Here is a 144,179-nt window from a genome sequence, read left to right as displayed (position 1 = left end):
AAACACTTAAACAAGGTGTGCTGTCGTCCTGGTTATACCAGAGAGGGACAAATCATGGCAACGTGCTGGGGCTTGGCCTACGCCTACAGAGCCCTGCTCAACACTATCCAGCACCTTCAAAGGGAAAAAAATGTCTCTGGATCTGATGGCAAAGCAACAGACAATGCAGCTATGCCAACTACAAGCACAGCAGCTACTCAGACCCTGACCACAACAGACAACACAGCTACTCCAAGTACAGCAGCTACATCAACCCCAGTGACAAGCACAACAGCTACTCAAACCCCGACAGCAACAGACAATGCGGCTACTTCAAGCACCGCAGCTACACCAACCCCAGTGACAAGCACAGTAGCTACTCAAACCCCGACAGCAACAGACAATGCAGCTGTTGGTGTTACTCAACTCCCAAGCACAACAGCTGCACCAACCCCAGCAATAGACATTGCAACCACTCCAATCCTAGTGGCAGACACTGCAGCCACTCCAACCACAGTGACAAACACTGCAGCTAAACCAAATGGCCAGTTTGTGACAATGTCTGTTGCCCCTGTAAGCAAAAGCAGAAGAGAGGCAGAAAGAACAACCCGCGAAGCGAAGAAAGATGAAGACCCAATGCCATTACTACATGCAACAGCATCTGAACAAGAGTTACTACTACGTGGGTCAGAGGAAGAGGAAGAAGAAGAAGAGGTCACTTCTCGACCCCGGACCTCAACCGAGCTGCAGAATATGCGAAAAGATTTCACCCGTCTTCCAGGGGAGCACATTGTCACCTGGTTGCTCCGATGCTGGGACAATGGGGCCGACGGTCACGAACTAGAAGGTAGGGAAGCCAAGCAGCTGGGATCACTTTCTAAGGAAGGAGGAATTGACAAAGCGATTGCAAGAGAGAAGCTAGCCATCAGTCTTTGGAGGCGGCTCCTGGCAGCTGTGAAGGAAAGGTTTCCCTACAAAGACGATATTACGAGTCGCTCAGCCAACTGGACCATGATAGAGAAAGGCATCCAGTCCCTGAGGGAATCAGCCATTCTAGAGATGATCTATCCTTGGCCGGATGCCAGGAACACATCCGTAGATCCAGATGAAGTCGAATGTACATGACCCATGTGGCAGAAACTTACACGGAGTACGCCATCATCATATGCCCACACATTGGCATCAATGACCTGGAATGACGGAATATCACCAACAGTGGATTGCCTGATTCGTCAACTCCGAGAGTTCGAAGACAATCTCACCCCTTCCATCATTTCAGCTGTGGAAAAACTGTCCCAGGAGTTCAAACAATTGAGAGACGCTTTATCCGATCTATCCAGCTCCCCACGCGTACCAACCCATGTCTCGGCTATTAACAGAAGGCGCCCTACTGCTCGAGAAAGAAAATATAGGATGTACACGCCACGGGCCGCCCTATGGTTTTACCTGCGGGATCACGGAGAAGACATGAGAAAGTGGGATGGAAAACCTACCTCAGTTCTGGAGCAAAGGGTGCGTGAACTGAAGAGGAGAACAATGGTCAAGGATGATCCTCCCAGGAAAGCTGCTGCTCCAGTCTCTGGTGAGCAGTTTCCCAGATGGAGTGAAAGAGCTGATTTTACTCCAGCTCCTGTGATAAGGAATACTAATCCCTTTCTACAAGACAGAAGTGGAGAATTTTATGATCACTATTAGAGGGGCCCTGCCTCCAGCCGGGTGGAGGAGAGGGATAATCGGGTTTACTGGACTGTGTGGATCAGATGGCCTGGCCCATCAGTCCCACAGAAGTATAAGGCTCTAGTAGATACCGGTGCACAGTGTACTCGGATGCCATCAAGGTATCAAGGGGTGAAACCCATTTATATTTCTGGAGTGACAGGAGGATCCCAAGCGTTAACTATGCTGGAAGCTGAAATCAGCCTGACTGGGAGGAAGTGGCAAAAGCACCCCATTGTGACTGGTCCAGGGGCTCCATGCATCCTTGGCATAGACTATCTCAGGAGAGGGTACTTCAAAGACCCAAAAGGGTATAGATGGGCTTTTGGTATCGCTGCCTTGGAGACAGAGGAAATTAAGCAGCTGTCCACCTTACCCGGTCTCTCAGAGGATCCTTCTGTTGTGGGGTTGCTGAAGGTCGAAGAACAACAAGTGCCAACTGTGACCACAACAGTGCACTGGCGGCAATATCGCACCAACCGAGACTCCTTGATTCCCATCCATAAGCTGATCCGCAGACTGGAGAGCCAAGGAGTGATCAGCAGGACCCGCTCACCCTTTAATAGCCCCATATGGCCAGTGCAAAAGTCTAATGGAGAGTGGAGATTAACAGTAGACTATCGTGGCCTGAACGAAGTCACACCACCATTGAGTGCTGCCGTACCGGACATGTCAGAACTTCAATATGAACTGGAGTCAAAGGCAGCCAAGTGGTATGCCACAAATGACATTGCCAATGCATGTTTCTCAATCCCTTTGGCAGCGGAATGCAGGCCACAGTTTGCTTTCACTTGGAGGGGCGTCCAGTACACTTGGAACCGACTGCCCCAGGGGTGGAAACACAGCCCTACCATCTGCCATGGATTGATCCACACTGCACTGGAACAGGGGCAAGCTCCAGAACACCTGCAATACATTGATGACATCATCGTGTGGGGTGATACAGCGGAAGAAGTTTTTGAGAAAGGGAGGAAGATAATCCAAATCCTGCTGAAGGCTGGTTTTGCCATAAAATGGAATAAGGTCAAGGGACCTGCACAGGAGATTCAATTTTTGGGAATAAAATGGCAAGATGGACGTCACCAGATCCCCACAGACGTGATTAACAAGATAACAGCAATGTCTCCACCAACTAACAAGAAAGAAACATAAGCTTTCTAAGGTGTTGTGGGGTTCTGGAGAATGCACATCCCAAATTACAGTTAGATTGTATGCTCTATCTATCACGTGACCCGGAAGAAGAATGATTTCAAATGGGGCCCTGAGCGACAACAAGCCTTTGAACAAATTAAATGAGAAATAGTTCATGCAGTAGCCCTTGGACCAGTCCGGGCCGGGCCAGATGTGAAAAATGTGCTCTATACCGCAGCTGGGGAGAATGGTCCTACCTGGAGCCTCTGGCAGAAAGCTCCAGGGGAGACTCGAGGTCGACCCCTTGGCTTTTGGAGTCGGGGATATAAAGGATCCGAGGCCAGCTATACTCCCACAGAAAAAGAGATACTGGCAGCCTATGAAGGGGTTCGAGCTGCCTCAGAAGTGATCGGAACTGAAGCGCAGCTCCTCCTGGCACCCCGGTTGCCTGTGCTGGGCTGGATGTTCAAAGGCAGGGTCTCCTCTACACATCATGCAACAGATGCAACATGGACTAAGTGGGCCGCACTAATTACACAACGAGCTCGAATAGGAAATCCCAGTTGTCCAGGAAGTCTAGAAGTCATCATGGACTGGCCAGAGGGCAAAGATTTTGGGATGTCACCAGAAGAGGAGGTGATGCGTGCTGAAGAGGCCCCACCATATAATGAACTGTCAGAGAGTGAAAAGAAATATGCCTTGTTTACTGATGGGTCCTGATGTATTGTGGGAAAGCATCAGAGATGGAAGGCAGCTGTGTGGAGTCCCCTGGGACAAGTTGCAGAAACTGCTGAAGGAGAGGGTGAATGGAGTCAGTTTGCAGAGGTGAAAGCCATACAGCTGGCCTTGGACATTGCTGAACGAGAAAAATGGCCAGTACTTTATCTCTATACGGACTCATGGATGGTGGCAAATGCCCTGTGGGGGTGGTTGCAGCAATGGAAGCAGAGCAACTGGCAACGCAGAAGTAAACCCATCTGGGCTGCTGCATTGTGGCAGAGACAATCCAGGTGGTTCCTCGATTGTGTGGAAGACAACTTCCTCTTGCAAGCAATAGAGGAGCCGACGAGGAGAGGTGCCATGCTGGACCTTGTGCTCACCAACAGGGAGGGACTGGTTGGGAATGCGATGCTCCAGGGCAGCCTTGGCTGTAGCGATCACGAGATGGTTGAGTTTGAGATCCTCAGGATAGTGAAAAGAGCATGCAGCAAGCTCCCTGCCCTGGACTTCAAGAGAGCAGACTTTGGCCTCTTCAGGAACCTGCTTAGTAAGGTTCCATGGGATACAGTCCTAGAGGGCAGGTTGGCCCAAGATTTTTCCTTCATATTTAAGGATCACCTGCTATGTTCTCAGGAGAGTTGTGTCCCAACTAGAAGGAAGTGCAGCAGGAGGGCCAGGAGACCTCCATGGATGGACAAGGAGCTGCTGAGGAAACTTAGAGGGAAAAAAGAAGCTTATTGAAGGCGGAAGGAAGGACAGGTGGCCTGGGAAGAATATAGGAATATTGCCCGGGAAGCTAGGGACCAGGTTAGGAAAGCCAAGGCCCAGTTAGAATTAAATCCGGCAAGGGATGTGAAAGATAACAGGAAAGGATTCTACAGGTACACAGCAAATAAAAGAAAGACTAGGGACAATGTGGGCCCTCTCCAGAAGCTATCAGGAGAACTGGCTACCATGGATTTGGAGAAGGCTGAGGTTCTTAATGACTTCTTTGCCTCAGTCTTCACCAGCAAATGCTCTGACCACACAACCCAAGTCTTGGAAAGCAAATGCAGGGACTGTGAGAACGAAGACCTTAGGCCCACTGTAGGAGAGGATCAGGTTCGAGACCATCTTAAGAACCTGAACGTGCACAAGTCCATGGGACCTGATGAAATCCATCCACGGGTCCTGAAGGAGCTGGCGAATGAAGTTGCTAAGCCACCGTCCATCATATTTGAAAAATCATTGCAGTCAGGTGAAGTTCCCCATGACTGGAAGAAGAGTAATATAACCCCCATTTTCAAGAAGGGGAAGGTGGAAGACCCGGGGAACTACAGACCAGTCAGTCTCACCTCTGTGCCTGGCAAAATCTTGGAGCAGATTCTCCTGGAAAACATGCTAAGGCACATGAAAAACAACGAGGTGGTTGGTGACAGCCAACATGGCTTCACTAAGGGGAAATCCTGCCTGACCAATTTGGTGGCCTTCTATGATGGGGCCGCAGAACTGATGGACAGTGGCAGAGCAGCTGACGTCACCTACCTGGACTTGTCCAAAGCATTCGACACTGTCCCGCATGACATCCTTGTCTCTAAATTGGAGAGACATCAATTTGATGGATGGACCACTCGGTGGATAAAGAACTGGCTCGATGGCCGCACGCAAATAGTTGTGGTAAATGGCCCGATGTCCTACTGGAAAACAGTAACGAGTGGTGTCCCTCAGGGATCGGTGTTGGGACCGGTCCTGTTCAACATCTTTGTCGGCAACATGGACAGTGGGATTGAATGTGCCCTCAGCAAGTTTGCTGATGACACCAAGCTGTGTGGTTCGGTTGATATGCTGGAGGGAAGGGACGCCGTCCAGAGGGACCTTGACACACTTGTGAGGTGGGCTGATGCCAACCTTATGAAGTTTAACCAAGCCAAGTGTAAGGTCCTACACCTGGGTGGGGGCAATCCCAGACACAGCTAAAGGTTTGGTGGAGAAGAGATTCAGAGCAGCCCTGCAGAGAAGGACTTGGGGGTGTTGGTTGATGAGAAGCTTAACATGAGCCGGCAGTGTGTGCTCGCAGCCCAGAAAGCCAACCATATCCTGGGCTGCATCAAAAGAATTGTGACCAGCAGGTCGAAGGAGGTGATCCTGCCCCTCTACTCTGCTCTCATGAGACCTCACTTGGAGTATTGTGGACAGTTCTGGTGTCCTCAACATAAAAAGGACATGGAGCTGTTGGATCAAGTCCAGAGGAGGGCCACAAGGATGATAAGGGGGCTGCAACACCTCCTGTATGAAGACAGGCTGAGAGAGTTGGGGCTGTTCAGCCTGGAGAAGAGAAGGCTGCATGGAGACCTCATAGCAGCCTTCTACTATCTGAAGGGGGCCTACAAGGATGCTGGGGAGGGACTCTTCCTTAGGGACTGTAGTGATAGGACAAGGGGTAATGGCTTCAAACTTAAACAGGGGAAGTGTAGATTAGATATAAGGAAGAAGTTCTTTACAGTGAGGGTGGTGAGGCACTGGAATGGGTTGCCCAGGGAAGTTGTGAATGTTCCATCCCTGGCAGTGTTCAAGACCAGGTTAGACAGAGCCTTGGGCAACATGGTTTAGTGTGAGGTGTCCCTGCCCATGGCAGGGGGGTTGGAACTAGATGACCTTAAGGTCCTTTCCAACCCTAACTATTGTATGATTCTATGATTCTATGTCATCCAAAATTGTACAACTCTTCCAAACTCTTTCCCACACAAGTTTTGCCAAAGTGAGTTTTTTCCACGTGATTTATTTTTAGTTCGCATGAGTATTTCCAATGAAAGCTTTTAACCCACATGACTTTTTACCCACGTGAGAACTGTAGACTTCAACGCAGACACTAACATGACTGGATAGGCAGGAGTATTATAGATATATGCAACCTGAATGAATATCATGATAGAAATTCTGTGCAGAGCTAGAATAGTGGGACGTAGATGCCCCAGTTTTTTGTCCTGTCCTTGTCACCTGATGGTATGTGATCTTATGCACATCTCTCTGGACCTCAGTATTCCTAAGCCTGTCAAAGTCCTGCATTCTGTCTTGTCTTCATTTTACGCTGGTCTTACTAGTTCTAAAAATCACTTCCTTTGTCAGTCCCTCAACCAGACACAAAGAGGGTTGTCCGGCTCCTGGAGTTTTGTTTCCAGAGGGATGGTGGCTTGGTGATCTCTAGTCACCCAAGATCCAGTCCCATAAAACAGTTGGATGTGATGCTTATTCAAAATCCAGTTTTAAACGCTTTGCTGAAAGACCATATGGAACCTAACTATGTTCACATGAAGATAAAACCGGGCCTGCTCTCCTTGTTATAACATTGTTAAGTTTATCATGCTCTCTATCTGTCTATATTAAAAACAGACTTCCCTGGCGGAATGTTGAAGTTAAAAAATGAGCTCACTAAAGTCAAGAAAAGCACAGATAATGCTCTGCTTGTCACAGTCTAAGCTGATCCTACTATTAGCCATTCCTTAAAAGATATGTATCTCAAAACAAGTTGTTGTTGATGCCAGATGGGCAGATCTTTCTCTGCAGATAAGTGGGTGCTGGAAGCCTTCTGCCAAAATAACCTCTGGAATGCTGGAAAAGAAGAACTCCACATTGACTGGGAATCAGACTCAGCAGGTGCTGCAGGGCCATTGGAGCTGGAGAACTCATTAAGAACTATAAAATTATTTCTTGGTTATGCAGAAAGTCTGTTCAAATATCTTTTATAAGATCAAATGTTGTGGAGGGAAATGCAATTTGAAACAAAATAGAAGGGAGTGTGTTGTGTTCAAAGCACTGATGCTCTCAGCTGAGGGTGCCTTAGTTTATGGCTTGGTTATACATTTCTTTCATATTCAGAGATCCCAGAAAGATGTGGGATGTTGTCAGATCTCAGTTCAGACTCTGGTGTTTTGTTTCCTGCATTCTCTTTTTGAAGTTTAACGACAGATCAAGAAAGGGGTGGGCAAGCAAATTAAGTGTACCTATGGAAGCAATTAATTCATACATTTCATATTTCATATCTAAATTCATAATTCGAGGTGAAATCAGCCTTTCTGATCAGCTGCCCAGAACATTTATGTAGGACATAGACTTTATGCTGGCCTGCACAGAAGAAAATTCTTATATTTGCTAATGTTTTTTTGCTTGGTTTATGTAGATCATGTAGCCAAATACTTTGTATTTTAGCTGACACGAAAAGACTTTCTTAGTACAGTGTGGTTTAGAAAAATCCATTCAGTTGGGAATAAAGGTTGTGATAACCCATTAAGGAAACATTCCTTAAAACACAGCAGCTTAATTTAAAAAAGTCTTGTTCGGTCTTAAACCTAAACAAACCCTGGACATTTTTGAACTATGCAACTGATCCTGAGAATGCTCACTCGTGCAAATTCTTGCTTAGAATGGGAATAAAAGATTATGCTGTCACATTTTAGACTGTAGAAATGTCACTATTCTTCTGAGGTAATGAAACATACTTCAACCTTTCACAGGCACTGCTTTGCTATCATTAAAGTAAATAGAATGAATAATAGTAGTAGTATTTGGCCTGTATAGGATGGAAGAGAGTATTAGATGATCTTAAGGTCCTTTCCAACCCTAACTATTCTATGATCTGTACCAAAACGGAGTTCGTAAACCAGAAATTTGCCTACCTGGTTAAAAATCCTTCAAGCATATTAGAATCCCAAATGCTATGATAAGCTCATGTGATTTTTTAAAAATGTATAAGGCTAAAGCCATATATCAGTTGCCCTTATGAGCAAAGGGAAAAGCAAATGAGACCCATGAAGAGCAACTTGTGTAGTGAAGGAAGATGAAGACCCAAAGCACTTACTAGAGGGGGTGACATCTGAACAAGAGGAATTAGTACAAGAAACAGAGGGAGAACAAGATGTAACTTCTCGATCACTGGCCTTGACTGAACTGTGGAATATGCGTCTTCCAAATGAGCACATCATCACCTGGTTGCTCTGATGCTGGGACAATGGGGCTGATGGTCACGAACTAGAAGGTAGGAAAGCCAAGCAGCTGGGATCACTTGCTAGGGAAGGAGGAACTGACAAAGAAACAAGACCTCAGCCTCTGGAGGTGGCTCTTGGCAGCTGTGAAGGAAAGGTATCCCTACAAAGATGATGTTATGTGTCGCTCAGGCAAGTGGACCACGACAGAGAGAGGCATACAGTACCTGAGGGAAGTAGCATTTCTAGAGAGGATGTATCATAAGTTGGATGCCAGGGATACACCTGTACATCAAGATGAAGTTGAATGTACACGACCCATGTGGCGGGAACTTACATGGAGAGCGCCATCATCATATGCCAACTCATTGGCACTGATGAGCTGGAGGGATGCAGCACCACCACTAGTGAATGAAATGAGTCACCAACTTCAGGAGTTTGAAGACAAACTCACCCCTTCCATCATTTCAGCTGTGGAAAAACTGTCCCAGGAGGTCAAATAATTGAGACACGATCTATTCAGCTCCCCGTGGGTACAGATCTACATCTCAGCTATTAACAGAAGGCGCCCTATTGCCCGAGAGAGAAGGCATAGGAGGTACACGCCATGGGCCACCCTATGGTTTTACCTGCGGGATCGCGGACAAGACATTTCCAACACTAACTATTCTATGATTTTATGAGAAAGTGGGATGGAAAACCTGCCTCAGTCCAAGAGGAACGGGTGTGTGAATTAAAAAGGAAAGCAACGGTCAACGATGATCCTCCCATGAAAGTGGCTGCTCTAGTTTTCGGTCAGCAATTTCCCAGATGGAGTGGAAGAGCTGATTTTACTCCAGCTCCTGTGATAAGGAATTGTAATCCCTTTATACAAGAAGCAAATGGAGAATCTTATCATCACTATTAGAGGGGCCCTGCCTCCAGCCAGGTGGAGGAGAGGGACAATCGGGTTTACTGGACTGTGTGGATCAGATGGCCTGACACATCAGTTCCAAAGGAGTATAAGGCTCTAGTAGACACCGGTGCACAGTGTAACCTGATGCCATCAAGGTATCAAGGGGTGGAACCCATTTATATTTCTGGAGTGACAGGAGGATCCCAAGAGTTGACTGTGCTGGAGGCTGAAATCAGCCTGACTGGGAGGAAGTGGCAAAAGCTCCCCATTGTGACTGGTCCAGGGGCTCCATGCATCCTTGGCATAGACTATCTCAGGAGAGGGTACTTCAAAGACCCAAAAGGGTATAGATGGGCTTTTGGTATCGCTGCCTTGGAGACAGAGGAAATTAAGCAGCTGTCCACCTTACCCGGTCTCTCAGAGGATCCTTCTGCTGTGGGGTTGCTGAAGGTCGAAGAACAATAAGTGCCAATTGCGACCACAACAGTGCACCGGCGGCAATATCACACCAACCGAGACTCCTTGATTCCCATCCATAAGCTGCTCCATAGATTGGAGAGCCAAGGAGTGATTAGCAGGACCCGCTCACCCTTTAATAGCCCCATATGGCCAGTGCAAAAGTCAAATGGAGAATGGAGACAAACACTAGACTATCATGGCCTGAATGAAGTCACACCACCATTGAGTGCTGCCGTACCGGACATGCTAGAACTTCAGTATGAACTGGAGTCAAAGGCAGCCAAGTGGTATGCCACAAGTGATATTGCCAATGCATGTTTCTCAATCCCTTTGGCAGCAGAATGCAGGCCACAGTACGCTTTTCCTTGGAGGGGCGTCCAGTACACTTGGAACTGACTGCCCCAGGGGTGGAAACACAGCCCTACCATCTGCCATGGATTGATCCACACTGCACTGGAACAGGGGCAAGCTCCAGAACACCTGCAATACATTGATGACATTATCATGTGGGGAGATAGAGTGGAAGAAGTTTTTGAGAAAGGTAGGAAAATAATCCAAATCCTGCTGAAGGCGGGTTTTCCCATAAAACGGAGTAAGGTCAAGGGACCTGCACAGGAGATTCAATTTTTGGGAATAAAATGGCAAGATGGACGCCGCCAGATCCCCACAGACGTGATCAACAAGATAACAGCAATGTCTCCACCAACTAACAAGAAAGAAACACAAGCTTTCTTAGGTGTTGTGGGGTTCTGGAGAAAGCACATCCCAAATTACAGTCTGATTGTAAGCCCTCTCTACCACGTGACCCGGAAGAAGAATGATTTCAAATGGGGCCCTGAGCAACAACAAGCCTTTGAACAAATTAAATGAGAAATAGTTCATGCAGTAGCCCTTGGAACAGTCTGGGCTGGGACAGATGTGAAAAATCTGCTTTACGCTGCAGCCGGGGAGAATGGTCCTACCTGGAGCCTCTGGCAGAAAGCTCCAGGGGAGACTCGAGGTCGACCCCTTGGCTTTTGGAGTCGGGGATATAAAGGATCCGAGGCCAGCTATACTCCCACTGAAAAAGAGATACTGGCAGCCTATGAAGGGGTTCGAGCTGCCTCAGAAGTGATAGGAACTGAAGCGCAGCTCCTCCTGGCACCCCGGTTGCCTGTGCTGGGCTGGATGTTGAAAGGCAAGGTCTCCTCTACCCATCATGCAACCGATGCTACATGGACTAAGTGGGCCGCACTAATTACACAACGAGCTCGAATAGGAAATCCCAGTCATCCAGGAATTCTAGAAGTCATCATGGACTGGCCAGAGGGCAAAGATTTTGGAATGTCACACCAGAGGAGCATGTGATGCATGCTCAAGAGCCCCTACCATATAATGAACTGTCAGAGAGGGAAAAGCAATATGCCTTGTTTACTGATGGGTCCTGCCATATTGTGGGAAAGCATTGGAGATGGAAGGCAGCTGTGTGGAGTCCCCTGGGACAAGTTGCAGAAACTGCTGAAGGAGAGGGTGAATCGAGTCAGTTTGCAGAGGTGAAAGCCATCCAGATGGCCTTGGACATTGCTGAATGACAAAAATGGCCAGTACTTTATACTGACTCATGGATGGTGGCAAATGCCCTGTGGGGGTGGTTGCAGCAATGGAAGCAGAGCAACTGGCAACGCAGAAGTAAACCCATCTGGGCTGCTGCATTGTGGCAAGATATCACTGCTCGGGTGCAGAACCTCTTGCTGAAGGTATGCCATGTAGATGCTCACGTACCCAAGAGTCAGGCCACTGAGGATCTCCAGAACAACCAGCAAGTGGATAAAGCTGCTAAGATTGAAGTGGCTCAGATGGACTTAGATTGGCAACATAAGGGTGAATTATTTTTAGCCCAGTGGGCCCATGACACCTCAGGCCATCAACGCAGAGACGTAACATATAGATGGGCTTGTGATCGAGGGGTGGACTTAACGATGGACACTATTGCCCAGGTTTTTCATTACTGTGAAACGTGCTGCAATTGAGCAAGCCAAAAGGTTAAAGCCTCTCTGGTATGGAGGACGATGGCTGAAGTACAAATATGGGGAGGCCTGGCTGATTGACTACATCACACTCCCGCCAACTCTCCAAGGCAATCACCATGTGCTTTCCATGGTGGAAGCAACCACCGGATGGCTGGAAACATATGCTGTGCTCCACTCCACTGCCCAGAACACTATCCTGGGCCTTGAGAAACAAGTCTTGTGGTGACACGGCACCCCAGAGAGAATTGCGTCAGACAATGGGACTCTTTTCCGGAACGACCTTATAGACACTTGGGCCAAAGAGCATGGCATTGAGTGGGTATATCACATCCCCTACCATGCACCAGCCTCTGGGAAAATGGAATGGTACAATGGGCTGTTAAAAACTCCACTGAGAGCTATGGGTGGTGGGACTTTCAAACACTGGGATACACATTTACCAAAAGCCACCTGGTTGGTCAACAATAGGGGATCTGCCAACAGGGCTGGCCCAGCCCAATCAGAACTTTTACTTGCTGTGGAGGGGGATAAAGTTTCTGTGGTGCACATAAAGAATTTGTTGGGGAAGACAGTCTGGGTTATTCCTGCTTCAGGTAAAGGCAAACCCACTCGTGGGGTTGCTTTTGCTCAGGGACCTGGATAGACTTGGTGGGTAATGCGGGAAGATGGGGAAGTCCGATGTTGTCCTGGTTTAAGCCCATGCAGTAACTCGGATCCACGCAGCCGCTCACTCACTCCCCCCCTTCTTCCTCCCCCCTCTCCCGGAGGGATGGGGAGGAGAATCAAAAGATTGTAACTTCCAAGGGTTGATATAAGAACAGTCCAGTAACTAAGGTATAATACAAAACCACTACAAAACCACTTCTACTACCACTAATAATAATAATGATAACGGAAATAACAAGGAGAGAGAATACAGTTGCTCACCACCCACCGACCAATACCCGGCATGACCGAAGCAGTGATCTTTGCCTTCCGGGCAACTCCCTCCTGTTTATATACTGGGCATGATGTGACGTGGTGTGGAATACCCCTTTGGCCAGTTTGGGTCAGGTGTCCTGTCTCTGCTTCCTCCTGGCTTCCCCTTCTCCCTGACAGGCCATGAGACTGAGAAAGTCCTTGGTCGGAGTAAACATTACTTAGCAACAACTAAAAACATCGGTGTGTTATCCATCAGCGTTGTTCCCAGGCTGAAAGTCAAAACCTCAGCACTGCACCAGCTACTAAGAAGAAGGAGAAAAATGACTGCTGTAGCTGAACCCAGGACAGTATGTGACTCTTGTAGTTGTTGTCTGTAAGGTAGCATTAGAATAATCTTGGAGGAATGGTAGTTTTGTGTTGTCAGCACAGCCTGCACAGCTAGAGCATAAAGGAGTAGCAAGGAAATTTTCATGAGGGTATTTACTAATAAGGACTGCCTTCAAAATTGCCTTTTATCTACAGCTTCTCAAAGCGTTTTCCATTCATTAAGCATTATAAAACCTTTGTAAAATTGGTAGAATATGTAGTAATGCAGATATCTTTGTGCCAAAACATCCGGTAATGCTTTGACAGAAAAGGGCATCAGTATGAACTAAGCATTTAAAATAGGAATTGCACAATTTTGCAGTGATGCTATTGCTATGTTAATTAAAGTTTGACCAGAACAGAGGAACAGTCCTTAAGAAAAATGCATGTAATAAATAGTGCTCAGGGTTTCTCTTTAGTGTTGTAGCAGTAAGACAGATGTATGTCATGCAGTGATTTAAAAAAAAAAAAAAGTTAAGAATATGAATGACACCTGTTCTTTTATTGTAATGAAATCTGCTTCCCAAACTGCCAACTCCAAGAGATCAAAAGCAGTGAGTCAGGCCTACTTAAAACCCTGAGATTTAAAAAGTAATAAATGTAAGGTCTTTTTTTTTTTCCCTGAAGTCTTTTGAGCCTTTAGAGTCAGATTTCCATTCCTCTGCAGTCTCAAGAAACATAAAAAACATAAAGCAGGGCGGGGGGGGGGGGGGGGCAACGACAACACACTGAAGAATATATATCCACAGAGAAAATATAGATATATAGAAATATAATTATATAGAAATAATAAAAATATACAGAAATATCCATAGACATGTTCAGTCTAGTGGTGTACCAGAGATGTCAAGAGCCAGAAGTCATGCAGCTGCTTCCAAGTGTGAGAGCCAGGTAGACCAGGGTTAGGCTGGTAGTGCTATTACTGGGTTGCAGTGGGTGAAGATATGAGCTCAGCCTGGCTGTATTAGCAGTACTCTAGTGTGCAGACAGCCCCATTTCTTAAGAGAAATTAGTAAAGAGCAACACATGGACCAGAAGTGAAGCCAGCAGCTACACAGTGTGCTGCCCAGTAATGCAGGAGCCAGCTCTGATTGCATCAGTACAGAAGCTTGTGTCTTCAACCCCCTACATGGCTTTTAATTTGGGCAGCTCTAGTGTGGTGTCCTGGGTTCAGCTGTAAGTTATTCTTCTCCTCCTTAGTAGTTGGTCTTCATTAATGATCTGGGTGATGAGTATAGCCTCAGCAAGTTAGCAGATGATATAAAACTGGGAGGAGCAGCTGATACACTAGATGGGTGTGCTGCTCATTTGGGCTGGAGAAACTGTGATTTGAAGACTTATGGCAGAGTCATGATAAGCAAAGCTTTAGGTGTGAAGTTTTCTGGTAAGCTTTCCCTTCCCTTCCCTCCCTCCCGCCTCAAAATTCAGTAGTTGCTATAGGAGCACTGTTTAAGGGCTGTCAATACAATTAGTCAGTCCTATGAAAACACAAGTAATTTAATAGCATATAGCTGAAGGCTGACAAAATATACAGTACTGTTGGAAGTTACACGCACCTGTGTTAGTGTGACTCAATGAATGATTTGTGCATTAAAAAACAAAAAAGTAGAAACACATTTTTACTTGGAAATGACTTGTGGAACAAGCTTCACAGTATCTGATTATTCTTAAAAGGAAAGATGTAAAAGGTAACACACAGTATGACTTGCAGGATCAGCCATGCACTATTCAAAGGGCTACAGGATTTTTTTTGTGTCAGTAAGCGATAACACCTCCCTGCAGTGATCAGAAGACTTGGTAAGAATGAAGGGTCATCGTCAGAGCGAGTAAAACATTGCATCTGATTTGGGTGACTTCCAGGAAATTTTGTTATTTAGCCAGTTTTATTATTGCTTTATCATTTCAGCTCATTAAACCAGCCAGAATTTAACTCCATTTAAATATATATATATTTCTGCCAGTTAAATGGTGCAGAAGAAGGTTGGATGAGCACCAAAGCTGGTACACTGAGAATGTGTGGGAGGCAGCAGGAGGGTGCAAGAAGACTCTTTGTAGCTTCCCCCATAACTTTCCTAATAGTTTGTAGAGGAAACCTATGGAAATTTGCTCTTTAATTTTTGGTGGGTATGAAAATCCCTACTAACCTAGTGTAAAGGCCTAACTATGTCAATAATGGTTATAATAAGGGTATTATAAAAAATCAATTAAGTCTTTTCTAGGTAACTTGGCTTGTAAGTGCTTATGAAGTAGTCATGTTTTTGTTTCTTAGGGCTGTAAAGCTGTGAAATTGTTGATTAAGGAATCACTTGTTGGGTGAGAATAAGCACTCTTGTTCCTGGGTAGAGTGCAGCAAGCTACATTTCAGTTTGCAGTGGTCATGCTGGTTAAAATATTCCAATTCTGCAGTGTTAATCTATTTTGTAATAGCCTGGCTTTGGCCATTGAAATTCACTGTAGGATTTTTTCCCACCCAGTTTGATTCACAGCATTTTCTATTCTTTAGATAGAAAACAAACAAGCAAGCAAACAAAAAATTGCTTAGTTCCACAAGAAGATGGAAACTTTCAAATAGGTTTATAGAGTACAGATCCTTTTACAAGAAGGATCTCAGGAAATGCTTTGAAAAAAAGGACACTTGAGATTTAGGGTTCTTTTGAAGCCCACACTAGGCAGCAACAGAGCTTTGAAGTCTTTTAAATGCTTCTTTTATATTCAATTGGCACACAGCTCAGTTTAAACACAGCTAATTTTTAATCAGATATATGAAAAAGCACAGAATAAGCATGTGGATTTCTTCTATAAGGCTTGTTGGCTATCAGAGTACCACTGAAAAAAGGCAGTTACATTTCAGTACTTGATGTGACTGTAATAACTGCATGGCCACAAACCATTAGGTTCTTCATCTGATAGGTGATTAGTTTCCAGAGAACATATGTTAAGAGAATAACATATTTCCCTAGACCTCCTGCCCAAAAGGTTCTCACAAAGCAATGTCAATGCTTTGTATTTACTGACAGAAAAATGAAAAAAAGATATGAAAAAATAAAAGAATAAGGTTTAAAAAATTATTCCAGCAAAACTAGTCCTGGTGATTTGGTCACTAGAGGGAAAACAAATATTCCCACAATTTCTGGAAAGTTCCATAAAGTAATACAGTAGTCATGAGGAAAAAATGATTGCAACTAACTTACTATGAGCATGAAATGTATTGCTACTGTTCCCTGACTTCTGAAACCGAGTAACGCAGGTTCATAAAATGACCATAACTTCTTAAGAAAAGAAAACTTCTTTAAACTCCTTTAAAATAAACAGAAATGTCGTTATGGTGACCCCTCCCACATCCTGCTTTAACTGTCCTTATTGGCAGTTCAATGCTCAAGCTTGTCCATGGGGGCTGAGCCTGGGGAGGGCAAGGAGAGGACTGGAAAATCTTCTGCCTTGACTTGTTAAAGAATTTTGCTGCCAAGTACTAACAGGTCTTCACTGACCATCTGCAAACTGAGATTTATTCCCCTTCCCCAAGAAGTTCATATGTTTTCTACATTTGGATGGGGTTTCTTAGGGAGAGCTAAGTGTAAATCATTGATGACATGGTTATTCTCCTGCCAATTTCCACATCCCAGCTCCAAATCTTGGCAGTGCTGAAATTTCATAACAAAACCAGTTGTCAGGATCCTTTTAATCTTAGCTCTAACATTTTCACTGAAACTTTTCACCTACTCTGTTCATCAAAAAACCTTAACTTTAAAAAAACCCAAAAACCAAACAAACAAAAAAACTAATTCAGGAAAAAAGAAATTAGTCTAAATATGAATCTCTGTGTGTGTGTGCATGTCAGTCCAGGGTAGATTGCATTAATGTGAAGTTACAATGCTGTCTATGGTGTTGTTGTCTAAGGACACTTCAATGAAGTTTTCAAGGGTGTCTTATGCCAGTGCTAATGGCATTTGAAAAATAGTGAACCACTAAATCTGCCTTTAAAATTCCCTATTTATTGTGTAAGCTTTCAACATATGGACTTAAATATCAGTATCAAAGTCATCTATTTCACCTGTCATTACAGAAGGATATGTGACAGCTATACATATATATATGCATTTATATAAGGGTTATATAAAATTGTATCCACTATTTATGTATTGTTGTATCCAATACATGTCCTTTCCATATGGGATGTTCTCACTGTACAGAACATGGTTGGTTCCAAGTATAACTCAAAAAAAGCATTCAACCTTTGATTTTAAAACTGTTATCATCTCCACTTAAACAACCCATGTTGAAAGGAAATTCCAGATTGTGGAATTTGCCAATCTGAATCCTTATTAGGAACATCATCAGATGGCAGGGAAGTATTTGTACTAGTTGTATTAACAGAAGCAATGACATTTACATGCTCCAAAACAAGCCAGATGGGCCTTGGATCACAGCAACCATTTGTCAAGCAAAACTCCTGAATCATTTCAAGGAGTGTTCAAACACAGTCGTAAGAAGCCTGAACACAAAACACTCTTCTAGAATGCATCTCCGAAAGACGGGAGATGCACCAGATTTTGAGATAACTGCTATTTAAACCTTCAAATCCTAGAGCAAAATTTACTTTTTTTTTGCATGCGTTTTGGCCTACCATTGTTGGGGATGGAAAACAGATGGGCTGCAGTTTAGCACTTGTCGTGGTTTAAGCCCAGTAACTCAGAACCACACAGCCACTCACTCACTCCCCCGCTTCTTCCTCCCCCTGCTCTTGGAGGGATGGGGAGGAGAATCAAAAGAATGTAACTCCCACGGGTTGAGATAAGAACAGACCAGTATTTTAGGTACCATACAAAACTACTACTACCACCACCAATAATAATAATGATAAGGGAAATAACAAGGGGAGAGAATACAATTGCTCACCACCTGCTGACTGATGCCCAGCCTGACCTGAGCAGTGATCTGGGCCTTCCGGGTAACTCCCCCCGGTTTATATACTGGGCATGACGTGCCATGGTATGGAATACCCCTTTGGCCAGTTTGGGTCAGGTGTCCTGTCTCTGTTTCCTCCCGGCTTCCCCTCCTCCCTGGCAGAGCATGAGACTGAGAAAGTCCTTGGTCAGAGTAAACATTACTTAGCAAAAACTAAAAACATCAGTGTTATCAGCACTGTTCCCAGACTAAAGTCGAAAACACAGCACTGCACCAGCTACTAAGAAGGAGAAAAATGACTGCTACTGCTGAACCCAGGACAGCACTGCAGCAAGAATCCAAATTCAATTCTCTGGCTTGTTCTTAGGAGAGTTAATGAAAGTTGAATAACATGCACTGGCAGCGCCTAAAACCCTCTGTGTTTTTTTCTTTTCTTTGCCAGGGTGAGACTATTCTGCATTAAATTTGCATATGGCCACCTTTCTCCCTAGCATAACTCTAGTGATTTCTCTGACTTTATTTCTAATTAATATGGGGCCTAAACTTTACAGACTTTGCCCTCATAGACAATATCTATTCTTCTTATAGCTTCTCGAGTGAACCACATGGACCTGCAGAAGTGAACAACAATTTAGTTTTTATTCTATTTATTCATTAAACTGGTGAGAGTGATATTATGCTCTTCCATGACAACACTGATCTTTAACTAAAAAAAATTAAACGCTTGCCGTAAATTTTCTTAGCAAAGAGCAATACACTGAGTTCTGGATGCTTGTGGCAAGGATATTAATGGAGTACTCAGGTGGCAAGCAGAACACATTTTAACTGTAATCTAAAATAGATCAAGAAAGAAAATACCATCTTTCAGGGAAAACAACAACAAAAAAAAGAGACCAAATTGAGCATGCAACCTTTCCTGTGAGTAGCATATAGAGTAAAAAACCATGCTGAACTCTGCTTGGAGAACCTCAAAGAGAGGTTGTGTCAGAAATCAGGTCTAATAAAACAATGCAAAAATAAAGTCTTCTGAATTTAAATGATGATGGGATTCAAAATGACAGACAATGACCAATTCTGAAGTTTCTGAGAGAGATGGAAACTCTTCACAAATAAATAACTTTTAATTATGCCCATTAAGCGCAATAGTCTTTTACCTGCTGGACACCCCAGTTTACCACCATTCAGCTGTGAACAAGGAAGCCTTTATGAGCAAAGCACTTAAAGGATATTTCATATTTTATAGCAATGGTCTGACCTGACTCCCTCACTGCTATGACAGCAGAGATGTACTAAACCAACAGGGGACTCCTGGAGCACAACATGATTGGAAAGGAATCCAGCGGAGAATGGATAAAAGTTTTCTAGGGGTCTGTCATTATTCTTGAAGATCAATGGGGTTATGAGAGAAAGGGATTTTTAAGAGCTGCAAGGTTACATTTCAAGTCATTGTTGGTCTAGATTCTTTAAGATATAGCACCCTCAACAGATCTGCAGGGCATCTATCTGCCATGGCCTCAGAACAGCCCTCTTCTAGCAGAGGAGCAAACCTTTTTCCCCACATTAATTTGTCTCCCCTGTCTGTGCTTTGGTGTCAGGTCTCCATAATGCCAAATAAATAGAACAGCTGACTCACCTCTTGCAGATGTGATAGGAAGGGGCCATTTCTGCAATGAATCGCTGGCATGTGGCTTCATGCACTGCACTGGAAGGGTTAGTTTAGGTTCTGAATTTTATAGGCGCAGTGGGAGTCTAATGCTCTTTTATTAGCACAACTCCATACTGACCTCCATGCTGAAAAAAGCAGGGACTTTCATATTATCTCATAATCCACCAAGGGCAAATAAACATTCAGAAATTCTAGTCTTTCTTTTTTCCCAGCTCTCATTAAAACTGTAGTCTTTGTTGTTATCATGCAGACATTTTGCACTATTTTTTTATTAGTCAAGTACAGATGCCCTTTTTATTTTGAAGCAGAGTTAATAGCATAGCTTTTTTTGCTAAAGTTTCTGATTATCCGCTATGGCTGAGAGCAGTTTATCAGCAATAGTCTCCTTGGAATATTCAGGGTTATGCACAGCTTTTAATTCTTTAAAGAGTTTGGTGATAAATAGCTTGTTTACACTGTGATCTCATTTGAAAAGCAGACAGCAGATTTCTGCGTGTGCTTGTCCACTTCTTCCACCACCAAGCCACTGGTGCAGCATCAGAAATGTGAAGCTGGTAATGCAAAAGCCATGTCATGTATTTACAGATCTATCCAGTTAGTATTAGGTGGTTTCACAATGCACCTTTGGGCACATACAAAAATGCCTCGTATCTATGTTCTAGGTGCTGGTGTGGTTGTGTGTTCAGTATGATGACTTCTGGCCTTGCATCTCTGCACTTGGAGAAGTTTAGTTTTGCAATTGTGATGGGAAAGAGGAGGAGGGGGAAGCAACAAAGAAAGATTTCTTCTGTTTTGGTCTACATGTTATAGTGGGTTTATAGCAGGTGCTGACCTGTTGATTTACAGTATTGCTCAATACAAAGAATACATGCGGTTTTCTTCTTGCTTTTTCAAAACATTTTAAAGCAAGTCCTGTGGCTTCATTTATTTTCCTCTTCTATTTTTTTTCCCCATTACTACAGCTGCATATTGTTACTTACATGAATGAAATATGCAATCAGTTCTCTTTGGGTGGCCATGACAAAAAAATATTCCATTTTAGCAGTTCTTGGTGAGATGTTTAGGTGTTATTGGAGGAATTTTTCTCCATGAAAGGAATTTTTACATGACACTGGACACTCCAGAGTAGTCTGCAGTGCAGCAGCAGTATGTGTAGGCACATAGTGTTCATATTCTTTCATTTAACGATGTTTCAACACAGTATGAGATACCAGCTTCCAGTAGTGTCAGAGCACTTATCTAAGTGTGTTACCTCATTATACTTACTGAGTGCTACCATTTATTTGCAGTAGTAAACATTGTTCTAAATAGCAAGTGTATACAGGATCTGGGCTTTAGAAAATGATACAATTATGAGTATTGAACCATCTTAAGAGATTGTGTTTGGTGGAAAGCATTTGCTGGAGCATTGTGTAAAGCCACAGAAATAGGCAGTGCTCAGTGGTCAGAAACCTTTCCCTCTGAATTTATTTTTTCCCCCAGATAAAATTCTGAAAGAAATTAAATGTCTGAGATTAAATATGATTCATTAGCAACCAAAACTGTAGAACCTAGGGTAGTCAGTCATTCTGTCTTTGACCTCTTCTGAGACCATTAACTAGAGTGATAGATAGTTGGATGCTGATGGGTTTTGAAGTGTATATTTCTGCTAAATCAATGGACAAGACATCAAATTTCTAGTAATTTCCAAGAGCTTCTGCCAGCCCCCCTCAAATAGGTACTCTTTCATTCACTATTGCACTATACTAGAGCCACATAAATTAACACATATTATAGAGAGAAGCATGTTCTGTGAGGTTTTATAGTTTAATGCATCCAACTTTTCATTTTAGAAAGCAAAGAACGTAAACAATTTTTGCTTATATGTCCAGGTAATGTACAACAGCTTCATAATCAATAATAGAAAATGTTACTGAAAGGCCCAGTAGACCTCAAAGAGATAATATGAATTGGCCATTAACAGTAAGTCATTATAGAACTTAAGTGAAGCCTTGGGGCTGTCATAGAGCCTAAAGGTTGACATAAATTTTTCATACACATTGAACTTTTTGCTAAATGTGCTTGCATTTGATTAATGATGACTTTCTTCAGTGTGCTAATAAGAAGCAAAATATGAGCTGCAGCAGGGAGAATCATCTCCTGGAAGGAAGGCCATGTTTGGAAGCAGGGGAACAATGGGGCTTTCTAAAGACACCCTGCCAAGTATGAGGGAGTTTATTACTCCCTGAAAAATTGCTCCTTACCACTCAGAGATACGGCACTGTCCTCGGTTCAGCTATAGCAGTCATTTTTCTCCTTCTATAGCAGCTGGTGCAGTGCTGTGGTTTTTAACTTTCAGCCTGGGAACGACACTGATAACACTGATGTTTTTAGTTGTTGCTAAGTAATGTTTATTCCAACCAAGGACTTTCTCAGTCTCATGCTTTGCCAGGGAGGAGGGGAAGCCGGGAGGAAGCAGAGACAGGACACCTGACCCAAACTAGCCAAAGGGGTATTCCATACCACAGCACGTCATGCCCAGTATATAAACCGGGGGGAGTTACCCGGAAGGCCCAGATCACTGCTCGGGTCGGGCTGGGTATCGGTCGGCGGGTGGTGAGCAATTGTATCCTCTCCCCTTGTTATTTCACTAATCATTATTATCATTGGTGGTAGCAGTAGTGGTTTTGTATTATACCTTAGTTGCGGGACTGCTCTTATCTCAACCTGTGGGAGTTACATTCTTCCAATTCTCCTCCCCATCCCTCCGGGATCGGGGGAAGGAAGAAGGGGGGGGGAGTGAGCGAGCGTCTGTGTGGTTCTGAGTTACCGGCTGGGCTCAAACCACGACAGTTCTTTTTGGCGCCCAACGTGGGGCATGAAAGGTTGAGATAACGACAGATCTGACCAGAGTGTGTTTAATCATATTTGTGATAAGCATTCATTGTTACTACTCATCACAATGGTGATTATTTGGCTCTCAGACTTGTTGCGCTTGATCTCAGAGTTTCAGCATCTTGTACCTTACTTACAGCCACTATTTGCTGTTTTAGTGTTTATCGGCTGGGGAGCCTGGGCTAAGGTTCTTGTTTCACTGTACTTCATGGTAATGACTTGTAATACAATAGACTCATTGATCATGAAACTGGTCTGGTTTGTGCTTCCAGCGTGGCCATCACCACTATACATTGGGAGGTATATAATGAAATATTTTAGCAATTGCATATCTTTTTTTTTCTCCTCGGGGGTAAACTTACGAAGGAGGCATTCTCTTTCACCCCCCGTTCCCCCACCAGCCTATTTGCAACAGCAGTTGAGAGTTCTGAAGGTTTTAGATGGCCTTTGAGTACCCTTGAAACCTGCCTGCTGATTGTGCTGGGGATCAGCATGTTGGCAAACATACGGAGTGTGTTTTACCCACGGCCACCCCGTTGTAGGAACATCCTATTTCGTTTAATCTCAAAGATTCAGCAGTATCAGGTTCGAATCTGGTCTAGGGTTAGACGACGATATAGGAGGACCACCAAGAGATTTTCCCTGAGGCTGGACAGTTATGAGTGGCAGGGTGTGTGGGATAGTATGGGCAAGTATCTAGGCCAGTGGGCCCCTCCAGTGCTTTGGAACTTCACCACTGAACAAGTGCAACATCCGGAAAAACTAGTAAAACACTTAAACGAGGTGTGCTGTCGTCCTGGTTATACCAGAGAGGGACAAATCATGGCAACGTGCTGGGGCTTGGCCTACGCCTACAGAGCCCTGCTCAACACTATCCAGCACCTTCAAAGGGAAAAAAATGTCTCTGGATCTGATGGCAAAGCAAGAGACAATGCAGCTATGCCAACTACAAGCACAGCAGCTACTCAGACCCTGACCACAACAGACAACACAGCTACTCCAATTACAGCAGCTACATAAACCCCAGTGACAAGCACAACAGCTACTCAAACCCTGACCACAACAGACAATGCAACTACTCCAACTTCAAATACAGCAGCTACACCAACCCCAGTGACAAGCACAACAGCTACTCAAACCCCGACAGCAACAGACAATGTGGCTACTCCAAGCACCGCAGCCACACCAACCCCAGTGACAAGCACAGTAGCTACTCAAACCCCGACAGCAACAGACAATATAGCTAATCCAAGCACCGCAGCTACACCAACCCCAGTGACATGCACAGTAGCTATTCAAACCCCAACAGCAACAGACAATGCAGCTGTTGGTGTTACTCAACTCCCAAGCACAACAGCTGCACCAACCCCAGCAATAGACATTGCAACCACTCCAATCCTAGTGGCAGACACTGCAGCCACTCCAACCACAGTGACAAACACTGCAGCTAAACCAAATGGCCAGTTTGTGACAATGTCTGTTGCCCCTGTAAGCAAAAGCAGACGAGAGGCACAAAGAGCAACCCGTGAAGCGAAGAAAGATGAAGACCCAATGCCATTACTACATGCAACAGCATCTGAACAAGAGTTACTACTACGTGGGTCAGAGGAAGAGGAAGAGGAAGAGGTCACTTCTCGACCCCGGACCTCAACCGAGCTGTGGAATATGCGAAAAGATTTCACCCATCTTCCAGGGGAGCAGATTGTCATCTGGTTGCTCCGATGCTGGGACAATGGGGCCGACGGTCACGAACTAGAAGGTAGGGAAGCCAAGCAGCTGGGATCACTTGCTAAGGAAGGAGGAATTGACAAAGCGATTGCAAGAGAGAGCCCTCAGCCTTTGGAGGCGGCTCCTGGCAGCTGTGAAGGAGAGGTTTCCCTACAAAGACGATATTACGAGTCACTCAGCCAACTGGACCACGATAGAGAAAGGCATCCAGTCCCTGAGGGAATCAGCCATTATAGAGATGATCTATCCTAGGCCGGATTCTAGGAACACATCCGTAGATCCAGATGAAATCGAATGTACATGACCCATGTGGCGGAAACTTACACGGAGTGCGCCATCATCATATGCCCACACATTGGCATCAATGACCTGGAATGACGGAATATCACCAACAGTGGATTGCCTGATTCGTCAACTCCGAGAGTTCAAAGACAATCTCACCCCTTCCATCATTTCAGCTGTGGAAAAACTGTCCCAGGAGTTCAGAAAATTGAGAGACGATTTATCCGATCTATCCAGCTCCCCACGTGTACCAACCCATGTCTCAGCTATTAACAGAAGGCGCCCTACTGCTCGAGAAAGAAAATATAGGAGGTACACGCCACGGGCCACCCTATGGTTTTACCCATGGGATCATGGAGAAGACATGAGAAAGTGGGATGGAAAACCTACTTCAGCTCTGGAGCAACGGGTGCGTGAACTGAAGAGGAGAACAATGGTCAAGGATGATCCTCCCAGGAAAGCTGCTGCTCCAGTCTCTGGTGAGCAGTTTCCCAGATGGAGTGAAAGAGCTGATTTTACTCCCGTTCCTGTGATAAGGAATACTAATCCCTTTCTACAAGACATAAGTGGAGAATTTTGTGATCACTATTAGAGGGGCCCTGCCTCCAGCCAGGTGGAGGAGAGGGATAATAGGGTTTACTGGACTGTGTGGATCAGATGGCCTGGCACATCAGTCCCACAGAAGTATAAGGCTCTAGTAGATACCGGTGCACAGTGTACTCTGATGCCATCAAGGTATCAAGGGGTGAAACCCATTTATATTTCTGGAGTGACAGGAGGATCCCAAGCATTAACTATGCTGGAAGCTGAAATCAGCCTGACTGGGAGGAAGTGGCAAAAGCACCCCATTGTAATTGGTACAGGGGCTCCATGCATCCTTGGCATAGACTATCTCAGGAGAGGGTATTTCAAAGACCCAAAAGGGTATAGATGGGCTTTTGGTATCGCTGCCTTGGAGACAGAGGAAATTAAGCAGCTGTCCACCTTGCCCGGTCTCTCAGAGGATCCTTCTGTTGTGGGGTTGCTGAAGGTCGAAGAACAACAAGTGCCAATTGCGACCACAACAGTGCACCGGCAGCAATATCACACCAACCGAGACTCCTTGATTCCCATCCATAAGCTGATCCGCAGACTGGAGAGCCAAGGAGTGATCAGCAGGACCCGCTCACCCTTTAATAGCCCCATATGGCCAGTGCAAAAGTCTAATGGAGAGTGGAGATTAACAGTAGACTATCGTGGCCTGAACGAAGTCACACCACCATTGAGTGCTGCCGTACCGGACATGCTAGAACTTCAATATGAACTGGAGTCAAAGGCAGCCAAGTGGGATGCCACAACTGACATTGCCAATGCATTTTTCTCAATCCCTTTGGCAGCAGAATGCAGGCCACAGTACGCTTTTCCTTGGAGGGGCGTCCAGTACACTTGGAACCGACTGCCCCAGGGGTGGAAACACAGCCCTACCATCTGCCATGGATTGATCCAGGCTGCACTGGAACAGGGGCAAGCTCCAGAACACCTGCAATACATTGATGACATCATCGTGTGGGGTGATACAGCGGAAGAAGTTTTTGAGAAAGGGAGGAAGATAATCCAAATCCTGCTGAAGGCCGGTTTTGCCATAAAACGGAATAAGGTCAAGGGACCTGCACAGGAGATTCAATTTTTGGGAATAAAATGGCAAGATGGACGTCACCAGATCCCCACAGACGTGATCAACAAGATAACAGCAATGTCTCCACCAACTAACAAGAAAGAAACACAAGCTTTCTTAGGTGTTGTGGGGTTCTGGAGAATGCACATCCCAAATTACAGTCTGATTGTAAGCCCTCTCTACCACGTGACCCGGAAGAAGAATGATTTCAAATGGGGCCCTGAGCAACAACAAGCCTTTGAACAAATTAAACGAGAAATAGTTCATGCAGTAGCCCTTGGACCAGTCTGGGCCAGGCCAGATGTGAAAAATGTGCTTTATACCGCAGCTGGGGAGAATGGTCCTACCTGGAGCCTCTGGCAGAAAGCTCCAGGGGAGACTCGAGGTCGACCCCTCGGCTTTTGGAGTCGGGGATATAAAGGATCCGAGGCCAGCTATACTCCCACTGAAAAAGTGATACTGGCAGCCTATGAAGGGGTTCGAGCTGCCTCAGAAGTGATCGGAACTGAAGCGCAGCTCCTCCTGGCACCCCGGTTGCCTGTGCTGGGCTGGATGTTCAAAGGCAGGGTCTCCTCTACACATCATGCAACGGATGCTAAATGGAGTAAGTGGGCCGCACTAATTACACAACGAGCTCGAATAGGAAATCCCAGTCGTCCAGGAATTCTAGAAGTCATCATGGACTGGCCAGAGGGCAAAGATATTGGGATGTCACCAGAAGAGGAGGTGACGCGTGCTGAAGAGGCCCCACCATATAATGAACTGTCAGAGAGGGAAAAGCAATATGCCTTGTTTACTGATGGGTCCTGCCATATTGTGGGAAAGCATTGGAGATGGAAGGCAGCTGTGTGGAGTCCCCTGGGACAAGTTGCAGAAACTGCTGAAGGAGAGGGTGAATGGAGTCAGTTTGCAGAGGTGAAAGCCATCCAGCTGGCCATGGACATTGCTGAATGAGAAAAATGGCCAGTGCTTTATCTCTACACTGACTCATGGATGGTGGCAAATGCCCTGTGGGGGTGGTTGCAGCAATGGAAGCAGAGCAACTGGCAACGCAGAAGTAAACCCATCTGGGCTGCTGCATTGTGGCAAGATATCGCTGCTCGGGTGCAGAACCTGGTGGTGAAGGTACGCCACGTAGATGCTCATGTACCCAAGAGTTGGGCCACTGAGGAACCCCAGAATAACCAGCAAGTGGATAAAGCTGCTAAGATTAAAGTGGCTCAAATGGACTTGGATTGGCAACATAAGGGTGAATTATTTTTAGCCCGGTGGGCCCATGACACCTCAGGCCATCAAGGCAGAAATGCAACATATAGATGGGCTCGTGATCGAGGGGTGGACTTAACAATGGACACTATTGCCCAGGTTATTCACGAATGTGAAACACATGCTGCATTTAAGCAAGCCAAGTGGTTAAAGCCTCTCTGGTATGGAGGACGATGGCTGAAGTACAAGTATGGGGAGGCCTGGCAGATTGACTATATCACACTCCCACCAACCCGCCAAGGCAAGCGCTATGTGCTTACCATGGTGGAAGCAACCACCGGCTGGCTGGAAACATATGCTGTGTCCCACGCCACTGCCCGGAACACTATCCTGGGCCTTGAGAAACAAGTCTTGTGGCGACACGGCACCCCAGAGAGAATTGTGTCCGACAATGGGACTCATTTCCGGAACAACCTCATAGACACTTGGGCCAACGAGCATGGCATTGAGTGGGTATTTCACATCCCCTACCATGCACCAGCCTCTGGGAAAATCGAACGGTACGATGGGCTGTTAAAAACTCCACTGAGAGCAATGGGTGGTGGGACTTTCAAACATTGGGATACACATTTACCAAAAGCCACCTGGTTGGTTAACAGTAGGGGATCTGCCAACAGGGCTGGCCCAGCCCAATCAGAACTTTTATCTACTGTAGAGAGGGATAAAGTTCCTGTGGTGCACATAAAGAATTGGTTGGGGAAGACAGTCTGGGTTATTCCTGCTTCAGGTAAAGGCAAACCCACTTGTGGGGTTGCTTTTGCTCAGGGACCCGGATATACTTGGTGGGTAATGCGGGAAGATGGGGAAGTCCGATGTGTACCTCAAGGGGATTTGATTTTGGGGGAAAACAGCCAATGAACTCAATTGTACGCTGTTGCCTGCTCTATAACACTTTTATAGCCCACCAGCTAGATATCTTCAGGTCGCCAGCAATTGACCCTGACTTCCCTCCGATCATCACCTCAACAAAGAATGAATTTTGAGGAAACCAGACGAGCTCAGCAGTGACCAGACGAGTTTGGCGGTATCATCAGCAGGCAACAACCCAACACTACATACCGTCCCTCCTGCCCTGAAAGACTATTACAAGTGATGGAGCCTGACATCATGGACTGGATGAGTTCAGCAATTTTACAGGGATTGGTCTATGGACTAGGGAATGATATCTTTCTCTGTGTGTGGTTGTGGGTGTATATATATATGTGTATATATGGGACAGGGGTGATGGTGTGCTGAGAGATGTGGGATCTGAGCATGACGTGAATGGTATGGAATAAGGGGTGGATACTGTCCCGGGTTCAGCTATAGCAGTCATTTTTCTCCTTCTTAGCAGCTGGTGCAGTGCTGTGGTTTTTAACTTTCAGCCTGGGAACGACACTGATAACACTGATGTTTTTAGTTGTTGCTAAGTAATGTTTATTCCAACCAAGGACTTTCTCAGTCTCATGCTTTGCCAGGGAGGAGGGGAAGCCGGGAGGAAACAGAGACAGGACACCTGACCCAAACTAGCCAAAGGGGTATTCCATACCACAGCACGTCATGCCCAGTATATAAACCGGGGGGAGTTACCCGGAAGGCCCAGATCACTGTTCGGGTCGGGCTGGGTATCGGTCGGCGGGTGGTGAGCAATTGTATCCTCTCCCCTTGTTATTTCACTAATCATTATTATCATTGGTGGTAGCAGTAGTGGGTTTGTATTATACCTTAGTTGCAGGACTGCTGTTATCTCAACCCGTGGGCATTACATTCTTCCAATTCTCCTCCCCATCCCTCCGGGAGCGGGGAGAGGAAGAACGGGGGGGGAGTGAGCAAGCGGCTGTGTGGTTCTGAGTTACCGACTGGGCTCAAACCACGACAGGCACTGAGCACAGCATGCAAACATGGAAAGCCAGTTTTGTAGCTGTGGCAGTTAAAACACCATAGCTCCAAAACAAACCAAAAAATATCCACCCCCGGCCCCATTAAGACCTCCATTTATCGCAAAGAACAATACAGAAGTGCTTCATATTTATAAAGCAGCTCTGTGAGAGGAGCGGTATGTCTGCAAGGCCTGCTGGTGATAGAGTTAGAGGAAATTTGCCTTGGCAGCCAAAGTAGTGAGTCACAGACTCATGGAATGATTTAGGTTGGAAAAGACAACAACAACAAAATAAAACCTTCACTTGCAGAAAGGCCTGGAGAACAGTATATGGATTTGGTCAATTAACAAACATGTTTTTTACTTTTTTAAAAAAAAAAGAAAAAAAGAAAAAATAAAAGGAAAGCAACCAGTAACCTCAATCCAGAGCAGTCACAAAGCCTAAGTCTCTTTGGCTAACCATCAGAAATGCCAGGCATTTCTTAAAATTAGGGAATAGATTGAAAAAAAACTAGAGAGTAAGGTTTGTTTGGTTTTTTTTCTCTTTCTAGTTTTTAAACCTATTAAAGGTCAAACTATTAAGCTTTTGTTTTTATTTGTTTTAAAAGATCACCCCTGTAATCAAAAGTCTAACATATTGCCCTAGACAAAAGAACTTAAGACAAACCAAAAGTCTTCTCCTAGATTTAGATAAATAAGTAATTAGGTATTGGTTCTGATTTTACAAACATAAAAGGAAAATAAATGCAGAAAACAAGAGATGTGTCTATTCCTTCTTACCTTCTGGCAGTATGGGGTAAAGATTATGTTTTATTCCCCATCATTAACAGCTATTAATTTGCCACTCCCAAGTTTCCATGCCAAAGCAGATTTCCTCCCCAGCCACAGAGTGCTTTGCCCACCAGCCTGGCTGGTGTTTCGGCTGTTGCTGTTCTTGATGCAGTTACAAGCAAATGAACTAAACAAGTATGAAAAAGAAAAAAAAATAAATCAGGTTTTGAGTTGTTTGGCAGTTAGAGAACTCACCAGGACTTTGAGAACCTCAGGTTAAATTCCCTGCCCCAGTTAATATTTAATTATTTATACAACACAAATTGGCTTCAACAGAATGCCTTAAAGACTCTTGAAAAGGACACTTCTCTGACCTGGAAAGAGGTCCATTAGAGTCACACACAGTCCAAGCAAGTCTTTGGGCATCTGTGCTCTCTTTCTTTCCATGGAGAAACCTGAAATGCAGGAACTCCCACATGGGTAAACACTTGCCCCTGCCATGTACAACCCACCACCTCTGTTCAGGAGACAGGAGGTCTTAGACATCAACAAAGTCCATTGTGTGTATGCACACATGAGGTTACTGTGTTGTACATGGAAAAGCTGCTGTGCATGAGGTCATTGCTTCTGCACTTCCTCTGTTGTCAGAAGACCTAAAAGAAGCAGGGTTTGCAATTACTAAGAGAGGGAGTAACAAATATTGAGCTAAAGTGGGTGAGCAAGCAAGGCCCAGGACTTTTTGCAGAGCTAGAATCATAGAGTCATAGAATAGTTAGGTTTGGAAAGGACCTTAAGATCATCTAGTTCTAACCCCTCTGCCATGGGCAGGGACACCACACACTAAACCATGTCACCCAAGACTCCATCCAACCTGGCCTTGAAAGAAGCAGCATGTTTTTCAAATTACTACGAATCTATAAATCAGAGTTGGTTAAAATTGTTCTTCTTGTGGCTTGGGTAGTCATAGTGAGCCCAGCGCAGTCAGTCAAGGATTTGGAACAGCCTTCCTTGTCAAATGCTGAGATTAGTGGCATTAAATAATGGAAAACTTGTTCACTAGCATGCCTGGGCATGGAACTGGGTCAAACTGGTTGATCCCCAGTCTCAGCCCAAGCCCAAATTAGTGAAAAAAATAGCAAAGTTCTAGAGATCTGCATCTAATTCTGACAAGCTCACTCATTCCCTTTCAGAAGCCATTCCTTTTTCTTCTCTCTCTACTTTTTATTTATTTATTTATTTATTTTAACACAGAATGTGATTCTGGTGCTGACTGTTCAACTTTGGTTTACAGTAGCTCTGTATTTTGATCAGTCACCAAAATGGAAACATGCATGGGATCTACCTAGATTTTTGTTTACTGAGCCTTTCAATAAAAATACATAATTCTGAGAATTCTGCTGGATGGGAAAGACATAAAAGAATTCCAGGCTTTTGCATCCCAGAAAACTAAGGCTGCCTCTTTGTGAGCCCGATTTAAAATTCTGTTCTTCACATTTTCTGTAAGCTTATCAGCACCAACATGGTTAAATTAAACATTTTATTTTGTCAGTCAGTCAACAGTATGGAGCCAAAAAAACATGCAAATTATTTAAAAGCTTTTCTCATCTTTGGTTATATCAGTTTCTGAGGCATGATCTCACACAAAATCATGTAAATGCTGGTGGCAAGCTGGCAAGCTTGTACCTCTTGACACTATCAAAACTTGCTTGACAAAATGGCAAGAACACGACAGAGGAAATCTGAAAAATCCAAAATAAACCCTTCTTTTCCACTTTTTTGCCCTGCAGAGACGGACTTGGGGTTGTTGGTTGATGAGAAACTGAACACGAGCCGGCAGTGTGCGCTCACAGCCCAAACTCGTCTGGTCACTGCTGAGCTCGTCTGGTTTCCTCAAAATTCATTCTTTGTTGAGGTGATGATCGGAGGGAAGTCAGGGTCAGTTGCTGGCAACCTGAAGATATCTAGCTGGTGGGCTATAAAAGTGTCATAGAGCAGGCAACAGCATACAATTGAGTTCATTGGCTGTTTTACCCCAAAATCAAATCCCCTTGAGGTACACATCAGACTTCCCCATCTTCCCGCATTACCCACCAAGTCTATCCGGGTCCCTGAGCAAAAGCAACCCCACGAGTGGGTTTGCCTTTACCTGAAGCAGGAATAACCCAGACTGTCTTCCCCAACAAATTCTTTATGTGCACCACAGGAACTTTATCCCCCTCTACAGTACGTAAAAGTTCTGATTGGGCTGGGCCAGCCCTGTTGGCAGATCCCCTACTGTTGACCAACCAGGTGGCTTTTGGTAAATGTGTATCCCAGTGTTTGAAAGTCCCACCACCCCTTGCTCTCAGTGTAGTTTTTAACAGCCCATTGTACTGTTCGATTTTCCCAGAGGCTGGTGCATGGTAGGGGATGTGACATAACCACTCAATGCCATGCTCTTTGGCCCAAGTGTCTATGAGGTTGTTCCGGAAATGAGTCCCATTGTCGGACACAATTCTCTCTGGGGTGCCGTGTCGCCACAAGACTTGTTTCTCAAGGCCCAGGATAGTGTTCCGGGCAGTGGCATGGGGCACAGCATATGTTTCAAGCCATCCGGTGGTTGCTTCCACCATGGTAAGCACATGGTGCTTGCCTTGGCGGGTTGGTGGGAGTGTGATATAGTCAATCTGCCAGGCCTCCCCATACTTGTACTTCAGCCATCGTCCTCCATACCAGAGAGGCTTTAATCGTTTGGCTTGCTTAATTGCAGCACATGTTTCACATTCGTGAATGACCTGGGCAATAGTGTCCATTGTTAAGTCCACCCCTCCATCACGAGCCCATCTATATGTTGCATCTCTGCCTTGATGGCCTGAGGTGTCATGGGCCCACCGGGCTAAAAGTAATTCACCCTGATGTTGCCAATCTAGGTCCATCTGAGCCACTTTAATCTTAGCAGCTTTATCCACTTGCTGGCTATTCTGGTGTTCCTCAGTGGCCTGACACTTGGGTACATGAGCATCTACGTGGCGTACCTTCACCACCAGGTTCTGCACCTAGGCAGCGATATCTTGCCACAATGCAGCAGCCAGATGGGTTTACTTCTGCGTTGCCAGTTGCTCTGCTTCCATTGCTGCAACCACCCCCACAGGGCATTTGCCACCATCCATGAGTCAGTGTAGAGATAAAGCACTGGCCATTTTTCTCATTCAGCAATATCCGAGGCCAGCTGGATGGCTTTCACCTCTGCAAACTGACTCCATTCACCCTCTCCTTCAGCAGTTTCTGCAACTTGTCCCAGGGGACTCCACACAGCTGCCTTCCATCTCCGATGCTTTCCCACAATACATCAGGACCCATCAGTAAACAAGGCATATTGCTTTTCCCTCTCTGACAGTTCATCATATGGTGGGGCCTCTTCAGCACGCGTCACCTCCTCTTCTGGTGACATCCCAAAATCTTTGCCCTCTGGCCAGTCCATGATGATTTCTAGAATTCCTGGATGCCTGGGATTTCCTATTCGAGCTCGTTGTGTAATTAGTGCGGCCCACTTATTCCATGTTGCATCAGTTGCATGATGCATAGAGGAGACCCTGCCTTTGAACATCCAGCCCAGCACAGGCAACCGGGGTGCCAGGAGGAGCTGCGCTTCAGTTCCGATCACTTCTGAGGCAGCTCGAACCCCTTCATAGGCTGCCAGTATCTCTTTTTCAGTGGGAGTATAGCTGGCCTCGGATCCTTTATATCCCCGACTCCAAAAGCCGAGGGGTCGACCTCGAGTCTCCCCTGGAGCTTTCTGCCAGAGGCTCCAGGTAGGACCATTCTCCCCAGCTGTGGTATAAAGCACATTTTTCACATCTGGCTCGGCCCGGACTGGTCCAAGGGCTACTGCATGAACTATTTCTCATTTAATTTGTTCAAAGGCTTGTTGCTCAGGGCCCCATTTGAAATCATTCTTCTTCCGGGTCACATGATAGAGAGGGCTTACAATCAGACTGTAATTTGGGATGTGCATTCTCCAGAACCCCACAACACCTAAGAAAGCTTGTGTTTCTTTCTTGTTAGTTGGTGGAGACATTGCTGTTATCTTGTTGATCACGTCTGTGGGGATCTGGCGAAGTCCATCTTGCCATTTTATTCCCAAAAATTGAATCTCCTGTGCAGGTCCCTTGAACTTATTCCGTTTTATGGCAAAACCAGCCTTCAGCAGGATTTGGATTATCTTCCTCCCTTTCTCAAAAACTTCTTCCTCTGTATCCCCCCACACGATGATGTCATCAATGTATTGCAGGTGTTCTGGAGCTTGCCCCTGTTCCAGTGCCGTCTGGATCAATCCATGGCAGATGTTAGGGCTGTGTTTCCACCCCTGGGTCAGTCGGTTCCAAGTGTACTGGACGCCCCTCCAAGTGAAAGCAAACTGTGGCCTGCATTCTGCTGCCAAAGGGATTGAGAAACATGCATTGGCAATGTCATTTGTGGCATACCACTTGGCTGCCTTTGACTCCAGTTCATATTGAAGTTCTAGCATGTCCGGTACGGCAGCACTCAATGGTGGTGTGACTTCGTTCAGGCCATGATAGTCTACTGTTAGTCTCCACTCTCCATTCGACTTTTGCACTGGCCATATGGGGCTATTAAAGGGTGAGTGGGTCCTGCTGATCACTCCTTGGCTCTCCAATCCACGGATCAGCTTATCGATGGGAATCAAGGAGTCTCGGTTGGTGCGATATTGCCGCCGGTGCACTGTTGTGGTCAAAATTGGCACTTGTTGTTCTTCGACCTTCAGCAACCCCACAACAGAAGGATCCTCTGAGAGACCGGGCAAGGTGGACAGCTGCTTAATTTCCTCTGTCTCCAAGGCAGCGATACCAAAAGCCTATCTATACCCTTTCAGGTCTTTGAAGTACCCTCTCCTGAGATAGTCTATGCCAAGGATGCATGGAGCCCCTGGACCAGTCACAATGGGGTGCTTTTGCCACTTCCTCCCAGTCAGGCTGATTTCAGCTTCCAGCATAGTTAATGCTTGGGATCCTCCTGTCACTCCAGAAATATAAATGGGTTCCACCCCTTGATACCTTGATGGCATCAGAGTACACTGTGCACCGGTATCTACTAGAGCCTTATACTTCTGTGGGACTGATGTGCCAGGCCATCTGATCCACACAGTCCAGTAAACCCGATTGTCCCTCTCCTCCACCTGGCTGGAGGCAGGGCCCCTCTAATAGTGATCATAAGATTCTCCATTTGCTTCTTGTATAAAGGGATTACAATTCCTTATCACAGGAGCTGGAGTAAAATCAGCTCTTCCACTCCATCTGGGAAACTGCTCACCAGAGGCTGGAGCAGCAGCTTTCTTGGGAGGATCATCCTTGACCATTGTTCTCCTCTTCAGTTCACGCACCCGTTGCTCCAGAACTGAGGTAGGTTTTCCATCCCACTTTCTCATGTCTTCTCCATGATCCTGCAGGTAAAACCATAGGGTGGCCCGTGGCGTGTATCTCCTATATTTTCTTTCTCGAGCAGTAAGGCACGTTCTGTTAATAGCTGAGACATGGGTTGGTGCACGTGGGGAGCTGGATAGATCGGATAAATCGTCTCTCAATTTTCTGAACTCCTGGGACAGTTTTTCCACAGCTGAAATGATGGAAGGGGTGAGATTGTCTTTGAACTCTCGGAGTTGACGAATCAGGCAATCCGCTGTTGGTGATATTCCATCATTCCAGGTCATTGATGCCAATGTGTGGGCATATGATGATGGCACACTCCGTGTAAGTTTCCGCCACATGGGTCGTGTACATTCGACTTCATCTGGTTCTACGGATGTGTTCCTGGCATCCGGCCTATGATAGATCATCTCTAGAATGGCTGATTCCCTCAGGGACTGGATGCCTTTCTCTATCGTGGTCCAGTTGGCTGAGCGACTCGTAATATCGTCTGTGTAGGGAAACCTTTCCTTTACAGCTGCCAGGAGCCGCCTCCAAAGGCTGAGGGCTCGCTTCTCTCTTGCAATCGCTTTTTCAATTCCTCCTTCCTTAGCAAGTGATCCCAGCTGCTTGGCTTCCCTACCTTCTAGTTCGTGACCGTCGGCCCCATTGTCCCAGCATTGGAGCAACCAGGTGACAATGTGCTCCCCTGGAAGACGGGTGAAATCTTTTCGCATATTCTGCAGCTCGGTTGAGGTCCGGGGTCGAGAAGTGACCTCTTCTTCTTCTTCCTCTTCCTCTGACCCACGTAGTATTAAGTCTTGTTCAGACGCTGTTCCGTGTAGTAATGGCATTGGGTCTTCATCTTTCTTCGCTTCGCGGGTTGCTCTTTGTGCCTCTCGTCTGCTTTTGCTTACAGGGGCAACAGACATTGTCACAAACTGGCCATTTGGTTTAGCTGCAGTGTTTGTCACTGTGGTTGGAGTGGCTGCAGTGTCTGCCACTAGGATTGGAGTGGTTGCAATGTCTATTGCTGGGGTTGGTGCAGCTGTTGTGCTTGGGAGTTGAGTAACACCAACAGCTGCATTGTCTGTTGCTGTCGGGGTTTGAGTAGCTACTGTGCTTGTCACTGGGGTTGGTGTAGCTGCGGTGCTTGGAGTAGCTATATTGTCTCTTGCTGTCGGGGCTTGAGTAGCTACTGTGCTTGTCACTGGGGTTGGTGTGGCTGCGGTGCTTTGAGTTGCTGCATTGTCTATTGCTGTCGGGGCTTGAGTAGCTACTGTGCTTGTCACTGGGGTTCGTGTGACTGCGGTGCTTGGAGTAGCCGCATTGTCTGTTGTGGTCAGGGTTTGAGTAGCTGTTCTGCTTGTCACTGGGGTTGATGTAGCTACTGTATTTGAAGTTGGAGTAGCTATGTTGTCTGTTGTGGTCAGGGTTTGAGTAGCTGCTGTGCTTGTAGTTGGCATAGCTGCATTGTCTGTTGCTTTGCCATCAGATCCAGAGACATTTTTTTCCCTTTGAAGGTGCTGGATAGTGTTGAGCAGGGCTCTGTAGGCGTAGGCCAAGCCCCAGCACGTTGCCATGATTTGTCCCTCTCTGGTATAACCAGGACGACAGCACACCTCGTTTAAGTGTTTTACTAGTTTTTTCGGATGTTGCACTTGTTCAGTGGTGAAGTTCCAAAGCACTGGAGGGGCCCACTGGCCTAGATACTTGCCCATACTATCCCACACACCCTGCCACTCATGACTGTCCAGCCTCAGGGAAAATATCCTGGTGGTCCTCCTATATCGTCATCTAACTCTAGACCAGATTCGAACCCGATACTGCTTAACTTCTGAGATTAAACGAATTAGGATGTTCTTAGGATAGGATGGCCGTGGGTAAAACACACTCCGCATGTTTGCCAACATGCTGATCCCCAGCACAATCAGCAGGCAGGCCTCAAGTGTATTCAATGGCCATCTAAAACCTTCAGAACTCTCAACTGCTGTTGCAAATAGGCTGGTGGGGGAACGGAGGGTGAAAGAGAATGCCTCCTTCATAAGTTGACCCCCCGAGGAGAAAAAAAAAGATATGCAATTGCTAAAATATTTCATTATATACCTCCCAAAGTATAGAGGTGATGGCCACGCTGGAAGCACAAACCAGACCAGTTTCATGATCAATGAGTCTATTGTATTACAAGTCATTACCATGAAGTACAGTGAAACAAGAACCTTAGCCCAGGCCCCCCAGCCGATAAACACTAAAACAGCAAATAGTGGCTGTAAGTAAGGTACAACATGCTGAAACTCTGAGATCGAGCGCAACAAGTCTGAGAGCCAAATAATCACCATTGTGACGAGTAGTAACAATGAATGCTTATCACAAATATGATTAGACACACTCTGGCCAGATCTGTCATTATCTCAACCCTTTGTGCCCCACGTTGGGCACCAAAAGGAACTGTCATGGTTCGAGCCCAGCCGGTAACTCAGAACCACACAGACGCTCGCTCACTCCCCCCATTCTTCCTCCCCCCGCTCCCGGAGGGATGGGGAGGAGAATCGGAAGAATGTAACTCCCACGGGTTGAGATAAGAGCAGTCCCTCAGCTAAGGTATAATACAAAACCACTACTGCTACCACCAATGATAATAATGATTAGCGAAATAACAAGGGGAGAGGATACAATTGCTCACCACCCGCCGACCGATACCCAGCCCGACCCGAACAGTGATCAGGGCCTTCCGGGTAACTCCCTCCGGTTTATATACTGGGCATGACGTGCTGTGGTATAGAATACCCCTTTGGCTAGTTTGGGTCAGGTGTCCTGTCTCTGTTTCCTCCCGGCTTCCCCTCCTCCCTGGCAAAGCATGAGACTGAGAAAGTCCTTCGTTGGAATAAACATTACTTAGCAACAACTAAAAACATCAGTGTTATCAGTGTCGTTCCCAGGCTGAAAGTTAAAAACCACAGCACTGCACCAGCTGCTAAGAAGGAGAAAAATGACTGCTATAGCTGAACCCAGGACACTATTCTATGATTCTATGTCGGTGTAAGTTTTGAGAGTTGCCTTAGCAACCAGCAGTGAACTTGCATACCTAATTGCTTCTTACGCTTGATGAGAGAAATTGTGTACAAATTTACTGTGGATATACACGAGATGGAGGTATGTCAACCTTGCTCAGATGCAAGTTCTCCTGGTGATAAGCAGCTAGACAAGAAGCTGTGTATTTTTGCCAACAGGAACACATACATGAACTTAGCTCACAAAACAAACATCACTCCTGGTAACATCACACTGTCTGTTATTTGGAGGGGGTGTTTTGGTCCCCGCACCATTCCCACACCCCTCCCAATGATGTCTCATGCAGGACTTTTACAAGAAGGGAAAAAACATCATCTGCGCTTGCTACTGTCCCTTACCTTACCTGGCTCAGTCGTGGTGATCCTCCTTTTAATTAGGGTTTGTCTTCAAACCCACTAGAGTTGTAATTACTCTTTCAGTTGCCTTCCATGAATGTGAGGTTCAGTCCTTCCCTGAGCTCAGTTGGTAAGAGAGAGAGACACTATGCTAAAGTAACTAACTTGTGTAAGTAAATCCCTTCCCAGATTGCTCAGATCCTTGGAAGCACTGTGACAAACTACAACCCCAGCCCACAGGCTTCTCCTCTGATTCGTGTCAGGGACTAACCCAGTACTGCTGCGCTGGGCTGGTTTTTACACTCTCAGATTATAAGCCTGAGACTTTAGCAAACACTGCTATGAAGTTTAACAACACAAACAAATGGCCTGTTATTGTGCCAAAACATGCTGTTCATTCGGGGTGCTGCAGATGATACATAATGAGTATAATTCCCAGCATTTCAGAGGTAGTGTTGACTGAGATTAGCAAGACTAACAATAAAGCTCTATGATAATGCATATTCACTGGGAGGGGAAAAATAATCAAATTAAAAAGGACAAAACCAGCAGGGAAAGAAAATTTATTTCCAAGCATTTATGAGAGTGATACAAACAATAAACTAAACCTCAAGGCATTTAAAACTATTAAAAATTTAGTTGACAATGTCCTTCATAAAAATGAAACATAAAAATGTAGAAAATGCAGTTATTAATTCTAAAACTTGCTCAAAAGTGAAATAAACCCAGATAGCATCAATGACTATGGAGTCCTATAAATGACCTTTTTTTACTTTATTTCAATTTGTTAATTTGTAAATTGATACCAATTTCATTTTTTAAGGTTTATTTAAATTTATAATGGAGAAATGTGCAAATCTAGCAAAATATTCTTTGGATTATAAACAGAGAAAAATCAACAACCAAAGAAATTTGAATCGAGTTAATAATAAACTATAGAATTATATAGAATGCATACAGCTATAATAAAGTGAAATATTACAATAAACATTGTAGAGCAAATCTGCTGATTTAGCAAACTCTGCCCTATAAAACATAGGGATATAATGGGACAAGTGAATATGTTATGAATATAGAGCTGAAACATCATTCATAATTTTAACAACTTAAGTTTTAATCTAACTACATATATGGGGGTCTTCAGAAAAGCAATACACCAACAAATCAGGTCTCCTCTCAGATCAAGCCATTTGGTACCTGACTGCAAATGAAGGACAGGGTCTGTAAAATGAACAGTAGAAAAATGTACATAATTTCTATTTATTGCCTCTTCCCATATTGCAGCTGCTGATCTCTGACCCTATAGCAAACTATGTTAAATTTAGCAGTACAGCTGTACACAGATGCTGGAAATGTTGAGGCACAGAACATATTGCAATCCGTTGCTCATTCTGAACTAATATACAAAAAGTTATAGGTCATTTTCCGATTTAAAACATACATTACAAAGAACAACTCTGAAAGCACTCTGTATTTCTGCCATCACAAATTAAAATGTCTTCTTATCAGTAGACGATGCTATTCTACTGCAGTAAGTGAAAAAAGAAACAAGAATCAAAAGGAAAAAAAAAAGTGCCAGAATCTTAATTACTACTCAGGTAAGGTAATTGTCAGGTAGAACAGTCTAGGGAACTTATAGCTAAACTGGGTCAGATTTAAGTCTCTAGAACCCACAGAAACTTAGCACAGATACGGAAATTCACAAGCCTGGAGTAAATTGTAAGTACAGAGTACTCCTGTCCACTTACAAAGTCATTTCTGAAACCTCTGGAATTTCTAAGATATAATATAAATGTATATTACATGGGAAATATTGAAAAGTATTACACAATCCAGAAAACACAGTAGTATTATATGAAGATTATTACTGTGTTCTGGGAGCAGCCACAAGCTGTAGATAGAGAGGGTACAAAATGTTCACCAGACATTACATTTTTTTAAATCTAAAAAGCATTTAAAAAATGTACTTGATTTTTAAATAATTACTTAAACAAGGCAACAAACCAACTACAAGCACATAATAAATAAGGCTATTAAAAGGTCACAATTGTAGTAAATTAGTCAGAACTATAAATGGGATATTAGAAACACTATGTTTTTCCTTATATACTTAATAACCAGAGCAAGAATTAAAAAATAATCAGTTTATTTCAAAGTCTGCTTCTTATATTGAAGCACATATTAAAGCAACAGTACAATGTTCATAAAATATAAGTATGATGCTTTAACATTTCTTACATGTCAGGATATTGATAATTGTATGCATACTAAAATAAGAATTTTAAAATTCTATAAATCGATACATTAAAAATGACATAGAAATAGGGCGCCTCCCACTGCAACAAGACAGAATTTTTATAGCTGGCATGTATTAGTTCAAGATGAAAGTATAAGCAAAAAGATTTACAAGAATCAGCAGTAACAAGTTTGATACTCAAGAGACATAATAACTATACATTGTATTGTACATACATCATATGGGTTTAAGCTGGCTGAATTTTATATATTTCAAGTTTAAAAATGCACTGCCACATAGAGTGTCCATAGTTTAAGGCAAAATTACAGCTCAACTGTTATCTTTTCTAATTTGTGGAAGCTTCTTTGACATAAAAGATTTAGATGTTCATAATACATAAAATATTTCCCTTATTTGTAAGTTTGCTTTTAGCATTTTCCTTCATTTAAATATTTTGCATTTTGTAAGTGGGTTTTTTCCTTTAGTGAAGTTGGCAGCCAACTTCTATATTTGCCTTTTGTAGGAAAAGGTACTTCACAGTATTTACCACTTCTACGTCCTTTTTAATCAAAGGAATCCTCTCTGCCAAACTTAAATGTTTTTCTTGATTTTTAAAAAAATACCTGCTTACATTTCTTCTGGATTCTTCAGAACATCGGACACAGTTCTTAAGGCCAAATCTTAAACTTTGTTGTTAAGAATCATCATCAAAAGTGTCTTTGGAGCCGTACAAGTCTGCAAGTTTCTTGAATTGAGGTCCCCAATTTTGTAGATAGTTGTAGTCCAAATCAGAATCTGTTGTCGCTGACTCTAATGAGCTAAGTGAACCAGCCACTGAGCCTCTTCCTTCATAGCCATAGATCTGAATAGAGTCATAAGGGGGAGCAGTTGGATCGTTATCAGCCTCTTGTATTCTTGTGTGGATGAAATCATCAACATCAATGCTATTGGGAGCCGGCCAAAGCCTTGGTCTTGGCATATACTGGTACTCAGGTTTTATGTCTTTACGAGGAATACATCCATTGATGCCATCAGGGTTCTGCAAAGTAGTTATGTCAAAAGCTTCAGTATCTTCCTCTCCTCCACCTTCATCATCATAAGTAATAATGTTCTCTCGCACATCTTCTTCTTCAAAAACAATCAGAGGTTCTTTTTTCTGCCTTTTCAGTGTTGCAAACAACACTACAATGACTAGGAAAAGAAAAAAAGGCAAGTTAGACTGCACTCTCAAACACTAGCTCATTTATGAACAGATTAATGTATTCACTGAAACCTCAGCTTTTGTGCTGCACTTCATCATGTGTTTTTGCTAACATCTGCGTTTTTAGCATACCTAGCTAGGTAAAAGCATTCGTGTTTGTACACAGAATTGAACATACTGAGTTGAGGCTTTCTGTTTGGGCTAAATGCCATTGCTCTTACTAATTGCTCATTACTGCAAAGCTAATTCAAGAAAAGCGTTTATGGGCCACCAGTGCTGCATGAACAGTGACGCTGCTTTTGAGCAGCCCAATCAGATGTACATCTGCAACAAAACAAAGATGAATCTTTACTCTCTCCTGTATGCCCAAAGCTTAACTCTAATTCCATGTTTCGTTTCCACAAAAATGGAATTTTTCTTAAGCAACACTTCAAAACACATGCCTCTGTTGTGTTCCTTCTCACTTCAAATTTCTATAAGATAACTTAAAATACATAACAAAAAAAAGACTATAAATTGCTATAGGCAAATTAAAACATTTTATATAAGTATTTTTAAATCATCAGGAAATGCTTTACAGCACTTTCTTAAAAGCAGGTCTTCTGAGCTATTCATCTTAAACACAAGAGGAGTTAGAGGGAAATAGCTGGCAGGAGCCATTAATCCTGGCTGACTTCAATAAGGAACTTGTCATCCAGGGAAGATGACAAAACTTAAAACCGTATGTCATGACCTACTTTGAACAGTGTCCCCAATTAACTGATATCAGGCAACAAAAGGACATTCTCTGAGCACACTTAGACAAATTCACTGGTGTTTGCTATTGCAGTTATCAAATATTGCATTTCAGCCAGGCAGATTAGTACCTCCTATAAAAAATAAAAGCTAAGAAATTAAGATTCATTTATCCATCTTGGAGCTGAAGGCAAAGTTAATTTCTTTAACACAAACAAATATAGAAGAGTAATAAGTAAAGAACTTTTTTACCTAACAAAATCACAATGCAAGCAAGAATAGCAATTAAAGCTCCAGTGCTTAATCCAGCATTGAAGATGTAGGCTTCGGCATTGCAGGAGAGCAAGGAGCCATTGCTGTCACAGCTGCAGACCCGAATGGTGAGGGTGTTGGTGCTGCTCATAGGCGGGAGTCCACCATCACTTATTACAACAGGAAGAAGATATAAATCTTGCTTTTGGTGACTAAATCCTTCACGTCTAACAAGAACACTTGCTGTGTTATCTGTTTAAAGAAGAGAGTCATCATTTTTTCCACAGTCACCCTCTTAGTAAATATTGAAAAAAATCTTGCTACAATGGCTATGAATTTTCAGATGCCTTAGCATTATTTGTACAATAAACTAGTACAAAGTATCCCCTTCTTAACAATCCAAGAGCAATTACAGTACTGTTTCATTCATTCCATACCACACTCAATTTTAATTATTTTGGGGTGTTCAGGGTAACACAAGGAACACAAAAAAATCTGTTAGTACTTCCTTTTAGCACCCCACTAACTTTCTGGGAAACACAATACTTCGTCAACTACCAGAACAACTGGGCCTTGGTATTGCTGTTTGAGCTGGTTTCAGTCTCTTTCCAGAATTAAGCCTTCAGTGGAGGGAAAAAAAGAAAACTCCCTGATTTATTGTTCTTGGTGTCAGACCTACAGGAATGGAAGGCAGAAATCTGCACCAAAATGGCCTGTGTTAATGACACTCCCACTAAAATGAAAGCCAACATTTGCCGTCTATTAGTAGATTTGAGCCTCAGTGTTGACCTGTTTCAGTAAGAAATACTAAAGCAAGCAGTATTTTATCAGAACCTGGATAATTCCAGCCAGAATTCAGAGAGCTTGATCACACATGCACAGTATGTCTGGGCACATTTTGAATTGTGTGGATATGACAAAGAGATAAAGTATTGCTATAACACTATTTCCAGTTGTTCTCATGGAGTGGTTGCCTGCCATGGGCCTCCTGGTGCCATCTCAGCACAGAAGGTCATTTTGGATAGTCCTGCACATTTCCTGGGGCAAAAGCATTTGAAAGGGAAGTATGTGACATGAAACACTGGGATGAGATGTCCAGGAGTGCTTCCTGCTCCCAGCCATGCCAAACAAAGGCTAGGAAACATGAACAGCTTTTCTTTGTGCTCCTTGTTTCTCAGTTCTCAGACTGAACCAAAGTTTATAAAATTGTAAACATCCTGAAGTAAATAAAATGAAACAATTGTATCCGTGGTTTTCAGACCTTCAAAAGCTAGCTTTGGATGAGGATTTACTTCACACAACCTTTTCTGTTTTGTCTGTTCTTTATTTTTCACTATATAATGGAAAGAAAAAAAAAGGTTCTTTTATCTACTAAGGGAGGGCTGTTCACCTCCTATGGTACCATTTTACTATTGCCTCGGGGTACTGCAGAAGATTAATCATTTTCCTGTTGAAGAGTCAGCATAAATTCCAGAATTTAATAATACAAATCATAAAACCTGTCTTAATGTTCTAATCGCTGCTATTTCTATAAAGGTTTGTGAATAAATTATACTGGAAGTACTCTGGCCTTATATTAACCACCCTTGCAGGCAGTACCCCGATGTAAGAAGAGGTCTGAAACTGTCCCCAGATTTGGTGGACCCAGGTCAATTTATGGGATGAGAAGGATGATTGCACTAGAGCCCTGCTTGTCTAACTCTTCCACTAGTAACTTCTGCAGACCAAACCAGAAAGGATGAAATTCATTTAGGACTGCCCTAGATAAGATCTGTTTGTTACATGCCCAATTAATTAATCTCCCCATATCTATAACTCTCCTGCCAGGACCACCACACAGGATGCCCAGCCTGGTTATTACCTTGGCATGACAGAACTGTAATCTTTCTGATACTGAAGTCTCACAAAAATAGTGTCTGGATCGAAAACAGCTTGTTAACTTCTCCTTTACATAATGGTCATATTTGCTAAGGACAGAGAAGCTGATAAAGATCTATTTATTTATTACTTGTGGTTTTTGGAGGTGCCATTCATCTCTTTTCAGAGTCTTTCTAACCATTTGCCCAGCTGTCCTGGGTTCAGCTGTAGCAGTCATTTTTCACCACCTTAGTAGATGGTATATTGCTGTGTTTTCGACTTTAGTCTGAGAACAGTGCTGATGACACCGATGTTTTTAGTTGTTGCTAAGTAATGTTTACTCCAATAAAGGACTTTCTCAGTCTCATGCTCTGCCAGGGAGGAGGGGAAGTTAGGAGGAAGCAGAGACAGGACACCTGACCCAAACTAGCCAAAGGGGTATTCCATACTGCAGCACGTCATGCCCAGTATATAAACCGGGGGGAGTTACCCGGAAGGCCCAGATTGCTGCTCGGGTCGGGCTGGGTATCGGTCGGCGGGTGGTGAGCAATTGTATTCTCTCCCCTTGTTATTTCCCTTATCATTATTATTATTGGTGGTGGTGGTAGTAGTAGTTTTGTATTATACCTTAGTTACTGGACTGTTCTTATCTCAACCCATGGGATTTACATTCTTTCGATTCTCCTCCCCATCCCTCTGGGAGTGGGGGGGGGAAGAAGGGGGGGAGTGAGTGAGCGGCTGCATGGTTCTGAGTTACTGGCTGGGCTTAAACCATGACACCAGCTAGGCTTTGTGGCACAATTTTTTAAAGGACCTTAGTAATACCAGTGTCTGTGTAATAGGAGTTTTATTTTAGGAGTTTAAATTAATGGGGTCACAACAATTTGGTATAAACAGAAATGTAACATCTAATATCTATTAACCTATCAACTAATACATGAACTAATAAATATTGATATAGAATAAAACTATTCCACAGAGTTCTCTAAAATGCATTTAATACTTCATTTCCTCAATATGAGAACAAAGATCTGCTCTATTAAATGAAAGATCACAATAGGACAGATTATTCTTGTGGCAAAAAAACCTTACATTAACAGTGGGCTAAGCTACAACTGCCTAGAGTCTGCAAAGACAATATGGAAAGAAACACAGGTGATATCATACATTAGTATATTTAGTCTGTTTGCTATGCATTTTTTATTATAACATATTCTATTTTTCTTAAATTTTGGCAGCTTAAATAGTATTCCTACCTAGAAATAAGAAAAGGATGGCAACTTATTAAGTTATTATACATACTGGCCAATTTCACTGCAGTCAATAACATTACGCTAAGGCTGAATTTGATCCAATGGCTGATTTATCTGGTTTAACTTTAAACGATTTCTAGTTTAATATAATTTTTTTTTAAAAAGAAAAAGCCAATCAACATGTCTGACTAAAGTTTGGAAAGGACTACCATATATCAACCCTAAAAGGTCATTTTTTAAACTATTTTTCTGTTTATATTCACTTCTCACATTCAAAAGAAACATAATATCCATAAGGAGAAAAAAACTCTTTTACCTAGATAAAAGATAACATATAATCCTAACTAATATTCTCATCCTTCCTTTTTCATTATTTTCAAGTCCTGGGAGTATAACTATAATCCAGGTATAATGACATTTTTTAAGCCAGGAAACAAGTTAAATGTCAATACCAGCTTAAAACTATTACTTAACACATAAGGGAGCTACTTGACTGACAGTCTTAACAAACACAGTGGGGGTTAACACAAGACAGAAGGATGAAAATAGCCTTCTCAACACAATCCAGACAAATATACATGGTCTCATTTTTCCAGCTTGTATTGTCTGGGATATCCAATATACAGAAGTGTTGTAAGTGAAGATTACCTATAGTCTCCATGAAATCTTCATAATTAGAACTTCAAATTGCATTACTTAATGGTGATCTTTATAGTGATCTTCCTGACCTTTGATTTTTGTCTTTTTCTCTGGTGGTCTTATCGATGGTTTTCCAATTTTTCCTCTACATACAGGCAAATTTAGCTTAGCTGTTGAGTGCTTGTTAACAAATAAATACATATCATGTAAGTAGGCTTCTAGATTAAAGAAGCTGACTGCAGTGTGAACATTATTCACCTACATCAGTGTGAGTGCTGATTCAGCAAGAAACCTAAACCATTACAAGGGTCCAACTGTTTAAAATCATTACTAGGCACTAACAATTGCTGTGAATAATCCATGGCAAACTCCTGTAATATTATTGTTAATATGTTTCAAAATGTCTTGATTAAAAGGTCTGAAATTGAGAGCCAGAGGATGTTTCTATTAAAAAAGCAGATTTTAGTCACTGATTTTAGTGGACTCACAAATTTAATTTCAGTCTTTGTAAAGCACTATCGTCTTGTGTATTTGAGAACATCACTACACATCGCTTTTGCCACTCCAGTGTAATTTGTCCTTGTGCAGCATGGTAAAGCAAGGTAGCTGCAATCCTTCTAGCAACACTGGCTATGTTCCAGGCCTCCATGCAAGGTGAGTGAGCCTGAGTAAAGGGCATTTCAGTTTAAGACCAAGCAGGATTAAAAGCAGGAAATCCATTTGCTAAAAATCCATCTCTCTGCTGTGAAGTATCATGAGCCTTTACTGCTCTTTTGAAGCTCTGGCTTCAATGGGAGGAAAATTGGACAGAGCCTGGGTAAACACAGTGCTGTTTATTTACGTGGTATAATGTAAGTAAACAGCACAAAAGTAATTCAGTGTTTTATCACAGCATGTGATAAGCCATTATCTCATGTTTTCTATGGAAGATAGTCTCAGCTGAAAAACTCGGTAACACAGTAGGCTATTAATAGGATGTAGAATGTGATTACATTTTTTGGATTACTGCAATATGTGATTACTTTTAGGAGCTGGTAGAAAGAAACTATTAAATGATAATTATATGACTCTATTAACTTTGAAGTTCTGTAATAGACCCAAACATTGGAGTTTTCATTAACTGTTCTCCACAGTTAATAAAGCCATTTTTCTTTGAAACTAGCAATTCCCTCTGAAAGCAGTGGCATGGTATATAGACTATGCAGATTTACAACTAAAAGAAACCCCAAAGTTGAAATGATCATGTAAATTATTTGACTTGCAAATGGTAACAGAGTATGAGACTGTTTTTTTTATATGGAACTACATAGAATTTTAACTTTTTTATTTTGCTCTCTACCATAACTTACTTAACATCCCCCCCCCCCCCCCCCCCCCCGAAATAGTTAAATTAACAACATCATTGCACTGAGGATTGTACAAAAATGAGGGAAAGGCAGAATGGAAATTGATGGATTTCATTGCACTAGTAATTTCCCAAACACAAAATTGTACAGGAAGATTCAATCCTTAAATACTGTCTTGTTGAAATAACCTTTTGCAGTATTGTCAGGTACAGTCACTACATTCAACTGTCATCATAATTTCAATTACAAAACATTTTTATCTGGGTTAACTTTATCATTAAAAAAAGAATTAATTATTTGCTGCAATATGGAAATGAAGGATTAGTGGAATTGTCTGGAGTCAGGAACCATAATACCATTTGCCTGCATCTGTATCAGAGCATCTCAATTCTGACCTTCCTCTGTTAGATTTTAAAATGTAATCCATTTTCAGTTTGATAAGGTGACCACAAAATATCTTTTAAAGAGAAACTTGGCCTCGGGATCTCAAGCAAAGAATGCATTTTAATTTACTTCTCTCTAAAAATAGTCATCAATTTTTCAAAAATTGTATTTTACTACTTTAAAGAGAATAAATGTATCCCCTCCACTGGATCCTTTATGAATTGCTTACATATGTACAAGTGTCAAGCGCTAGGCAAGAGTATTACTTTGATCCTTCAAGAGTAACAGGAATTTTGTTTGGGAACTCTGATGACAATTACCCTCACTTCAGATGCTGACAGAGATATAAAGTATGCCACAACATAACACTCAAGAGAAAAAAGTTTTTATTGAAATCACATATCTGGATTATGTTGCCTTTTGTACTTCTCATTTGGATTCATTATTTAAAGCAGTTCAATTGAGTTCTACTTTTCAGAAAAAAAATTGTTTCCTTCAAACATTAAAGCTTGTTAGTTAAAATTAATTTCTTAGAATCTGAAGCAGTTTTTTCCCTGTACAGGAAAATGACAAATTAACACTAAATGAGAATATCCAATTGATTACCATTAAATAAATACAATAAATACATATAATTGCTGAACCTTTTTTTTTTTTTTTTTTTGTTGTTTACCCCTCTCTGGATTTCTCAACCACTAGCAAGTTAGGTTCATTGATGCTATTATGTTAGATGATCAAGTAAGTTTTGACATTCACCTATGCCTGGGGTTTTCTGACTACAAATTTCTAATATCTTAACAATCTGAATGCAAGGCTATACTATAGTTCATGAATAGAAAACTGGCAAAGGGATCAGTATACCCATATCCTGAGATACACCCAGTCTGGGTAGGTTTTAGAACAGAAATCCACATTTGTATATCCTACAAAAGGTTAACATGGCAGTGATTATATTCTATTAGGAATTTAGTTCATGTCTCTTGTGATCCATAATTTACAAAAACTAGCAAGCAGACTAAAGTGAACAAATGCAAGCAACCTAACAATTTATCCTGCCTCAGCTAATTTTAGCTTAACAAGTAAGTTTTCTCTAGAGGAGATCTTCCATTTACATTTAGTGAATGTTTTTGTCAGTGTTTTTAGCCTGCTTCCTGGGATATAAAATGGCAGTGATTTTTCATGTAGGGTACTATTACGCAATTTAAAATATGTATTCAAGAATATGAGCGTGAGTTAACAAGCATTACATTATTTCAAGGACATCCTTGTATTTCAGCTGTATTTTTTCTGCCTTCCTCCACTAAATCTATGGAAAAGAGAAACTGTCAAAGCTAATGAAAATGCTGTTGCATGACATTATGTTGGCCATTAGTTTTACTTTGTCATTTCTTTGGACTCTACTATAGAGGGAATCTTCACACAAACCTCTGTTGTCTCTGAGTGTAAAATTTGGATTATGAATAATTTCTGGTGGTAAACTGAAGGTAAATCTTGGTCCATTAGCTGAGTCATCCTTGTCATCAGCACTAATTGTAATAAATTGCTGTAAAAGAAAAGTACTCTGTAAACAAATAGCTCCTTCTCTGGATACATCACATATAGACAGCATTCTGAGAAATCTCTTGAATACAAACAACTTTGAAACAGCAGAAACCCCCGAAATACCTCAACAAATGTATATAATTATAAACACAGAGCAGACTCAAAAAAGAGCAAACAATCTTTATTTGCTATTACATTTATCCAACACAGAATTATAGATGTAAAAGTATACACCTATATATGCATTCTTATATACAAATATGTGCTAGCGATAACTTAATAGACTAAATAAAATTCTTCAGAAAAATCAGCAGTTCAGAGGGAGTTAAGTACAATGGCCTTTTCAAACTGCTACACTAACTGCAAAAGTGCAGATAATGCATAGAACCATATTTCTGTGTGATACTAACACCTCTTCCTCACAGATCATTCAGGTATAAATTTGTAGGCTAAATTCTACAAGCACTGTACTGTGATTCTTCTCATAAGCACTCATTTGAGCTGCCAACAGAAAACTGGGCAAATACCCTGAAGAAAGGAATTAATGCACAGGGAAGGTGGTGGGCACAGACATACCTGATTGCTTCGAGCATTCTCACAGACAAACGCTTCATAGGCTGCTGCAAATTTTGGAGCATTGTCATTGACATCAACAACTTTAATTGCAACTGGAACTTTGGCTTCCCGGTGTTGTTTGTCTACAGGAGCAAGCAAAACTGAAATGAAAGCAAAGCAAGAAAACCCCTCAAAGCAAACAAAACCCCAGCTGTATCCAGGTAAAAATGAAATAGGCTAAAGTATTTCTACTGGGATTTATTGCAGCTTATCAAACTGAGACAATTAGAAGACTACAGAATTTATACCACTGATTATAAAATACCTCAGTGAAATACTTACGGACTTCAACTGCAAAGACAGAGATATTATGCCAAGCAATTTCTTCCCTATCCAAAGCTTTTATTGTCTTGATATTGCCATCTTCTGCATTAATAATAAAGCATCTTTCAAGGTCAGTGTGATGATCAATTGAATATCTGAAAATTGCAAGTCAGTAATTAGATAAAAGAAGGATTTACTATTTTCATGCATCCAAATTTGTTCATTTTTATGTTTTTAAAAAATGTAAGTAATGCACTTATTGTTACCCTTAATATCATTGTCAAAGGGATGATATGCATTCTTCTTTTAAAAGGAGAGTCACCTGGTTGGTTTTTACATTTAGAAAAAATATTACATCAGAATGTTTGTAGTGAGTGAAAACTATTGTTCTTTAAAGTGTCTATATAAAAGCCCCCAAATAGTCTTTATTTTCTTCTCTTATAAAACATGATAAACATATCTACTGAGATATTTATATTTTCTTCTGTTTCATATTAATCATGAAGATCTTTAAAGTCTTCTCATCTTCGGATTACTCAGAATGTTAATCAATCATACCTGATTACTAAATATTATCCATTATCTACACATTTGTATGGCTTTATACATCTCTGAGTTTTGTATCTTTACTTTGCAATTCTTTGAAATGTTAACTATACCCACAAAACAAAGTTTCATACTTAAATTTACACTGAGAACATGACAAACAAAAATAAATTAATAGAAGGCTACTCAATGTAACTGCAGAAAGTTTGTGTATGTGCTTGTCATTAACACTTAGCACTTAGCCAACATAATCTCTAATCTACTGTGTAGACTTCTATATTTTGAGAAAAAAACATGCTGTTATAACAGCACAGGATATTTATGGAAAATATAATTTAGAATAGAGTCTAGTGCAGATGGCAAGTACATTTTAGTTAGACATAGCTATGGTATGCTTTCTTAGTGATATAGGCTTTGAGAAACTGGTAGCTTATGGAACAAGACATAAAAACAATGCTGTACAGTTAAAGTTATTCTGGGTGAATTTAGAATATTACTGTGCTAGATCTATCACATTATCTTAATAACTTGCATAACAATTCTAAAATCTAATGCTTAGAAAGAAACAGCCTGCCCTAATGAAGCATACCTTATAGCACTGTTTGCAGCATCAGGGTCTTTGGCATGTACTTTTCCAACCACGGTACCTGATGCTGCATTTTCTTGTACTTCAAAAATATAACTTGGCTTTAAAAACACAGGTAGCTCATCAGCATCTTCCACTGATATCTTCACTGTTACTGTGTCCTTGAATGGTCCATTGCTGATGAACTTAGGATCAATATGTACATTGGCTGCCTCTACCTTCAGACTGTAGGACTTTTTGGTTTCAAAATCCAAGACCTGCAAGAAACAAGACAATAATGCATTGCACAGTCAGGAAAACTAGAGTGTAAAAGCAGTAAGTAGTCCCCTAGTATTCAGTGATATAAAACAAATGTAAGCATCTGTCAACAAGCTTGGACTGAAATGTGTGTAAAAGCATAAAGACTCAAATGGAAGGAGCTACATTCTATGTATGGAGCAGCATAGGAAGGCACTCAAAATATCATGACATAGTCCTTGTCTTGCTCTTTGACTGCTGTATCACTCAGAAAATCATCTTTGCTGGGAAAATTAACCTTTTCTTCATGCAACTTTCCAGGTAGCACAAGGGTGATGGATAGGAAAGGGGTTTCCACAAAATGCCAGGCTTGGTCTATCCCAAGCTGACAAGCACTTCTTTAGGGATATGAATGTGGCTTGAATTGCTACTAGGTGCACCAGGAGATAGGACACAGACAAGTTAAATTTAAGTAGTAGGGGAAATAAGATGGTTTGCAGTGCTTTCAATTCTGTAGTTCTTTCCATCCATAGATCTCATAGAACTTTATAAAGGGGAGGTAAATAACACCCCATGATCTAAGTCCTTTTGGGAGCCTGATCAAAGTCACAGCATATCTGCATTGTCATTGACATGAAATGGCTGCAGTGTTGCAGTATTGGTAGCCTCAAAATGGTCATGCAGGTGCCAACCACAATTCACAAAGTATGCTAACCCATAGACTGAATGGTGTGACAGTTCGCCCATGTGTTAAAATACACAAAAAAATACAATACACTCCCACCTCTAGAACAGATGCAGTAAATGAAATACAGCATAGTTTTGACCAGAGGAGACCTCTGCGTCTCTTCCTGAGAGGCTGCCCTGATGTGCAGGGCAGGGCTAACTTTGAAGTTAAGTTGCCCAGGCCTTCTCCTTTGAGTTTTGATTATCTCCAAGAAAGATTAATAGCTATAAATATACAAAGGGCAAAATAATAATGCTCAAATAATAAAATTTATAATTTGTAGTTGAAAACTCATTTAATAACACTTTTAAAGATCACGCTGATGGATTGTATGTGAAATCACCTCAATATTCTTGCTGCTTTTTGCATAGCCTGTGACTCCTTCAGAACAATATTGTGGACAATGCACAGCTGAAGAATTCAAACTACAGGGCATGAGGCTATTCAGACTGAACATAAAGCAACAGTGAATGTCTGCTACTTATCAGCACTAGGCAAAACGTCATTAATAATGAAGCTGATGACATTATATTTTACTGTGACTTTTTATTATGAATTCATTTATTTTGTGCAACTAAACTACTGTGCAGTATTTATGTAACTCTACTGGGTTATTTTCTTCCATTCCAATTCAGCTAATGGGGAAATGGAATATTAAGAGTTAATTACAGCTTTAGAAACAAATTAAGTGAAATTGCATTTACCAATATTTTAGCTTAGGTGGCAATCTATTATTACCAAATATTCTGTTAGCACCAAAGAATACTACACATTAGTAGGTATTACTCACCTTCTTAAGCTTTGCAACACCTTCCTGAGTCTCATAATCTGTTGTAATTTCAAACATATCCATGCCATCTCCATCAATAATGCTGTAAGATACCAAGCTATTTTCCCCAATATCTGGATCTTTGGCCTTCACTCTTCCTACTTCCTCTCCTGGGACAGCTGCTTCTGACACTGACATCTGGTACACACCTGGTGGAATAAAAAAAGGCATTTGCCTTAGGCATGCAGTCTGCTCTCCAGTTGTATATTTACTCATTTAACTTGCAAGCTCCAAATAAACATAGTAGTTCTTTTACATTTTCAAATCCACTGAGGGAATGCTATGCTATAAAGAGCTCTGAGAAGCAAGCCATCTGTGAAATCTTAAAATTCACTAATAATCTATATAACTACTTCCTCACTGTTGTTTTGCACAACATCTGTGTATCTCTGTTCAGGGTGGGGTTAAAAAGACAATCAATCATTCAGAATGCAGAAATTGGGACATCAAGGTTATCATTCATATCAGAAATGTTATTACAAAAATGGAAGAAAAATTCTCTTTCATATGACTCATGGTATGACCTTATATTCTGTAGAGTCCAGGAGCATTTCTGCTCATTCATTCAGCAGCCACAAATTATATACAGTGAATTGGATAAGACCTCTCTGCCGTGCTAGCTAGAAAATAAATCTGCTGCTTTCTATGGCTGTAATTTGGAGTGTGAAAATACAGTAGCGATGATTATTAAAATTTAACACAACAGAGAATACACACCAATTTGTATGGGATTCCATACCAAACAAAAAATGGCTTTCCCTCATCAAACTCTAATAGGAAAACCATCCTTAGGCATCCCACAGATGTGTTGCCATACAGGTTTTTCCTTGTGTATTCAGGGACACTAGAGGAGAACAATAGTGTTCCTGGATAAATCTTTCTCCAACAGTTGTCCTTTAGGCAGCATTGATTCTAGGACCTTCCCAACCCACTCCAGAGTTCAGATAACACAACCTGATCCTAAATGTACAGATCTATGTCAGCATTTTCTGCCACTTCATCAGCATTAATAAATTGGAAAAAATAGAAGCATGAGAAAATAAAATAATCTAATTTATCCCCTTCTTCATAATTGCTCTTTGTTGCTACATGAGCACCCTAGGAACATCAGAAGACTTACACCAGGCAGAGACTTCACTCATTACCCACAAAAACAGTTGGCACATATCATAGAAATAGGTCATTAACTCCAGTCACAAAGAACTCAAAATTTAAGCACGTAACTTATTAAGGGTTTGAGCAATGAACAAAAAATAAAATAATAAAAAAAAAAAAGGGAAAAAGAAGAATAAAAAGGTCAATCACTTGGATGTTTATATAAACAGGTCAAATCCTGGCTTTGAGGTACAAAGCATTCCAAATTAAGGTTATAAGTTGAGTGTGCGTGATTAAGTAGAGTAACTGTGATCATTTCTGATAATTTTAAATATTCTCCCAAAACACTCAGTAAAATGTCTTGAATTTGTAGAGAAAAATCCATAATTTGGTGGAGTTACTCAACAAAATACCATGTACTGGGATCCCAGGCTATGATTTGGAGTGAAAAGGTATGTTTGTGAGTTATGTAAAACCTGACATTTTCATACTTTCCTATTAGAATGGTAGAAAATACTGACATGGATTTTTACATATAGGTATTGGCTATGTCATTTAAACACTTGCATGAGAGTCCAAGAAGCTGCAACACTGGAAGAAGAGCTGTTGTCATGAGAGACGGTCATGTCCAGAATGTATCAGTGTCATAATGGTTGCTCAGAAGAGAACCAGGGTGGGCTGGGATGGTGCATACACTGCACTCCAAAAAAACCTAAACCCATGCGAAGATGAGATGCAGAACAGATATGTGGGTCCATTAATGTACCTCCACCCAACTGCAAAGACTGAATCTGTTAGTGTGAGAGACTGATCTGAAATCAGACTCCACTGTCCATTGTCTCAAAGATCGGTATGAGAAGCTGAGATGGAATTCCACCAATCCATTGTCTCAAAGATTGGTATGAGAAGCTGAGATGGAATTCCACCTATCTTTTGTCTCAGAGATGGGTGGGAGGAGTTAAGACTCCAATATCCATTGCCTGGGAGAAGGGTATGAGGAGCTGAAATGGGACTCCACCCTCCATTGCCTGAGGGATGAGTGGGAAAGAGCTAAGACTCTTCCATCCATTACCTCCAGGATTGGTGTGAGGACTTGCTGCCCAATTATCCCAAGAATTGCTGTAGACAGGTGCAGTTGAAGAGCTGGCTGCAAGACCAGGGAAACAGGTCCACCAGGAACCATACATGACATGAAGAACAGAGGTACTCCCCCCAACTCATTATAAAAGGGGAAAGAGGTAATCACAAAAGGAAGCCATTGCCTTGAGGATGACTCCAGGAGGACACCTCCATGAGGACACTCTCCACCAATGACTACTAAGGACCCTGAGGGACACCCTCCATGACATGGCCATGAGGGCAACTCCATCAGGACACCTCCAGGGGTATCTTCAAGGGGACAATTCCAGAAGGACACCCACCTCCAACAACTACTACGGACTCTTGGGGGACACTCTGCTCCGATACTGACTATGAATCCTGAAGAACTCCTACCACCGATGATGATGACGACGGATCCTGCTGGGTCCACGGTGGTGACTATCTCTCTCTCTCTCTCTCTGCACCCCGAATCCTTGCTTCATTTCCATCCTTTTTCCAATCTGTCCTATCGCTATCCCCTTTATTACAATAATTTCCCTTTTTTATAATAATTGTCTTTTTGTAATAAACCAATTGATCAATTACGGTACTTGACCTCGTTTGAATCTTAATTTCACTCTTGGGATCACGAACGAAACAGGGTCCAACACTGGGGTTTTCTCCAATCAGACCCTGACAGTTAGTCAACCCTGATTAATTTTATATGTGAAAAATAAATACCACAGGTATAAAAAAATAGCTTTATTTGACCACCAGCAATACACTTCAAATATCAATTTAAAAATGCAATTGTACTAAATTTAGTTTGTATTGCCATGGTAAATATATTACGGTGGGGATCTGTTACAGGCCGCCTGATCAAGAGGACTCTGTGGATGAAGCGCTCTACAGACAGATAGGAGCAGCCTCACGCTCGCAGGCCCTGGTCCTCATGGGGGACTTCAACCATCCTGACATCTGTTGGAGGGACGGTACGGCCCGGCACAAGCAATCCAGGAGGTTCCTTAATTGTGTGGAAGACAACTTCCTCTTTCAAGCAGTAGAGGAGCCGACGAGGAGAGGTGCCATGCTGGACCTTGTGCTCACCAACAGGGAGGGACTGGTTGGAAATGTAACGCTCCAGGGCAGCCTTGGCTCTAGTGATCATGAGATGGTTGAGTTTGAGATCCTCAGGACGGTGAGAAGAGCGTGCAGCAAGCTCACTGCCCTGGACTTCAAGAAAGCAGACTTTGGCCTCTTCAGGAACCTCCTTAGTAAGGTTTCATGGGATACAGTCCTAGAGGGCAGGGGGGCCCAAGACTGCTGGTTGATATTCAAGGATCACCTGCTATGTGCTCAAGAGTGTTGCATCCCGACTAGAAGAAAGTGCAGCAGGAGGGCCAGGAGACCTCCATGGATGGACAAGGAGCTGCTGAGGAAACTTAGAGGGAAAAAAGAAGCTTATAGAAGGTGGAAGCAAGGACAGGCGGCCTGGGAAGAATATAGGAGCATTGCCCGAGAAGCTAGGGACCAGGTTAGGAAAGCTAAGGCCCAGCTAGAATTAAGTTTGGCAAGGGATGTAAAAGATAACAGGAAAGGATTCTATAGATACGTAGCAAATAAAAGACAGACTAGGGACAACGTGGGCCCTCTCCGGAAGCGATCAGGAGAACTGGCTACCATGGCTTTGGAGAAGGCTGAGGTTCTTAATGACTTCTTTGCCTCAGTCTTCACCAGCAAATGCTCTGACCACACAACCCAAGTCTTGGAAAGCAAATGCAGGGACTGTGAGAACGAAGACCTTAGGCCCACTGTAGGAGAGGATCAGGTTCGAGACCATCTTAAGAACCTGAACGTGCACAAGTCCATGGGACCTGATGAAATCCATCCACGGGTCCTGAAGGAGCTGGCGAATGAAGTTGCTAAGCCACTGTCCATCATATTCGAAAAATCCTGGCAGTCAGGTGAAGTTCCCGATGACTGGAAGAAGGGTAATATAACCCCCATTTTCAAGAAGGGGAAGGTGGAAGACCCGGGGAACTACAGACCAGTCAGCCTCACCTCTGTGCCTGGCAAAATCTTGGAACAGTTTCTCCTGGAAAACATGCTAAGGCACATGAAAAACAATGAGGTGGTTGGTGACAGCCAACATGGCTTCACTAAGGGGAAATCCTGCCTGACCAATTTGGTGGCCTTCTATGATGGAGCCACGGAACTGATGGACGGGGCAGAGCAGTTGATGTCATCTACCTGGACTTGTGCAAAGCATTCGACACTGTCCCACATGACATCCTTGTCTCTAAATTGGAGAGACATCAATTTGATAGATGGACCACTCGGTGGATAAAAAACTGGCTCGATGGCCGCACGCAAAGAGTTGTGGTAAATGGCTCGACGTCCAGTTGGAAACCTGTAACGAGTGGTGTCCCTCAGGGATCGGTGTTGGGACCGGTCCTGTTCAACATCTTTGTCGGTGACATGGACAGTGGGATTGAGTGCACCCTCAGCAAGTTTGCCGATGACACCAAGCTGTGTGGTTCGGTTGATATGCTGGAGGGAAGGGATGCCATCCAGAGGGACCTTGACACGCTTGTGAGGTGGGCCGATGCCAACCTTATGAAGTTTAACCAAGCCAAGTGCAAGGTCCTACACCTGGGTCGGGGCAACCCCAGGCACTGCTACAGGCTGGGCAGAGAAGAGATTCAGAGCAGCCCTGCAGAAAAGGACTTGGGGGTGTTGGTTGACGAAAAGCTTAACATGAGCCGGCAGTGTGCGCTTGCAGCCCAGAAAGCCAACCGTATCCTGGGCTGCATCAAAAGAAGCGTGACCAGCAGGTCGAAGGAGGTGATCCTGCCCCTCTACTCTGCTCTCGTGAGACCCCACTTGGAGTACTGCGTACAGTTCTGGTGTCCTCAACATAAAAAGGACATGGAGCTGTTGGAGCGAGTCCAGAGGAGGGCCACGAGGATGATAAGAGGGCTGGAGCACCTCCCGTATGAAGACAGGCTGAGAGAGTTGGGGCTGTTCAGCCTGGAGAAGAGAAGGCTGCGTGGTGACCTCATAGCAGCCTTCCAATACCTGAAGGGGGTCTACAAGGATGCTGGGGAGGGACTCTTCCTTAGGGACTGTAGTGGTAGGACAAGGGGTAATGGATTCAAACTTAAACAGGGGAAGTTTAGATTAGATATAAGGAAGAAGTTCTTTACAGTGAGGGTGGTGAAGCACTGGAATGGGTTGCCCAGGGAGGTTGTGGATGCTCCATCCCTGGCGGTGTTCAAGGCCAGGTTGGACAGAGCCTTGAGCCACATGGTTTAGGGCAAGGTGTCCCTGCCCATGGCAGGGGGGTTGGAACTAGATGATCTTAAGGTCCTTTCCAACCCTTACGATTCTATGATTCTATGATTCTATAAGTCTTGAGTATCCAGTCTTAACTTTTATCCTTACGGACATTCACCATTCACTGAAAGTGTTTATAGAAGTGAAGGATGAAGCATCAACACTTAAAATGGAAGGCTATGTGAAATAAAAAATGATGCTCACTCACTTGAAGATCTGTCAAAGACCTGAAAGGGCATAATCAGAAGCTGTTAATAGATTGTGTAACACTTTCATCAAGAGCCAAGAAAAGCAAAAATGTCTCACTTTGCAACAGAAAGCAAATAATCCAGATACTAAAGCTGTATATGTTACTAGCAAAAATGTGTAAATAATATTTATCTATTCACGTGTGCTGTGAAAATCCATCAGTTACTGCTTTTCGAAATTTTGAGTATGCCTGATACTATACATATATAGATACTAATAGTAAATGTGAGTAAGGATATTGTTGTTACTTACTCTGTGGGAACTTTGGTGGGTTGTCATTGACATCTGTAAGTGTAATTGTCACTTTGGTTGTCCCTGAGAGGCCTCCCATGTGTCCTCCCATATCTTTTGCCTGTATGACAATGTGATACTCTTCCTTAGCTTCTCTGTCCATATTCGGAAGGGCAGTTCTGATAATTCCTATAAATGCAAAGAAAATACGGCACATACATAGAAATATTCACAGGTTCACATCACCAAAAAATGGATACTGCATTTATATCTTGCATTAAATACAGCAACACTTGCAGTGATGGTGCAGATTCTGTTTTCCCTACACTGTGCATCATGCAAGGGAAGTGGCCCAAACATTCAACACAGTTGAACACAGAACAACCCTGGAGAAGTACAGTTCAGCACATAAACTGCCATTTCTATCCAACCATATCATACCACAAAAGAAATAGTATCTTCTTTCTAATTGTGAGAACCTGTACAGTCTCAAACACTACTTACATTCCATAGTGTGAGTCAGAGACAGGAAACTGAGCTTGTCTCAGGCACCATTTGCATTTGACCATGGGAGGCCTTGAGCTTAAATGAAGCAAATAACAAGGATGTCGGCTATCGATACTGCAAAGATAGGATTGTTCTGACCCCTTTGTTCGAAGCTGATAAGCCTCCACAGGAATGTAAAAGGATGACTCAAGGATGAGCTGACTCAGAGGATGGAGTCAAAAAGCAGACACCATGACATGAGGGACAAGCAGACCTGGAGGACCCTCAAGGGAACCCCAGCTTCGGAACTGCGCAAGTGCTCACTAAACTATGCACATCATTATCATAGCAATGCCTCTCTACCCTTTGTATGCAAATTATGGATAACACCCCAAAAGAATATGAACATAAAAGTGCAGGGCTCAGGTCAGAGGGAGAGCTCCCACCACTGACAATACCCTGGGTGAGGAAGACCAACAAGACGTCGCTGGATCCACGGGTGGTGATAATTCTTGTCTTCTCTCTTTCTCTCCCTTTCTTTCTCTCTCTCTCTTCTCTCTTTTTCATTGAATATTGACTAGATTTAAGTAAAAATGCTTGGCACAGGACTTGCTGATCCAGTTAAAGCAATCATTGTTGAGTTATATCTAACTGCATGCCTTGTATTTTGTATTAATAAATCATAAAACTGGTTGGTTGGTGTCATTTCACCTTAATTCAGTACAAGGGTATCACGAACTTGGTCGCTGGTCCCAAGGGGAGGGAGGTCATCCTAAACGACTCCTTTTGGGTCACGACACTAGTGTAGTGTACCCAGAAGATCTACCAAATGCCAGGGCACCAACCTGCAAAAGAGCTTAGCTAGAATCAAGAAAGAATGAAGGAAGCTTTCCTCAAACACATCAGTAGATATATCCAACTGCGCTGCTTCAGTCAATATATTTAGTTCTACATTTAATGTGTTCCATTTATGAGGTCCTACTCAAACAAACTGCTCAATAATACCTGTTTGAGCTTCCACAGAGAAGTATGGCTGACCTTCAAGAATACTGTAAACCAATTTGGCACTGTTCCCATAGGTAGGATCATCAGCATCTGAAGCTGTTACTTGAATAACTGACGTACCTAAAAATGGAGAGCAAACACAGAAGCAATACAGTCTAAAGAAAACATGTCTGTAAGAACCATGCAGAGATGCTTTCAGTCATACAGCATAATTATTTCTTAACTTTTTTATTTCCAGGTTTGCTAAATGAAAAAAATTTACTTGGCAATTTATATATGACAAAATAGACTTATATGACCCAAAAAGATTTGTCACCAGCTGTGATGTTGTCCTGGGTTCAGTTGTAACAGTTATTTTTCTCCTTCTTAGTAGCTGGTTGCAGTGCTATGTTTCAGCTTTATAATTAGAGAACTAGAATATAATATATTAGAGAAATATATAGTAATTATATTATTAATTAATTATAATAGTTAATTATATTATTAATTAATTAATAATATTATTTAATTATATATAATTATTTTATAATTGTATGTCCTCAGTTCAGCTGCAACTGTCATTTTTCTCCTTCTTAGTAGCTGGTGCAGTGTTGTGTTTTTGACTTTAGTCTGAGAACAATGCTGATGATACACCAATGTTTTTAGTTGTTACTAAGTAATGTTTACTCTGATCAAGGACTTTTCAGTCTCATGCTCTGCCAGTGAGGAGGGGCACAAGAAGCCCACTGAAGTGCATTTAGGAGTACTTACCTACATTTGATCTCTCTGGCACATTTGCATGGTAGTTTTCATGAAGAAACTCAGGCGGGTTGTCATTTATATCTTGAACTTTAACAATGAATTCAGAAGGTGGTTCTAAAGGTCTGTTAGTGTTCCTGTCTACAGCTTGTGCCATGAGAGTGTACTGAGCTCTCTCCTCCCGGTCCAGTGTTTTTGTTGCATGGATGTTCCCTGATTTGTCATCAATAACGAAAATGATTCCTGCTCCTTCACCTGAGAGAATGTATTTAATGTTTCCATTTCCAGAATCAATATCTGAATGAAGCTACAAAATGAGAAACAGATATACCTTAACAAGATGGCATACATTTTGTGTATGTGTTTATGAAAAAAAGTTTATGATATTACTATCATTTCATAGCTTTCAAAAATCTTGCCTTATGTCAAGCAATAATCCATACTCAGGCACATGCTGTGAACACATCTGTCCTGCATTCAGAGAAGCTGCCTGCACAAACCTGCATGCTGCTACCACACCTGGGGTGCTACTGAGACCCAAGCTTGAAGATTTAAGGAAGAGAATACATGAGAAGATAGATAGTTATAACAGGTTCTTTATTCAAAAGGAGTTGGAAGGAAGAGTAATTTTTACAAACAATTTGTACACTTCATAATCATATTCTACTAGGTTGCATGTAAAAAGGTGTTAAGTGACAAATGGGATGTAATGAATGAGCCAATCAGTGATTACCAACTAGTTTTTAATTACCACCACTTTAATATAAAAGAAGTAACAAATGCTTACTAAATATTCTTACTTTCACAACCAACGCACACTTCAGTTTGATGAATGGGGGAAACATAGAGCCAAATTACAGATTTATTGATTTTATATTGACATCTACAAATTGCACAACACTTAACCATCTTTTAAACCAGAATACCCAGAATTGTATTTGCTGTCACTGATCCTGTTCTCCACTATTTTTGTGCTGGGATTAAGTCGACACAGTTCTGCTGACCATTTATAAACTGGCAAATATACTGTTTTATTTATGTATTTATATTCTGTTAGTGTTAGACAGTAACAGAATAAAAAATTAGTCCAGGATGTGTGTACATACACATGTGCACACAGATATATCTCCTTATATACCTACCCCTCATATATTTAAATTTACTGATAACTTGAAAATTAAAAGATTAAGAGATACCTATTGAGCAGTACACTTTCACTGAGATGCTGGGTTAGACATTATTATTTTTAAAGACCCAATAATGATACCATATAGTCTCAAGACATATTGTTGCTCAAGTGGTTGCTGTGGTTCTTGCTGTTGTGTTAAATAACAGCTTGTACACCTTCATTCAAAGACTGCTGAGGTCAATGGAAAATTTGTATTTGCTTCAGTAGTATTTTGCTTATCACCTGAATTCTAGGTGAATAAGTAGCTGCTGAAGAAGCAACTAATACAACAGAAAAGTAACAGCAAGAAAAAAGCAACTCACAAAATAATATAAATTAAGAATGTTAATTGATGAATGAAAAAGAAACTCTTTCTTACCCTTCCTACTAGTACAGGATCTGGTCCCGTATACTCTTCTATAACAAAGAACTGATTCCACACCCAGCCTCTTTTTGAACGATGCAGAACTTGTCCTTTTCCTTTTTCATGGTGACCATGAAGTGATGGCCTTGCATGGTTCAGTTTTTCTGTAGTTATGGCATGGCTGTAATAGAACATGCCCAGGAAGATAAGAGTGGCCTGTAAACAATTGTCCTCTTTCATTTTTGGTTATTTTGTAGGCACAGGAATATCCAAGAATCTACCTCTTCCACCTTGGAAGTCAAAAAGTTTGGGGCTACTGAAAAGTTTCAGATAAAATGTTGTGCACATAGGATGCCACCACACATTAAGCACATCACTTCTTTAATGTTCTGCAGCTTCCCAACTTAAATCCTGAAAGAAAGTAAAATGGAGAAGATATTGTCATCTCTTTTATGTCTTTGAAGTGCAGTAATTTTTTTATTAAGCAAAGTAAAACTAGAACTACTTTAAGAAATTTCAAGATGAGAAGATTAAAATATATTAATAATTATGACATACTGAATAATGAACATATTTGTTGGTTTGTTACACGTACATGTTACATGTAACTGCCACATTGCAAAATCTCCTGACTTGCTGCTCCTGACTCATTTGGAAGTTGAAAGATAGAGAATCATATTCTCTTATGATCCTTCCAAATGGATTTAGCCCAAGATGCAAGGTAACTGTAGAAATACCTAATTTATATCTAAGCCCTCTTTGGAGCTTAGATACAAGATTTAGATATAAGCTGTTAAGCCGTAGGTTTAGATATAAGATAGACAACAAGATATTTGCTTATCAAGAATGGAATATTTCTACACATGCCTGGAGAAAGGCCTTTTGATGTCCAACAGATTTTCATGCTGAAAATAACTACCAATGTTTTCTAGGCAGGAGTAGTGGCTGACAGAACTTGGAGGACCTGCATTTTTGATTTAGATCCTTGAAATAGCCCTTCTACCTCCCTCTGAGGATCAAGTCATCAACACAGAGAAGCAGCATTGATTGCCAATTCTGCTGTCTTTGGACTGGTGACAATAAGTGCCACAAACCAGTAAAAACAATCACATACTTCTGATGATATAACAATTGATTTGCCTATTTATTCTTATTTTTCCTGTGATTTTAATTACCAGAATTATATAGATTTCTTACTTTCTAATAATTCTTAAAACACTAGGTCAGAATTAATATTTGAATCAGAAATTGCATAATACAGTGAAACCTGAACCAAGGTCTATACCTCCAGCAGCTAACAATCCATCATAAAGGCCACTTTGACTTATCCCTGGGGTTTCCAATATATTCTCCTTCAATCTTTATAGAACAGCCAATTTTTACAAGGTCCCTACAATGTTTGTTTCAGCTATCAGTGTAATTCACTCTTCTGCAAGATACTAATGAGACCTCAATGTTATATTCATACAGGCATACGTATAAATATATGCTACAATCTTCTTTAAAACAGAATTATTTATTTTTAATGAGAAATAAGGAGATATTACACATAGTATTTGTAGGAGATAAAATGTGAATATAGGGAAAAGCTTGAACCTATATCACATTCTATAACTGCAGCAACAGAGAAACATCTCACTAGTTCCAAACCCACTCATCTTGGGATGTCTTTCTCAAATCCTGAGCAGTCATGTCCTCCCATCCATGTCCTCCCATCCATGTCCCTTTGCACAGTTACGTAAAAATACATACCCAACATTGGCAGACAGTGCTTTATAAGTAATTCATAAATAAGGAATTAAATATTTGGGTTTATTTCCTCAAAAAAGATAAGTTTTTATCTTTATTTTATTGAAAACTTAAATCGCCTCAATTACAACACCAAAATGGCTCCAGCATAATGAATTAAATGAAAGTCTGTCCTGGGTTCAGCTATAACAGTTATTTTTTTCCTTCTTAGGAGCTGGTGCAGTGCTGCGTTTTCAACTTTAGTCTGATAGCAATGCTGATAACACACCAATGTTTTTAGTTGTTGCTAAGTAATGCCTGAGTTTAGGGCATAAGGATGGAGTGGTGGGTAAAGATGGCTGATCCCCATGGAGGGAGGGAGGAACCTGCTGTGGCCAGGCAATGCACCCAGCTTTGCAGGGGCCTCTCCTCCATGTGATCAGACACAAAAAAGCTAACAAGAACTTGGGGCATTTTTCTGCTTTTGTGATAGGGCTGTTCTGAGCAGCCTCAGGGCTCATACTCCATGGTTTAACTTCAGTGGTTAGCTAACAGTCTCTTTCTTCTTAGAATACTGTAATTGGGGTCATGAAAAATGAGCAGTTCACATGGAAAGAAGGTAGGAAAAAGATTTCCAGATCAAATAATCAGTCGAGTCCCACTGAGCCCATACTGGTTAATCTTTAGGGCATACAATGAATTTAACTAGGAGTTTTTAATAAAATACGTGAATTGACGGATGTGAAATAGTTCTGTGCACAACTGTTTCATTACTCATGTGCATTGGTGAATGTATGCATAGCAGTGAGAATGCAGGAGTTCAGTCTGGCATGTATTTTTATCCCCTTGTAGATTGCTGTATTCAAATACCTGATGCCTAAGTATTTTCAAGAAATTTCTATAAATTAATATGAAAATATTTTTGAAGGATAATAGTTCTTGCTGCAGAAAGCTATTTAGCCCTAGCCAGTAAGTTTCACACATCTTCATAACTTAGCGTTTGAGTTTAGTGTGTAATTAAAAATTAAATATTTTTTTTTATTTTTATTTTTTCCCTGTTTAACAAAACTTTGTTCTCTTCCTTGACCCATTTCAAGGAAATGGTACATAAAAGTAAATGAATAGCCTAGTCCCTTTTGTTTATGAAACAAGTTAAAATACCAAGAATCAGTACTTTCCACATTTAAATTTTCTCAATTACTTTTTGATTTTAAGCTGTTCTACATTATCAAACCAATCATTGAATAGATTTTATTAGATTCACTGTACGACCTACTTGTGGAAAAGAAGGCATCTAATTTTATTTACATGAAATAATATTACACAATGTATCAAGATCTGCTGCTATACAGCATATCTAGTTTGCATGACACATATAGCAAAGCCAATTCTTAAAATAAATCCTTTAGTCCTGAGAAATGTCAACCTTTCTGTGAGATTTGAGGTACCCTAAATCTGGACAAGACTAGAATTAGTATTATCACATTTTTTCCACTGGAACTAGAGTATGCCTGATTTATCCTTTATAGAGCTACTTATATGATATGCAGAACTGAGAAAGGGTCAACACGGGTACATCATCATTTGCAAGGTCTACTTTAAATGGAACAAACTGAACTGGAGAATGAGACAATGTCCTGGGTTCAGCTGTAGCAGTCATTTTTTTCTCCTTCTTAGTAGCTGGTGCGGTGCAGTGCTGTGTTTTTGACTTTCAGCCTGGGAACAACGCTGATAACACCAACGGTTTTAGTTGTTGCTAAGTAATTTTTACTCTGACCAAGGATTTTCTCAGTCTCATGCTCTGCCAGTGAGGAGGTGCATGGGAAGCTGGGAGGAAGCAGAGACAGGACACCTGACCCAAACTAGCCAAAGGGGTATTCCATACCACAGCACGTCATGCCCAGTATATAAACCGGGGGGAGTTACCCAGAAGGCCCAGATCACTGCTCGGGTCGGGCTGGGTATTGGTTGGCGGGTGGTGAGCAATTATCCTCTCCCCTTGTTATTTCACTAATCATTATTATCATTGGTGGTAGTAGTAGTGGTTTTGTATGGCACCTTAGTTACTGGACTGTTCTTATCTCAACCTGTGGGAGTTACGTTCTTTTGATTCTCCTCCCCATCCCTCTGGGAGTGGGGGGAGAGAGAAGGGGGGGAGTGAGCGAGCGGCTGTGTGGTTCTGAGTTACCAGTTGGGCTTAAACCACGATAGACGATATCAGCTTTTTAAACTTTCAGCTGCACCTCAGCAGTTAAGGGCTTTATGTATGTCTTTTTAGTCAGGAAATCATGCCATTTGGAGATGGAGTTTTGCTTCCTCAGATGAACCCCTTCTCCTAGGGCAGCATTAGGACATAGAGCTCTATTCACACAGCAGCAGAGTTCCCTCTCTAAGTGCCAGGACCATGGCCCTTACTCATCACATACAAAATAGGAAAATTAAAAACTAAAGGACTCCATACCCAGCAAACTGACTTTATGAATATGACTAACCCCATAAGACTAGTCATATATGTACGTATCTACTGGGAATCAAGCATTAAAGGCCAATATGCAGTAGTCTAATGTAAAACATTTTGTTTAAATGACAAGAGCTCTGATCTCTGATACAGGAAAACATTTTTATGCTGTATATGTAACTGTTAAATCTCATTTTTCCCAATTCTAAAACAGACTGCCAGCAATTAACTCCCTGTGAGCCCTTCTGAAACACTGAATCTCTCTTCTTGTTGAAGCATATTTCAGGTCTCACTGGAGCAAACAGCAAATAATCCTCATCTGAATGCAAATTGATATAGTCTTTTGTGTCATTCACAAAACATAATTAGTCTTATAAGACAAAGTATTTAGTCCATAAAAGGAAATTTTTCATATTTAAAGATACTTGGGAAAAAAAATCTCATAGTTATTCCACTGAATAGTGAGAACCTCACACTCCCCCAATTCATATTCTGCTGTTTTGCATGGGAGCATGATGCAATTGTAAAGGTTTTAATCTGAGGTTGCAGTTCTGCAGAGCTAAGCATATATATAACTTTATATATGGTGTGCAAACAGCCAAGATTCTAGGGGTATTCTACTACAGAGGGATTCTAGGTCATGGCAAGATTTGTATGTACTAAATACACACATAAAATCATTACAGAACTGGCTATTTGCATCTTTAGCAATAGTTCCCTTAAAAATGCTAAGTAAATTTTGTAGAATCCTATTCTGAGTTCTGTAGAAATCCTGTGAAAGGAAGTCTTAATCCTTTGCATTTTAAAATTATGTTTTATAGCGCTGTATTGGATTACTGAGAGGTTTAAAGCCAATAATCCCCAGCTGCTCTAAAGAATAGTTTTTGAAATGTAGCCATATTTTCCTGTAGCAGCTTTGAGACTCAGTATTAGGAAACCATAGACAAAACTGTAAAATGATGGCTCTTTGAAAATAGAAGTCTTTTTTCAGGAAAGAAAAGGAAAAATAGCCTCCTGACTAATATGATGTAATATATCCTTCAGTATTCACCTTTGAAATCATCATGGAAGGAAAGTATTTTCACCAGGCTTTGATTTAATTTGTACTCATTCAAGAAGAATGAAATTGCCATTTGGTGTACCTCATACAAAGCAACAGAAAGTAGGAAGAAAACTTAGTACATTATGAAGTGAATGACATAGAAAAAAGCCAGAGAGAGTGATTTTAAAAGGCTTGGGAAATGAAAAATGGCTGTAAACAGTTTTACATTTTCTTGATGCCCTAGGGAGATCCACTTAAGATAAATGTGACAGAGGCTGTCCGTTTTTAAGCATAAACTCTACAGGAAAACAACTAGCGTAAGAAAGGTAGTCTTATTAAAGAACATGGTGATTGATAGAGTCATTTGAAGTAATGACTAGGCTCTTGGTAGAGTTTATTTTAAATAGCAATTGTGTTCTTGTGCATCTCAGACAAACTGGGATTCTCATAATTTCCTGTATACTTAAGGGCCAATATAGCTGCAGCCTATGTCCATGCTAGTTTCAAAATAGTTTGCTCTTATGTAAGTGGCTATAAATGAATTCCCAAGAAGGAAATAAATGACAAATAAAGTCAGCTTACTTCCAACTACTGATGCTGTACTTACATGCTATGGCCAACCCTGAGTATTTTTTTTTCTCTAAGAACTTATATTTATGAATGGCTAAATAACACTTGTGACTGATGGTCTATTTGGTTTATGCCAAAAATGAGGCAGAAAGACCGGATTAAAGAGTGATAACTGAAAACCTATCAAAAACTAATGACTACAGGCAAGTCTATTCTGCTACCAAACCAAACCAAACCAAACCAGAAAGAATTCCAACAAGCAATCCATTTCTGTTCTGATCTATAATACCTTGCTGAAGGATTGACAGCCTCCATGCAATCAGAAATCTAAACTCAGTCTGTGATATTGTACTTGCAACTTCATTTCTAGAGGCAGTTTCAGCAGTACTGCTGAAATGCCAACAATTAGAGCATCCTGCGTGGTCTTTATAGGACCAGTGTGTTCCTCTATGGAACATTTTTCCACTTTGAATATAATTCCACTAGACTACTCGATCCCCTGCCCCCCTTCAATTTGGTCTCCCTCAAGTAGGAAAGTTTCTGATAAAAGACTGCCACTTCAGGAGCACACGCAAACCACCCTGACAGCAGTTTAAGTCTAGCAACCATTGTGACTGTCATTTAGAGAGTCCTGGGTTTGACTGTAACACTTATTTTTCTCCTTCTTAGTAGCTGGTGCACTGCTGTGTTTTCAACTTTAGTCTGAGAACAATGCTGATAACACACCGATGTTTTAGTTGTTGCTAAGTAATGCTTACTCTGATGAAGGACTTTTCAGTCTCATGCTCTGCCAGTGAGGAGGGTCACAAGAAGATGGAAGGAAGCAGACAGGACACCTGACCCAAACTAGCCAAAGGGGTATTCCATACCACAACACGTCATGCCCAGTATATAAACTGGGGGGAGTTACCTGGAGGGGCAGATCACTGCTCGGGTCAGGCTGGGTATTGGTCAGCAGGTGGTGAGCAATTGCATTGTGCATCACTTGTGTTTATTGTTTTCTTTTCCTTTTCCCCTTTTAGTTTTATATTCTCTCCCCTTGTTATTTCCCTTATCATTATTATTATTGGTGGTAGTAGTAGTGGTTTTGTATTATACCTTAGGTACTGGACTGTTCTTGTCTCAACCTGTGGGATTTACATTCTTGCGATTCTCCTCCCCATCCCCCCGGGCGCAGGGGGAGGAAGAATTGGGGGGAGTGAGAGAGCAGCTGTGTGGTTCTGAGTTACTGGCTGGACTTAAACCATGACAGGTTCACATAATTAGATTCTCTGTAACACTTATCTTTATAAAACTTGACAAGTTAGAGAAATACTAAGAGTCTCTTTTTCAAATACATTTGCTAGAGAAAGGTGAGAGTTAAATTTCTAATCAAAGAGCCTTCTTTTCTCAGTTTTCTTGGAACTGCACAGGGAAGAGTTCAGATCCTTCAGCCATGCACATGTAAGGTTCTTTTTGATAGTTTGCTTAACAGTTCCAATGTAGTGCAAATTTCTTCCATCAAGAGCATAAAAGCAAATTTGAGATCTTCTGAATGAAAAACTGAATCAATAATTATTTTTTGCATAGTCAGAAGATGTCTGTGAAGAGACCTATTTTGGCTAGAGAGCATCAGATAACATCAGAATATTCAAATGCATTCATAATACAGCATCAATAGCTCTAATAAAGGAGACCATCACTGTTTAAATACCTAATGGTAAGTTACAGTTGAAAGGACCAAGACTTCAAATTTAAATTATTATTTACAATCCATTAAATCACAAGATTATAATTCAAACAATATTTGCATAAGTATCTTGAGATGTCTTGTGATAAGTAGTCACCATAGAATATTTCCATTTAATTTAAAAAACACACAAACACACACAAAGAAAATGCCACCTTCATTAGATACAACCTTCCCTTTGGCTTCCTGTGCAGTCTGACCTGCTCTGAGCACAAACCAGAGGAACTATCTGCATTTTCAGTGTTCCAAAGCTATAAGGTTAAGATACAATTCCCAATATTATGATACAAACCCAAAACAAGAGGTGCTAAGGTGATGTAATTAGGTGCTAAGCATATAAATAGCACAAAAAGGACAGGCTTGTCAGCTTGCAATTAAAATTTAGTTTTCATGCAAATGATATATTTGCAAAAAAAGGCAAATGATTCAGTATATTTTGCATGAACATAATTCATTTTGAGTTAAACCTGTTCATTACATATTTCTAACTGATCATGTGAAACACCAATACATACCAGAGATTATGGATTGGCACTATTTCTGATCTTTAATTACAGATGATTGTGACAAAACATTTTTATTCTGCTGATAGAAACCATTAACAACAATAGTTTTAAGATAGTTCCTTGCTATGGTTGGAACCATGATATGCAGAAGAGGAAAAATTTAAATACCTCGAACCTATAGCTGTTCTTACATAAAAGCCCTGGTTTCAGAAACTCATGTTCTACAGAAAGCTGGTCATGGGAAATTGGCCAAAATGGGCATTTGTTTAATTAGATTAGTGCTATTCATAGCTGAAGCACATACATCAGCTATAATTAGATGTATTCTGGAAGTGCATTATATGTTTTGGAGACAGAAATACCATTTGCCACCATTTCTCTGATGCTAAGGGCAAGTCTTGACCTTAAGAATGCAATAATCAGGGCCCGTGGCATATATCTGCATCTTAGATCACCAATGTGCTTTTTAACCAACAGGACAGTATAAAAGTACTTGAGTGTGATTGAACACACGGCCAATCAGATAAAGCTTTATCTTCCAAATCAATAACAGCCAGTGTTCTCCCTAATGAAGACCAGTGAAGTGTAATTTAAAAATGAGCTTGTGAAAGAGGAAAACAACCTGATAGAACTGCTGTACAATTTTTGGATGGAATGACCTTAACATGAGGCAAGTACAGGAGGAAGAATTTATATTCATAGAAGAAAAATAGAGGCCAACAAAAAAAAATAATAATTAAAATACATGTGTGTATATATATACACATATATATAAAACCCCCCTTAAATATACACTTACATACAGCACATTTTCTACAGCAGGATGGTCAGTGTCCTGCAGCATCAGTTCTCCCATTTTCCCATGCCCCTCCTCACTGGCAGAGCATGAGACTGAAAAGTCCTTGATTGGAGTAAGCATTACTTAGCAACAACTAAAAACATTGGTGTGTTATCAGCATTGTTCTCAGGCTAAAGTCGAAAACACAGCACTGCACCAGCTACTAAGGAGAAAAATCATTGCTACAACTGAACCCAGGACAGTGACAATCAAGGCCAATGGATAAACTCTACGATGTAGAAGAAAAACCAGCAGACAGCACACATCGGGTGAGGGATTAGTCATTGGAGAAATATTCCTTATATCGTACAAATCTTGTAGACACTATAGTAACAAGAGACTAGCTGTGCATATCTGACATCACTCAGAAGATCATACGCTTGGATGTACTACTTACCTTCACCCAGTGGAAACTTGTTGCCAATTTATGTAGCATATTCCACACATTTGAAATGCCACTTAATGAGACTATGATGACAATGCAGATGTAAGGTTTCTGCTGCCGCTCATCCAGTACTTCAGCTCTGGCTGCAAAGAATGAAAAAGTGCATTTGAAATCCAATTCAGTGTTGGTACCATAATAAAAGAAAACTAAAGTCTAGCCTATAAATGATCACAGTAGCCTAAAGGGTGTTTAAAGACTAGCAATTAAACAATACTTATAATTCCAAGAAAAAAATTAATAAATACCTTTTACCTTAACAGACTTACTATTGCAAGAATGTTCCCATAACTAAAATGCTGGAGGCCATATCAAAATTCCTTCACATCTTTTTCATTACCTCCTGAAAAAAACAGAGTTCTATGGAAAAATCTGTTCTGGGAACATTATCCAATACAAGACACACTGTATGGAAAAAAAGTAACAGCTACAGATACCATTAGCCAACAAGATGTGCTTTGAACTTTTCTAAGTAAGTGCTCTAAAGGCATATTAGAAAATTAGTATTTTTACCATTATGGTGGAGAAAGGAGTAGATTATTTTAATAAGTAAAACTACCACTACAGTTGGGAAAAGATACCTAGGATAAAACAGTTGAAACAATAAAATGAGCAAGAGATGCTTCTGCCTGTATAGTTGTTTCAGTGGTTAAAATACATTCATAAATGGGATAGTGAGTTGAGACACTCTATAAAGGCTGTAGAAACAAAAAGACGTGCTGAATCATTTCTTATAAGGTCTTTTCTTGAATTTAAATTAGTAAGTTAAGAATGCTCACAGTTTCATAGAGTAGTTCCTCATCATCCTGTGTTTCTGACACTGCCACACAAGTAAAAAATATATGATTGAATGCAAAAGAAATGCTCAGTATGATCTATTGTTATGTACTGATGTAGACACTGTATTTCTGATGCTCATTTGATACCTTGATAGACTCTTAAATGGGTACTAAATGAATTTTAGGACTAGGATTCATTCTAGCCAAGGAAATCAGTCTAGATTACCCAGTACTTTAAAATTTTTTAATTGAGAATTTATAGGAAGAATTATTGCAAAATAGCTTCTGTAATTCGGGTTGATACATGCAAATCAGTAATTTTCTGCATTATTTAACTGTTAAAGCTGTCTCATTTATATCAATCCTCCATTTTATACCCACTTTTCACCCCCATTAAAGCAATCAAGTTTTAATTGCAAAAAAATAGTTCAGCAGCACAGCCCAAATTTCAAAGTTGCTAGCAAAAGCATTGAAGAGAAATGAATAGACATTGACCGAATGTTACATATCCAATATTGCAATCTTACACAAACATATTTCACACTCCATCAAAGGAAGAAAAGTTACGTGGCTTCTATTGCCAGTTGTGACTGCAGATATGTTGACTCATGGTTTTAAAAATCTGTGATACATGTTCAATAAAAAAACACATTCCTAGAAAGCGAATTTTTCTAAGGTAAGCTCTATGAACTGAGGTATGTTTTGTGTGATGACCCAGTGTACTAATATACAAAGCATTTGGTTTATAAAAATACTCTACACATGCAACATTTATGCAATTCGCTATGAAGTACATATGGCATTTTAAAATATGCTCATTTTGCAAGCAAATACATTTTTTTTCCTAGAGGACCCTTTTGAACTAATTCACAAATAATATGAATGAAAAGACTAAAACTGAATAAACTTTCTCATTTTGATAATTTGTTCAGTATCTTTACAGATAACATCTTTACAGATGACTTTGCAGCTCAAGATTCCTTTTTGCCCAAGACATTTGAAGTTGCTTAAATAAGTATTTCTCAAAATATCCTTTTACATATCCCTATTGTCTATTTTTTTTGAGATCTGCTTTTGCTTTTAAAAGCAGCAAATAATTAATAGATACTACCAGTCCTCAACCTGACCTGCTTCACTATTAAGCTTTTTCCTGTGCATACACTACCAGTGAAGTGCCCATGCACATAATAATTTAACTGTCAAGGCTCCATTTTCCAGTTACACTGCATTTAAACAGACATCAGAGATTACTAATCAATATTTTTGAAGCACTAATCAGTATTTGAAGCAAATACATCTTCATATTAACATCAATCAATGAGAAACTCCTCCAGATATCAATTTTCAAGAAAAACATGATCCAGGACTGCTGAATGTTTCCATCATTACAGCACAAGAAATAGTTTAGCTGATTAATTGATATGTAGGTATCAGATACTACTTTTGCTGCATATTATCTTTGTATTTTCTTGTTTTCTGCTGCAGCTAAACATGGCTTCAATAGTAAGGTTCTACTAACTCTATAACCTTTACAAAAAGAAAAACAGTGACACTTTACATCAAATCTCCTAGCAAGATTTTTTTTAAATAAGCCGTGGCTTCAGAGTCAGTTTATACAAAGTGACAACTAGAACAATTTTGAAATGTTGCTAGTTAGAGGGGAAAAAAACCCACACAAACCCATCGTCACTATGGTAATTATTTCACAATGCCTGATGTTAAATGGGCAGTCCAATGGCCTAAGCAGCAACTGAATCCTGCATTGTCCTTGCATGATAAAAAGATTTGAAAGTCTGAAAAGCAGAGGAACGGAATCTCACAGTTTCTTAGACTTTGCTCTGAAAGGGCCATTGTAACATCATCATAAATCCTGGGCTCCCCAGGCACTTGATAACTAAAGCAGTGGACAACAGAATTCCTGTGTTGAACAAAACACTCCTTGTCTGCCAAAGGGCTTTATCTGCTTCATTTACAAATGTCTTTCATTGTGCCAAAATAATTCCCTATTAGAAAAACAATTAGGAACAGCACTAAATAAATATTCACAGCTTTGTGGTCTGTTTAGCAAAATGAATAAACTAAAACAATTCAAGAAGCATGCAAAATATGAGATTTACATCAAGGAAACCCAAAACAACCCCAAACCTCTATTTATTTTCCTCTCTTAATTTTTCCTTTTCCTGATTGCATGGAATTACACTGAATACACATTTGTCTCTATAAAAAAGACCTAGGTACATTACACTCACTAAAAAAGATTCAAAATATTAGAAATCTTCAAAGATCACAGATTTAAACAAAATTGTATCCAATGTCTTTTTAAAGACCTGAGAACAGTTCTGCTGCTGCTGGCTTTTCCTATGACTTTATTCTCCGCTGATGATCATGATAGCACATCTCTTCTTTTCAAAGCCCAGACTGGTGGAGATAGGCATCTAGCTGATGTGCTGTAGAAGTGTTATCTAGCAGGTAACAGCATATAATTGAGTTCATTGGCTGTTTTCCCCCAGAATTAAATCCCCTTGAGGTACACATCGGACTTCCCCATCTTCAAAGATCACGGATTTAAGCAAAATTGTGTCCAATGTCTTTTTAAAGTTAAATATTTCCAGAAGAGCAATTACAGAAATAAACCTGGGAACATATCTGAGAGATTAATGAAATAGAGACAAAATACAGTCATAAAAGGATTTAAATTGTGGATTTATAACTACATATGTTTAGGTCCCTGTTACTGAGAGGCATTAGGGATCAGTTTCTGAAATGAAATAGCTGCCAGATTATTGCAACTTTTTTTCAAGCCCAATGAAAATTTTAGCAGCTACCACAGAAATGAAAGAGACCAAAATATTCCAAATATATATGTATATGCAACTTCAAAAAGAATTTCTAACACAGAATTCCATTGCATCAGGTTTCCACATAAACAGTTATTTGATTACAATTTACTAGAAAAGTGCTTATGGAGAGACAATTTACACCATACACAATTACTAAGGAAAAACCTTACTAAAGTATTGCTCAAGCAAACAGTACTGACCATATTCAAAGTGCCAGAGTAATCTGTATGGCTGAATTAAAACCTGAAGAAGTTGAAACTTCTTGACTGAATTATCAATCATCAACTACTTATTCAAATCTAATATGGAAACAATGTTTTTTTACACAGCCCAGGCAAATGGGCTGAGTGGCTGAATAGCTTTTTTTCCCCGTGTCTAATTACTAAAAGCCTATAAAACACAGAGGTATTTCTAACCTGCATATTAAGCAGGTATTCAAGTGGGAAAATTAAATAATGGGAACGCACATGATAAGCAATAAGAATACTTTGAAAATAAAAAAAAAAAGCCAAACAGCATTTAAAAAAAAATAACATGGGTTTAAGCTCATAATCACAAGACAGAATCCAAGATTTAGGAATATGTGAGCTTTCCATGGTTTCAACCATGAATTTGTAGTCTGACCCTGCCACACACCACTTAAGCTTGGAATCATCTCTAAAAGGAACAAAGGCACACTATAAAACATTTCACCTATGAAAAATGTACTAAACAGTATAAAATTCAGAGGACAGAGGCCTCAGTTCAGAACTCCCACATGCCAGCTGAGTATCTCCACTCTGGGTGCAGAGCTTCGCCATTTTTTTCTCTCACCTTCTCTCCTCAGTGAATAATTAACTGTTCTAAAAATATAGGCATAAGTTCTGATTTAACATAAAGTTCAAACTTGACTTCTTGAATGCCATTTTTTGATGTTTGCTATTCTATGCTATGCATTGCCCAAACTCCCCTCCCTCCTGAAGCTGTATCATCTGTACAGATGTAATTTGTGCAAAGTTATTCTGATCACTTAGGCAATTCGCAATTCAATAGTATGTTGTGGAATAATTACTGAATATGATTTAGAAATTAAACTTATATTTAAAAATGTAGCATTGCTCACACATAAAGGAAAAACGGACTTTCAGGGTAAGATGCAGCTGCACCTGGTATGCCAGGAATTCTCTTCACAGTGGTTCCCGTGGCAACATTGCTTCACAGAGGATGGAGTAGAGATTCTGCGGCCAAGCTCTGTCCCAACACCAGCAGAGATGGGAACTAGGTGGTACTTAAAACTGATAAGCTGCATACTTGCTGCCCTGAGCCAATGGTCTGTCACCTTTTGACAAAATGCTGTCCTTTGTGTGAATTTTGCTTCATTATAATGCATTTTAATACGAAAACACACATCCATCTCCAATGCTACATGCCTCCAAAGTGAGACCACGCCTCTTTGAGCATGCTCTTTGAATTTCTTGTGGAATATACCTTTAAAAGCGAAGCAAGAGAATTTTACACCAATAACAATAAAGGTATGTATGACTAGACTACTCAAGCTCCACCTTGAAAGTGAAAAATCGTATAAAAATGGCCCGAGGAGTGGGGGGCATTACGGAAGACATCATCGTGGACGAGTTGAGGAAGATTCCATCAGCAGATTACCCTTGACTCCTGGGACCGGTCAACGGGCTGGACCTTTCTTCCCCCCCATAGGGATGCCTTTGGGTAAGACTTGCACTGTATCCAGTGCTTCCCCGGGAAATTTAGGAATCTCTATATAGAGTTACTTTTTACTTTTATATTTTAAAGCCAGGATGTGTTATTCATAACTTTGTCGCGCAGTTGTATACCCTATTGTTTGCACGTGCTTTTGCAGACAGTGTATTTATCACCGGCAATCCATAAGAACCTGTATCTGTTGCTTCAATAAACTGCACTGTTTAAGTAGCTAATCGTAATAATTCTCTCATTGAATGCAACCAGATCCTTCAGTGTGGCCATGTTTAGTTCATGAGCACGATTAGACTGAAGGTGCAGTGCACTATTAGTGCATCCGGAATTGTGATTGTTCAATATATTGAATGCGACCGGACTGATAGTGGCAAATTGGGCATCATTCAGAATCTAACCCTAGCCGCACCCGGCCCCTCTAATATCTGAGGACCAGCTGGAAAGCAAGGGGGTTTATTTTCTGCCAAATTGTCTTACCTTTTAATGCAACATATGTCTTCAACAAAATCTGTTTCCTGTCAGCTCTCATAGTTTTATTCTAGTTCCTACTACATGACACACAAGCACACCATACATTTTTATCACCAGCAGTCTCTGTTTAGGTATAAGAAACACGGATCTGCACTGAAGTTTAAGTCTCAGTGCAAAACCAGCATTTAACCCTGCTAGAGTGCCTGGGTGCCTTGACTAGGAGGGTACTGTCCTCGGCTATATATAAATTACTTCTGCAAGCTATTATCTTAGTATCTAAATAAGCTTATGCTCAGAATCACCTTCCAAGAGAATCTATCTTTTTCCACTTACTACAGGCAGCTAAGTCAAGTAATGTGAATCCCCACATGCAGCAACCAATATCCATCCTAGAATAATTTAGGTGGGAAGGGACCTCTGGAGGACATTGTGGGTCATAGTAGTAGGGGACTCTACTTTGAAAGGCACAGAGGCACCCATCTGCCAGCCTGATCCAGTCTCGAGGGAGGTGTGTTGCCTGCCAGGGGCTCGGATCAGGAATGTTGCTGAGAGGCTGCCTGCTCTAGTAAGTCCTGCTGACTATTACCCCCTTCTAGTGGTCTATGTGGGTGCTAGAGATATAGATAGCAGTAGCCTGGAGAACATTAAGAAGGACTACAGAGCCCTGGGAGAGGTGGTTAGGGGCTCTGGAGCTCAGATAGATAGTTTTTTCATTGATTCTCCAGGACAAAGGGGAGGACCTTAAAAAAGCTAGGCATATTTGGCAGGTTAATAAATGGTTAGAACAGTGGTGCCATAGTCAGGGGTTTGGCTATTTAGAACATGGGGCTCCATTTGGGAGGCCAGATGTACTGGAGGCTGGTGGAGCTGGTCTGACAAAGAAGGGGAAGAGCTGTTTTGGTAGGAGGCTTGCCAGGCTGGTCAAGAAAGCTTTAAACTAGATGTGTTGGGGGAGGGGAGCATTGATCCATCCCAACACTCCTGGTCAGTTGCCAGCACCTGTAATAAGTGCTTGGAGGATGTAGAGATGTTCCAGCTGCCCCAGCCATTGAGTCGGCTGCATTTGGAGCTCGGCTAACGGGCCTCTATACAAACACCTGTAGTATGGGGAACAAACAAGAGGAATTAGAGATGTGTGCAAGGCTACAGGAATATGATGTCATTGGTATCACAGAAACATGGTGGGATGGCTCCTATGACTGGAGTGTTGGAATGGAAGGTTACAGGCTGTTTAGAAAAGACAGGCCAGGCAGACGGGGAGGGGGCATTGCTATCTATGTCAGTGATAGGCTAGAGAGTATGGAACTCTGTCTGGGGACGGGTGATGAGGTAACAGAGTGTTTGTGGGTCAGGATCAAAGGGAAAACAGCAATGGGGGACATTACGGTGGGGATCTGTTACAGGCCGCCTGATCAAGAGGACTCTATGGATGAAGCGCTCTACAGACAGATAGGAGCAGCCTCACGCTCGCAGGCCCTTGTCCTCATGGGGGACTACAACCATCCTGACATCTGTTGGAGGGACGGCATGGCCCGGCACAACCAATCCAGGAGGTTCCTCGATCGTGTGGAAGACAACTTCCTCTTTCAAACAATAGAGGAGCCGACAAGGAGAGGTGCCATGCTGGACCTCGTGCTCACCAACAGGGAGGGACTGGTTGGAAATGTAACGCTCCAGGGCAGCCTTGGCTGTAGTGATCACGAGATGGTTGAGTTTGAGATCCTCAGGACAGTGAGAAGAGCATGCAGCAAGCTCCCTGCCCTGGACTTCAAGAGAGCAGACTTTGGCCTCATCAGGAACCTCCTTAGTAAGGTTTCATGGGATATAGTCCTAGAGGGCAGGGGGGCCCAAGACTGCTGGTCGATATTCAAGGATCACCTGCTACGTGCTCAAGAGTGTTGCATCCCGACTAGAAGAAAGTGCAGCAGGAGGGCCAGGAGACCTCCATGGATGGACAAGGAGCTGCTGAGGAAACTTAGAGGGAAAAAAGAAGCTTATAGAAGGTGGAAGCAAGGACAGGCGGCCTGGGAAGAATATAGGAGCATTGCCCGGGAAGCTAGGGACCAGGTTAGGAAAGCTAAGGCCCAGCTAGAATTAAGTTTGGCAAGGGATGTAAAAGATAACAGGAAAGGATTCTGTAGGTACGTGGCAAATAAAAGACAGACTAGGGACAACGTGGGCCCTCTCCGGAAGCGATCAGGAGAACTGGCTACCATGGATTTGGAGAAGGCTGAGGTTTTTAATGACTTCTTTGCCTCAGTCTTCACCAGCAAATGCTCTGACCACACCATGAAAGTCTTGGAAATCAAATGCAGGGACTGTGAAAATGAAGACCTTAGGCCCACCGTAGGAGAGGATCAGGTTCGAGACCATCTTAAGAACCTGAACGTGCACAAGTCCATGGGACCTGATGAAATCCATCCACGGGTCCTGAAGGAGCTGGCGAATGAAGTTGCTAAGCCACTGTCCATCATATTTGAAAAATCATTGCAGTCAGGTGAAGTTCCCGATGACTGATAGATGGACCACTCGGTGGATAAAAAACTGGCTCGATGGCCGCACGCAAAGAGTTGTGGTAAATGGCTCGATGTCCTGTTGGAAACCTGTAACGAGTGGTGTCCCTCAGGGATCGGTGTTGGGACCGGTCCTGTTCAACATCTTTGTCGGTGACATGGACAGTGGGATTGAGTGCACCCTCAGCAAGTTTGCCGACGACACCAAGCTGTGTGGTTCGGTTGATACGCTGGAGGGAAGGGATGCCATCCAGAGGGACCTTGACACGCTTGTGAGGTGGACTGATGCCAACCTTATGAAGTTTAACCAAGCCAAGTGCAAGGTCCTACACCTGGGTCGGGGCAACCCCAGGCACTGCTACAGGCTGGGCAGAGAAGAGATTCAGAGCAGCCCTGCAGAGAAGGACTTGGGGGTGTTGGTTGACGAAAAGCTTAACATGAGCCGGCAGTGTGCGCTTGCAGCCCAGAAAGCCAACTGTATCCTGGGCTGCATCAAAAGAAGCGTGACCAGCAGGTCGAAGGAGGTGATCCTGCCCCTCTACTCTGCTCTTGTGAGACCTCCCTTGGAGTACTGCATACAGTTCTGGTGTCCTCAACATAAAAAGGACATGGAGCTGTTGGAGCGAGTCCAGAGGAGGGCCACGAGGATGATAAGAGGGCTGGAGCACCTCCCATATGAAGACAGGCTGAGAGAGTTGGGGCTGTTCAGCCTGGAGAAGAGAAGGCTGCGTGGTGACCTCATAGCAGCCTTCCAGTATCTGAAGGGGGTCTACAAGGATGCTGGGGAGGGACTCTTCCTTAGGGACTGTAGTGGTAGGACAAGGGGTAATGGGTTCAAACTTAAACAGAGGAAGTTTAGATTAGATATAAGGAAGAAGTTCTTTACAGTGAGGGTGGTGAAGCACTGGAATGGGTTGCCCAGGGAGGTTGTGGATGCTCCATCCCTGGCGGTGTTCAAGGCCAGGTTGGACAGAGCCTTGAGCCACGTGGTTTAGGGCAAGGTGTCCCTGCCCATGGCAGGGGGGTTGGAACTAGATGATCTTAAGGTCCTTTCCAACCCTTACTATTCTATGATCCTATTCTATTCTGTGCAGCAACCAATATCCATCCTAGAATAATTTAGGTGGGAAGGGACCTCTGGAGGACATCTGGTCCAACTCCACCACCAAAAGCAGCGCCATTTTCAGTTACTTTAGGTTATTAAGGCTGTCACTTCGTTAATGTTAATAGCTGAAATTAGCAGCATGACCAAGGTCACTCTGTGTGGACATGAACACTTTAAAGGCTTACCATCTTATGCTGAAAGATGGTCACATGAAAAGTAATAGAACAAAACAAAGAGCAAGAATTGCATCAGAAAGAATAAAAAGGCCATCTTGTATAGTCTGTCTTATAAAAACATACATATGCAATTACAGGGACTTTTGGCAGGTCAGGGCTAATAACTTTGATACCTGACCACATTTGTGAGTCGGGGACATTTGCAATGTTCTGTGTGTCCTCCTGAGCACCGAAAACACCTACAGCAGACCTAAGGTGTACCTTGTGTTGAGCAGCAGTGCTGGAGGAGCACACATTTCCCCTGTTATTGGCTTCCACCACTGCAATAACTAAACACTTCAGATTGCTTTTATTACTTCTTGGTTCTGAGGTAGGAAAGTGTTAATAGCTGTATTCTACAACACGGAGTTTAGTCCTGGAGGAGCTAAGTTTCCAACCCATTATTCCCATAAGTAGCACGTCATAAAATGAGATTTGAAAACAAACAGTGAAAGAAGCAGTTGTACCATCCTGTACCTTCCTGCAGAAGGAAAGAAGGACCTTGCAATGCTAGGGGACAGCTTGTGGAAGACAGGACATGCAAGAAAGGCAGGACATGCAAGAAAGGCAGGACATGCAAGAAAAGGGCAAAACCCAAGAGCTGCAGAAAGTTTCACACAAACAAGGCTCTGTTCAAAGCAGGTATCATGGTTTACGCCCAGCCAGTTCTATCACGTCCGGTACTGCAGCACTCAATGGTGGTGTGACTTCATTCAGGCCACGATAGACTACTCTAAGCCTCCACTCTCCATTAGATTTCGCACTGGCCATATGGCACTATTAAAGGGTTAGTGGGTCCTGCTTATCACTCCTTGGCTCTCCAGTCTACGGATCAGCTTATGGATGGGAGTCAGGGAGTGTCGGTTGGTGCGATATTGCTGCTGGTGCACTGTTGTGGTCACAATTGGCACTTGTTGTTTTTCGACCTTCAGTAACCCCACAACAGAAGGATCCTCTGAGAGACCGGGCAAGGTGGACAGCTGTTTAATTTCCTCTGTCTCCAAGGCAGCGATACCAAAAGCCCATCTATACCCTTTTGGGTCTTTGAAATACCCTCTCCTGAGATAGTCTATGCCAAGGATGCATGGAGCCCCTGGACCAGTCACAATGGGGTGTTTTTGCCATTTCCTCCCAGTCAGGCTGATTTCAACCTCCAGTACAGTCAACTCCTGGGATCCTCCTGTCACTCCAGAAATATAAATGGGTTCCACCCCTTGATACCTTGATGGCATCAGGGTACACTGTGCACCGGTATCTATTAGAGCCTTATACTTCTGTGGGACTGATGTGCCAGGCCATCTGATACACAGTCCAGTAAACCCGATTGTCCCTCTCCTCCACCTGGCTGGAGACAGGGCTCCTCTACCAGCAATTATGAGATTCTTCACTTAGTTCTTGTACAAAGGGATTAGAATTCCTTTTCATAGGAGGTCGGAGTAAAATCAGCTCTTCTACTCCATCTTTGCAACTGCCCACCAGAGACTGGAGCAGCAACTTTCCTGGGAGGATCATCATGGACCATCGTTTTCCTTTTCAAATCATGTATCAGTTCCTCCAGAACTGAGGTAGGTTTTCCATCCCACTTTCTTGTGTCTTCTCTGTGATCCCGAAGGTAAAACCATAGAGTGGCATGTAGCTCCTATATCTATCTTCCCTCTCAGGCAATAGGGCGCCTACTGTTAATAGCTGAGATGCAGATCTGTACACGTGGGGAGCTAGATAGATCATCTCTTAATTGCCTGATGTCGTGGTTTGAGCCCAGCCGGTAACTCAGAACCACACAGACGCTCGCTCACTCCCCCCCTTTTTCCACCCCCGCTCCCGGAGGGATGGGGAGGAGAATGGGAAGAATGTAACTCCCACGGGTTGAGATAAGAGCAGTCCCACAACTAAGGTATAATACAAAACCACTACTGCTACCACCAATGATAATAATGATTAGTGAAATAACAAGGGGAGAGGATACAATTGCTCACCACCCGCCGACCGATACCGAGCCCGACCCGAGCAGTGATCTGGGCCTTCCGGGTAACTCCCCCTGGTTTATATACTGGGCATGACGTGCTGTGGTATGGAATACCCCTTTGGCTAGTTTGGGTCAGGTGTCCTGTCTCTGCTTCCTCCCGGCTTCCCCTCCTCCCTGGCAAAGCATGAGACTGAGAAAGTCCTTGGTCGGAGTAAACATTACTTAGCAAGACCTAAAAACATGAGTGTTATAAGCATTGTTCCCAGGCGGAAAGTTAAAAAACACAGCACTGCACCAGCTACTAAGAAGGAGAAAAATGACTGCTGTAGCTGAACCCAGGACAGTATCCACCCCTTATTCTATACCATTCACGTCATGCTCAGATCCCACATCTCTCAACACACCATCGCCCCTGTCCCATATATACAAATATATATACACCCACACCCACACACAGAGAAAGATATCATTCCCTAGTCCATGGACCAATCCCTATAAAAATTGCTGAATTCATCCAGTCCATGATGTCAGGCTCCATCTCTCGTAAGAGTCTTTCAGGGCAGGAGGGACGGTATGTAGTGTTGGGTTGTTGCCTGCTGCTGACACACGCCAAACTTGTCTGGTCACTGCTGAGCTCCTCTGGTTTCCTCAAATTTCATTCTTTGTTGAGGTGATGATCGGAGGGAAGTCAGGGTCAGTTGCTGGCAACCTGAAGATATCTAGCTGGTGGGCTATAAAAGTGTCATAGAGCAGGCAAAAGCATACAATTGAGTTCATTGGCTGTTTTCCCCCAAAATTAAATCCCCTTGAGGTACACACTGGACTTCCCCATCTTCCCGCATTACCCACCAAGTCTATCCAGGTCCCTGAGCAAAAGCAACCCCACGAGTGGGTTTGCCTTTACCTGAAGCAGGAATAACCCAGACTGTCTTCCCCAACAAATTCTTTATGTGCACCATAGGAACTTTATCCCCCTCTACAGGACGTAAAAGTTCTGATTGGGCTGGGCCAGCCCTGTTGGCAGATCCCCTACTGTTGACCAACCAGGTGGCTTTTGGGAAATGGGTATCCCAGTGTTTGAAAGTCCCACCACCCATTGCTCTCAGTGTAGTTTTTAACAGCTCATTGTACTGTTTGATTTTCCCAGAGGCTGGTGCATGGTAGGGGATGTGGTATACCCACTCAATGCCTTGCTCTTTGGCCCAAGTGTCTATGAGGTTGTTCCGGAAATGAGTCCCATTGTCGGACACAATTCTCTCTGGGGTGCCATGTCGCCAAAAACTTGTTTCTCAAGGCCCAGGATAGTGTTCCGAGCAGTGGCGTGGGACACAGCGTATGTTTCCAGCCAGCCAGTGGTTGCTGCCACCATGGCAAGCACATAGCGCTTGCCTTGGCGGGTTGGTGGGAATGTGATATAGTCAATCTGCCAGGCCTCCCCATACTTGTACTTCAGCCATCGTCCTCCATACCAGAGAGGCTTTAACCGCTTGGCTTGCTTAATTGCAGCACGTTTCACATTCGTGAATAACCTGGGCAATAGTGTCCATCGTTAAGTCCACCCCTCGATCACGAGCCCATCTATATGTTGCATCTCTGCCTTGATGGCCTGAGGTGTCATGGGCCCACCAGGCTAAAAATAATTCACCCTTATGTTGCCAATCTAAGTCCATCTGAGCCACTTCAATCTTAGCAGCATTATCCACTTGCTGGTTGTTCTCGTGTTCCTCAGTGGCCTGACCCTTGGGTACATGAGCATCTACGTGGCGCACCTTCACCACCAGGTTCTGCACCCGAGCAGCGATATCTTGCCACAATGCAGCAGCCTAGATGGGTTTACTTCTGCGTTGCCAGTTGCTCTGCTTCCATTGCTGCAACCACCCCCACAGGGCATTTGCCACCATCCATGAGTCAGTATAAAGTACTGGCCATTTTTCTTGTTCAGCAATGTCCAGGGCCACCTGGATGGCTTTCACCTCTGCAAACTGACTCCATTCACCCTCTCCTTCAGCAGTTTCTGCAACTTGATGCAGGGGACTCCACACAGCTGTCTTCCATCTCCGATGCTTTCCCACAATACAGCAGGACACATCAGTAAACAAGGCATATTGCTTTTCACTCTCTGACAGTTCAATATATGGTGGGGCCTCTTCAGCACGCATCACCTCCTCTTCTGGTGACATCCCAAAATCTTTGCCCTCTGGCCAGTCCATGATGACTTCTAGAATTCCTGGATGACTGGGATTTCCTATTCGAGCTCGTTGTGTAATTAGTGCGGCCCACTTACTCCATGTAGCTTCAGTTGCATGATGTGTAGAGGAGACCATTCCTTTGAACATCCAGCCCAGCACAGGAAACCAGGGTGCCAGGAGGAGCTGCGCTTCAGTTCCGATCACTTCTGAGGCAGCTCGAACCCCTTCATAGGCTGCCAGTATCTCTTTTTCAGTGGGAGTATAGCTGGCCTCGGATCCTTTATATCCCCGACTCCAAAAGCCGAGGGGTCGATCTCGAGTTTCCCCTGGAGCTTTCTGTCAGAGGATCCAGGTAGGACCATTCTCCCCAGCTGCGGTATAGAGCACATTTTTCACATCTGGCCCGGCCCGGACTGGTCCAAGGGCTACTGCATGAACTATTTCTCGTTTAATTTGTTCAAAGGCTTGTTGTCGCTCAGGGCCCCATTTGAAATCATTCTTCTTCCGGGTCACGTGGTAGAGAGGGCTTACAATCAGACTGTAATTTGGGATGTGCATTCTCCAGAACCCCACAACACCTAAGAAAGCTTGTGTTTCTTTCTTGTTAGTTGGTGGAAACATTGCTGTTATCTTGTTGATCACATCTGTGGGGATCTGGTGATGTCCATCTTGCCATTTTATTCCCAAAAATTGAATCTCCTGTGCAGGTCCCTTGACCTTATTCCGTTTTATGGCAAAACCGGCCTTCAGCAGGATTTGGATTATCTTCCTCCCTTTCTCAAAAACTTCTTCTGCTGTATCACCCCACACGATGATGTCATCAATGTATTGCAGGTGTTCTGGAGCTTGCCCCTGTTCCAGTGCAGTCTGGATCAATCCATGGCAGATGGTAGGGCTGTGTTTCCACCCCTGGGGCAGTCGGTTCCAAGTGTACTGGACGCCCCTCCAGGTGAAAGCAAACTGTGGCCTGTATTCTGCTGCCAAAGGGATTGAGAAACATGCATTGGCAATATTAATTGTGGCATCCCACTTGGCTGCCTTTGACTCCAGTTCATATTGAAGGTCTAGCATGTCTGGTACAGCAGCACTCAATGGTGGTGTGACTTCATTCAGGCCACGATAGTCTACTGTTAGTCTCCCTTCTCCATTAGACTTTTGCACTGGCCATATGGGGCTATTAAAGGGTGAGCGGGTTCTTCATACTACTCCTTGGTTCTCCAGTCTACGGATCAGCTTATGGATGGGAATCTGGGAGTCTCAGTTGGTGCGATATTGCCGCCGGTGCACTGCTGTGGTCACAATTGGCACTCGTTGTTTATCGGCCTTCAGCAACCCCACAACAAAAGGGTCCTCTGAGAGACCGGGCAAGGCGGACAGCTGCTTTATTTCCTCTGTATCTAAGGCAGCAATACCAAAAGCCCATCGGTACCCTTTTAGGTCTTTGAAGTACCCTCTCCTGAGATAGTCTATGCCAAGGATGCATGGAGCCCCAGGACCAGTTACAATGGGGTGCTTTTGCCACTTCCTCCCAGTCAGGCTGATTTCAGCCTCCAGTACAGTCAACTCTTGGGATCCTCCTGTCACTCCAGAAATATAAATGGGTTCCACCCTGGATACCTTGATGGCATCAGGGTACACTGTGCACCGGTATCTACTAGAGCCTTATACTTCTGTGGGACTGATGTGCCAGGCCATCTGATCCACACAGTCCAGTAAACCCGATTATCCCTCTCCTCCACCTGGCTGGAGGCAGGGCCCCTCTAATAGTGATCATAAGATTCTCCACTTAGGTCTTGTAAAAAGGTATTAGTATTCCTTATCACAGGAGCTGGAGTAAAATCAGCTCTTCCACTCCATCTGGGAAACTGCTCACCAGAGACTGGAGCAGCAGCTTTCCTGGGAGGATCATCCTTGACCATTGTTCTCCTCTTCAGTTCACGTTCACACCCATTGCTCCAGAACTGAGGTAGATTTTCCATCCCACTTTCTCATGTCTTCTTCGTGATCCCGCAGGTAAAACCATAGGGTGGCCTCTGGCATGTACCTCCTAGATTTTCTCTCGAGCAGTAGGGCGCCTTCTCTTAATAGCTGAGACATGGGTCGGTACGCGTGGGGAGCTGGATAGATCGGATAAATCATCTCTCAATTGTTTGAACTCCTGGGACAGTTTTTCCACAGCTGAAATGATGGAAGGGGTGAGATTGTCTTCGAACTCTCGGAGTTGATGAGTCACTTCATCCACTGTTGGTGGTGCTATGTCATTCCAGGTCACTGATGCCAATGAGTGGGCATATGATGATGGTACACTCTGTGTAATTTTCTGCCACATGGGTCATGTACATTCGACTTCATCTGGATCTACGGATGTGTTCCTGGCATCCAGCCTAGGATAGATCATCTCTAGAATGGCTGATTCCCTCAGGGACTGGATGCCTCTCTCTATCGTGGTCCAGTTGGCTGAGCAACTCATAACATCCTCCTTGTAGGGAAACCTTTCCTTCACAGCTGCCAGGAGCCGCCTCCAAAGGCTGAGGGCTTGCTTCTCTCTTGCAATCGCTTTGTCAATTCCTCCTTCCCTAGCAAGTGATCCCAGCTGCTTGGCTTCTCTACCTTCTAGTTTGTGACCGTCGGCCCCACTGTCCCAGCATCGGAGCAACCAGGTGATGATGTGCTCCCCTGAAGACAGCTGAAATCTTTTCACATATTCCACAGCTCGATCGAGGTCCAGGGTCGAGAATTCACCTCTTCTTCTTCTTCCTGTTCCTCTGATTCACGTATTATTATCTCTTGTTCAGATGCTGTCCCCTGTGGTAAATGCATTGGGACTTCATCTTTCTTCACTGCACGGGTTTCTCATTGTGCCTCTCATTTGCTTTTCCCCTTGCTTACAGGGGCAACCGATGTCCCTAATTGGCCATTTGGTTTAGCTGCACTGTCTGTCACTGTGGTTGTAGTGGCTGCAGTGTCTGCCCCTAGGTTTGGAGTGGCTGCAGTGTCTGTTTCGGGTTTGGTGCAGCTGCTGTGCTTGGGGGTTGAGTAACACCAACAGTTGCGTTGTCTGTTTCTGTCAGGTTTTGAGTAGCTGCTGTACTTGTTGCTGGAGTTGGTGTTGCTGCTGTACTTGGAGTTGGAGTAGCTGCATTGTCTGTTGCTTTGCCATCAGATCCAGAGACATCTTTTTCCTGTTGAAGGTTCTGCCTTGATGGACTGAGGCGTCATGGGCCCACGGGGCTAAAATAATTCACCCTTATGTTGCCAATCTAAGTCCATCTGAGCCACTTCAATCTTAGCAGCTTTATCCACTTGCTGGTTGTTCTGGTGTTCCTCAGTGGCCCTACTCTTGGGTACATGAGCATCTACGTGGCGTACCTTCACCACCAGTTTCTGCACCCGAGCAGCGATATCTTGCCACAATGCAGCAGCCCAGATGGGTTTACTTCTGCGTTGCCAGTTGCTCTGCTTCCATTGCTGCAACCACCCCCACAGGATGTTTGCCACCATCCATGAGTCAGAAAAGAGATAAAGTACTGGCCATTTTTCTCGTTCAGCAATGTCCAAGGCCAGCTGGATGGCTTTCACCTCTGCAAACTGACTCGATTCACCCTCTCCTTCAGCAGTTTCTGCAACTTGTCCCAGGGGACTCCACACAGCTGCCTTCCATCTCTGATGTTTTCCAACAATACAGCAGGACCCATCAGTAAAAAAGGCATATTGCTTTTCACTCTCTGACAGTTCAATATATGGTGGGGCCTCTTCAGCACGCATCACCTCCTCTTCTGGTGACATCCCAAAATCTTTGCCCTCTGGCCAGTCCATGATGACTTCTAGAATTCCTGGATGACTGGGATTTCCTATTCGAGCTCATTGTGTAATTAGTGCATTCTTGTCGTTCAGATATTGCTCCCTCGAGTTCGTGCGTTCAATCTTCATCTTCCTTCACTATGCGAGTTGCTTTTCCTGCTTTTTGTTTGCTTTTCCTCTTTCTTATGGGGCAACTGACAGTGGCATGGATTGGTCCTTTGGTTCATCTACAGTGCCTACTACTGGGGTTGGAGTAGCTGCAGTGTCTGTCACTGCGGTTGCAGTGGCTGCAGTGTCTGTTGTTGGAGTTTGAGTAGCTGCTGTGCTTGTCGCTGGGGTTGCGGAAGCTGCTGTGCTTGTTGCTTTGGATGGAGCAGCCATGTTGTCTGTTCCTTGGTCATCAGATCCAGAGACATCTATTTCGTGCTCCTTACAGAGCAGGGCTCTTTATGCCTAGGCCAAACCCCAGCACATTGCAGTGATTTGTCCCTCTCTGGTATTGCCAGGACAACAGCACACCTCGTTTAAGTGTTTTACTAGTTTTTTCCAGATTTCACACTTGTTCAGGGGTGAAGTTCCAAAGCACTGGAGGGGCCCACCTGTTTAGCAGATGAGATTGGGCCTTCTTAGGGTGGCATAGTCACAGGTAAAACACAAGCAGCATATTCAGCGTCATGCTGGTTCCCAGCAAAAGGAGCAGGCTGGTTTCAAGGGCATCAAAAGGATATTTGAAATCTTTAAAATTCCCAATATCTACTGTAAATGGCCTGGTGGGGGAGTGGACAGTGTGAGAAGGTGTCTACTTCCTAGGTTGGCCCTCCGAGGGGGGGGGGAAAATAGATGTAATTGTTAACAATTCCCATTACATGCATCTCAAAGTATAGAGGTGACGGCCATGCTGAGAACGCATACCAGATCAATTTTACGATCAATAATTCTATTGTATTAGAAGTCATTGCCATAAAGTACAACAAAACGAGAATCTTAGCCCAGACCCCAAAGCCAATAAACACTAAACCAGCAAATACTGGCTGCAAGTAAGGTGAGACATAATGAAACTCTAATACCAAGCGCAACAACTCTGAGAGCAAATAAATCAACATTGTGACAAGTGACTATTAATCCAAAACAATGAATGCTTATCACAAATACGTTTTGACACACTCTGGTCAGATCTGTCGTTTTCTCAACCCTTCATGCCCCACGTTGGGAGCCAAAAAGAACTGTCATGGTTTAAGCCCAGCTGGTAACTCAGAACCACGCAGCCGTTCGCTCACTCCTCCTTCTTCCCCCCTGCTCCCGGAGGGATGGGGAGGAGAATCGAAAGAATGTAAAGTCCACAGGTTGAGATAAGAACAGTCCAGTAACTAAGGTATAATACAAAACCACTACTGCTACCACCAATAGTAATAATGATAAGGGAAATAACAAGGGAAGAGAATATAAAACTAAAAATGGAATGGAAAAAAACCCAACAATAAACACTTGTGATGCACAGTACAATCTCTCTCCACCCACCGACCGATACCCAGCCCGAGCCGAGAAGCGACCTGGACCTTCCAGGTGAATCCCCCCGTTTACTGGACATGACATGCTGTGGTATGGAATATCCCTTTGGCTACTTTTGGTCAGGTGCCCTGTCTCTGCTTCCTCATGGCTTCCCATGCCCCTCCTCCCTGGCAGAGCATGAGACTGCATTACTTAGCAAGAACTAAAAACATCGGTGTGTTTTCGGCATTGTTCCCAGACTGAAAGTCAAAAACACAGCACTGCACCAGCTTCTCAGGAGAAAAATAGCTGTTACAGATGAACCCAGGACAGCAGGTAAACAGTCTCTTTCTCTTTCTTATCAACTATTCTGTTTTTACATTATATTCTTTACCAATATATTTTCCCTTGGTGTTCCCATCCCTTCACCATGCTGTTGACTGCTGACTATCATTCAGCAGGTTGCAATGCCACAAGTAGGGAATTGGTGAGACTAACTGCTTCCAAATCCTTTGCATTGAAAAGTAGTCAACTGTCCTGAATTCTAAGCTGCTAGACATGGAAAGACATGAACAATGGCAGAAATCAACAAACTAAAAAGCAGAATATCTGTATGGTCTCACGAGAGACAAAAATACATTTTAAGGCTTTTCAGAATATTAACAGACTACAGATTAAAGCTCATATCTCATCTTAGAAGTAAGAGAAAATGTTCATGCGGGCTCACAAGGAACAAGTTAGCCCCCATCAAAAAAGCTCTTCACAGATCACATGAGCGCCCAGGCTCTTCACACACACAGTACAATATGACTTTATCAGTTTTTCCTTGCTTTTGGGTCACAAGTGCCTGAAGGTAGATGATAGACCCTTGAGGATAAAGTGTGTATTAATTAGCTTCATGCTGCTCCAGTTCCATCCTATCTGGGTACCAAGAATACAAGTGGATTGGGTGACCTGAAGGCAGGTATGTTCTGTCATTTTAAATATCATAAATCAAACCCTCCAATGTTTCCGACTTCTCTGAGTTTCTTCTAAAAACTAAATTTAGAAGCAGATCCACAGCAAGTAGATACATACTTTTTATACATACATGCCTATATAGCTATATATGCATGTAAATAAAACTTAATAAAATATTTTATACAACTTTTTCAGGCAGAAAAAAATATTCCTGTGTACCACACTGTACATAGTTTGAATTCCCTGTATTTGGAAAAGGTCTTCATTTGTCCTCTAAAATCTTGACTTTTTATATTTGCTGTCTAACAGATTAACTTAGACTTATGTTCTTGAACCACCACCAGTAAAATGCTCATATATATTCTCTCTTGGAAAAATGTATTATACATAGAAAGCATACAAAATCAATTACTACCATTGCAAGAGGCACATAGAATTGCTCCAAAGCCCTCCAAGTCATGTTGGAACTCAACTTCCACTGGCAGCAGATGTCAGAGACTGCTAGAGCAGGATCTTGTTATCACTGAAATGTTTTCGTGGCAAATTTTCCCTGCAGATTTTTTTTTTCTTGCTTGTTTCCTCCCCTTGCCATTTTCATATTCATATTCTTTGGTGCTTTTCTTCCACTAAACACAAATGACCAGATCCTTCCTCTGGAGCAAAACTATATCAAAGACTGCCTTCACTAGCATTTGGTGCTCTATTTATCTTATTTTTCTCTGCTGCCAATTTCAGTAGGTTGTTCTTTATTTATTTCCTCTGGCTTTCCTCTGCTCTCTTTTATCAATCTCTTCTAGTGACCTGAAAAGAAAACCTAAAAAAATACCACTGAAGTAGATGCTGAATGCCCCCATTTGTCAAGCTGTAGGGGACACGCAGAACTGAAAAAAAAAAAAGAAAAAAAAAAAGAAAAAAATCAACTAACCTTTCAAAAAATCTTTATATAAATGTTCTAAAAAATTATCCTACTGTTTCCAGGTCCACTGGTTCTGGGACATCAGAGATACCATTAAGGAGAATAGCTAAGAATTTATCCAAGAGACTCAAGAGACACGGAGTTCTTTGGTCTTACAGACATTTTTTTCTACACCTTCTCCCTTTTATTAATAAAGAGGAGGTGTTCAGAGTCGCCACAGAGATCTGACATTTCTGAATTTCCGTGTGCCTCATTCAACTCACTGAATCTCTCTGTCATCCCAGGAAAGATACATGATTCATTCTGGGAAACCTATTACAAACCCAGCAATGTCCCTTCAAACATTGTAAAGCTTTTTTAAAAAGTTTAATTCTGTCTTATTTCTGGACTGAATACACCTCTCTCCCTATTCCACCCCATCCTCCTCCCAAACTCCCACAGGTCATAGTTTGTTTAGATGTAGGGAGGGTGGAAAGAAGGGAAAATGGATAATAAACTTATATTAGGTCAACCAAAAGGCATTCAGTCTCTGTCTTTCCTAGTTGTCTTTTCCTCGTTTCCTTTTTTGTTTTCTTAAAGGACATTACACAGTTGGCTTCTCAATCAAGGACAAGGCAATGTCAAACACGTTAATTTGTCCATGAAACAGTTTTTAAATGATGACAAAAGAAAGCTTAAAAAATGTAGACAGACAAGCTAAACATTACTGATTCCAAACCCAAGCCTCTTTAAAAGATACATTTCAGTTTTCAGGACTGAACAATACTGACCAACTGATGTTCTGATACTATCCTCAACAGTATATAATTTTTAAGATATGGTAATTAAAGATACAGCAAAATATCAGTGAGCAAGTATAGTTCTTGCACATCTTCCAAGTTCTAAGAGCGTTTCATGATGCCTGGTGTGCAGTTTCTACTCATAACTAATACAGCTTTCCAGAATTTCAGCAATGTTTATAGCAAGGATGATATAATTTTCCACCACCTATAACTTCAGGATATTCCACTCCAGAAATTATAATATACTTCTACTTTTTATGGAGCTATTTTGTTATTTGGTAACATGCCCACCTATCTGTTCTTGAGAGCTGAAACATAAACACAGACCTTTATTTCAGCTGCATCGTGTAATGAAGTGCTCGTAACACTGAAGTTCACAGCCAAAATCAACCAGAATATTTGACAATATTAATACTTAACATTTATCTGTTATTCATTATGCCTCCCAAATACCAACGAAACTAATTTTCTGTAGTGCAATTATTATAAGCTATGAGCAAGTGCATTATGAGGTTTCTTCAAAACTGATTGTGAAATAGAAATATGCATAACCAAATAATAACAGAGCAAGTGTTCTGCATATTCAGGAGAAACTGCATAATTAAAGAAAGGAAATAATTCCCACTGACATAAATGAGAATTTTGCCTGATGGAGATAGTCCTAGGTGCTATTAAGGCATTTCTTTAAATAACACTAAATGAGCTCCAGAGTGCTAAACCAAACAACAACCACCAAACAAACAACCCACCCACCCCAGTTGGTTGAAACCTGAGAACCTATATGCACTATTTTAGATTATTTCAGAAATGTAGCTACTCTCTAAGTTTTAGTTGCTTTCTTTTGGGACTCAGCCAGGAGTTAACATATCTAGACAAAAAGGAAGACTGCATATGGAAATAACCTAATGCCTAATAAAAATCAAAGATAACTTCATAATAATGAAAGAAGTCTCTGCCAACTGTGCGGACACATGACTCTCCAGCAAAAGCATGGAAAGGTCTATTTGCCAAGAGCTTATCTAAAACAATATAAGTGGAATAATTTTCATACATCAGTAACTTTTTTCCTTTTCAACTGAACTGGACAGGGATAGAAGAATATTTCAGGTCATAACTTAAGGCAGATTTGCTGGGAGTATCTACACAGTATATTGCTGGCAGATGTGAGCTTTTTCTGCCCAAGTTCCAAACTGAGTTGAAGCTGAATAAATGTGGTTAGCACAGCACACTGTGCTCAACCCACCAAGTCCTACTGTGAGCTGAGGCATGTGAGCTTGTGATCAGACCTGCTAATTCAGATTTGGCACCGTGATAAACATGTTTGTGTAGCTCTAGTGGGCTGAGATTCCATCTGCCAACAGACTTCGTCGACATGCCCTCTGCTCCTCAGCGCCATCACTAAAATGGAGATAATTAACGCCTGTATCTGAAAATGATATTGTGAAGGTAAGTTAATTTAACAATGAATGTTAAGATGCTCTAAAACCAGACTCATAGCCATATAATTATTACTTAAGGGAGTAAACCTTTTTTCATATTTATGCTATGGAACTGAGCCAAAATAAGGCTCTCTATGTACTTTATGTTCAATTTGGTGAGCTCTCCATTTGGATAATATAAATAGATACTCACATCTTTGGTATTATTTTCAGGTTCATAAGACTTATGAGTATTGACAACTCAATATATCTAACCAAACCTCTTATTTTCAGAAAGTGTCAACCTAAGTGAGTTATATGGTAACAAGTCACCTAATAATTTTACCTAAGAGTGTGGACAACTTTGCTTCAACACCTTGCTCATTCTCCAGTCAGTATTCACAGCAATTGTAAATTATAATGTAGTCCTTTTTAACAGACAGCATTCTGCATGCTAAATTATGGCTGAACACTTCATAAAATTCACTTGAGAAGTTTCAAATGGCAATAATATGCTTTCTCACTCCCTTTTTAAAAAAATCTAATTATTCATTCTGTTGATCTCACGCAAAATGTTCATTGCTTTTACATTATTGTTTATTACTGTAACTGTAGTGCACAAAGTAAGACAGAGGATGAGGAATAAACCACAAACTCCACTAAATGTTGAATTTTTCCTTTTATATTTTGCATTTCATTCATGTGCTCATTTTATGCTTTTATTTTTTAGGGCACAGGAACTTCCCCAACCACGTTTGAGAAAATAAACCTCAACAATCCCCCACATCATGACAGTATAATTTTATGACTGGATACATAAATTATATTCCAAAATACTTTGTGAAGAAATATCTTGTGGTACTGAGAAATACACAATGCTGTAAATTCAAAAGGTCAAGATTTCATGGTTTAAAACACTGCACATCCATGAATATAGTACAATAGACAAACAAAAATGTTACAATTCCAGAATAAACAACTGAAAATTAAGTTGATGTGGCTTAATACTGTTCTTTGTAGACCTGATGTACCTCCAGCTGAAATCAATGCAAGCCAGTTAAATGCATGCCCTTGGCAGCTACTTGTTTGTGCCTTAACATATTAGCTAGTCTTTTCATTAAATCAATATTTATTAATGACTTTTCTCCACTTTTAAAACACTGCAACTGATTCTGAAAGTCACCAAATGTATACTGTCTTCTGCACAAACATGTAGACAAAAAAAAAAAAAAGATTGACTACCAAGTTCATAGTTACAACATATTTTCAACTGCTACACTCCCACATTATTCTTTGGTCAATATTTGTATTCCTTTACCTGCTTGGTGTGAGACTACAGCTACTTGTAGAGACTTTCTTCCAGCAAAGCTACCTCTGAGGCAGCATTTGCTCTTATTGCTTTGTTTTCTTAATATAACCCATTCAGCTGAACATGGTTCCATACTCCATCATCATCAACACAACCATGACAAATCCAAAAACTCAGAAACAGTTGTACTGTATCTAGTTATATCTTTCATTTATATGAAGGGTTATGAAACATAAAAAGGCCTAGCTAATATTAGAATCATAGAATCATAGAATAGTTAGGGTTGGAAAGGACCTTAAGATCATCCAGCAGAGAATAAAGTCGTAGGAAAAGCCAGCAGCAGCAGAACTGTTCTCAGGTCACCACCGACTGACCCTGACTTCCCTCCGATCATCACCTCAACAAAGAATGAACTTTGATGAAACCAGATGAGCTCAGCAGTGACCAGACGAGTTCGGCGGTGTCATCAGCAGGCAACAATCCAACACTACACACTGTCCCTCCTGCCCTGAAAGACTGTTACAAGAGATGGAGTCTGACATCATGGACTGGATGAATTCAGCAATTTTATAGGGATTGGTCCATGCACTAAGGAATGATATCTCTCTTTTTTTTGTGTGTGTGTGTGTGTATATATGTGTATATATATATGAGAAAAAAAGCAATGGCACACTTTAAAATACGGGATCAGAGCATGACGTGAATGGTATGGAATAAGGGGTGGATACTGTCCTGGGTTCAGCTGTAGCAGTCATTTTTCTCCTTCTTAGTAGCTGGTGCAGTGCTGTGTTTTTTAACTTTCAGCCTGGGAACAACACTGATAACACTGATGTTTTTAGTTGTTGCTAAGTAATGTTTACTCCGACCAAGGACTTTCTCAGTCTCATGCTCTGCCAGGGAGGAGGGGAAGCCGGGAGGAAGCAGTGATAGGACACCACAGCACGTCATGCCCAGTAGTATATAAACCGGGGGGAGTTACCCGGAAGGCCCAGATCACTGCTCAGGTTAGGCTGGGTATCGGTCACCAGGTGGTGTGCAATTGTATCCTCTCCCCTTGTTATTTCCCTTATCATTATTATCACTGGTGGTAGCAGTAGTGGTTTTGTATTATACCTTAGTTACTGGACTGTTCTTATCTCAACCCGTGGGAGTTACATTGTTTCAATTCTCCTCCCCATCCCTCCGGGAACAGGGAGAAGAAGAAGGTGGGGAGTGAGCGAGCAGCTGCTTGATTCTGGGTTACCGGCTGGGCTTAAACCACGACACTCTGTAATCCTGGAAAGATACTATCAGCAGCTCAGTTTGATTTGGAGCATCTTTATGGTATTTAGCAAGCACTTCATCCTCCTTCATTACCATTTAGTACAATCTCAAATAAACTACATAAACTTCAAGAGTAAATTCTTCCTGCTCTTGTCTTGGGAAGGAAAAACTCCAATTCAGTAAACTAATATTAACCTTTTTACTATCTTACATTAAATACTAGCGTGTGTTCAGTAATAGTTTCAGTTCAGATTTTTCTTGGGTAGTTTTTGTCTGGAAATAAAACATCTTGAATCTGCTCTTTTTAATAAGAGCTAAGGATTAACCAGCTTCAGCTGGAAGGCAGGCAAGATGAAGTTTACTGTGTCTTTAAGAAGAGCCAAAATGCCATTGCTATGATCTCTTCAGCACAGCTGTTATGCCAATATGCCACCCTCCTTTCATCCCAAGCTAAGATAGATAGTTTTATGTGCTTTAAAATTTACATATTCTTTTAATTTATCATTTTCATTATCTTTATAGCATCTGCATTGCTCATTCTTTTCCTGTTTAGGCTTAACTCTTCTTATTCCTAAATCCCTAAAGCAAAGAATACATTTTTCTTAAGTCGTGTGATTTTTCTATGTAAAAAGGTGACAAAAATAATAAAATTCAAAGCAGTCTATCAAATACAGAGCAGTAACAAAAATATGGAACGTATAAAATTCAGTCAGAACTCTCACATATACACAAAGAAACCAAATCTGCACCCCATTTTCATTAAATCTAATTTTTTGAGAAAAGAACAAAAAAAACCCCACGACCAGGAATTCATGCTAAAGGACAACACTACCAAAAATAATATGTTTGTCAAGCACTTTTCTCAACCTACCAGCAAAGAAAAGATCTAGTGTCAGCCAATTCTCACTCTGTATTCATTTTGATTTGTGCTCAATCTCCATAGTATACACTCACAGATGCGTTGCATATAAACCAATAATCGTGATGAGGAAATAAACCCACAAAAGCTTCTATAGAAAGGAATGCTCCTAACTGTAGCTCATATCTCTTGCATCTTTTCTCTACTTGAACATCTTCCTTAGTGTCTGACCTCTGCTTAGCAGCTCTAGCACATCTTAACCTAAGACAACTGTAACCCAGGACAGGTCTGACCTAAAGAATCAGCCAGCAGATTTTGGAAGAACAAGAACTTGGCATTGACAATTGCTCAGTTATCAGCAATAATAATGTGCTTTTTGCACAGCAGAAAAATGCTAAAGAGCCATGTGTGCTGCAGTAATATTAGCTTTCTTGGTGGGCAAGCAGCAAAAGAGCTGTACCAATTTAGCACTTATGTCCCTGTTTAACTGCAACTGACATATCCAAAGACTGGTCTGTAACAAAGGGGTTTGAGAGCTTTTTTAACTTTTTTTTTTTGTCCTATCTCTCCTTAAATAATCATACCTTCAGACACAGAGAAAAACGTCCCAGGTCTGGACTAAATATGTTTTGCACTTAAGAGTTTATAGACAGAAGAATGGAAAATGGTGCTTAACCATAAGCATTACGGATTCTATTGCACTGTGCATGAATGATGCATATAGAATCATAGAATCATAGAATGGTTTAGGTTGGAAAGGACCTTAAGAGCATCTAGTTCCAACCCCCCTGCCATGGGCAGGGGCACCTCGCACTAAACCATGTCACCCAAGGCTCTGTCCAACCTGGCCTTGAACACCGCCAGGGATGGAGCATCCACAACTTCCTTGGGCAATCCATTCCAGTGCCTCACCACCCTCACAGTAAAGAACTTCTTCCTTATATCTAATCTAAACTTCCACTGTTTAAGTTTGAACCCATTACTCCTTGTCCTACCACTACAATCCCTAAGGAAGAGTCCCTCCCCAGCATCCTTATAGACCCCCTTCAGATACTGGAAGGCTGCTATGAGGTCTCCACGCAGCCTTCTCTTCTCCAGGCTGAACAGCCCCAACTCTCTCAGCCTGTCTTCAACCGGCAGGTGCTCCAGCCCTCTTATCATCCTTGTGGCCCTCCTCTGGACTTGCTCCAACAGCTCTATATCCTTCTTAGGTTGAGGACACCAGAATTGTACACAATACTACAAGCAAGGTCTCACAAGAGCAGAGTAGAGGGGCAGGATCACCTCCTTTGACATGCTGGTCACGCTTCTTTTGATGCAGCCCAGGATACGGTTGGCTTTCTGGGCTGCAAGCGCACACTGCCGGCTCATGTTAAGCTTCTCATCAACCAACACCACCAAGTCCTTCTCTGCAGAGCTGCCCTCAATCTCTTCTCTGCCCAACCTGTAGCTGTGCCTGGGATTGCCCTGACCCAGGTGTAGGACCTTACACTTGGCTTGGTTAAACTTCAAAAGGTTGACATTGGCCGACCTCACAAGCGTGTCAAGGTCCCTCAGGATGGCATCCCTTCCCTCCAGCGTATCAACCGAACCACACAGCTGTCCTGGGTTCAGCTATAGCAGTCATTTTTCTCCTTCTTAGTAGCTGGTGCAGTGCTGTGTTTTTTTAACTTTCAGCCTGGGAACAACGCTGATAACACTGATGTTTTTAGTTGTTGCTAAGTAATGTTTACTCCAACCAAGGACTTTCTCAGTCTCATGCTTTGCCACGGAGGAGGGGAAGCCAGGAGGAAGCAGAGACAGGACACCTGACCCAAACTAGCCAAAGGGGTATTCCATACCACAGCACGTCATGCCCAGTATATAAACCGGGGGGAGTTACCCGGAAGGCCCAGATCGCTGCTCGGGTCGGGCTCGGTATCGGTTGGTGGGTGGTGAGCAATTGTATCCTCTCCCCTTGTTATTTCGCTAATCATTATTATCATTGGTGGCAGCAGTAGTGGTTTGGTATTATACCTTAGTTGCGGGACTGCTCTTATCTCAACCCGTGGGAGTTACATTCTTCCGATTCTCCTCCCCATCCCTCTGGGAGCGGGGGGAGGAAGAAGGGGGCGAGTGAGCGAGCGGCTGTGTGGTTCTGAGTTACCGGCTGGGCTCAAACCATGACAGTTCTTTTTGGCGCCCAACGTGGGGCTCGAAGGGTTGAGATAATGACAGATCTGACCAGAGTGTGTCTAATCATATTTATGATAAGCATTCATTGTTACTACTCGTCACAATGGTGATTATTTGGCTCTCAGACTTGTTGCGCTTGATCTCAGAGTTTCAGCATGTTGTACCTTACTTACAGCCACTATTTGCTGTTTTAGTGTTTATCGGCTGGGGGGCCTGGGCTAAGGTTCTTGTTTCACTGTACTTCATGGTAATGACTTGTAATACAATAGACTCATTGATCATGAAACTGGTCTGGTTTGTGCTTCCAGCGTGGCCATCACCTCTGTACATTGGGAGGTATATAATGAAATATTTTAGCAATTGCATATCTTTTTTTTTCACCTCGGGGGGTCAACTTACGAAGGAAGCATTCTCTTTCACCCCCCGTTCCCCCACCAGCCTATTTGCAACAGCAGTTGAGAGTTCTGAAGGTTTTAGATGGCCTTTGAATACCCTTGAAACCTGCCTGCTGATTGTGCTGGGGATCAGCATGTTGGCACACATACGGAGTGTGTTTTACCCATGGCCATCCTGTCCTAGGAACATCCTATATTTCATTTAATCTCAAAATTCAGCAGTATCAGGTTCGAATCTGGTCTAGGATTAGACGACGATATAGGAAGACCACCAGGAGATTTTCCCTGAGGCTGGACAGTCATGAGTGGCAGGGTGTGTGGGATAGTATGGGCAAGTATCTAGGCCAGTGGGCCCCTCCAGTGCTTTGGAACTTCACCCCTGAACAAGTGCAACATCCGGAAAAACTAGTAAAACACTTAAACGAGGTGTGCTGTCGTCCTGGTTATACCAGAGAGGGACAAATCATGGCAACGTGCTGGGGCTTGGCCTACGCATACAGAGCCCTGCTCAACACTATCCAGCACCTTCAAAGGGAAAAAAATGTCTCTGGATCTGATGGCAAAGCAACAGACAATGCAGCTATGCCAACTACAAGCACAGCAGCTACTCAGACCCTGACCACAACAGACAACACAGCTACTCCAATTACAGCAGCTACACCAACCCCAGTGACAAGCACAACAGCTACTCAAACCCCGACAGCAACAGACAATGTGGCTACTCCAAGCACCGCAGCCACACCAACCCCAGTGACAAGCACAGTAGCTACTCAAACCCCGACAGCAACAGACAATGCAGCTGTTGGTGTTACTCAACTCCCAAGCACAACAGCTGCACCAACCCCAGCAATAGACATTGCAACCACTCCAATCCTAGTGGCAGACACTGCAGCCACTCCAACCACAGTGACAAACACTGCAGCTAAACCAAATGGCCAGTTTGTGACAATGTCTGTTGCCCCTGTAAGCAAAAGTAAACGAGAGGCACAAACAGCAACCCGCGAAGCAAAGAAAGATGAAGACCCAATGCCATTACTACACGGAACAGGACCTGAACAAGACTTACTACTACGTGGGTCAGAGGAAGAGGAAGAAGAAGAAGAGGTCATTTCTCGACCCCAGACCTCAACCGAGCTGCGGAATATGCGAAAAGATTTCACCCGCCTTCCAGGGGAGCACATTGTCACCTGGTTGCTCTGATGCTGGGACAATGGGGCCGACGGTCACGAACTAGAAGGTAGGGAAGCCAAGCAGCTGGGATCACTTGCTAAGGAAGGAGGAATTGACAAAGCGATTGCAAGAGAAAAGAGAGCCCTCAGTCTTTGGAGGCGGCTCCTGGCAGCTGTGAAGGAAAGGTTTCCCTACAAAGACGATATTACGAGTCGCTCAGCCAACTGGACCACGATAGAGAAAGGCATCCAGTCCCTGAGGGAATCAGCCATTCTAGAGATGATCTATCCTAGGCCGGATGCCAGGAACACATCCGTAGATCCAGATGAAGTCGAATGTACACGACCCATGTGGCGGAAACTTACACGGAGTGCGCCATCATCATATGCCCACACATTGGCATCAATGACCTGGAATGACGGAATATCACCAACAGCGGATTGCCTGATTCGTCAACTCCGAGAGTTCGAAGGCAATATCACCCCTTCCATCATTTCAGCTGTGGAAAAACTGTCCCAGGAGTTCAAACAATTGAGAGAAGATTTATCCGATCTATCCAGCTCCCCACGCGTACCAACCCATGTCTCAGCTATTAACAGAAGGCGCCCTACTGCTCGATAAAGAAAATATAGGAGGTACACGCCACGGGCCACCCTATGGTTTTACCTGCGGGATCATGGAGAAGACATGAGAAAGTGGGATGGAAAACCTACCTCAGTTCTGGAGCAACGGGTGCGTGAACTGAAGAGGAGAACAATGATCAAGGATGATCCTCCCAGGAAAGCTGCTGCTCCAGTCTCTGGTGAGCAGTTTCCCAGATGGAGTGAAAGAGCTGATTTTACTCCAGCTCCTGTGATAAGGAATACTAATATCTTTCTACAAGACAGAAGTGGAGAATTTTATGATCACTATTAGAGGGGCCCTGCCTCCAGCCAGGTGGAGGAGAGGGACAATCGGGTTTACTGGACTGTGTGGATCAGATGGCCTGGCACATCAGTCCCACAGAAGTATAAGGCTCTAGTAGATACCGGTGCACAGCGTACTCTGATGCCATCAAGGTATCAAGGGGTGAAACCCATTTATATTTCTGGAGGGACAGGAAGATCCCAAGAGTTAACTATGCTGGAAGCTGAAATCAGCCTGACTGGGAGGAAGTGGCAAAAGCACCCCATTGTGACTGGTCCAGGGGCTCCATGCATCCTTGGCATAGACTATCTCAGGAGAGGGTACTTCAAAGACCCGAAAGGGTATAGATGGGCTTTTGGTATCGCTGCCTTGGAGACAGAGGAAAGGAAGCAGCTGTCCACCTTGCCCGGTCTCTCAGAGGATCCTTCTGTTGTGGGGTTGCTGAAGGTCGAAGAACAACAAGTGCCAATTGCAACCACAACAGTGCACCGGCGGCAATATCGCACCAACCGAGACTCCTTGATTCCCATCCATAAGCTGATCCGTAGACTGGAGAGCCAAGGCGTGATACGCAGGACCTGCTCACCCTTTTATAGGCCCATATGGCCAGTGCAAAAGTCTAATGGAGAGTGGAGACTAACAGTAGACTATCGTGGCCTGAATGAAGTCACACCACCATTGAGTGCCGCCGTACCGGACATGCTAGAACTTCAATATGAACTGGAGTCAAAGGCAGCCAAGTGGGATGCCACAACTGACATTGCCAATGCATTTTTCTCAATCCCTTTGGCAGCAGAATGCAGGCCACAGTTTGCTTTCACTTGGAGGGGCGTCCAGTACACTTGGAACCGACTGCCCCAGGGGTGGAAACACAGCCCTACCATCTGCCATGGATTGATCCAGACTGCACTGGAACAGGGGCAAGCTCCAGAACACCTGCAATACATTGATGACATCATCGTGTGGGGTGCTACAGCGGAAGAAGTTTTTGAGAAAGGGAGGAAGATAATCCAAATCCTGCTGAAGGCCGGTTTTGCCATAAAACAGAATAAGGTCAAGGGACCTGCACAGGAGATTCAATTTTTAGGAATAAAATGGCAAGATGGACGCCGCCAGATCCCCACAGACGTGATCAACAAGATAACAGCAATGTCTCCACCAACTAACAAGAAAGAAACACAAGCTTTCTTAGGTGTTGTGGGGTTCTGGAGAATGCACATCCCAAATTACAGTCTGATTGTAAGCCCTCTCTACCACGTGACCCGGAAGAAGAATGATTTCAAATGGGGCCCTGAGCAACAACAAGCCTTTGAACAAATTAAACGAGAAATAGTTCATGCAGTAGCCCTTGGACCAGTCCGGGCCGGGCCAGATGTGAAAAATGTGCTCTATACCGCAGCTGGGGAGAATGGTCCTACCTGGAGCCTCTGGCAGAAAGCTCCAGGGGAGACTCGAGGTCGACCCCTTGCCTTTTGGAGTCGGGGATATAAAGGATCCGAGGCCAGCTATACTCCCACTGAAAAAGAGATACTGGCAGCCTATGAAGGGGTTCGAGCTGCCTCAGAAGTGATCGGAACTGAAGCGCAGCTCCTCCTGGCACCCCGGTTGCCTGTGCTGGGCTGGATGTTCAAAGGCAGGGTCTCCTCTACACATCATGCAACCGATGCTACATGGAGTAAGTGGGCCGCACTAATTACACAATGAGCTTGAATAGGAAATCCCAGTCGTCCAGGAATTCTAGAAGTCATCATGGACTGGCCAGAGGGCAAAGATTTTGGGATGTCACCAGAAGAGGAGGTGATGCGTGCTGAAGAGGCCCCACCATATAATGAACTGTCAGAGAGTGAAAAGCAATATGCCTTGTTTACTGATGGGTCCTGCCCTATTGTGGGAAAGCATCAGAGATGGAAGGCAGCTGTGTGGAGTCCCCTGGGACAAGTTGCAGAAACTGCTGAAGGAGAGGGTGAATCGAGTCAGTTTGCAGAGGTGAAAGCCATCCAGCTGGCCTTGGACATTGCTGAACGAGAAAAATGGCCAGTACTTTATCTCTTTTCTGACTCATGGATGGTGGCAAACGCCCTGTGGGGGTGGTTGCAGCAATGGAAGCAGAGCAACTGGCAACGCAGAAGTAAACCCATCTGGGCTGCTGCATTGTGGCAAGATATCGCTGCCCGGGTGCAGAACCTGGTGGTGAAGGTACGCCACGTAGATGCTCATGTACCCAAGAGTCGGGCCACTGAGGAACACCAGAATAACCAGCAAGTGGATAAAGCTGCTAAGATTAAAGTGGCTCAGATGGACTTGAATTGGCAACATAAGGGTGAATTATTTTTAGCCTGGTGGGCCCATGACACCTCAGGCCATCAAGGCAGAGATGCAACATATAGATGGGCTCGTGATCGAGGGGTGGACTTAACGATGGACGCTTTTGCCCAGGTTATTCATGAATGCGAAACATGTGCTGCAATTAAGCAAGCCAAGCGATTGAAGCCTCTCTGGTATGGAGGACGATGGCTAAAGTACAAGTATGGGGAGGCCTGTCAGATTGACTATATCACACTCCCACCAACCCGCCAAGGCAAGCACCATGTGCTTACCATGGTGGAAGCAACCACTGGTTGGCTGGAAACATACGCTGTGTCCCACGCCACTGCCCGGAACACTATCCTGGGCCTTGAGAAACAAGTCTTGTGGCGACACGGCACCCCAGAGAGAATTGAGTCAGACAATGGGACTCATTTCCGGAACAACCTCATAGACGCTTGGGCCAAAGAGCATGGCATTGAGTGGGAATATCACATCCCCTACCATGCACCAGCCTCTGGGAAAATCGAACGGTACAATGGGCTGTTAAAAACTACACTGAGAGCAATGGGTGGTGGGACTTTCAAACACTGGGATACACACTTACCAAAAGCCACCTGGTTGGTCAACAGTAGGGGATCTGCCAACAGGGCTGGCCCAGCCCAATCAGAACTTTTATCTACTGTAGAGGGGGATAAAGTTCCTGTGGTGCACATCAAGAATTTGTTGGGGAAGACAGTCTGGGTTATTCCTGCTTCAGGTAAAGGCAAACCCACTCGTGGGGTTGCTTTTGCTCAGGGACCTGGATATTCTTGGTAGGTAATGCGAGAAGATGGGGATGTCTGATGTGTACCTCAAGGGGATTTGATTTTGGGGAAAACAGCCAATGAACTCAATTGTACGCTGTTGCCTGCTCTATAACACTTTTATAGCCCACCAGCTAGATATCTTCAGGTCGCCAGCAATTGACCCTGACTTCCCTCCGATCATCACCTCAACAAAGAATGAATTTTGAGGAAACCAGACGAGCTCAGCAGTGACCAGACGAGGTTGGCGGTATCATCAGCAGGCAACAACCCCACACTACACACCGTCCTTCCTGCCCTGCCCTGAAAGACTACTACAAGAGATGGAGCCTGACATCATGGACTGGATGAATTCAGCAATTTTACAGGGATTGGTCCATGGACTAGGGAATGATATCTTTCTCTGTGTGTGGGTGTGGGTGTATATATATGTGTATATATGGGACAGGGGTGATGGTGTGTTGAGAGATGTGCGATCTGAGCATGACGTGAATGGTATAGAATAAGGGGTGGATACTGTCCTGGGTTCAGCTATAGCAGTCATTTTTCTCCTTCTTATTAGCTGGTGCAGTGCTGTGTTTTTTTAACTTTCAGCCTGGGAACAATGCTTATAACACTCATGTTTTTAGGTCTTGCTAAGTAATGTTTATTCCAACCAAGGACTTTCTCAGTCTCATGCTTTGCCACGGAGGAGGGGAAGCCAGGAGGAAGCAGAGACAGGACACCTGACCCAAACTAGCCAAAGGGGTATTCCATACCACAGCACGTCATGCCCAGTATATAAACCGGGGGGAGTTACCCGGAAGGCCCAGATCACTGCTCGGGTCGGGCTGGGTATCGGTCGGCGGGTGGTGAGCAATTGTATCCTCTCCCCTCGTTATTTCACTAATCATTATTATCATTGGTGGTAGCAGTAGTGGTTTTGTATTATACCTTAGTTGCGGGACTGCTCTTATCTCAACCCGTGGGAGTTACATTCTTCCGATTCTCCTCCCCATCCCTCTGGGAGTGGGGGGAGGAAGGGGGGGAGTGAGCGAGCGGCTGTGTGGTTCTGAGTTACCGGCTGGGCTCAAACCACGACATTGTCGTCAGCAAACTTGCTGAGGGCGCGCTCCATCCCACTGTCCATGTCGCCGACAAAGACGTTGAACAGGACCAGTCCCTACACCGATCCCTGAGGGACACCACTTGTTACAGGTTTCCAACAGGACATCGAGCCATTTACCACAACTCTTTGCGTGCGGCCATCAAGCCAGTTCTTTATCCACCGAGTGGTCCATCCATCAAATTGATGTCTCTCCAATTTGGAGACAAGGATGTCGTGCGGGACAGTGTCGAACTCTTTGCACAAGTCCAGGTAGATGACGTCAACTGCTCTGCCACTGTCCATCGGTTCCGTGGCTCCATCATAGAAGGCCACCAAATTGGTCAGGCAGGATTTCCCCTTAGTGAAGCCATGTTGGCTGTCGCCAACCACCTCGTTGTTTTTCATGTGCCTTAGCATGTTTTCCAGGAGAATCTGCTCCAGGATTTTGCCAGGCACAGAGGTGAGGCTGACTGGTCTGTAGTTTCCCGGGTCTTCCACCTTCCCCTTCTTGAAAATGGGGTTTATATTACCCTTCTTCCAGTCATCGGGAACTTCACCTGACTGCCAGGATTTTTAGAATATGATGGACAGTTGTTTAGCAACCTCATTCGCAGCTCCTTCAGGACCCGCAGATGGATTTCATCAGGTCCCATGGACTTGTGCACATTCAGGTTCTTAAGATGGTCTCGAACCTGATCCTCTCCTACAGTGGGCCTAAGGTCTTCATTTTCACAGTCCCTGCATTTGCTTTCCAAGACTTTCATGGTGTGGTCAGAGCATTTGCTGGTGAAGACTGAGGCAAAGAAGTCATTAAAAACCTCAGCCTTCTCCAAATCCATGGTAGCCAGTTCTCCTGATAGCTTCCGGAGAGGGCCCATGTTGTCCCTAGTCTGTCTTTTATTTGCCACGTACCTATAGAATCCTTTCCTGTTATCTTTTACATCCCTTGCCAAACTTAATTCTAGCTGGGCCTTAGCTTTCCTAACCTGGTCCCTAGCTTCCCGGGCAATGCTCCTATATTCTTCCCAGGCCACCTGTCCTCGCTTCCACCTTCTATAAGCTTCTTTTTTCCCTCTAAGTTTCCTCAGCAGCTTCTTGTCCATCCATGGAGGGACTTCCTTTGACCTGCTGGTCACGCTTCTTTTGATGCAGCCCAGGATACAGTTGGCTTTCTGGGCTGCAAGCACACACTGCTGGCTCATGTTAAGCTTCTCATCAACCAACACCCCAAAGTCCTTCTCCACAGGGCTGCTCTGAATCTCTTCTCCACCCAACCTGTAGCTGTGTCTGGGATTGCCCTGACACAGAAACAATCCATTAGTGACATTTCCAAGATAAAAAGTGCTCTATTTTGCTAATTTTATGTTGATGCATGTAGTTAGCTATAAATCCTTCTGCACATTCTGAACTGAAGGTCACTGTTGTCCATACTCATTTGTACTCATGCTGTTACTTATATCCACGAGTTTTTAGTCTCCTGAACAAAGCTTTTATTCAAGAAAACTATTCAGACATTTAGATTACTTAGAATAGAAATTATTCCTCGTTTGACAGTAGGACCTATTTCCCTAAAGGCTCTTGCTTTCTAAAACCATGTGCAAACATATTATAAGAGGTGGGCACAGACATCTGGTAAGGTGTAAAGAGACGAATGACCTGGATAAAGGCCATAAAACAAGTCATTTAAGGAATCCACAATGGTAGGAGTTCTACCCACATTTTTTTACTAAGATCCCTCTAGATTAGAAAATATGACATGAACACATACTCTATTGATTTTTTTCGTTAGTTTTTACAGGACCTAAAATCCCTTTTCACTGACACCTTTTTCTGTGACTTTAGAAATATAATTTTTTTCTAAATAGCAGAAACTTTGGAGATGTCTAAATTAGCAATGTCTCACTTTCTCTGGCACCCTGAAAAGACGGGTCCAGCCTACATCAGTCAGAGATGCACAGTTGCAGCCTCTCCTGACTCATAACCATGTAAGACAAAAACCTGAGAATAGAAGTATTTCAGCTGGTGAAGATGAATCGTTTCTGCTATATGAGTTTTTTCCATGAACTGATGAAAGCATTCCTTTGCCAACACATGCTGTGCTTAAAATAAGGATTGTTATTGATATGGATATTCTGTCATATCTATATTAGCAAACACTTTCTACTGCAGAACAAGACCAAAACCATTTCTACTAGAATTTTATTTATTTATTTATTTATTAATTTTGAACAAGAAAAAACTTTAAATGTGGAGCAGAAGATTTGGAGAGAGTTAATTACCTTAAAAGGTACCATCTTCTACTTTTGAAGCAAATTTTGGTTTTTGCTACTGTCCTAACCTAAAACTAATTACAAACACTAATATTAAAAAAGAAGTAATATTTCAGACATTTTGCTTGTAAAGGCCACCTCTATATTCTGTAGCTCCACGAGTCTAATCTAGTGGATTTTCCCTGTTCTTATCATGCTGAACAGAAACAGCTACTACTGATGGTACACAAAACAGAAGACTCTCCCATTAACTATACATACATTTCTATGTATCCACATGATTTCCAATATATCCATATATTCTGTCTTATACAGAAACAAGAGGCTGACAAAGAAATAAATTTGGAAACTAGATTCGGCTAAGTCCAACTGAAAGATGTGGGAGCTAACAATTCCTCTTAAATTCAATCATCTTCTATATTATCAAAAGAAAGATTTGCTAATTACTTTGAAAATTCATACATGAGTCATTTGCTAAGAACACTAAGGGATGGAATCAATTTTCATCTGAATTAAAAATTCTAGATTTTTTTTTTTCCCCAGGAAAGAAGTATCTAAAATCACAGCAAGTCTGTCACTTTATGATTTTTGCCTGGTTTAGCATCTGAGAATTTCAACTATTTGGTCTATGAGTAAAATAGATACTTGGCAACATTACTTCTAAAAGAAGAAGGAGAAAATAATAAAGATTCAAGAAAGTGAAAAAATCTACTGAAATTCTATACAATAATATCTGGAGAAAATACTTGAAAGATGATATTAGCCTGTATTGATTTAATGCTCTTTCTTTTGAAAACTGTAACAGTTCCTTGGGAGACTATTACAGCAAGATTTACCTGATTTTTTTTTTTTCCATTCTGTGTACCCTCACACCTCCCTGAGGAACAGTTTACTGCAGAAATAAAATATTTACGTGTTTAAATCTAAGGAAAGAGTCAGAAGTGAATTAGTAGCATTGAACTTCTTGGGGGGAAAAAAAAAGGACTTGGAAAAGAGCAAAGGAAATACAGGGAACATCTTGTGATCTGATACACCATCAAGAATTTTCACAATATTTATTTTTCAATGATAAAGACAAGACTATGGATTTCAATAGAGGTCAATTAATCAAATATATGCCCCATGGTTTTCTCAGACTCTGTGAGAATATAACGAATATGTAATATTTGATTTGAAAGAGCACAAGAGTTATTTCATACAGGAAAACACACTGAAAATAGAAGTTATCTTCTCCGAGCTGAAAGATGTCAAATAAATTGGAAAAGGATAACTGTAACAAATTTCATTCTTCATTTTTTTATTATCAGAATATTTTGAGAAAAGTGTTGGTGTTCCCTTGCTCAAAGATGCCTATTCCAATAGCATTTCTTCCAACTGACTTTAGAAGCAACAACTCACACTGGGGTGTTACTGGGGGTAAGTTATTTAATGACTGCAGTTAAGAAGAACCAGACTGATTTAGTGGGTTTAGTCCAGGTTTAGGTAATTAAAGCTTGTACAGCTGAATGAGTTGGAAGAACTGTAGCAGCTTTATCTTGATCACTGAACAGGAGAGACTCTTTTGACAACCATTTAGGCTCATTGCCATGTAAATATTCTGGCATAAGTAATCCAATCCTCTTCACTCATCTTCCTTGCAGCAATCTATGGTCTCTTCAAGAGACTTCTAATACTATTTGCTTCTGAGGATAAGATGCATATGATCTGCCTCTTTTAGTGTTTTGCATATCATTTAGTACTTCAAAAATTTTTAAGTACATAATTATGATTCAAATAATTAGAATAATAGTTAAAAAAAAAAAAGGAAAGGAAAAATGGGGAATCCCTCTAGTAAGTATGCTAGAAAATTTAAACTGAGTTTGGGAATCCACTCTATGTGGCACTCTGAACACTTAGACCTAATCCATGACTTGTAACACAATAGACTTATTGATCATGAAACCGGTCTGGCTTGGTTCTCAGCATGGTCATCACATCTATACTTTGGGAGGCATATAATGGGAATTTTTTAGCAATTACACATCTTTTTTCCCTCCTTGGGGCATCAACCTATGAAGGAGACATTCCCTCACACCCCCTGCTCCCCCACCGGGCTATTTACAGCAGCATTTGAGAATTCTAAAAGTTTTGGATGGCCTTTGAATACCCTTGAGACCTGCCTGCTGCTTTTGCTGGGAATCAGCATGTTGCCACAAACACTGCATGTGTTTTACCCATGGCCATACCACCTTGAGAATGCCCTATTTCATCTGATCTCGAAAGTTAAGCAGTATGGGGTTCGGGTCTTGTCTAGGGTTAGACCATGATCTAAGAGGACCACCAAGAGATTTTCCCCGAGGCTGGACAGTCATGAGTGGCAGGGTGTGGGGGATTGTATGGGCAAGCTCCTAGGCCAGTGTGCCCCTCCAGTGCTTTGGAATTTCACCCCTGAACAAGTGCAAAATTCAGAAAAATTAGCAGAACACTTAAATGAGGTGTGCTGTCATTCTGGTAATACCAGAGAGGGAGAAATCATGGCAACATGCTGGGGCTTGGCCTACGCCTACAGAGCATCTCTGGAAAAAGATGTGTCTGGATGTGATTGCAAAGCAACCAACAATGCAGCTACTCAACCCCCAAGCACAGCAGCTACACCAACCCCGACAGCAGACACTGCAGCCACTCCAACCCATGGGATTTACATTCTTTTGATTCTCCTCCCCATCCCTCTGGGAGCAGGGGGAGGAAGAAGGGGGAGAGTGAGTGAGCGGCTGCATGGTTCTGAGTTATCGACTGGGCTTAAACCACAACAGTTCTTTCTTTTTGGTGCCCAACGTGGGGCTCTAATTGGATTATCTATAGCCTTTTCAAACAAAGCTAAGTTATTGAGTTGACAGTGAAACTGCATTTTGGTTTGCAGAAAAGAAGTGTTCCTATTTATTTGTAGCATCACAGTATTTATAATAAATATCATCATCTGCTATTTCAACTGAACAATGTTTATTTTATTTTATTATATTTTACTGGCTAGCCAAGTTCTATAGCCATATCAAGAGACAACTTCCTAAACTTCTAAAATATTTTAACTTTATCTGATTTCTCTTTCATCTCTCATTCTGAGCTGTAAAACACATTTCTCTTATTCACAAAGAGTGCCACGAACACAGATTTCAGCTGAAGTCTGATTTACATGACAGCTGCTGAAGCCACGGACAAGTAAAACTATATATCAAATTGAACGAAACAGGATATAAACGATAGCACCTCAGTAGTAGGTGCATTGCTGAACATCATATCAGCAGAGCTGGTTAAGATATATGGCTTTGACTATTGTATTTTACTCTCACGGCAATAGCAGATTGAGTGTACTTCTGTTTAGACTTCAGCAGGTCTTATTCTCCTAGAAAGCTCAAAGCAGCAGGACTAAGCCAACTCTGAGGTGCTACTGAATAAAGTGAAATTTCCCAAACTGAACTTGGGAGTTTAATTCATCTGTGTTAGATGTTGTTGTGGTTTAAGCATAGAGCTTCACTTGGTTCAATTAACCTCCAGGTGCAATTTCCCAGAGAGGTATGAACTGGCATTGCACCTAGCTCTTCATATATATCCACCTTTCCCCTTTTCTTCTTGGGTTTTCAGGAACATCCATTCTCACCTATGCAGGCAGGCAGGTTCCCCCCAGATGGCCAGGAAGAGCTCTAACAAAGAAGAGCTTTGGTGACATTTCCAATTGGCATTTTTTCAGCTGGTGCTTAATCAACAGCAAGATGTGCTGATACTTGGAAACATCAGAGTCCAAAACCAGGTGCGGTTCAAGCAAGATTTCAATTTGACAAGAATATTCTGCAAAGCTCACAGAATCAGTTTGGGTTTCATACAATTGTCATTCACTGTGCACAGAAAGGAAGTAATTTAAAAACTGTAGCACATTCCCTTGCCCCCTACTCTACAGTCATAGAATCGGAAAGCGCCCACTAGAAGAATATGAATACTGAACATCAGCATTGTTTATCTCCAAGAATATGACTGGGCAAACATATAACAGTTATTACATTACTTGCCTTCGCTACATGCCTCTATCTGTAAACCTTCCCCTCTTGATAGTTCCTTGCAGATTTTTAAACAATATTCAATGGATGCGGAGAAATGGTAGGAAAATAGGTAAGGAAGAAAAAAGATGAAAGGTGACAAAAGAGTCCTTTCTCAGAGGAGCTTGACAGCAGAATGAGATGGCATTCAAGGACTGTGCAGGACATACAGTAACTTCTGTGAAAAGATGAAAAAAAATCCCAAACCAAAACCTGGCCAGTGTTACAGCTTCATAATCACTTTAACAGGCCCTTTTATTGGTGAGCTCAGCTGCAAAATGCCTCCCCTTTCCCTGGATTGTCTTGCTCTCAAAGGTTCTGGCTTTGCATTTTTCTTTTGCACCTCTATAAACCTACTAAGCATTATTTGACTGTCTATGTATTAATCTTAGAACATTAGTAATGTAAACTTAATTATAGTGTTCACTCTCACTTGTATGTATGCAGTTGTTGCAGCTACATTGACATAACGCTGTTTAGAAGCATTTTGGCACATGTTGGATGTTAACAGTTGCTGTGTAAACCAAAGTTTCATTCCAATTTCATACAGAGATCAAAACATTCATAAATGTCAGATTTGTGTCTGCTTTGATACTTATATAACTTGAAAATACAAGTCATCATGCATGTAATACACCCATGCACCCTTTTCTTAGCATGGACTAAAATATAATTCAAATACAATACACTGACAGTTTTAAACTCTTAACATTAGATTAGGGATTTAATTATGTATTAATAAAATTGCTTGTATGAATGTTTTGGTAAAGGACAAACACCTGTCCATATAATCTCTTACTAAAAACATGACTGTCAACTTCTAAATATATTCTGCAGTTCTGTTAAGAGGTTCTACAGACATTCTCTTTTATCAAAGGTAGATAAATCTTGTACTACCTGAATTTCTGTACATGCTAGAACATGGAATATATTTGTTTATTCTGTTGCATTATAAGATAGTACAATATAATAAAAGTAAATGTATATTCCTACATTTTAGTCTGAATATACTTACTTGGGCAGTAAATGGGAGAGAGAAACTATCATCTGATGCACATCACATATAAAACTCAGTAATTCAAAGATCTACATGATAACTCTTATGCTATGGTAGTTCTGTGATGCTCTGTAGAGGACCTATATATCTAAACCAATAGATGCCTTACATTCCTTGTTTAGGTAGTATTTTGAACTGCTACAAATGTTATCAAAATCTTTTGGTTTTTCTCTGTTTACTAAAACAATGTTATATCAAAAATATCTTGTTAAGCACTTTCTTTTTTCATAAAGCAAAGGTTGCCCTTAGCAGGCAACAATCAATGTTGGAGATTTACATTTACAGCATTTAATTTCCCAATTGCTTTTTAGTCCCTAACAAACAGGTGGAAAAATTTCGTAAAATAGATCCTATATAGTAATTGCCACAAAACAAACAAAAAAGGTACCTTTCCATTCAATCTTTGAATGTCTACCTTTGGTATACAGCAATAGCACAGACTACTGGTTTTTAATCAGCCTTCTCCTGAAATCAGGAAACAGTCCAGTTTTCATTGCTTTCCCTTAGCACCTCTCATCTTTCAGTATGTCATTTTATTAACTTATTTATTTTTCTAAGGATCTGCCTCCCTAATAAATGTCCTATGGAACTCAAAAGCTTGTGTAATTGATTTAACAGGTTTATAGACAATAAGTTATAGCTAAAATTGCAGAGGTGGGCGTGGGGAAAGAAGGGATATTTCAGCAAGATGCAGCCTATTATGTAAATTTGTCACCATATGCCATACATAATAAATAAACCTTGTGCTCTTTAACACTTTGATTATAGACTATATGGACAATGCAAATTAAAATTCCTGCTGCTTTATAAACGCAATGAGAGGAAATTATGTAAATTTTAACACATTGGATTGATTTGGTTGAAACCTGTTTCACTTGGTGTTTCAGGGGAAAAGCCACGATTACAATGATTGAGAAAGTGCAGCGTTAATGAAGTGTGTTACTGCTAATCAATTCCTCCTCCTCTGGTAATGGCACAGGCATGTGCACTGTCACTACATCATTCAGTGGCAAATGTAACCACTCACACCACCACATAGTTTATATGGCAGAAATTAAGGCTTCCATAAACTCATGTGTATGATCCTGTTTAACATCAGCAATTTCACAGTAGATCTATGATAGATATTGAGGAAGGGTGTGTGTTCTCATATGTGTGTATATATACAAACATGGGGGGTGGGGGAGGGTGGGGGGGTGTGCGTGTGTGCACGTGTGTGTATACACACACAAAACCCCACCTTTTTGGCAATACTGCCTGGCCAATGACTGCTGTCGTGAATGATACTGCACATTTGGTGTGATACCAATCAAGTAACTTCACCTGGAATGAAATGATCACCTTTCTGCTGGCTGATCTCTTGGAAAATATGGAATAAGATGATTATCACATAGCAAAGATTTGAACATGTTAATTGAAATTAAAAGCTAGGTCTTTCAAGCTTAAAATACAGTTTTCTGTACAAATTGAAAAAACTGAAAAATCGCACTCAGTGGTTTCAAAAGTTTCAGAAAACAACGTATTCTTCCAATAACAGATTTACCTGGGAATTATGATAGGAATTTAGAATGTCTTTACAACTAGGTATAGTTGATTTCATTCTGTAACCTTGTTGTAAGGAACTGCAGTGCACGTAGCTGATATAGAGCTGTTTTGCAGTTAGCTGATATGTGAAGTAGAGTATACCTTCTTCACATGAAGCAGAGGAGCATGTGTCTCCAAGTATCATGTCACCAGTGTAAACCAAATACTTTGTAGAGCTCCTCACCAGTATGGCAATGAATTATGCATTGTTACCTTATCTTAATTATTTACTGTGTTATATGAGATAATAAGATTATTAATCATAATTTTGCAGTCCTTTGGTTCTATAAAAATTTCCATGACATTTTTAAAGAAAATTTTATATGTGCAAAAGGATTTGCAGTATTACAAAATTTGAGGCACTTCTTATTTCACAGGTAAATATGAGAAGGTGGGATGAGCCAACACATTTTTCCTTTCTATTTATATATCTTCCATATTCTCAGAAACATTTGTTACTACATGTAGTGACCGCACTCATTTCCTGTCTCTACTGACTGTCTCCACTGACTGTCTCCTACTAATTTATTTCTGTTCCTGCTAAGATATGAGGAAGCACTCTGCACAGAAATATCTCACTGTCTTCAATAGAAGTTAAACACTGTCCTGGGTTCAGCTATAGCAGTCATTTTTCTCCTTCTTAGTAGCTGGTGCAGTGCTGTGTTTTTTAACTTTCAGCCTGGGAACAACGCTGACAACACCGATGTTTTTAGTTGGTGCTAAGTAATGTTTACTCCAACCAAGGACTTTCTCAGTCTCATGCTTTGCCACGGAGGAGGGGAAGCCAGGAGGAAGCAGAGACAGGACACCTGACCCAAACTAGCCAAAGGGGTATTCCATACCACAGCACGTCATGCCCAGTATATAAACCGGGGGGAGTTACCCGGAAGGCCCAGATCGCTGCTCGGGTCGGGCTGGGTATCGGTCGGCGGGTGGTGAGCAATTGTATCCTCTCCCCTTGTTATTTCACTAATCATTATTATCATTGGTGGCAGCAGTAGTGGTTTTGTGTTATACCTTAGTTACCGGACTGCTCTTATCTCAACCCGTGGGAGTTACATTCTTCCGATTCTCCTCCCCATCCCTCTGGGAGCGGGGAGAGGAAGAAGGGGGGGAGTGAGCGAGCGGCTGTGTGGTTCCGAGTTACCGGCTGGGCTCAAACCACGACAGTTCTTTGTGGCACCCAACGTGGGGCACGAAGGGTTGAGATAATGACAGATCTGAGCAGAGCGTGTTTAATCATATTTGTGATAAGCATTCATTGTTACTACTCGTCACAATGGTGATTATTTGGCTCTCAGACTTGTTGCGCTTGATCTCAGAGTTTCAGCATGTGGCACCTTACTTACAGCCACTATTTGCTGTCTTAGGGTTTATCGGCTGCGGGGCCTGGGCTAAGGTTCTTGTTTCACTGTACTTCATGGTAATGACTTGTAATACAATACATTGATCATGAAACTGGTCTGGTTTGTGCTTCCAGCGTGGCCATCACCTCCATACTTTGGGAGGTATATAATGAAATATTTTAGCAATTGCATATCTTTTTTTTTCACCTCGGGGGGTCAACTTACGAAGGAAGCATTCTCTTTCACCCCCCGTTCCCCCACCAGCCTATTTGCAACAGCAGTTGAGAGTTCTGAAGGTTTTAGATGGCCTTTGAATACCCTTGAGACCTGCCTGCTGATTGTGCTGGGGATCAGCATGTTGGCAAACATACAGAGTGTGTTTGACCCATGGCCATCCTGTCCTGGGAACACCCTATTTCATCTGATCACGAAAGTTAAGCAGTATCGGGTTCAAATCTGGTCTAGGGTTAGACGACAATATAGGAGGACCACCAAGAGATTTTCCCTGAGGCTGGACAGTCATGAGTGGCAGGGTGTGGGGGATAGTATGGGCAAGTATCTAGGCCAGTGGGCCCCTCCAGTGCTTTGGAACTTCACCACTGAACAAGTGCAACATCTGGAAAAACTAGTAAAACACTTAAACAAGGTGTGCTGTCGTCCTGGTTATACCAGAGAGGGACAAATCATGGCAACGTGCTGGGGCTTGGCCTACGCCTACAGAGCCCTGCTCAACACAATCCAACACCTTCAAAGGGAAAAAAATGTCTCTGGATCTGATGGCAAAGCAAAAGACAACACAGCTATGCCAACGACAAGCACAGCAGCTACTCAAAACCTGGCAATAGACATTGCAGCCACTCCAATCCTAGTGGCCGACACTGCAGCCACTCCAACCACAGTGACAAACACTGCAGCTAAACCAAATGGCCAGTTTGTGACAATGTCTGTTGCCCCAGAAAGCAAAAGCAAACAAGAGGCACAAAGAGCAAGCCGTGAAGCAAAGAAAGATGAAGACCCAATGCCATTACTACACGGAACAGCATCTGAACAAGAATTACTACTACGTGGGTCAGAGGAAGAGGAAGAAGAAGAAGAGGTCACTTCTCGACCCCAGACCTCAACTGAGCTGCGGAATATGCGAAAAGATTTCACCCGTCTTCCAGGGGAGCACATTGTCACCTGGTTGCTCCGATGCTGGGACAATGGGGCCGACGGTCACGAACTAGAAGGTAGGGAAGCCAAGCAGCTGGGATCACTTGCTAGGGAAGGAGGAATTGAAAAAGCGATTGCAAGAGAGAAGCGAGCCCTCAGCCTTTGGAGGCAGCTCCTGGCAGCTGTGAAGGAAAGGTTTCCCTACAAAGACGATATTACGAATCGCTCAGCCAACTGGACCACGATAGAGAAAGGCATCCAGTCCCTGAGGGAATCAGCCATTCTAGAAATGATTTATCCTAGGCCGGATGCCAGGAACACATCCGTAGATCCAGATGAAGTCGAATGTACACGACCCATGTGGCGGAAACTTACACGGAGTGCACCATCATCATATGCCCACACATTAGCATCAATGACCTGGAATGACGGAATATCACCAACAGTGGATTGCCTGATTCGTCAACTCCGAGAGTTCGAAGACAATCTCACCCCTTCCATCATTTCAGCTGTGGAAAAACTGTCCCAGGAGTTCAAATAATTGAGAGACGATTTATCCGATCTATCCAGCTCCCCACGCGTACCAACCCATGTCTCAGCTATTAACAGAAGGTGCCCTACTGCTCGAGAAAGAAAATATAGGAGGTACACGCCACGGGCCACCCTATGGTTTTACCCATGGGATCATGGAGAAGACATGAGAAAGTGGGATGGAAAACCTACTTCAGCTCTGGAGCAACGGGTGCGTGAACTGAAGAGGAGAACAATGGTCAAGGATGATCCTCCCAGGAAAGCTGCTGCTCCAGTCTCTGGTGAGCAGTTTCCCAGATGGAGTGAAAGAGCTGATTTTACTCCCGCTCCTGTGATAAGGAATTGTAATCCCTTTATACAAGAAGCAAATGGAGAATCTTATGACCACTATTAGAGGGGCCCTGCCTCCAGCCAGGTGGAGGAGAGGGACAATCGGGTTTACTGGACTGTGTATCAGATGGCCTGGCACATCAGTCCCACAGAAGTATAAGGCTCTAGTAGATACCGGTGCACAGCGTACTCTGATGCCATCAAGGTATCAAGGGGTGAAACACATTTATATTTCTGGAGTGACAGGAGGATCCCAAGCGTTAACTATGCTGGAAGCTGAAATCAGCCTGACTGGGAGGAAGTGGCAAAAGCACCCCATTGTGACTGGTCCAGGGGCTCCATGCATCCTTGGCATAGACTATCTCAGGAGAGGGTACTTCAAAGACCCAAAAGGGTACCGATGGGCTTTTGGTATCGCTGCCTTAGAGACAGAGGAAATTAAGCAGCTGTCCACCTTACCCAGTCTCTCAGAGGATCCTTCTGTTGTGGGGTTGCTGAAGGTCGAAGAACAACAAGTGCCAATTGTGACCACAACAGTGCACCGGCGGCAACATTGCACCAACCGAGACTCCTTGATTCCCATCCATAAGCTGATCCGCAGACTGGAGAGCCAAGGAGTGATCAGCAGGACCCGCTCACCCTTTAATAGCCCCATATGGCCAGTGCAAAAGTCTAATGGAGAAGGGAGACTAACAGTAGACTATCGTGGCCTGAACGAAGTCACACCACCATTGAGTGCTGCCGTACCGGATATGGTAGAACTTCAATATGAACTGGAGTCAAAGGCAGCCAAGTGGTATGGCACAAGTGATATTGCCAATGCATTTTTCTCAATTCCTTTGGCAGCATAATGCAGGTCACAGTTTGTTTTCACTTGGAGGGGCGTCCAGTACACTTGGAACCGACTGACCCAGGGGTGGAAACACAGCCCTACCATCTGCCATGGATTGATCCAGACTGCACTGGAACAGGGGCAAGCTCCAGAACACCTGCAATACATTGATGAGATCATCGTGTGGGGTGATACAGCAGAAGTAGTTTTTGAGAAAGGGAGGAAGATAATCCAAATCCTGCTGAAGGCTGGTTTTGCCATAAAACGGAGTAAGGTCAAGGGACCTGCACAGGAGATTCAATTTTGGGGAATAAAATGGCAAGATAGATGTTGCCGGGTCCCCACAGACGTGATCAACAAGATAACAGCAATGCCTCCACCAACTAACAAGAAAGAAACACAAGCTTTCTTAGGTGTTGTGGGGTTCTGGAGAATGCACATCCCAAATTACAGTCTGATTGTAAGCCCTCTCTATCACATGACCCAGAAGAAGAATGATTTCAAATGGGGACCAGAGCAACAACAAGCCTTTGAACAAATTAAACGAGAAATAGTTCATTCAGCAGACAGAAATTGGACCAGTCTGGACCGGGCCAGATGTGAAAAATGTGCTCTATATCGCAGCTGGGGAGAATGGTCCTACCTGGAGCCTCTGGCAGAAAGCTCCAGGGGAGACTTAAGGTCAACCCCTCGGCTTTTGGAGTCAGGGATACAGAGGATCCGAGGCCAGCTATACTCCCACTGAAAAACAGATACTGGCAGCCTATGAAGGGGTTCGAGCTGCTTCAGAAGTGATCGGAACTGAAGCACAGCTTCTCCTGGCACCCCGGTTGCCCGTGCTGGGCTGGATGTTCAAATGCAGGGTCTCCTTTACATGTCATGCAACCAAAAGCCACCTGGTTGGTCAACACTAGAGGATCTGCCAACAGGGCTGGCCCAGCCCAATCAGAACTTTTATGTCCTGTAGAGGGGGATAAAGTTCCTGTGGTGCACATAAAGAATTTGTTGGGGAAGACAGTCTGGGTTATTCCTGCTTCAGGTAAAAGCAAACCCACTCATGGGTTGCTTTTGCTCAGGGACCTGGATATACTTGGTGGGTAATGTTGTAAGATGGGGAAGTCCAATGTGTACCTCAGTGGGATTTAATTTTGGGGGAAAACAGCCAATGAACTCAATTGTACGCTGTTGCCTGCTCTGTAACACTTTTATAGACCACCAGCTTGGTGTCTTCAGGTCACTACCAACTGACCCTGACTTCCCTCCGATCATCACCTCAACAAAGAATGACTTTTGACGAAACCAGACGAGCTCAGGAGTGACCAGATGAGTTTTGTGGTGTCATCAGCAGGCAACAACCCAACACTACATACCGTCCCTCCTGCCCTGACTGACTGTTATAAGAGATGGAGCCTGACATCATGGACTGGATGAATTCATCATCTTTATAGGGATTGGTCCATGGACTAAGGAATGATACCTCTCACTTCGTGTGTGGGTGTGGGTGTATATATATATAGATGAGAGAAAAGCGATGGTGTACTGAAAAATGTGGGATCTGAGCATGACATGAATGGTATGGAATAAGGGGTGGATACTGTCCTGGGTTCAGCTATAGCAATCATATTTTCTCCTTCTTAGTAGCTGGTGCAGTGCTGGGGTTTTGACTTTCAGCCTGGGAAGAACACTGATAACACCCATGTTTTTAGTTCTTGCTAAATAATGTTTGTTCCAACCAAGGACTTTCTCAGTCTCATGCTCTGCCAGGGGGGAGGGGAAGCCGGGAGGAAGCAGAGACAGGACACCTGACCCAAACTAGCCAAAGGGGTATTCCATACCACAGCACATCATGCCCAGTATATAAACTGGGGGGAGTTACCCGGAAGGCCCGGATTGCTGCTTAGGTAGGGCTGGGTATCGGTCAGCAGGTGGTGAGCAATTGTATCCTCTCCCCTTGTTATTTCCCTTTTCAATATTATTATTGGTGGTAGCAGTAGTGGTTTTGTATTATACCTTAGTTACTGGACTGTTCTTATCTCAACCTGTGGGAGTTACATTCTTTTGATTCTCCTCCCCATCCCTCTGGGAGAGGGGTGAGGAAGAAGGGGGGGAGTGAGCGAGCAGCTGCATGGTTCCAAGGTACTGTCTGGGATTAAACTACGACATGTCTTTGAACTCTTTGTCTTGGTGTAGCAGGAGCTGTCACTGTCTTTGAAAAAGGAAGAAAGAGATAGTAAATCCCTAACAAACCACTGCCACTGAGAGGACTGAGCTGTGTTGATATTACGCCTAGACTCCATCCATGGCACTCTTCAGGCAACCTGAAGTTGTAGGATTCCAAAACTCCACAAGTCGGTAACACGACGCCAAAGGTAATGCGATCCACCGATGAGAAGTATGTTAATCCTGACAAACTGCCCGAGCATTAGCCTGCACCACAGTGAGATTGAATCCCGTGTCCCCTGAGAGGGAAGGCTATGCTGCTGGTAACAAAACGGCTTTTCACAGCGCCCGGAGAAGCGGCGGGATCGTCGGCGAAGAACGTCAGTGCCCTCTACTGACCTACCGGCCGCCACCGCGCTGAGCCCCGCAGAGCCCCGGGCCGAGCCCCCCCGAGCCCCTCCTTGTCCGCTGCTGGCTATTCCTCGGGCTGCCTTCGACGGATCCGTCGGGCAAGGGAGAGCGATAGCAGTAGCTCAACACTGGAAGAACGGCTTCCACTAATCCCAGCTCCATGAGTAAAACCTCTCCTCTGGGATCATCGTGAGCAAATTTGCCACCCTTCAGTAATATTTAAATGACTTTAAAGTCCTTACTTACACAGGAAAAGAGAATGAATGGGTTTAATAATTTGGCATAGGCAGGCTTGCACTTAAATGAATCAATAATTTCCCAGCCTAGGAGTATCAGAGTCTTCAGCATCAAAACCCAAACACAGAACTCTATTTTCTCCTAAAATACTATAAAAGAGTTTTAGAAGTACATGACTACAATACTCCTTAACTGATAAGAGATAAAGTAAAATATAAGCATATGACATGAAATGACAATACTTAAGTGTAAAGTAAGACCTCTTAATTCATATGGACAAAGCGCCTGATCCAAACTACATTTAAATCCATGGCCATCTTTCCATTTATTTCTCGAAGCTTCAGGTTGGTCCCAACAAAGGGACAATGAAAACTGAAGTGCCATTAAAAAAAAAAAAAGGTAGAGCATAGGAAATTATACACAGATTTTTATCTTAAAATGTTAGTAGAAAAACTCAGGCACAAAACAAGCCTAGAAAGTATGCTGCTAAACTGCTTCAAATTAATCGATTCCAGATGAGACCTCTGTTACTCACACACTGAAGATATTTCGCTAAACATCCAGCTCACAAAATGGATTCAAAAATGATTTAGGGGGTTCACCAAAAAGGGGAGACACTAGTTTTAAGTTTGAAATTACTTTAAATTTCTGTGATATCTGAGCTAGAAATAACTTCTATTGTGGAAATCACAGCAATAAAACATTTGTTTCTCAAGTTAAGCTTTGTTTAGTTACAGCATTTGCATAAAACAAAAATGTTAGTCTACTGGAACTCTGAATTTCACATATGCTTCTTACACTAAATTAAATATGTCAAATGGTGTCAGAATAGCATATAAATTGAAGCTGAAATCACATGATATATTTTAAAGCATTTGATCAGATAAATCACAGAAGGCATCCTAATCTTTGTAGTTTCCCCATACTGTTATGCAAAAGAAAAATTAATTTAGCTGTCCCATCTCTCAATCAACCATTTCCATACATATTTCCTTCTGAAACTGCTGATGATAAATCGCAATGACTTATCTCTTGACATACCCTATTGTAGCAGCATGTCTGGAAATAATCTACCCCCTAGTGATTTTTTTGGACAGGCAACACTTCAACACTTAAAATTTTAGCAAAGCTAAAGCTGATGTAGAGAAGTCTATAAATAGCATTCTCTGTACATGCTCATTCTCTGATGCTCCAGTGCAAGGCTGAGGTGAAAAAAAAAATACATATCCTATTCCAGGGCCTAAGAACAGAGCCTACAGAAGAAAGATGTCTTGTAGGCAATTTTCCTGAAGAATTTCCAATTCTTTTATTGAAGATGTTGTTCTTAGTTCTGTAACTTCATTTTGTTCTTCTCCAAGAGGAAGAAGATCTGCTTTAGATGTACAGCCAGAAATTTCTGTTTTCTAGAGTGTAGTAGACTAAGAAATACGCTAGAAAAATGTTTTGTGTGTTAAGGTATGAAGCTCAAACCAGACCTTCTGCTCTCAGTCTCCCTACAGTTCTTACTGCCCTCACCCAGCAACATGAATTGCACCACTCAGCTATGAAAATGCTGTTCATAAGCAAACATCTGCAATTCCACTTCCATATACTTCTATATATCTCTCCATATAAAATCATCCAAATGGCTAAGTACAATCATTGATTTGTGTTCCAAATCTCAGTGGACAGAGCTGAGGCAGATGTCAAACTAATTATTGCAGAACTCCTACACTGAAAGCAAATTTATTTATTGGTATACATTAGCCAGTGTAGAAAAAGAACAAAGTACCTGGAGAATCACACAGACTTTGGAAACACTGAAGCAAGCATAAGAGCAAGGAGGGGAAAAGAGATGGACATTCAGTAATGTCTGAGTGTGTGCTTCCCTGCTTCTGAATCCGTTACTGCTTTTCTCATTCAACAGTTTAATTATTAAATAATTAAAAATATTTAATTTCTTAATAGAGGGGTGCAGAGTCTGTGAAATTCTTTTTGTATCACCATCACAAATCAACAGGAAGAAAGTCTTTCCCAGGGAGTTACCAGTCACTGGAATGTGAAAAAGAAATTAGCATTCTCCTTATAAAGAGCCAATTTCTGAATTAGTGACCTCATTTGCTGAAGAGGTTTCTTTGTCACAGATATCTTGGTAGGTAAATACTGCGTTACACAGCCACACTGTCCTTCATAGCAGTGGTACAAAGATCTAGCATACACTGGTTCTCTCCTCACCAAATGAATGTTTAAAAGAGTAGACAATAAAGGGGGACTTCTATAGAAAGTAAAGGCATTTGTATCATGATGTCAGACTGCTATATGTGCTCCCGAAGGACTGCACAGGAAGCACTTTTATTCTAAAAGTTAATGTTATTTATGGGGATCCGCAGCCTGACCTATTTTACCTTTCTTGGGGATGTGCTTATGCATGTATCACCCAAGAGTCTAACGCTTTTTGGACTAGCCTGTATTAGAGACAGATACTATTTTGGCACCTTGTGAATAGTAATGCACTTGAAAGCCAGCAAGCAAAATAAATTAAAAAAAAACAAAAACAACAACAAAAAAAACAAAAAACAAAAACAAAAAACAAAAAACAAAAAAAAAACCAAAACCAAAAAACCAACCAAACAAACAAAACCCACAAAAAAACAAAAACAAAAACAAACCCAAAAACCAAACAAACAAAAAAAACCCCAACATATAAATCAAAGTCTTTCCCTTTTTTTATTCTGGATAGAGCATCCTTCATTTCACGCACTCATAATTTCTGCATATCCATTTCATGCCTGCAAGCTACGGTGCAAGTAAAAGATTTTCAGTTCGAGGCTTTCGATATCTGCTGTTCTGAGGAACATTTTAAAAAGGACAAATGCTCGCCCGCCCCCCCCCCAAGCAAGAACGGAATTAAAAAAAAATAATACCGTTTGCCACAGTGTTTCTTTTCAGCCTGTGGAGAGACCCCCCTTGCCCCTCCGCGCCCAGCCACAGCCGAGCCCGCACCTTCGGGCCGGCACCCCGCATCCTCCACTCGGTCCTCTTGCTCTGAGCTGCAGGGAACCATTCCCCCCGCTGCCCCGCTCCTGCTCCTTCTCCTTCCCTTCGTTGCTGCCTCGCCCAGCAGCAACGCGCCCCGCTCCCCCAAGACGAGTCCGGCGCCGGCGTGTCCCGCTGCTGCTCCCCGGGGCTCCAGGCTGCGGCCGCCGCTTACCTGCGGGTCGGGCGGGGCTGGCTGCTTCCCTTGGCCACCTCCGGAGGAGGGAGAGGAGTCAAGTCCCATTCACAACTAGACACTGAGCAGACACGGCAGCATCTTCAGCCTATTACACTCCACGGGCAGAGGCTGCTGAATGAGGCTCCGAGCTAGTGGCAGGAATTAGAAAGAGGGAGGGAGGGGAAAGGAAAGGAGAGAGGGAGGGAGGGAAGGAGGGAAAGGGAGCAAGAGGGAGTGAAGCAAGATTAGAGGAAGGGAAAAGCTGGAGGCTGTTGCTTCTTCTCTATTTTCTTCTTCCCCCCGCCCCAAAGGAAAGCAGACCCCAGAGTCTGCCCTCTCGCAGGGCCTCGCGTCCTGAGTGCTCTCTGATGCCTGCGGGGGAGAAGCTGGGGTTGGGCAAACCGAGGGGCGTGAGGAGCCCGGGGCTCCCTCTGCCCCCCAAGCCCCGACGATAGGGAACGTTCGCCTTTCCCGCCCCACGGGCCGATCCCGCACCCCCCCGCGCACAGGCACCCACCCACACGTCTGCGGCGACACGGGGACACCCGTCCTGCTGCCTGCGGGCTGCCGGCAGCGATGCCCTGTCCCTTCCTTGCCGCCGCTCTGCGGGCAGCCAAGGACCACCCCACGGCGCCGGCGCAGGGGGGGCTGGAACCCGGTCTAGAACCCCGGGCACGGGCGGCCAGGCCACCGCCGCTGCAGGAGGGCTCCTATGCGGGGCTACCCCCACTGCAAAGCACAGGCAGGGAAACTGTCTGAGCTGCACAAACAGCAGGAGCATTTTATACTGAATCCATTCATGTTTCCTGTCATGAGCAGACATTTCTCCAGGAAAAAAGAAAAAAAAAAAGAAAATGACAAAGTTTCCCAGGCATTTCTGGATGTGGAAAATCCTGGTTTGGTGCAGTGCAGAGGCCAGGCCTCTGCCTCAGCAGACTGCCCTTTCCAAACACACCTGGCCCAAGGGCTGCCACTCTCACTCTCTGGGTTTTCATTACCTAAAGTGAAAACCCCAGCAATAATTAATTCACAGGCAGGGCTGAGCCCTACGAGCCCAGGGAGAAGTGCCCTGAGCCGATGTACCCATCCAAACCCAGACACACTGCACAGTGCCCTTCTGTCATGCCCACACAGGCACACCTGAGCTCGCCAAGTCCCCTCTCACCCACCACCTTTCCTCACAGTGGCCAAGACCTGTGTGCTCTGAGGTGGCTGTCTGCATAGTCAGTGCCAGCTGCGGAGCTGCGGAGCTGCGGAGCTGCGGAGCATTGCGGAGAGAGCAAAGAAGGATGCAGTGTGCAGCCCCCCAAGAATAAGGATTGCATTTGCTGTTGGAAATAACTAGGCACCTCTTTGTGAAGATAATCTGCCCATCCTCAGGCAACCCACCCAACCGTTCATCTCCCATGCCACAAGGCAGCACTCACATTGCTCTGTAACCACATCGCTCAGCCCCGAAGAACAAGGTTTTTATATTCTGTGGTGATTTAGATCTGCCAATAACTCCAGGCGAAGAAAAAAAATAATTGGGACAAAAGCTGCCACTGTACAAACAAAGAATTTGGAAGGAGGAAAGCTAATAAACAATGCATCCTAAGCAGGCTGAGGGACACTGAACTTAGCACAGCAGGGTAGCAAGTCATAGAATCATAGAATAGCTCAGGTTGGAAAAGACCTTCAAGCGCATCAAGTCCAACCATTAACGTAGCACTGACAAGTCCACCATGAAACAATGTCCCTAAGCACCACATCTACACACCTCCAGGGATGGTGACTCAACCACTTCCCTGGGCAGTCTGTTCCAATGATTGACACCCCTTTTGGTGAAGAAACTTTTTCTAATACCCAGTCTAAACCTCCCCTGGTGCAACTTGAGGCCATTTCCTCTTGTCCTATCACTTGTTACTTGGAAGAAGAGACCAACTCCCACCTCGCTACAACCTCCTTTCAGGCAGTTGTAGAGCACAATAAGGTCTCCCCTGAACCTCCTTTTCTCCAGCTAAACCACCCCAGTCCTGCCTGATGTCAGCCCTGGGGAAAGAGCAGGAGTATCCTGGCTGCAGAGCTGGGGCCCTTGGAGGATTTAAGGCTAAAATATGCTTCAGAGAGAAGTTGAGAGTTCAAAATTTGATTCACGAATGCACCAGGGAATGGCTTGTGTGTACCATGAAGCGGAAGGGCACAGGTGGGAGGGCTCCAAGGCAAATGCAGGGTGAAGCAGCCCAGAGCACTGAGCAGCACCCAGGGCCTCACCTGGACCTAGCGAGCTGAGCATGGGGCAGGCGAGTAACCAGTGGAGCAGCCTTAGTGGGGACAATTTAGAGCTTGGGACAGACATGGAAAAACTGAACAAACTCAGAAACACACTGGGCTGAGCAAAAAGCATGAGGTTAACAAGACCACTAAGGGCTTGACTTTGATAGGAGTAGGTCTGTGGTGCTAAGAAAACTAGTTTTAGGAGTTGTTTTTGATAGAAAATTCAAGGAGTAATAAATTGCTATTGAGAAATAAAACATGTAAAGGATCACTCCAGAATGTTTTTGGGGAGATGTAGCTGAGGAAGGAGGGTGGAAGAGCTGATTTTACTCCAACTCCTGTGATAAGGATTACTAATCCCTTTCTACAAGACGTAAGTGGAGAATCTTATGATCACTATTAGAGGGGCCCTGCCTCCAGCCAGGTGGAGGAGAGGGACAATCAGGTTTACTGGACTGTGTGGATCAGATGGCCTGGCACATCAATCCCACAGGAGTATAAGGCTCTAGTAGACACCGGTGCACAGTGTACCCTGATGCCATCAAGCTATCAAGGGGTGGAAATCATTTGTATTTCAGGAGTGACAGGAGGATCCCAAGAGTTGACTGTACGGGAGGCTGAAATCAGCTCTTCCACTCCATCTGGGAAGCTGCTCACCAAAGACTGGAGCAGCAACTTTCTTGGGAGGATCATCCTTGACTGTTGTTCTCCAATTCACGCACCCGTTCCTCCAGAACTTAGGTAGGCTTTCCATCCCACTTTCTCATGTCTTCTCCATGATCCTGCAGATAAAACCATAGGGTGGCCCTTGGCATGTACCTCCTATATCTTCTCTCTCGGGCAGTAGGGCACCTTCTTTTAATAGCTGAGACGTGGGTTGGTACACATGGGGAGCTGGATAGATCAGGTAGATCGTTTCTCAATTGTCTGAACTCCTGGGTCAGGAGTTTTTCCACAGCTGAAATGATGGAAGGGGTGAAATTCTCTTCTAACTCTCAGGGTTAACGAGTCACTTCATCCACTGTTGGTGCTGCTGCCTCACTCCAGGTCATGATGCCAATGAGTGGGCATATGATGATGGCACACTCCATGTAAGCTTCCGCCACATGGGTCGTGTACATTTGACTTCATCTGGATCTACGGATGCATTCCCGGCATCAGGCCTATGATAGATCATCCCTAGAATGGCTGATTCTGTCACGGACTGGATGCCTCTCTATTGTGGTCCACTTGCCTGAGTGACACACAATATCGTCCTTGTAGGGATACCTTTCCTTCACAGCTGCCAAGAGCCACCTGGAAAGGCTGAGGGCATGTTTCTCTTTTGCAATTGCTTTGTCATTTCCCCCCTGGAAGACAGGTGAAATCATTTCACAGCTCATTTGAGGTCCAGGATAGAGAAGTTACCTCTTCCTCTGATTCCTGTAGTAATAACTCTTGTTCAGATGGCGTCCCCTCTAGTGCACACATTGGGTCATCTTTCTTCACTGCACGAGTTGCTTTGTAGCTCTCATTTGCTTTTCCCCTTGCTTATAGGGGCAACCAATATTGGCACGGATTGGTCCTTTGGTTTATCTGCAGTGTCTGTCACTGGGGTTGGAGTGGCTGCAGTGTCTTTCACTGGGGTTAGAGTGGCTGCAGTGCCTGTCACCAGGGTTGGAGTGGCTGCAGTGTCTGGCACTGGGGATGGAATGGCTAAACTACTACTACCACCACCAATAATAATAATGATAAGGGAAATAACAAGGGGAGAGGATACAATTGCTCACCACCCGCTGACCGATAACCAGCCCAGCCCGAGAAGCAATCTGGGCCTTCCGGGTAACTCCCCCCATTTTATATACTGGGCATGATGTGCTGTGGTATGCACCTTTGGCCAGTGTGGGTCAGGTGTCCTGTCTTTGCTTCCTCTCAGCTTCTTGTGCCCCTCCTCCCTAGCAGAGCATGAGACTGAATAGTCCTTGATCAGAGTAAGCAATACTTAGCAACAACTCAAAACATTCATGTCTTATCAATCAGCACTGTTCTCAGGCTAAAGTCAAAAACACAGCACTGCACCAACTACTAAGAAGGAGGAAAATGACCGCTACAGCTGAACCCAGGACACTTTGGAATGGTTTTGTCAAGAAATTGGTTTTGGACAGAAAATACAAGAGGAAGGAGAATGTGTCTCAAAATAGTTCCATGTAGTCCCAGTCCAAGCCTATTGCCTCTAATTGACGCCATCAATCTCTTTAAAAAGTGTTGTGATAAGTAAGGATGCAGCAGCATTCTGGCTGTCATCCCATTTCCTCAGCTCTACTGTGATGTACTGAAGACCAGGCAGGACTGGACCAGTCAGCTTTTATGTTCTGGTTTTGGGTTCTCTCAAGCCTGGGAAACCTCCAGAGGCATTGAGACAGACTTTTGGTTGCCTTGGGTTACAGACTTGACCCAATCAAGGATGAAGCCCCCAGCTGGGTGGTTTTTACAGTACCTAAGTAGATTATCAGAGAGTAGTATTCATAAGGACATTAATTGAAAAATGCTGTATGCAGAGGATCTGCTGACCAATGCAGATTCGCGACTATAGACCCTATACTTGCGACCTAGTATCCAAAAATTACAGCGCAAAAGAATTCGGGGGGAAAAAAGGCCTAAACAGTGAGTCAGATCTCAAACTTTTGAATGTATCAATGTCTTTTGCTAATGGGTTTTTAGAAATAGTGATCAGAAAATTAAATTTCTCATTTAGACAAGGCATTATTTAGTTAGGAGCCTGAGACTCATTTATTTCTGACATTGTACATTAAAAGAAAGAAATGCATTTATATATGTGTGTATGCACACACATTTGTGTGTATGGCACTGCCTACGTAGGCTATCAAGCAGGATGAGGCCTCCAAATATATTCCTCTAATGTATTGAACTTATAGCTTATATAATTTATTTTATTAGAAAACAAGTTTGAAAAAATGAATGCATCTTACTAGAGAGCATGCATGGCTTATACACACATCACTTGATAATAAGATAGAGCATAGCTAAATAGCTGGTAATAATTATGTCTTTTAATTCCATTCTGAGTGTCATTTATTTTGTGCAGGTTGTGCTGTACAATTAATGATTATGCTTCTTCCAAAACCTTAGAAAAAAATCCATTTTATACACAATTTTGCTTTTTTTTTTCCATTTTCCAGTGTTTTGTTTAAAGAATACGAATTTGATTTGTTAGAATGTACTTCTGCTCTGCTACAAATACTCTTTACATGCATATTGGGTATATCTAACATCAGTGTGCAAATAGCCCAAACTGTGCCCAAGAAGACTTAAAGGAGAATGATGTTGCTGTAATCTCAGCTGCTAACCCTTCTGTACTGATAAAAACCAGGCAGTCATGCTTATCTGGCACAAAGATCTTTCTTCATTTAATGCCTGCAGCTTGAGATAGTCAATCTTGTCCAGCATGCACCTCAAGCATTCCGGATTGTTATTTGTGATTTTTGTGTACGTCCCCATGCTATTCCAGGTACCGTGATGTCCTGGGTTAGGCTATAGCAGTCATTTTTCTCCTTCTTAGCAGCTGTTAAATTTGCACAGGAGATTCGATTTTTGGGAATAAAATGGCAAGATGGACGTCGCCAGATCCCCACAGATGTGATCAACAAGATAACAGCAATGTCTCCACCAGCTAACAAGAAAGAAACACAAGCTTTCTTAGGTGTTGTGGGGTTCTGGAGAATGTACATCCCAAATTACAGTCTGATTGTAAGCCCTCTCTATCACATGACCCAGAAGAAGAATGATTTCAAATGGGGCCCTGAGCAACAACAAGCCTTTGAACAAATTAAACGAGAAATAGTTCATGCAGCAGACAGACCCTGGACCAGTCCGAACTGGGCAAGATGTGAAAAATGTGTTTACACTGCAGCTGGGGAGAATGGTCCTACCTGGAGCCTCTGGCAGAAAGCTCCAGGGGAGACTCAAGGTCAACCCCTCAGCTTTTGGAGTCGGGGATTCAGAGGATCCGAGGCCAGCTATACTCCCACTGAAAAAGAGATACTGGAAACCTGTGAAGGGGTTCGAGCTGCTTCAGAAGTGATTGGCACTGAAGCACAGCTTCTCCTGGCACCCCGGTTGCCTGTGCTGGGCTGGATGTTCAAAGGCAGGATCTCCTCTACACCTCATACAACCGATGCTACATGGAGTAAGTGGGCCGCACTAATTACACAATGAGCTCGAATAGGAAATCCCACTTGTCCAGGAATCCTAGAAGTCATCATGGACTAGCCAGAGGGCAAAGATTTTGGAATGTCACCAGACATATTGTCCTGTGTTCAGCTGGAGGGGCACGGGAAGCCAGGAGGAAACAGAGACAGGACACCTGACCCAAACTAACCAAAGGGGTATTCCATACCACAGCACATCATGCCCAGTATATAAACTGGGGGGAGGTACCTGGAAGGCGCAGATTGCTGCTCGGGTTGGGCTGGGTATCGGTGGACAGGTGGTGAGCAATTGTATTGTGCATCACTTGTGTTTATTGCTTTCTTTTCCTTTTCCCCTTTTAGTTTTATATTCTCTCCCCTTGTTATTTCCCTTGTCATTATTATTATTAGTGGTGGTAGTAGTAGTGGTTTTGTATTATACCTTAGGTACTGGACTGTTCTTATCTCAACCCGTGGGATTTACATTCTTTCAATTCTCCTCCCCATCCCTCCAGGAGCAGGGGGGAAGAAGGGGGGAAAAGTGACCAAGCGGCTGCGTGGTTCTGAGTTACTGGCTGGGCTTAAACCACAACATTCAGGAAGCTTAGGTATATATTTACCTTTAATTCAAATTTAGATAGGTAATCTAAGAAGCTTCTATGAAAAAAATGGGTGTCCTTTAGGCATCTGTTAGAAATCAGTACAAACATCATTAAGGTTCTACATCTGAAGGAACATGAGATGGGAGATTTCAACAGGGCATGTCCAATTGTTAGAAATCATAACGTTCGACTAACAGAAGTTTAATCGGGTTTTAATCAATATATATATATGTGTAGTATTTAGCCTTATTAATTTAGTCGATTTGTGCTTTATTAGTTTTGTTACTAGGCCAGAGAAGTCTGGTAACTAGGATGTGGACATAGATGTATGAGACCGTTTAAGCAATATCCTTATAAGGTGATGGTTTGGTAGAAACAGTACTCTAAAGATTATTCAAGTAGAACTTTTAATTAAGATAAGAAACGAAGTTGCATACCAGAACCAGTCAAGGAGAGATAGAAGAATACTGGCACAAACACAATCGTTGGGACTTATCCAGGACTCTGAAAGGTGAAAAGGACATAGTGAGGAAGACGTCTTACTTCATCTGAGGAAGACTACTTACTTCATCCTGACGACCACCAGAAGGGGGCTGCGCAAGCGCAGAAACAACTGATGGTGTAATCAAGAGATGAAGCAATTTGCATATGCATGAGAAGATGTTGTAACCTCTTGAATATACATTAGATTGTGAAATCTCAATAGGATAAATTCCGGGTGCGTTGTGATGATCTTTGGAACCAGATTTGGGTGCGTACCCCTGGTTCCCGGGGCCTCGAAATAAAGCACCACATATAACCTCCTTAGAGTGGTTATGTGTTCTTCTCTCGGCTAACACAATGACTGTAGAAGTTGGGAAAGGCTTCGCATTGACTTCTGTGAGCTTTAGCTCAGGCTCCATAGCTTTGCAGCATCCATACATGGGAAAGGGCTGAACAAGCTCCTTTTATCCTTTGACCAACCAGTAAGCGCTCATGAAAAGACACGTATTATCTGGTCAGTCTTCAACTGCACAGATCGACTCATTAGAGAGATCCACTGTGTATCTATTCAGTCAAACAGCCACTACAAATACACTACCACTGTTAGAGGAATAATGTCACAGCAACAATCATATAAACTACTATAGAAAAAATCTTATGTGACTTACATTTTGGATCCCGGTTTAATTTTTTATATTTCCCTATTTAAAAAATAAGATTACTGTCCCCACTATATTTTATGACACCAGTGAGAAATGCAGCTTTTTATAACGCATTTCCGTTGCTTGCTCATTTGATGCTTTTGGTTATTTGTTCTGTATATTTGATGATATTTTTTGGTTTTGTGGAAAAAAAACCCCAAAAAACCCCCAAAACCGACAAAACCAACCAACCAAACAAAAAAAACCCCAAAACCAAACCAAAACAAAAAAACCACCCCCCCCCCAAATCTGTTGATTCAATAGCTGAGATATGTTACTGTTTGCCTTCCATTTTTCAAAATCAAAAGGTAGATTAACACCGATGCTTAATGCATCAAACAATGTCAGGTTTTTTCTGAGTGAAATATTGTGGGTGCTAGCAAATCATGGAAAACATGATCAAACTATGCTGCCACACTGTCAAATACAAGTAGAAGAAAAACATATTCCATCTGAAAATCCAGTACACCAACCCCATTAATTTAATCAACAAAGAAAGAAAAACTGCATATTTTAAAAAATCATAGAATCATTCTATGATCCTATGATATTTAAAAAAGAAACTAATGTGAATTTCCACACAGACTATGCTTCTTCAGCCTATGTTCAGGTTATACAACACAAAGAAGTGCTTCACATAGGCACTTAATACAATTTAACACATCTGAATGGCTCTTTCCTAGGAGTATTGGAGAAAATTACACATGTTCTGGATCTGCAGAGCCCTTAATCCATGGAAAATGCTTTCATAAGACCTACTTGGAGAAAGCCTCATCTTTCTCCATTTTCCACTGCCTCAGTCTAGGAACGTGCAAGTAGCCCTCACTAAACTGTTTAGCATGTAGATGAACTCATTTCCATGGAAAGCAGTACCTGCAAACCTCTCCCATGCAGTAACCTCCAAGAGGTTCTCTGTAGTTGCTTTCTGCTTTTCGGGATGCTTTTCTAAGCATCCTCTTGGAAAGGGGTTGCCTTCTGTGGCATTTTGGAAAAAAAGTGGATATTCTCTTCCATTGCTGCCTACCCTGTATTCCACACCAGGCACTGAGACCTGTCCTGAACAGACCAAGGTACTGGTCTGAAATTTCAAGAACATACCTACAAGATGTTAAAATGAGCCAGTTAATAGATTCCTCAGATTTTAAAACTCATGTCATTGGAGTCTTATCTAGCCTTCTACAAATGGAGTTGCCTCTTATAACTTGATCTTTATGGTGCCATGCATAAAGTACATGGTATTATATTATAGGTGCAGGTGTTTTCTTTTTCAGTTTGATAATGCAGTTTGGCATTATTTTGAAGTTTTAATTGGACTGCACTGCTTTTGGTAGATCATAGTATTTGAAAATTTTGATTCAAGGATACCAGAAATAGAGAATTTAAGAACAGTACTGATAAATAACACCCTTATGTCCTCAAGAGTTATACACACTTGCACATTTGAAATACTGGATCTGATAGGAGAGGACTCATTTTACTGATTGTTAGCTGAAGCAAACCACCAAGTTGAACTTTGACTAAACAATAACATACATATGTCAAGAAGAAACAAGACAACGAGTAAAGAACATTCTTTACCTATCCAGCTTACTGAACTAGGAACCATTGTTCACAAAGTGCCTCTCCAGCTCAGTGAACTGGGAACCATTCCTCACAAAGTCAGAAGAGAAGCTAAACTAAGACCATAAAAGGAAGATAACAAAAGAAGTTCAACTGAAGGCCAACAAAGATACAACCAGCAGGGGTTTCAAAGACCCTTGGGACCCTCACCCAAAATAAACTGTGCATGCTCTAGTGGGTAGTAACCTATGTTAATTAGTTCTGGGAAGAAATTATAATATGTATGAAATTTCTAGGAATTATAATGTATATGTACGAGATGAATGTTTATAAGCAAGAAACCTGTACAAATTGGCATGCACATTAGGAGGAGCTATCCCCTGTGCATCCAGCGCCATAATAAATAATGCCTGCTTCTTAATGCTACATTGGTGTTAAGGAGTTTTATTGTCCTGACTTTCGGTGACAGATCCACAGACCTTTAGCCTTTTAATTGTAATACTAAAGAAAACCAAGATTAAGAAATATGCCCAAATTTTTGAAGCTCCTGATCATGCAGAGACAAGTGAGGTTTTGTCTTTTAGTGCAGTGATTTAGGCAATTAAATTAATACTGTTCCTGTACCATTTCACTATCTGTTCTGTTGAAAAGTTGACAGACAAAGACTCTATAGGAGGACTGCAAAATAAAGAAGCAAATAGATGAGGTAAAGAAGCTAGAGAACATAACTGCTAATTATTAATGTCATTAATCATCAGATCAAGCTCAAATAAAGCAAACAAACCTTTTTGCTAGTAAAGATGAAGAAAGAGTACATGATTCAGAAACTACACTTGCTATTTTAATGAGCTAAAACATAAGGATGTGTCATGGTTTAAGCCCAGCTGGTAACTCAGAGCCATGCAGCAGCTCGCTCACTCCCCCCCTTCTTCCCCTCCCCCCTCATTTCTGGAGGGATGGGGAGGAGAATCGAAAGAACGTAAATCCCATGGGCTGAGATAAGAACAGTCCAGTAGCTAAGGTATAATACAAAACTACTACTACTACCACCAATAATAATGATAAGGGAAATAACAAGGGGAGAGAATATAAAACTAAAAGGGGAAAAGGAAAAGAAAACAATAAAGACAAGTGATGCACAATATAATTGCTCACCACCCGCTGACTGATACCCAGCCCGACCTGAGCAGCGATCTGCGCCTTCCGGGTAACTCCCCCCAGTTTATATACTGGGCATGACATGCTGCGGTATGGAATACCCCTTTGGTTAGTTTGGGTCAGGTATCCTGTCTCTGCTTCCTCACGGCTTCCCGTGCCCCTCCTCACTGGCAGAGAATGAGACTAAAAGTCCTTGATTGGGGTAAGCATTACTTAGCAGCAACTAAAAACATCCGTGTGTTATCAATCAGCATTGTTCTCAGGCTAAAGTCGAAAACACAGCACTGCACCAGCTACTAAGAAGGAGAAAAATAACTGTTACGGCTGAACCCAGGACCAGATGCTATGCCAGATTCTGTTCTCATGCCATAAATCCAAAATAACACCACTGGCTTACTTAGATTTTACATTTACTTCAGGAGAGTTACTTTGAATTTACATCAGTGTAAGATCAGGATCAAACTGCTGAGAGGATGTTAAAAGGAGATTAAACATGATCTTAAACAGCTATATCCCAGGAGATCCAAGGATTTTCAATTTGCAAGATTTTACAGCTGTCAGACTAGGATAAATTTCAAATGCAGTTGCCAATAAGAGCATTTGCAGCTGCCAAAAGAACCTGTTTTAAGGACCTAGAAGTTGGAAGAGAAATGGAACATCATGGAAGAGTATAACAGAGCAAGCAAGGCTGCAAACAAGTGGAAGGGAACTCCAAGTGCATTTATGAGAGCCTACATACATTACTAGATAGAGGTCTACGCTATTCTTCTAGCCACTTATTCGGTAAAAATTTGAGTATAGATTTAAAGCACAGATATATGTATTTTGATATCAAGGTCCACATTTGGCTACCTAATTCTGTTTGTGATAGACCCATACTGAAATCAACTCAGAAGACATTTCAATGTCTTGGTCTAAGTTATTTTGCTTTTTCCTGGGCATGAGACTAATATTCAGCACTCCCATGTCTGAATATTGACTCCAATGATGATGCCTCATATAGATTTCCTTCATTCCTTAAACAGTGTTCTTATAGAATTTAATGAAAAAAAAAAATTTGTCTGGAGGCCCGTGCTCTTAAATCTTTGTAGCTGTTATTTGCAGGATACTCTAAGAGCATCAGTGAGATGAGAGCAACAATCTAATCTCCAATTCTTGAGGCAAAGGATGATTTTCATTTCATTCAAATTCATTTCTCATCTGGCATAAGATGACACAATATCCATCTTCTGGTAACTCTGAAACTCTCAGGCTCAGTTCATAAATTTTCCTGAATAAATGAGAATCCCAAAGAACTGATTAACAAACAGGGCATTCTGTTTTGGTGCTTATCTACAGGTAAGAGATATTGAGAAGAGATTAATGCTACATTCCCAGACCATGTGTGCAATTTTGAGTATTGTGTGTCCTTTCAATTTGCTTATGCAGGCATGTACAAAATCATGAAGCAGATATATGTATGCTTTCTGAGTACAACTATAATGGTTCTGTATAAAATGAAGTATTGTTGCACATTTAACCCTGAAAATCAAGCACTGTAAATCATCCTTTTCAGGGGTCTGCTGTAGTAACTGAAGTATGCAGATTTTAAAGACACCAAGAGAATTATTTTAAATAATCTAAACTACATATAGTCATTATACATTACACAGGAAACATTATATAATGGGCTAATTTGAAGAAGTCTCTAAATTCTACTGCCCTTGAATTCGGCTGAGGAAAAACATTAAAGAAAACATCTCTAATTCAGAAGTGGGATTTTTTTATTATTTAGATGATATGATGCAACAATGCTCTAGTGCACATTTCATACAATTATATAGCAGTTTTTCTGAAATAAAATGGAACTAAAATGCACATTGCTCAGAGCAATTACAGCCTGAAATCAGACATAAAGGCTGCAGAACCTGATAAAAAGACCAAAGAAAGTATTAAAATTTAAATATAACTTCATTCTCTAGAAACAAAGTTGTCACTAGGAAATATGAACTGGTATTTTTCATTCATTATAATTAAAAACCCAAAACATGTATACCATGTACTGAAGCATGTCCTACATGACATTCCCGAGTAGTCCATTCTATACAATTATTTCTGCAGTACAGTATTCCTGTTCTGTGCAGCTTGAAGTTATATCCATGGCTTTTGTGCATTTCACCTCTCTGTCCTAAATCAAATAGCCCTTATGGCACTAAATTTCCCACCTTTCAAAGCATGTGGTACTTCAGCTTTTGTAAAACTCCAATTAAAATCCCAATTAACAAAAAGAGTATTTATTTTCAGCACAAAATATTCAGTGTCTTGTTTAATTTGGGCCTTAATTTGCATGTCTTTTTATTAGCTACAGCTTAGAAGGTTCATATCCATAAGAGATTTACTTGAATTTTTGTTATTTGTCAAAATGTTAAACTGAATTTTTAACAACAAAATATTTGTAAATTGATGTTAAATCCAATATGCAGGTTTGAATTAGAGGAATTGGGAAGGGAAATGTATTAGAAAAGACAAAACATTGCTTTCATATATTTTAAACAAAAAAGGTAACTATGCTATTTATAGATGTAAACCAAAATGAAATGTAGCTAAAATTAAATGTTCAAATCTAAATGTTTAAAAGATAGCCGCAACACCTCTTTAAGCAGAAAACATTTCGTTCAATGGTAAAAATATTTTGTGACTTCCACTGAGAAAAAAAGTTTAAATTGTTCAATTAGCTAACAAAAATGGAAAAAAAATCAGTTCTCTACTCAGTTTAAGTAAGCTTTATGGGAACACCTATAAGTGTTTGTATCAACTAATATAGAATTATAGAATCATAGAATAGTTAGGGTTGGAAAGGACCTTAAGATCATCTAGTTCCAACCCCCCTGCCATGGGCAGGGATGCCTCGCACTAAACCACGCCACCCAAGACTCCGTCCACCCTGGCCTTGAACACTGCCAGGGATGGAGCATTCACAACTTCCTTGGGCAACCTGTTCCAGTGCCTCACCGCCCTCACTGTAAAGATCTTCTTCCTTATATCTAATCTAAACTTCCCCTGTTTAAGTTTGAAGCCATTACCCCTTGTCCTACCACTACAGTCCCTAAGGAAGAGTCCCTCTCCAGCATCCTTGTAGGCTGGTGGCAAATGCCCTGTGGGGGTGGTTGCAGCAATGGAAGCAGAGCAACTGGCAACGCAGAAGGAAACCCATCTGGGCTGCTGCATTGTGGCAAGATATCATCGCTGCCTGGGTGCAGAACCTGGTGGCGAAGGTACGCTACGTACATGCTCATGTACCCAAGAGTCGGGCCACTGAGGAACACCAGAACAACCAGCAAGTGGATAAAGCTGCTAAGATTGAAGTGGCTCAGATGGACTTAGACTGGCAACATAAGGGTGAATTATTTTTAGCCCGGTGGGCCCATGACACCTCAGGCCATCAAGGCAGAGATGCAACATATAGATGGTCTTGTGATAGAGGGGTGGACTTAACAATGGACCCTATTGCCCAGGTTATTCACGAATGTGAAACGTGCTGCAATTAAGAAAGCCAAACGGATAAAGCCTCTCTGGTATGGACGACGATGGCTAAAGTACAAGTATGGGGAGGCCTGGTGGATTGACTATATCACACTCCCACCGACCTGCCAAGGCAAGTGCTATGTGATTACCATGGTGGAAGCAACCACGGGATAGCTGGAAACATACGCTGTGTCCCACGCCACTGCCCGGAACACTATCCTGGGCCTTGAGAAACAAGTCTTGTGGCGACACGGCACCCCAGAGAGAATTGAGTCAGACAATGGGACTCATTTCCAGAACAACCTTATAGACACTTGGGCCAACGAGCATGGCATTGAGTGGGAATATCACATCCCCTACCATGCACCAGCCTCTGGGAAAATCGATGCATGTTTTTTCAGTGTTCATACACTTCACTGTCTTCTGACAGGAGCATTAACTCTGTTTTCCTCCACTGATGCTTTGAATGTGGCAAGATACCCATCAAGATAATGTTTAAAAAGCATTCCAAAAGATCAAGAAAGCAGAATTAATGACCTACATTAGTAAATCCTAAATCACGTGTCTATGCTTTTTTCTCTAAGTAGATTAAAAATAATATGGTATGCAATGCAGAAATAAACATGATCTCCTGCTATCGTTTTTTCTCAGTCAGTGTTTCACAGGTTTTGGGATAAAAAGTAACTGTTCTAAATTCTTACACAGCCATTAATTACTCATCTTGTTTCTAAGCTTTACTATACTCTCTACTGCATAAAAGGTAGGATAAGCCTGATTCTGTCTTGCCTTTCAAGACTGGATCTACATGAAATCTTCCTGTTTCGGAGACACTGAATGAACTTGTCTTCACCTTGAAACGTTCATCCCGTTTCAGCTGAAATACTTATTCCAGCTTTAGTCATCTATCAGTGTTGCAAAATTCCATTTTTCCTCAAACTTTTTAATACCGGCCATACTAGGACCTGAATTATATACAATCTATGGAACTAGAAAAGCTGCACCATAGCCAATTTCCTCCTCTGAATTTTCTTGTATAAAATGACTCATTTATTAGTATGAGAATAAACAGCACGTGCATCACAAGTCATGATTAAAACCTTCTATATCATCTTGAGGGTTTGTAGTCATAAAAGTCTTAGCATTTACAGATTCCCTATAGAAAGCCAAAGAAATCCTCAAACTTTGACAGTGCTAAGGGATTTATATGAACTAAAATATCCACCAGAACATACCGAAACATCCAGCAAAGAAATGTTTGGTTTAGACATTCTTATTAAAAATTTCCTGTTAGCCTAACTCCACTGGTGACCTGTTGATATTGACTTGCTCACTACAATATAGCAATATCAACTAATCCCATCCAAACCCATCTATATGCTACATGTCTTGGACTACTGCTATAGTGAACAGTGCTTCCATATGGGAAAATTCATTGGGGAAAACAGCAATGGAAATTTTATGAAAAAATGTAACACTGTCTCTATTTGAAAAGCATTTTGTTATGCCTTGAATGAAGAATACAACATAAAAAATAAATTGGATTCTACATTGTCAGTGCAGAACTGCCTGGCTGCTAGAAGAGAGAAAAAGCTATTGCGGTAGCAGGAGGTAATTATGGATGATGATAGGACATATTATAAAGACTCCCGGTGAAAAAAATAATCAATCCAGACTGTCGATAATTCCACTCTATCTTTCCCTCTCTTCCTCTGCTTCTTTTTCTTCTTTATTTCTACTTTCCACAGCTGAAATGATGGAAGGGGTGAGATTGTCTTCAAACTCCCAGAGCTGATGACACACTTCATCCTCTATTTTGTTCCGCTGCATCCCTCCAGCTCATCAGTGTCAAT

The 144,179-nt window shown here is 42.5% G+C and overlaps 1 protein-coding gene and 1 long non-coding RNA gene across 3 annotated transcripts; one reads left to right on the top strand and one right to left on the bottom strand.

Moving 5' to 3' along the window:
* Positions 1 to 41,897: 41,897 nt before the first annotated feature.
* LOC115619069 (cadherin-11-like) lies at positions 41,898 to 128,029 on the bottom strand. 2 transcript variants are annotated; one of them, XM_030511090.1, is made up of 13 exons: positions 127,876 to 128,029; positions 73,237 to 73,367; positions 63,984 to 64,379; positions 62,449 to 62,743; positions 61,699 to 61,818; positions 60,229 to 60,396; positions 54,178 to 54,365; positions 52,427 to 52,680; positions 51,310 to 51,446; positions 50,989 to 51,110; positions 50,296 to 50,413; positions 43,392 to 43,643; positions 41,898 to 42,394 (listed from the first exon to the last, which is right to left on the bottom strand). In XM_030511090.1, the coding sequence occupies exons 3-13, from the start codon at positions 64,206 to 64,208 to the stop codon at positions 41,898 to 41,900; spliced, it is 2,376 nt and encodes a 791-aa protein (XP_030366950.1). In that variant the 5' UTR covers positions 64,209 to 64,379; positions 73,237 to 73,367; positions 127,876 to 128,029. The 2 variants fall into 2 exon arrangements, with proteins under 2 accessions (XP_030366950.1, XP_030366951.1); XM_030511091.1 differs by lacking the exons at positions 61,699 to 61,818; positions 63,984 to 64,379; positions 73,237 to 73,367; positions 127,876 to 128,029 and having other exon boundaries at positions 62,449 to 62,608.
* On the top strand, positions 51,417 to 76,592 carry LOC115619071. Its single transcript, XR_003994906.1, has 3 exons — positions 51,417 to 51,427; positions 59,600 to 59,607; positions 76,386 to 76,592. It is a non-coding gene; the product is annotated as an uncharacterized LOC115619071 (long non-coding RNA).
* Positions 128,030 to 144,179: the final 16,150 nt, after the last annotated feature.

Source organism: Strigops habroptila, chromosome W, assembly GCF_004027225.2.
Source record: "Strigops habroptila isolate Jane chromosome W, bStrHab1.2.pri, whole genome shotgun sequence".
NCBI lineage: Eukaryota > Metazoa > Chordata > Aves > Psittaciformes > Psittacidae > Strigops > Strigops habroptila.
This window is presented reverse-complemented; position numbering and strand designations above follow the sequence as displayed.

Excerpts from the sequence above, each read along its gene's own strand:
- LOC115619069 (XM_030511090.1), bottom strand. The coding sequence starts at position 64,208 with ATGAAAGAGGACAATTGTTTACAGGCCACTCTTATCTTCCTGGGCATG. Across the intron at positions 61,819-62,448 it reads GCCAGAGAGATCAAATGTAG|GTACGTCAGTTATTCAAGTA; the intron begins GTAAGTACTCCT and ends CTCCATTTTTAG. Across the intron at positions 60,397-61,698 it reads CTCTGTGGAAGCTCAAACAG|GAATTATCAGAACTGCCCTT; the intron begins GTATTATTGAGC and ends TTGCATTTATAG.